Below are 144,179 nucleotides of genomic sequence, written 5' to 3' on the forward strand. Positions count from 1 at the left end.
GGTATCAAATTAAAGCTCTGTTTCTGTAGATTCCAAAACTTTTGTCGGCATATATCGATGACCGTTGACTTTTTTTCGCTATTTCGCGGTGCAAAAATATGGCCTAAAAATATACTAAATTCACCACTCACATTTCAAAATCGGAAGTTGTCTTCATCCGCCACAGAGAATTGCTTTTGAGATAAAATGTCCGGGTTTTTCTGCATGTTATCATTGAAGACACTTGTCGAATTCATATGAGCTGATATTGAGTGATTTAAAGTGAACATGTCGGTAGATATGGTCGCTACAATCTCATACTCACTATGGACTATATTAGCCGAATTTCGTTCTTACATAAAATGCGTAGTGATTTAGTGTTGCGCCCCCTAAGTGTTATATGGCAGGGAATTGCTGGCAGGGCCAGCGAAACCCCCGTGGCTACCAGCCGGTGACCGTGTGCTTGGCACGCGAGGGGTCTAAGGTTAAAATCCCGGGGGCCCAAATCACCTCTTTGCTGATCTTCTCTCCTTTTTCGTTTCTTCTTTAACTTCAGATAGCAAAAAGCAGTGTTCAGTGTTAAGGTTAATATAATTTGTCCAATACCCGGGTGCACCAGTTCTCAGTAAACACCAAAATGTTGTTTTATCAAATACCTGGGTGCCCAATTATGATATAAAATTGGATATCGATTGAGCCCATATATATTGGTCGAGCTATGAGTTTTAAAAATATTGGACGATATTTTAAAACTCAAACTAAACATTGGGCGTAAAGCATCCAATTTTATCATTATTGTTTTGGATCCAATATTTTTACACACATGGGTCCATCAAAACATAATGTATAACATTAGGTAGTAATGTTGTTTTTCCGAAACCCGGGTGCCCAATTACGTGTAACATCAGAGATTAATGTTGTTTTTTCCAAAACCTACTCCAAACACAGCCTGCTGGACCCATTCAGGTTATGTAGGGAGAGCGGGGAGTGTTCGCCCTAGGGGCAGGTTCGCCCACCATTGTTTCTCAGCACTACGGCTATCAGGGAATTTGGTGATGGCAAAATTAGGTGACATAGGTCATTATAAACATCTCATATTAGCTACGCGACATATAGGGACGTGTTCATCGAAATGCAGCCAAAACAAAAAAATTACACCAAAACGTAATTTTTTCTTGCATTCATAATGTTGTATTATCATTGATAGGCCTACATAAATACAGATGGTTTTAATGGAAATCTGTATTGGGAACATTATGGGATTTGTCAAAGATTTAATGCAGTTATAAACTCCTTATTCGATTTGTGTTTTGCATACCCCGAAGAAAATACAAACATGTGCACAAGGGGCTCGTTCGCCCTTTTGAGGATGGGGCATGTTCGCCCTATATCTTCCCCGGGCGGACTTACCCCAAGCGTATTATGCACAATATTGATAATTAAACCATTAAACAAGGTAAAACTACTGAAAACATGTTTTTATAAAGTTATGTGATATCGGTATTACTCATACCACCGTTTATGTCCTAATCCATTTCTCCCCGAAGTTGTAAACATGATACGTTTAACCTCACTTTGGACCCCTACATTTTACCCTGACCCGACCCCTGCAACAAATTTAGTGACTCCCCAGAAGAGAATGAATGTCCTGTATACTCTTGCTAAATGTTTGCATTGAATATGTTATTGTTATGCAATGTTTAAACCTTTTTTGTGATTAGGGTGAACTTACCCCAACATATGGGCGAACCTGCCACAATATGGGGCAAGTTCGCCACTTTGCAAAACTTTTTTGTTTGCTCTATCCTGTTGCTATTGTAAGGCCAATAGTTCTGGGATTGTGGCCGTATTTTGCTAAGACATAGGGCTTTCACATGGGCTAATCAGGTCATCCCTAACCTTAAAATTGACATCGCTAGGCTGGTCAGAAAAAAATAGGACGAACACTCCCCGCTCTCAGCGAGTACAAAAAGCGTCCTGGACGCGAAAACGCGAAAAACTGTGAACCCTGCTGGGTGCCCTATTATATGATCATCAGAAATTAACGGTGTCCTTCCATTCCAATTCACTTTTTCGGTAAATCCCATAAACCTTTGCGAGTACACCTGAGAACTCGTCATTTTACGTCACACCAACTTGCAATGCGCAGTAACGATGTTCGATAAATCGGCGCAGATCGGCGTGACGTCAAATGACGAGTTCGCAGGTGTACTCGCAAAGGCTTATGGGATTTGCAGAAAAGGTGAATATCCGGGTGTTTAATGTGTATCAATTCGCTGCCGTAGTGCACGTTAGTAACCATTGGTTACTGGTTCAAGCCTGGGCTCACACACCTGTTCCGAATTATGATACGCCATAGGCTTTGTGTTGTGATCATTTCGATCGAACCTTTTTTTAGGTATAGCGAACCTTTTTCTCTATTAGAGATAGCGGGATTCTGTCTCCATAGACTTTACACGTTAGTGATAGCGAACCTTAGAGATAGCGGACCTTAGAGATAGCGGGATGTCACGATGTTGTCTTTCCAATACCTGGGTGCCCAATTATTAATAACATCAGAGATTAATGTTTTACCAATACCCTGGTACCTAATCATGATGTGTGCAAATGTACAATGTGGGCAAATAATGATGCTTGTGTTGTGACCAATTACATTGCTGGGTCGGGAAAAAAAAAAATGTTGTCAACACTTGCATACCCCATGTCAGAACGTTTAGCAGCAATTTTTAAAATCGTTCTTCATGAATCGTTTCAAAGGACAAGTAATGGAGTATTAAATGCGAGTAGCTAGCTTATCCCAGGTCTGGACTCGTGTATGTTTTTTTTAACATGAGATAACACGATTACCATGTACCAGCACCGTTTATCAACCGCTCCCTTAAGGCCGTGTAAAATTAATATTTTGGTTCTCGTCCCTCCCTCCTCAATTTCTGGGATTTGTCAGATTTTTTTTTTTTTTTTTTTAGATTTTTCAATTTGTTTAGACTTTGGAATGATTTATGAAATCTTCATACATATAAATAAGTTTATTAGAGAACAAGCATCACTTCCAAGTCTTTTTGTGGTACTCTAGGGGTTTATCCTCAGAATCTCACATTTGAAAAAAAAAAAAAAAAGGGCCTCATCGTTTCCTCGAGCACTGTTGAAAAAGACCGAAAAAAACTGACAAAAAAAATTTTACATTGGAAAAAAAAAAAAAAAAAACCTCCCTCCCTCATCAATTCATGAAAATCCTCTGGACGAGAACCAAAACATTAATTTTATACGGCCTAACAACTAGCGCTACTCCCAATTCGACAAAAATACAGCACTAGAAGAGAGTCCTACTTCCCCATTCCAGAAAAATACAGCACTGGTTTTTTGGGATCGAAAACAAAATATCTAGTTTGCCAAATGAAACATAGCTCAATCCTAATTATTCATTTAGTAGTAACTGGAGATAAAAGAACTATTTTATTAATGTCTTGAATTTTTTTTCGGCATGTAGGCCTAGTCACAAAAATCAAAGACTTGGAACAAGTCTTTAGCATTCAAAATCTTGAGTATATTTGCTCAAATTTTTTGTGTAACTTTAATTAAATGATTGATAAAAAAAACCTCTTTTCCAAAAAAATTAAAATGCATAAATTGAAATAAAACTTCGTACAAGTCTTTAGAATTAGACTTGAAATTTGACCAAATAGTGAAATTTAAATGATTAGGATTTTGGCAAAGTTCCTGTATTTTTCTGTAATGGGGAAGATGGGACAATTTGTACATAGCACACAAACACGCAAAGAAGAGATTCCTAGAGACCATTTAGTACATTTTTCTCATGGTTATATTGTGTCATCATATCATTACGAATCACAAAGAAAAATAATTATGCAAATAATAATGGTAAAATAAAAATAGTTGTTGCATGCATGTACAAACGATGTTGCAATGCCATATGTTGGACACTGTTTCTATCAGACGTGGTCAAACAACCCAAAGTCCAATACTAAGTCTTGCCTTTAACTTAACCTTTGATAATGAAGATTAATGCATACTGACAAATACAAAATTATTATAAACCGCCCCATCCCAAATCGTGGGTCAAATAATCGAAAAGTCACTCAATTTTTCTCTTAACCATTGGTTTCTATAGGACAGCAAACTATCTGAAGTCACAGGAGCCAATGTTGAAAAGTCACCCAATTTTTTTCCTAACTATTGGTTTCTATGGCACAGGAATTGTTATGGGGAAATTCTTCAAAACAAATGGGCTATTAAATCGTGCGTTAGGCAACCCTGTGTACAACCTGTGAAATCCCATGCGCATATCACCAACAATGGCAAAACATAGCTTTGCACCACAAAAAGTTGACAATGTTGACCTATATAAGTCCTATAAATACAAACGGACCTGTTTATATTTATATAGGATTCATAGGTATGCAGTGAATACAACTATATGATAGTACAACTCTCCAGCAGAAGACATGCATACTACGTTTGTACACACACACCCCCACACACATTGCTAAAAAACTGTAAATGGTTATGAGTTATGGTGGCTTCTGATCCTATGAGAATGCGCTATTCCAGTTGAAATCCATACACCCTCTTTGGAAGATAATGACATTGATCTCCCACACAGAGGGTGCAATGTCACCCATTCAGATAACCCCAATTTGAAATTCACACCCCCTGTGTGGAAGATAAATGCCATGTCTTCTATGGGGGATTTCAATTGGAATAACTTAATTTTCATTACACCATTTACAGCACACCACTTAAAACTAATGAAAAAAATAATTATTTGTCTGAACCATTATGTTCCAAATAAAAAGGAGAGAAAAGAAAAGTAACTTGAGTATATGGATAAGCCTATGATCGATTAAGTTTTTTCAACTAAGCACTGGGCTAATCCAGTTTTATTTCATACACCCCCTATGGATTGGATATAACCTTAATCTCCCACACAGGGGGTGTACATTTCATATGAAACCACCCATTCAGGTAACCCCATTTATAGTTCACACTCCCTGCATGGGAGATTAAGGTCATGTCTTCCACAGGGGGTGTATGGATTTCAACTGGAATAACCCAATTTTGTATCCTTTTAAAGCCAAAAGTGAAAGACTTAAAAATAACATCTGACTAGCAGCATTCACAAAGTAATTAGTCATTTAGATCATTTTGCCCTCTTCTGAGTAATGATCATTTTATGGAGATTGAACAAACTTTGTCATTTAGGCTTCATATCTTTTTCTCACATAAATTTGCCACTAAGTAAGAATTTCTATGAAGTGTCCTAAGGTTTGTGGGTTTTTGCTTACTATAGATACATGTAACTACACTTTTGTTTGTAAGAACAAAAATTAAAGTAAATCGTTTGGGTGTAACCTGATCGTCAAGCCTCATCCCCCATTTTTCTTCATTAAAACTGAGATTTTGGAATCAGAAGCAAGCTCACATTTTTCTCATTAGAACAGTAAAATTTACCGCCCGGGATATGTTTAGTTTTATGGTGTGAAAACAAACCCATGGAGAATTGTGGTAACCAAGTGGATATACCTTGTTTATTCTTATACATGTTTTTAATTCTCATATCATCAAAACCTCTCAAACTCGAAATTAGGAAACATATTGCTTTATTAATGGTAGGCCTCAAAGTAAGATAGAAAATAGAACATGACAAGATTGGACCACGCCCCTATCCACATCCTATCCACAGGGTTTAGATATATAACTTTCTTTGATATATAAGAAAAAAAAGTGACGCCTTGCATACACTCCTCATTCCAGAAAAATACAATACTAATTTTTTTTGGATTAAAAAATATTTTTCTGTTTTGCCAAATGAAACATAGCTAAATCCTAATCCTTAAATAGTTAGCTCTAACTGGCAATAAAAGTCAAATATTAAAATTTTTGCAATTTGAGGGAAAATGGTCCAAAAATGTGCAATTTTGCATGTTTTCTTACAATTGTAGTCACAAAATTGTTAGACTTGGCACAAACATTCAAAATCTTGAGTATAGGGTAAGAGTTCTAGCTCATAATTTTAATATGAAATGTTATTTTTGCTAATTGGTTATGAAAAAGATTGGAAAATATGTTCTCCAAAAATTAGAATGCATAACTTGAATTATTAGTCTTTGTTCAAGTCTTTGGGATTGATTGACACAGAATACGAAAAAGGTCGAAAAACACCACAAAATGCATGTTTTTGGCCCTTATTTCCGAAAATTAACCAAATATTAAAATATTATTTTCATTGCCAGTTAGGACTAACTAAAGGATTAGGATTTAACTATGTTTCATTTGGCAAAACAGGATAATATTTTTTAATCCAAAAAATTAGTGCTGTATTTTTTTTTCTGGAATGGGGAGTAGGTATTAGCAATTCATACAAGTTCAAGATTTACAATTTTTAAAATAAATAATGGTAATTCTAAGTAACTAAAGTGATAACTATTTCACACTATCCTAAATTAATTACTAATAATGTCACTTATTTAAAAAAAACATTGTTTCATATAAATTATATAATTTCTATGTACATGCTTCTCTTAATATAATAAACATTTAGATTTGTCTAAACAGATGAACAAAATTAAAAACTGGACAAAAGTAACAGTTGACAAAAACACACATTCGCTGATTTGCATGATAATGAGTTATTGCAAAAATATCGGTATTGGACTATTCCAGTTGAAATCCATACACCCCCTATTGAAGACATGACCTGAATCTTCCACACAGGGAGTGTAGATTTCAAATGGAGTCACCCATTCAGGTAACCCTATTTGAAATGTACACACCCTGTGTGGAAGATTAAGGTCATGTCTTCCATAGGGGGTGTATGGATTTCAATTGGAATAGCACATTTCAACATAATTTCCTACAAAAGTTCTTGGTGAGTAAATGACCAAATATGGTTTCAAAATCATAGTAATTAAAAGTTATTTCCTATGTTTTAGTGCCGGTGCGTGTACCTATTATTTTTGCCATTTGAAGGTAATTTTTTTCTATCCCACATTCGACACGACAAGTGGATATTAACTCTGTTTAGGAGTAAATTAGGACCGGGTACAAGTGGATATTAACTCTGTTTAGGACCGGGTACAAGTGGATACTAACTCTGTTTAGGACCGGTTACAAGTGGATATTAACTCTGTTTAGGACTGGTTACATGTGGATATTAACTCTGTTTAGGACCGGTTACAAGTGGATATTAACTCTGTTTAGGACCGGTTACAAGTGGATATTAACTCTGTTTAGGACCGGTTACATGTGGATATTAACTCTGTTTAGGACCGGTTACATGTGGATATTAACTCTGTTTAGGACCGTTACAAGTGGATATTAACTCTGTTTAGGACCAAACATCCCTCATTTGTTTAGTGACGTGCATAACGATATTCCAGGTCAGCTATCAAAACAAAATTTGTTTACTTTACAAAAGCATTCTCAGAGGTGTAAACAAACAAATAAATCATGCATATTCATTATTTCAGCAATATAACATCTGTGACAACTTCTGATTTTGGACACTGCAGCTTTAACAAACTGTCATCATAAACACTGATCAATTGCCCTGAATATTGGACTATTCCAGTGGAGATCCATATACCCTGTATGGAAGAAATTACCTTAATCACCCACACAGAGGTGTAGATTTCAAATGGAGTCGCCCATTCAGGTAACCCATTTGAAATTCACACTCCCTTTGTGAAAGGTTAAGGTCATGTCTTCCATAGCGAGAGGGTGTATGGGTTTCAACAGGAATAGCACAGATGTCCAAAATCAAAGTTGTCACAATTTTGTTTTTCAGCAAAGAATATAATTCAACCCACAACCATAACATCACTGTTCTGGCAAAAACCTGTAACTCCAAATAGCTCCTATGTGTTAAACATGTACATTTTGTACAATATGATATATTGTATTGTACATGTTTAACACATAGCAGCTATTTAGAGTTATGAGGATTTGCCAGAACAGCAACGATAACTTTTATCACTGTCTTACACAACAGATGCTTGGTGATATCGCCAATAAAAAATATGCAAAGCAGTGAAAGTAACCAACGCCTCACAAATGCATGCTTCATGAGTAAGAAATGGCACGGTGTAACACCAGGCTTCCAATTTCCCAAGACTTGGCATTTTCAGTGGCAACACAAGGAATTTTTTTTGGGAGCATTTTTTTTTTTGTGGAGGGGGGGGCAAAATTTTGAATCAAATTTCATATTTTGACTGGGGAAAAACCTAAGATTAGGGTAATGTCCCCACCCCCCACCAATCGCACTCATGATGTAGCTTAGATGTTTTCATCAAGTTGTTTGAACTTTTATATTTTAAAATCCAAACGAAAGCTTGCAAGCCGCTTTGATACACTAGCTGCATGTGATGCAGTATTATCAAACACTTTTTCACATCTGCAGAGGTATTCAACAAAAAAAGTAATAGGCAAGGGTAAAGCCACTCTCCTCTCCCCCCGCCAAAAAAACCAAGAATTACTACCAAAGGGCCCAATGTTTTAATACCAAAATCCCACTTACTGATATCAAAAGACAACCTTATTGGTACTCAAATACATTTTTAAAATAAACCCCATTTTTGGTACCAACATGCATTAGACCCCATTTATTTTTGTCTCAAAACATGAAAAGCCACCACTCGAAGGCTTGAAATCAAATTTTTCTTGGAGGTTGCATTTTTTATGGCTTTGGTTGCTTCCACTCCTTTACATACACACACAATGACAAAAAAACGTTAATATATACTCAAGGCAGTTGGCATCATCTTTATCCTGGCATCATCACCATAAACTTCTGGTGTTTGTTCCTTGAAACGGCAGTAGCTTCACATTTATGTAGTGCGCTTATCTCTGATTCTTGTTGGCTACCAAGAATTCACTGACAGGACCAGGCTCTCGTCTTTCAAAATTTCATTCCTGGTACTTATTGTGATGCCCTCATCCTTGCATCATAATTTCACTTCACACCATGATGGCGTCATTTCACCAGTGTTTCCAGCCAGTTTTTAAGTAGATCAGGCAACATGTACATCTTTTCTTCGACATTATAGCACCATAAATTCAATAAAAATCTTATCAGTGTAAACTGCTTTCAGTGCCAGCAAGCTTTCTGAAATGGCACTGGTTTTCATACTTTCTTCACAATACAATCTTCTCTTTTCGGGATCACGGACTGCTTCGATCACTTCCGAATCTAACTCTTACAGATGAGTTATACTTTTTGGAGAGAAAATAACATGTCTACATAATGGTTATGTACATGGTTAAGCTGGATGCTTTCAAATAAAAAAAATACATTATTGGATAACACAGCATAAATAGGGGTAACAAATTGTGTAAATCGCTCCTTTTGGCCAGTTATAACTCCAAGAGAGCAGAGTCAAGGTTTGTTACCATGGTGACCAGATGGTATTCATTCACGATTGCAAGCATAGGTGCAAGAAGATGCAAACATGCAACACGCTATTGCAGTTGATATTCATACACCCCCTATGGAAGACATGTCCTTAATATTCCACACATGGGGTGTAAATTTCAAATGGAGTCACCTATTCAGGTAACCCCATTTCAAATTCTCACTTCCTGTATGGGAGATGAAGGTCATGTGTTCCATATGAAGTATATGGATTTCAAGTGGAATAACCTAATCTCTCTTAAACACACTCATACAACTCGTACAAATACACACACCCCATGTGCACCCCCACACCCCTACACATATTGAACACATACGTGCAAGGTCACCCCAACACACATCCCACACAAACCCCAAACATTCCAGACACAAACCAATCTCACAAATCAGAATTTGGTGCAAATATTAAAGAGAAATCTGGCAAAAAGAGCAAACTACCAAAATGTGACCCCATACAGTGGTCTTATCCAGATTCCTTCTAGCCGATGTCAACTGTGTGTCATTTTACAGCTCGCCATGTGATATGAGCATGGAATAGAGGCAACCATTATATTTTATATGATTAAACAAAAACTTAACATGTGCCCAAATTTCTTTTCTTCTAAATGAGTTGTGATGGTTATTTATGGATGTAAACTGGTTCAGGTCCTGTACCTTTATAGAACTACTAGGGCCATCGTGATCAGCGATTTTCTGTAAAGTTTGCCAAGGTCTGTGGGGCTGGTGTAGCGCTCTTTTAGTCAACTTTTATTCTTATGGTTTCACACTTTGTGCACCGGCTAAACAGGAGGATTTGGACAGACACAAATAACTACAAATACTTACGCCCTTTTATTGCATGATACGCACTTGCCTTGTACTCTCAGCAGCGAGGTTGAATCTCGTCGGAGGTCTTTCTTTCACAAAATTCCACTCATCTAGATGCGCAGTGTTTTAAGAAATTATTATGCACTTGTACACGAAAAAAAAAAATTTAAAGACGAAGATTAGCACTGTGTTACATGTATCTAGCTTTTATCATGGCAGTTTTATCACAGCAGTTCCAGAAAATGTCCGCCAATGTTTATAAACACAGTATTCGCTCATTATATTTCACGGTTTGCTATCAATTTGAAATTATTCCAAAGAATTGCAAAATTTTCTAATAATTGTATGGTTAAACAGTATATTCAATTAAATTCTTTTCCAAAGACCAAACTTATATCAATGAAAAGTTATGAACTTCCTTTGATGATAATAATGAATTATAATATCAAAACCATTGTGGATTTTGTTTTCATTTGTTTAAATACAAATTTAGATTGACAATGCAATTCAAATTAAGATCCCCAGGAATGTAACCTTTCACACAAGTAGACTTGATGATTCCAGTCCAAGCAGGTGTGGTCAGCCAGTATGTTCATCTTCACTTGTGCCGCCCTGAAAAAAAAAAAAATAATTATAGCCATATTGTAACATTTCCGTAAGAAATAGAATTGCATTTTTTCCCCAAAATTTATTTTTTAGTTTTCGCTGTCAGATATGTCCTCTTTTAATTTTGGCCCAAACAGATGAGGTATTACAAAGAAAATCGCTATTTAATGCCAGCGCATATGTCAAACGTGACTCCAGTCAATTCTTTTGATATGTTATGACCGTCCCGCACGCCATACTATGTTATTAACATCACATATGCATTTGACTAATTAATTTCCATCGAAATACTTTCTGGATTTTGTGAGTTTCTAGTGAATTAATCTTGACATTAGGTTAAAATCCAATCCATACATCCTCTATGGAAGACATGACCTTGATCTTCCACACACTGGGGGTGTAGCTTTCAAATGAAGTCACCCATTCAGGATACCCCATTTGAAATTCACATTCCTGTGTGGGATAACAAGGTTATGTCTGCATAGGGTGTATGGATTTCACATACCAGTGTAAATCTCGATGCCCATTTCATGGAATGTCACGTTTTAAAGATAGTTTCCAGATAATCGTTGATGTTGAGTCTAATGTCGTCACGGCAACGCAGTATCAGCTTCTTCAGTTCATCACAGCTTTTCCCCCGGGTGACTTCAAAAAGTAAGTACTACATTTGTGCAATATGGAAGAAACAAATTATGAACAAAAATCATTTCAGTCTTAATTTATGCTGAAACTGTATCGTAACTCATTCAAGTTGTGCGCTTGTATTTCTTCCAAATCTGTATGAAAATAATTTTAATAAACTTTTTCCCAAAAACTTTGATAAATTTTCACAATTTAATTGAACAGTTCTTGTCCCAATCATGATTTCAACACTTTTGAAATTCAGTGCAAAATAAACATACAGTAATATCCAGATTTTTCACAATTCTGGCCAATGCTTGGTCCCATCATGATCAGATACAAGCTGAGAAGATACCTTACCCTTCCCAGAATCCTTTGCAACATAAAGCATCATATCATTACATCAGATAACACTCCTATCCCTTTGTTTCCATGTTTACAATAGACAATTTAGATAAACATGGGGTCAATAGTCACAAAATAAACATTGTTTGCAAGATCTGGATGTGGTCTGTTCAAGTGTTCATTGAGGTCCTTTTTGCTACTATTGACCCATGATATGTTGCACTTGAAAACAAATAAGTACAAAAAAGTGAAATGCATTGTGGGAAGTGTAAGATGTCTTCTCTGTGATTGGACTGTAAGTGTATTAATTTTAGCATATTTTGAAACTATGCAAGTTTCGAGTAATCCAGTAAAATATTCAGTATTTTGGTTTGGTATTTTCGTACATAACTTGGGGAAAATGCCACCGATACAAATTAATTCTGGATCACCGCTATTTTACAAGATAGTTTATAGATTCCAGTTGAAATCCATACATCCACCTCCTTGGAAAACATGACCTTTAATCTCCCATATCAGGGGTGTACATCTCAAATGGAGTCTTCCATTCATAGTAAACCCATTTGAAATTCACACTCCATGTGTGGCAGATTAAGGTCATGTCATGTGTGGCAGATTAAGGTCATGTCATCCACAAGGGGTGTATTGATTCCAACTGGATTAACCCAATAAATATGCAATTTAAACGTTGTAATGTGATGAAAGTGATTTTGATTACGTCTTTCCAGAGCGATGCAGATAGAGGGCAGGCTTCCACTGCTCGTTGGTACATCTGTTCGGCCTGCAACAAAAGAAATGGAAAGATCTTAATATAAAGTATAACAACCACGTACACAATCAAAAAAGGTGTTAGAAAAATATGCTGAGTGCATCAATGGCATACACACACACACATCAAAGGATTGTACTGTAGCACAACCGACGGAGTAACATGCACTGGCGCTGGTAGTAAATTCCAATTTTCTTTGCTGTACCTCAGTTGTTCAGCTCAAAATTAAAAGGGGACAAATCTGACAGTAAAAGCTAAGATTTTATGGAAAAGAAGTACTAATCTATTTTTTATAGAAATGTTATAATATGGCTGTAAGATTTATCATATCATTATAATGCCAATGATGTTATTGTCTCTGGAAATCGATCTTTTTCATGCATTTTTAATTTTTCCCTTATCTTTATACCTTATTACCACATTATAATTTTAAAAATTGTCATTAAAATCACATTTAATATATTTAGCTGCTGAGCTTCTCTACATCATTTTGACATTAAACTTGTGAAGAAAATTGATCATGGTCCAATTTACTCCGAAATAACATTTTGTACAATAATGAGGATTCTTAACCCAGATTCTTAGTGGCTGTCACTGTGGTTTCATTGCTTTCTGCACCGTCTATCACCCAAACACGGTAGACGGGAACAACCCAGAGCATACTAGTATTCAATATGTGATAAGACCGCAGTGCATGCAACTAAAACAGTAAACACGTTTCAGACTCTGTAAGTTAATTCATGTTAAACTTGACATTTTTAGCCACTTAACAAAAACTGGAAAAAAATGATCAAAAATACATGCTTACCTCTTTGGTTTGTCCGTTTCTCACACACAAAGCTACAGCTCTGAAATAAGAGATAAAACACAAGCAAACAAAAGCACATTTCTACACTATTGAAGTGGAAACTAGTGATATAAGGTGTTTTAAACAAGAACATGTTTAAAATTTAGTCATTTTAAATTAAGGATTTAGTCATTTTAAATTAAGGATTCATGCATGATTACGTAAGGGGGTGGGAGAATAGTTGTACTTGATTACCATCAAATTCCATCTACAAGCATTCCTCTAAATGAGTGTTTTTTGACAAAAGAGACAAAAAGCAGAGATCCTCCACAAAAATAATACAATAGATTGGTCTTATAATAATACACATGTTTTACAGCTGCCTATATCAGTAACTTGCTCAAATTGTTTTGTTGGAGGGTGTCTGCCTTTCATCTCTTTCGTCAAAAAAAACACTCATTCAGAGGCATATATGCTTGTAGACGTAATTCTATGTACATAATATATATTTTTGGAAAGGGAAAGAAAGAAAAAGAGCATTTTCGAAATTTTGACAAAAAGGTTAATAACCTGGAGATGCAAAAATAGCACATATAAAAATATAGTTTGGACATACATCCTGTCAAACAAACAATTCCTGCCGATTGGCCAAAGAGAAGCTTGCATTATCAATTGGACCAATCAGCAACATTGTTAGAATAATTTCACCATGCAATGAAACTGGGGTGAATTATTTGGAAAGCTCCATTCTGATTGGTGATTAAAGTGAAAATATCATGTAATTGACAGGTAGTGCACAGGGGTTTAATTTCCACAAATTCTGCAAGTGGATGATGTATAGACACAATTGTCAAAACATGAATAATAATTTGTACAAAGAGTTATGCTGTAATGAGCTATTCCAGATGAACATCATATACCCCTATGGATTGAAGACATGGCATTAATCTCCCACACAGGGAGTATATATGACTTCAAATGGGATTACCCAAATGGGTGACTCCATCTAAAATCTACACCCCCTGTTTCATAGGGGTGTATGGATAAATAACTTCAATAGCCCATTTTACATAATCGTGTGAATTAAACAACTTGCATGATTTCCAAAAACTTTGATATAATAGAAAATTAAGTATGCAAAAATACCAGTGTGTATACACTGTACAGTTTGCCCCATAATTGCAAGCATTACTTACATTTTCCAGAATGGTACACACGTAGGGTGATGTGATAAAACTGATCTAGCTATCAGCTGAGCTTGGAACTCGCTGCCCACATCAATAGCATGCTGACAGGCCCTGCAATCACAATGACAAGACACAGTATAAATTAATGGTGTCATTAAGGGAAGGGGTATGAACGTTTGGACAGTATTTATTGTGGGACATTAGAGCACATCAGACATATCAAACTGCATTCTGAATACAAAGAATGGCCTTCTGATATCAAATAATTTTGATTTTTTGAAATGTAATACACATTTTATGGCAAATCATTAAAAATTGATATTTTTGATATTTAACAGTACTTGAAGTAAACTTTATAAATCTGATTATTTATACTTAAAGTGTATGTAGGTGGGATGAAAATTTATAAAGTTTAATATATCATTAGATTTATAAAATTTATTTCATGTACTGATATATATCAAAAATTTGAAAAATATCAAATTTTAATAATTTGTCATAAAATTTATATTATATCGTGAATTTCAAAAAATGAAAATTATTTGATATCAGAAAGACATGCTTCGTATTCAGAATGCAATTCAATATGCCTGATGTGCTTTCATGTCCCACAAAAAATACTGTCAAAATGCCATAAACGCTCCTTCTAGATCCCTAAGTGTCCTGCTTCTTTGACTGGGCAGTTTCTGACGTCATGCAATGCAGAACTCTAAACAAATGGGATCCAATCATCACCATAACACTTCTGTATCATTTGCAAGCCATGGAAACGGAAGAAATCTATAATTATAAAACTATGATCTGAACACAAAATTAAGACATCATAATTTTGAGTTGAGATCACAGGTTTAAATAATTATTAATTAACTTTCATGCTTGCAAGAAATGTAAGAATAAACACAGTGAAAAGGTGAACTTGGACACAACTGCGCAATCTCTATTCCCCAGATTCTGGGCAAAAGTCAGACACTTTTTTAACACACAAGTTTCTTGTCAACTCAGAAAGTTGATGAATGAGGGATGGAGGCAGTCTATAATCTAGAATAAGGCCAAAAAAAAATTGTTGTGTTGCCCTCAACCGTCCGGTCCTAAATCCTGAAAAATCAGGGTCGCAATTTTTTTTTTTTTTTTTTTTTTTTGAATGATGATTTTTACAGATTTGTTCAAAAAATCAATGTTTTCACTTAAAATTAATATTATATTGAAAGACTAGTCTTTAATTGATGTCTAACAGGTATCCAGAAGTCAAAATTGACAAATGTCCCTAATTGAAGAAGCATTATTTAATATTTGAGGGGATTTTTTTAAATCTGAAGGTTTAAAAAAAAAAAAAAAAAAAAAAATCCGACCGCCCGACCCAACTTTCCCATTTTTCCACTTGAGGGCAACACAACAATTTTTTTTTTTTGGCCTAATCATCAGTATATGGAAATCATGGTGAAATCTTACCAGAAAGCCAGCAAAATATTCCGTGGCTAAAATTGAGATACACCTAGCCTGGCTTTAGCATTTTGTTTGAGCCTGGTCCCATCAGGACCCAAGCGTGTCTCCACATGGAGCGACCGTTTAAACAAACAAACAAACACCATAAACACATCCCCAGCATCTTCCTTGCACAAACACATAAATTACAATTATAGATATCTAATACCAGAAAGCCAGCGAAATATTCCGCAGCATCCTATTGAAATACACATGGTACGCATCGCCACTGTATTCCCCGCGCACACAGCTCAAGTACAATTATAGATATCTTACCTGAAAGCCAGCGAAATATTCTGTGGCATCCTATTCAGATACACCTGAAATGCATCCCCAGTGTCTTCTCTGCACACAGCTCAAGTACAATTCAATCACACGGTTATGAAAGGAGAAATCCAACCAAGTGTCGGTGGAGGAGTACGGAAGTGGACACACTGTTGCCATGGAGATGAGGCAACGATTGACGAGATCTGTGAATGCTTTCCAAGACTGCATAGCACTGTCACCGTTGGAAGTCAGCTGAGATTTTTTGTGCTTCAAATAGCTGCAAGATATTTAACAAGAAAACAAAGAGTAAGTTACACATGTAATAAAACATACCATATTTTTCCTTCCAGGAAGGCTTCTTACCAATTCTGACAAGTGACAAGTGCTGCGCCAAGTGCGAGCCATACAACCTTAATGAGATCACACAGACTACATAAGTAGTGAGACATCTACAGTAAATTTCCCACTCATTTATAGAAAGCAATGTGGCTTAGTGGTCAAGTGATGTTTTATTTGCAATTTCTAAGCCAAAAAGTGTCTACTTTTTGGGCTATTCCAGTTGAAATCCATACACCCCTATGGAAGGTATGACCTTAATCTTCCACACAGGGAGTGTGAATTTAAAATTTGGTTACCTGAATGGATGACATGACTACATTTGCAGTCTACACCCCATCACCCCCTGTGTGAGATTTAAGGTTGCATCTTCCACAGGGGGTAAATGGATTTCAACTGGAATAGCCCATTCAGGATTACAAAAGTCGTGGCTTTCAGTCACGTTGCACCAAACATGTTACGTCCTTTGGCAAGACAATACAATCATGTCTAACTCTCGTTCAGGTGTACACCAGTACATGTTAAGAAGGTAGCTGGTTTGGTCTGCAGGAGGAGCAGCAAACGCTCAACATGAACATTGTAAACGGAGGAGACTGGCTTCACAAAGCCTTGATCGAGAGATGGGTACTCTGGCCCTGTGAACAGTCATGAACCTATATGCCACTTAAAACTACTTATGTTTTTAGTTTACTATTCCTGTTCTTATATATTCATAAGTTATTTGTCTGATTTACCTGTGATGCCACAAATATTCTTACACCTTATGGCAGGCGCTTTCATTCAATTTGAGTTTGACTACACACATTCAAGCCATATTCAAAATACTAAAGCACACAGACTAGTCTCGTAGCCTTCCGATACTAACTCCTGACTCTCTCCAACCTTCTCTAAGTACAGGCAATAACAAGTCTGCCACAATTGAATCCTTGATCCTATAACTTACAGTATCCACAGCTTTTGTACATCCTTCATGTTCTTCAAAGCACAGAGACCAGTCTCGTAGCCTTCCGATACAACCTCCTGACTCTCTCCCACCTTCTCCAAGTACAGGCAATAACAACACCACAGATGCAATATATTTTGCTGTACTATCTCATCGGTGATACCTTCAGCTAAAGATGGTGGTTTGTAGTTGAATGGTAAGTGATAATTCAGTATGGCCCTGTGAAGCAGAAGGCAACGTTTATCAGTGATTTACTACACCAAGGGTGGATCCACTAACATTTTAAGTCTATATCATCAAATTTGTACAAAAAAATACAAATTTGTGTAAAAGGTCCACCATTACTATACCGTGTCTCGTCTTAAGTTGGATTTCATAGTGGTAGATTTAAATCGAGCGCACTAACTTAATCCCGCAGAGCGTATACACACACATAGAAGAGCGATTTGTCTGAGTATATATGCAAATAACATGACATAAAACTGTACAGGATTAAGATTATTGAAGTCTAGATCCTAACCATGCTTCTAATCTTAATCCTAACCATAGTCTTAATCCTAACTCTAACCCTGGTCTTAGTCCTAACCCTAATCATTGTCCTAATTCAAGCCATATCCAGTCTTAACCCTAACAAAAACCATTGTCTAAATCCTAATCCTAACCATTGTCTTAATCCTAACCATAGACTTTATACTAATCCTGGACTTAATCCTACCCCTGGTCTTAATCCTAACCCTAGTCTTAACCCTAATCTTAATCTTAGCCCTAACGGTTGTCTTAATCCTAAAACTAGCCGGAATCTTAAACCTAACCATAAACAAAAAAAACCAAAGTGTTAAACATTACCTTTACCCATACTCTTAATCCTAACACTAACCATAATTGTTATCCTTATCCTAACCCAATACTTTGATCAGCTGTTAATCGGCGGGACTTATGACATCGCGTGGATTAATATCAAAATATTTCATCTTGAAAATTGTCTTGTGACATCTCGCCAGAAGCATCACAAATTATTAATTGAAGTCCTGTACTTTGTCTACTTTCTTTAATACACAAAATTTAGGCCAGACAGGTCAACTAATGGCACTATTAACGTGGGTCTACTTTTCGGCGTAGTGGTAAAAGCCTAACATTTCCCGCCTATTAAGAGCTGATCAAACTATAGTCTTAATCCTAATCCTAACTCTAGACTTAATCCTAACCCTAACCAAAGTCTTAATCCTAACACTAACCATACTCTTAATCCTAACCCTAGTCTTAAGAGTGGGGTTAGGATCAGGATTAGTTTTGTCATTATGTAATGTCTATTCCACTTTAAATCCACACACACACCCCCACACCCATGGAAGACATGACCTTAATCTTCCACACAGGGAGTGTGAATTTCAAATGGGGTAACCTGAATTTCCATTTGAAACCTGCACCCTCTGATCATGTCTTCTACAGGGGGTGTATGGATTTCAACTGGAATAGCCCAATTTACCTGTATAGATGAATAATATCTTGTGAGCTGTTCTGTGTATCATCTTGTGGGCCGTGTAGCATATCAATGGTCGGCACATCATAGTATTTAGTAATACACTGTCTTAGATGTTGTATAGCTTCATCTTTGAAGTCATTCTCTAGTTCAAAGATCGCAGCATGGTAATAAAGCTCTGCTGATGTAGGACACGCTGCGAGGGCCTCATGGAAAACCTGCGAACAGAAGTGTCAAAAATGTTTTTGTTTTTTTTGTTGTTGTTTATTTGATAAAATGCTACAGTGAACATATGAGGAGTGACACAGGTCAAGAACTTTTTAGGCACCTAGGCACTATACACTAATTAATTATTGCTGAACCATGAAATGGTATCAGCCTATAAGAGTGAATGTTACTAGCTTACTTACTAGCTTACTTACTAGCTTACTAGCTTACTAACTAACCATTTGGTCTGAAATGGACATATCTTTAAATGCCACGAAGGTATGACCCCATGAGTGGTGTCATATGAAAGAGGAAAACATAAAGAATATAATAGAAATATTTCCAAACGTCGGAGGTCATCCAGAGGTCACAGGGGTCAAAAAAGGTAATTTTAACCGAAAATGCTCCGATTGACCTTAAACTTAAATGCAATGATCCTTATGACATTCTAAACATGTTTAAAACATTTAAAAATGTATTTAAGGTCATTAAGGGGTCATAAAGGGGTCAAAGGTCAAGGTTCTCAAAATGCTCCAATTGAGCTGAAATTTAAATGCAGTGATCCTTATGACATTCTAAACATTTAAAAAATATTTTAAGATTCATTTCAGGTCATTAAGGGGTCATAAAGGGGTCAAAGGTCAAGTTTTCCAAAATGCTCCAATTGAGCTGAAATTTGAACGCAATGATCCTTATGACATACTAAACATGTTGAAAATATTTTAAAATCGTGCCCTTGCAAAGGGCACAGTTGCTCTAGTTTATTTTATATTCTTTACTTTTCCTCTTTCATTGACACCACTCGGGCGGTCATACCTTCGTAGCATTTCGAGATTATGTCCATTACAGACTCCTGGTGACAGTGGTATAGGCCTACCACAATATACTGCCGAAGCCACATGGTTCAGCTATGGTGCGGTTATCGCTCTAGTTTTTGATGTACTGAATATCATGTGACTGTATTAGGTTGAGCATGGCTCGAAAATGTGGGGAATTTGGGAAGCTCCTTCCCAGGAAATGCTGGTGTTTGGAGAGAAATTCTGGTATTTGGAGAGTCCTATAATCTTCTTGTGTCCTCACCTTAGCAATATTTTCAAAACTGCATTTGTTTTTTGTCTCTATATCCACAAGACACAACCAAAGCTGTGACGAGGAAGGACAGTCATGGACGAGATGTCGGCACACACTTTGGGCTTTGTTGAGTCTGCAAAGAAGTACACATAATATTATGAATCGAGCTAGTGGACAATGTGAACATTTTTACAGGTTATAAAAATATCTTTGTATTTTATTACAATGAAGGGATAATGATATATAATGCCCTGATTCCGTTAAAAGAAAGGATTTACAACTCCATCAGTTTATCATTGAAGCCTTCTGTTGAGAATGTGGGAGTTCACATCAAAATACTGAGGTAAGAAATCTCAATATAATCGTGTTGAATGGTTTAAATCTGTTTTACTTGTTCATTTACCAAATGTATGCGTATAATTATATGACCCATTCCATGTCAACTCCAGGGATGTGCACATAGCACCTCTTCAATTTTGTCTTTTTCTGTGTGGTGGTAGATATTGATGAGAAAGTGAAAGTTGAAAATCCGAAAATTTGAGCTTCATACTCCATTTAGTTTTCCGTGGCATCAATTTGAAATTTAGGGGGTCAGCATAAAACTGTGTACATGTTGAAGTCGTTGTACATGTCCAAATCATAAATGGAACCCTGTACAACTTTGAAAGTAGGCTAACCTGGGATGTGTTATTTGTCGAGACCCAAGCCAATATCTCAGAAAACTGTTGTCCAAGGACATATCTTCAACATACCTCAAGTTGATGGTCCATCAAATTGTCTGACATTGGTTTCAGGGGGGTCAAAATGTACAAAAAATGTACAATTGGGGTTTTGCCATGGGTAATATCTCAGCTAAAATTATTCTAATAAGCTCAATATTGGATAAGAGTAATGTCCTACCAAAGGGTTCCGACTGGCAAAAAAATGGACTATAAAATTATTTTTACTTTTTGGAGTTCTGACCCCCAAAGTTGGTCCTGATGGACCAATGTTGCATTTTGAGGGCCCTATATCTTTTAAAGTAAAGGAGTTACAAGTTTTCTGATGCCAGATTTGAATTCTACACAAATAGGTATCCCAGGATACATACTTTTCAAAGTTGTAAATGGTTCCCTTTATACATGTATGGACCTCCAAACGTCGTCTTTCGCGTTACGACACATTTTTTATGCTGACCCCCCTAAATGTCAAATTGATGCCACAGGAAAACTAAATGGAGTATGAAGCTCAAATTTTCGGATTTTACTTTCTCATCAATATCTACCACCACACAGAAAAAAGAAAAAATTGAAGAGGTGCTATGTGCACATCCCTGAGTTGACATGGAATGGGTCATATATAACATATACCCATTATAACATCTACAGACATCATACTGTAAAAACTCAATAGTTAGCATATGTGATGCATGCAATCAAGAAAAAATGAGTCTGATGTCGATCAAAATCATTATTATGTCTTCAGAATCTTGCATCCTATACCTTTGTACATAACCTGGCTGTCTGATCAATTTGTGTATCGGTCACCTGGAGCTACAGGGTTTTTTCATATCTGTAGCCTCTTCATAGAGTGCATAGTTCATATACTTTATGTGTAAAAGTCTCTTTTGGTGTGATTTTTTTTGTAAATGTGACATGCCATGACCAAAAAAATCATATTTTGGACCAAAAATCACATTTTTGACCAAAAATCACATTTTTGACCAAAAATCACATTTTTGACCAAAAATCACATTTTTGACCAAAAATCACATTTTTGTCCAAAAATCACATTTTTCACCAAATATCACATTTTTGACCAAAAATCATATTTTTGACTAAAAATCATGTCAAAAATCATTTTTGACCAAGAGTCGCATTTTGGCCAAAAATCATGTTATTGAACAAAAAAAGATTCTGAAGACATAATAATGATAAAATTGACGGATAATTTAGATGATACCTGAATTTATCAGTCTACGCTAGAGTTTTCAAATATCACGCCGACTTCGCCTCGCATGATATTTGAAAACTCTAGCTCACCGATAAATTCAGGTATCACACTCAATCCGTCCAATTTTATATCAAAATTCAGTTTTCAATCTCATTTGATGAATCATTCTCAGAGCTTCATTTTGCTGAAAACCCCATCATAGTTAGACTTTTGGTTCCAGAGATATAGCCATTTTAATGTTGCTCAGAACAATAAAATAAAAAGGAAGTTGAATACTATTATTGGTTATATCTCAAACTTAATATTCCCAACATCCGACTCATTTTGCTTGATCACATCACATATGTGCTTCATGAGCACTTTTTAAAGCATGAAATTGTACCAAAGTCCAGCGCTTTACCACCTGAGCTAATGGGGTTGAGACAAACATTTGCAGGTTTACTTGTTTGTATAAACAACTATTGGTATCGATGATTGCTCAAAACCCTTTACACTTTTGTTATTGGGGCTCTTCAGGTTTGCATGTTTTCAAAGCGCTCGATAGTAAGCATATGTGACGTGTCATGTCAAAAGGAGACACTTTTGGGCAGGATTGTAAATGGAGAAATAGCCAAAAATTTGCCCCAGGGTGATTTTTTCACAATTTGGGTTTGTTGCCAATTTGTGATGTTATTAATCTTAAAAATATTGTCTGATAGTTTCAGACTGGAATATAACTAGAATCTTGTATTTTTGAGACATTTTTCAAGGTAATTCCTACTCTCAACATTGTCAATAATATTTTTAAAGGCCGATATCTCAATTTGCAATTTAATAATACCATAACTTACAAACTCAATATCATTGCTTAGGAATGTCCAATTTCATTGGGGGAAAACAGCGTTGTGGAGCAAAATATCTCTAATATTTAAGCTATGTAAAAACCTAAAAATTGATAACCTGCCCAAAAGTGTCTCCTTTTGACATGACACGTCACATATATGCTAACTATCGAGTTTTTACAGTACATTCAGTTAAGTACAGAAAATTCAGAGTACCGTAAAGCTGAATATGGTATTTGTAATTCACACTCCCTGGATGTTGATTGTTCCTTTTTCAAACTTTCGAGGACACAATAGACAGTAGACAAATTGCAACTACCAACTAGTCATGCCTACAACTGGTCAATTCAGGCACTGTGCAATAATTGTGAACCCTGGTGGAGGGTAAAATTGGGGGGCATGCATTTTTGGCACAACAAGGTGGGCAAGTAATTTTTAGGAGATTAGAAGGGGGGCAATTTTTGGAACAAATTTATAGGGCACCTTTAAATAACATACTCTAAAAGGCTTAGGCAAACATTAAAATCTGCTAAATTTACTGGTCGCTACGCTCGCATCATATACCTCAACCATTTAAGGTTTGCAAATAAAATAAGGAACCCAAAAATTTGGCATGTGCAAAGCAGGAGGCAGATTTTTTGGCCGGCCGGGGGGACAAACAACACAACCCTATGTGTTACTATTAGACGAATCCGACAAGCCAAGTGATGGTCAGGATTAAGTCGGCCATAGCTGGGGGCCATCCACGCCAAACTAGCTTAGTTTGTTTGGATTACGATCCAAGACCCCCACTATCGCGAGCGCATCGGAGCACGGAGCACTTGCGCCGCGTCACAGGAGCGGTAAACGCTGCTCGCCTGTAATACTGGCGATGCGTAAAATGGATAGATGGCTCCCAGCTATGGCCGCCAGTGAGGTGTAGGAATGTACCAAGTTGGATTAGTGTATACATACTTGTTTAGTTTGGCTTCCAATGTGAAAAGGTTTTGGTATATGGGTAGACATATTTCTATACTATCTTCTATTGGTAGCTGTGAGCTACTGCAGCTCAGCAACGCATCCTGAAAGCCAGCTATGAGAGACTCGGAAAGACGACTTGAATCGGCTTGTTGCCATGGAAACATGAAGGGTTCCTGTACACAAAACAACATACATCTGTAAATACTAATATACACTGTGAAAAAAGGTATCAGTACACTTAAAACAAAAGCAATATCTTGAAGACACTAAACCTAAACTAAATTACCAAGTAGTTTAGGGCTCGGATAGTGACGTTTTCACATATTTTTTGAGGGACCTGAGTGCACATCAGACATATCAAATTGTATTTTGAATATGAGGAATGTCCTGATATCAAATAATTTTGATGTTTTGAAATATAATACTCACTTTATCCCTTACAGACTAGCCTACAACCCAGGAAATTAATAGTTGGCACACCTGCACTAAACAATGGAAATGCGTGCCCTATTAAAATTGGGGAGGCGAGGGAAACATGCATGCAATATATGTGAAGTACAGACTCCCCTATATTCACCTTCCCCACTCCCCATCATTCAATGTTGGAGGGTCTCACGGACCTGTTGACAACATGGCTTGGTCCAACATTGAATTGGGGGAGCGGGGCAGAGATATACCAAAAGACAGGCAAACTGTGCCAACCTTTTTTTCCTGGATTGTCCGAGTCAAATCCTAAATATTGCATCTGTTTTCCGCTTTTACTCAATAACTTTGCAACGGAATGTTGTATTATCTTCATATTTCACACAAACACATATAAGTGATAGGGCTTTACGATAAATAAAAAAATAGAAAAAATGTATTTGTTTATTTAGGGGTGGTCATTAAAAACATCGCTATGGCGCTAATGCCTGGTTTTAAGCGTCTTGGCTTGGGTCTGAATTACGCGAAAACTCTTTGACAAAAAAAGAAAGAATGATTTTTAAATGCAGTATTACATCGAATTGCTTCTAATTCAAATGATAAATAAAAAGAACTGAATGAGCAATTTCCAATCAGCGATTATTACATCAAATTAATGTAATTGCACCCGTATCATAGATAGGGCAATTTTACGTATGTTTATATAAAAACATCATCAGTGCGGAAATTACGATGATATTTGTACAGTGCCGTAAAATATAGGTAGACATACAGAAAAAAGACGGACATTGGCTTATGACGAATATAATAGATGAAGAATATTGTAAAATTAAAATGAAAAAGAACTCTAAATACATTCAGGGGCTCGAACCCGTGTTCCACTGCGCCTGAGGCAGATGCCGTATCAATTGCGCCACAGAGCTGTGTAACTTCAACAGGCTTAAACTATAATATAATGCCATTCAAGATGCATGTATATAAATATACGCTCTACAAACGGTATACAGTCCAAAAATTACTCTCTTCGGCATTTGTTTCATTAACTGAATATTTATCATATAGCAGGTGTTGGCTGACATTGTGCTTCACATTTAGTTCAGTTTTTGTCCGGGATAAATGACTACGGGACAAAATCGGACGGTATACACGTCTTTAAAGAGTAAAGAATTTTAATATAATATTACTTTCTTTTTTACTTATACAAACGTGTACATCTTTCGTTTTTTGTCCTAAAGTCATTTTACACCCGCCCAAAACTGAAATAAATGTGGAGCACAATGTCAGCCAAACACCTGCAATATGATAAATATTCAGTTAATGAAACAAATGCCGTAAAAGTGTGATTTGTTTGACTGTATACCGCTTGTAGACCGTATATTTATATACATGCATCTTGAATAGCATTATATTATAGTTTAAGCATGTTGAAGTAACACAGCTCTGTGGTTCAATGGATACGGCATCTGCCACAGGCGATTGGAACACGGGTTCGAGCCCTGAATATATTTAGATTTCTTTTTCTTTTCTTTTTTGTTATTATTTTACAATATCCTTCATCATATTATATTCATCATTATATTAATTTTTGCCAATGTCCGTCCTTCTTTTTTTTCTGTATTTCTACCTTTATTTTACGGCACTGTACAAATATCACCATAATTGCCGCACCGAGTTGTTTGTCAAAATGGAAACTTCGGATGGCTTTCAAAACAGAGCATCACGTGTCCACGGCCATGATGATTGAACTGAAAAAGTTTGAAATTGCCAATCACAATGCCTAATATGGCCATTATATACCATGAGAGATTTTTCAATTCAGAAAAAATATTTGAACCGCTTTTTACTTAAAAATGTGAATTTTAAGGTGTTACAATCCAAACCGGAAACAAGTTTCGTTCATTCAGGTTGCATGAGATATGATGTGCATATAAATGGTAAAAAATTATGCTTTTATAGCACTTAGGAGAAAGTCATATTTTCAAATTACTGCAGATATACAGTTTTGTTGGTTGCGCAGGCCTATACAATTTAAACATTGAATATTGAAAAAGGATTTATTGATTATCGATAATCGATAATAATTGATTATCGATATTATTTTTGATTAATTTTAATTTTTGCATATTGAAACGAATATGGGGATTAATCCATGAAAATTTAGTGGTCATATGCTTAATGCTTTATATTTTATAAGCCAAAATATGAAATTAGATGCATTTTTGGAAGAATTATCATAGCTTTAAACTACGAAAATAATCGGCAATCATATAATATTCTTTTGACTTATCCCTTATTTCACAATATTTTTTATCAATATGAACTTTACATATTGATATGAATGTGAGGATTACTCCCTGAAAATTTGGTGGTCATACCTTTTATGGTTTTTAGTTTATAAACCAAAATATGAAGTTAGATGCATATTTTGGACGAGTTATCATAGCTTTAAACTTGAAAATAATCGGCAATTATATAACATTCTTTTGACTTATACCTTATTTCACAATATTTTTTGTTAATATTAATTTCATATATTGATATGCATGTGAGAATTATTTCCTGAAAATTTGGTGGCTATAACTTTAAGGGTTTTTATTTTACAAGCCAAAATATGAAATTAGATGCATATTTTTGGAATTGATTCGGACAACCCAGGAAATTAATAGTTGGCACACCTGCACTAAACAATGGAAATGCGTGCCCTATTAAAATTGGGGAGGCGAGGAAACATGCATGCAATATATGTGAAGTACAGACTCCCCTATATTCACCTTCCCCACTCCCCATCATTCAATGTTGGAGGGTCTCACGGACCTGTTGACAACATGGCTTGGTCCAACATTGAATTGGGGGAGCGGGGGCAGAGATATACCAAAAGACAGGCAAACTGTGCCAACCTTTTTTTCCTGGATTGTAGGTAACAAGCACACAATTGGTGCAATTGATGACATTTATGCCCACCCTCATAATATCAAGGGTTTAGTGCAATAGCTGCCCTATAGATATTTGACAATATTCTGCATTATAGTGTTCACACCTGACACCTGGCAGCTATTGCAGATAAGGCCTTCTTGCAATAATCCCTCACATACATGTCCTACCTTAGAAACAAGACGACCTAACGCTCCTGTAGCAGGATCAAACAAGCTTGACGGTAGGCAATGAAACGCCATGCCATGTAGGTACGTCAACCATGCAAGACAGCGATCCTTTGGTAGAAGATGACGACATAGAGAACTTATACTGTATTCACGTAATGCATCCTAGAAGAAAAAAAAGTAACTCAAGTCACGCTTGATGGTATCATCTATCTATTCTACAAGTGTGGTCAGTGTTAGAAATATGCCAAAAGTTACAGGACAGCCGGGCCTTTAACTCTGCAAAGTTTGTCTAGGTGCACCCATTACTTTAAGAACTGTCTAGAGTTTATGTACAAACTAGCTTCAAGACCCAATCGCAGGTTGACCGCCGGCACCCTGTCAGAACTGGTATTTAGGCTTAGTTTCTATTATTCGAAGCAACAGAACATGGTTAAACCACCGGACACCAGGGTGCTGGCGGTTGGCCGGTGGTTGAGTTTTGAAGCCATCCCTAAACACCTGATAGTCATTTTACTGATGGTAAAATACTGAATAGCAATCAACCTATTCAACCAACAATTAATTTGAAATCCACACTCCCCCTGCGGAAGATTTATCAAAAGTCTTCCACAGAGGGTGTATGGGTTTCAAATAGAATAGACAATTGGGTAACTTCCATTTGAAATACTCACTCCAGTTGTGAAAGATATAGAGGCCGTCAGCCTTTCGCCATCTTGTGGGTACAAATGATCTGTGTGTTCACGCGTCGGACACTACGCACAGGGCGCAGCTTGCCACGCAGCTGTTATCGCGCCTCAACGCGGTGATTTTGCTGCTCACGCATGGAGATCGAACGACCATCACAGCGTGTACCCACAAGATGGCGGCATATGACGTCACGCTGACGGCCTCTATAAGTAAAACCATATACTGAGGGAGTATGAGTTACAGCCTGGCCAATTCCATTTGAAAAAAAACTCCCTCATTGGAAGACTTTTCTTGTATCTTCCACAGGGGTATGGCACTCACCTGAAATAAACTAAGTCCTTGGCTAATACGTCTAGTGGTTATATGAAGCTGGACACGATATAACAAAGTTTCCAGCAGTCGATGGGATCCTTCAGCAGTCTTATCTTCTTTCTGCTGTTCTTGAACAAACTCCAGAAGTTTCTCACATTCAGCATCTTTTTCAGCAAAGCTTTGTTTCAGATTGAGATACTGTAAGGGAAAAATGTGTTACTCTATTAGTGCAAGATCCCGGGTTTGAAATCTGGGTGTCCGCTTGAACTCGGCTGGTTCTTTGTGTCCTTGAGCAAGGCACTTCACTCTACTTGTTCAGTGCTTTGGGGGCACTTTAAGCCGTCGGTCCTGTGTACATATAATTTCTCACATTAATGCAGTGTGCACATTAAAGAACGTCACAGGCTATTCGAAAAATACACTCATCTACTCTAGCTTCCAGAGTAAATAATAAGTACAGCTTGTCTGTACGCAGTGTGATAATACTCATATAATATATGAGGCCAGCACTAATAAGGAAGAAGTCATGAGCTATATGGGCTCATTAAACACTATTCTGAAATATCAGGGTTCCAAATGATAATACTCAGTGCCTTGTATTGTTACATGTCCAACTCCCTGGTGTATGAAATTCATCATTATTACACAATATTTTAGGGTGCTATAGGACGCAGACAATTCCTTCCCAAATAGGCTAACTATTCCATACGCCTCCTATATGGCAAAAATCACTTAAATCTAGGCATCCAGAATGGGTGACTCCATTTGAAATTCACACTCCCTGTGTGGGAGATTAAGGTCATGTCTTCCACAGGGGTGTATGGATTTCAACTGGAACCGGTCAAACAATTCAATTTTTTTACATCACAATTACAAAGAATACCAAAATGATTAAAAAACACATGATGGAGGAGATGCAACAAAAGGCAAATGCCTGTGAAAGTGTTGCAAACACTGTTGCAAACACAATCCTTCATGTAATTATATTTGGTGTAAGAAAGCCTAAGCTAACCTAACCCTAAATTTTGTGTATAATAGAGGTTATCCACTTCACTCATGTGTGACTTCTAACAAAAGGCACTGGTTCCCGTAGTATTCCTCATTCAAACCAATTCAATGCACGACCTCGGAGTTACCTGCATGACTTTGGCAGGCTATTTTGAAACAGTCATGGTTACACATGCAGGTACTTCTTTAGAATGTCCTAAACAAGGTATATAGCAGTCGTTGATAGGATATGCAACTTATAGAACATGGATAACCTCTATTATATTGGTGTAAGAAAGCCTAAGCTAACCTAACCCTAAATTTTGTGTATAATTACATGAAGGAGTAACCCATGTTTCACACCTACCTTCCACCATATTTGGTAGTCCGGTGCATACTCCAATGCTTGCTGACATAACTGTAGTAGGTCTGGATGCGAGCCACGCTGCTCATACAGTGTGAGATAATGAAGCCATAATTCACTGCTGCTTTTATTGGACTCCAAACCTCGACACAGTGCATACAAGGCCTTGTCTAGGTTCTTTTCATTCCTGTGAATCAAAGTAAGGAAAAACAAATTGTTAGAACTGAAGGGATTTTTACACAAGGAGGCAGAGTTTTTCAACAACAAATTGAAAGAAGAAATTTGGAAAGCAAAGAAAAAGGAAAGTTGAAAGGAAAAGGAAAGGAAAAGAAGGGGAATGAAAACAGGAAAGAAGCACACAAAAACTACCCGGCGTATCTTCTGTGTTTCCTGTTTTACACCAATCATGCGCCAAACTTGAGTGTAATATTCCAATTTTTTTTGTGCGCAATGTGTGGAAATTTTCTCAATAAAACCATTTTTGGAAGCAGGAAGACTAATTTTTCAGTCATTGTAAAAAAGACACCCGGTATATGCATCCTCCATCAATAAATGTCAGGCCAAAATGATGCACACTGGAAATATTCCCCCACCTGCTGCTCCAAAATGAGGAAGAAATATTTCAAGCGGTGGCGGATGCGATATCGCCATTTTTGACGTCGCCATTGGATTAACACACAATCATGAAATCTTCACAAACAATTCTAAATTTGTTATATAGGTGGTGTCAAAGCAAAATTATCTTATTCTAAAACTGTTGGGGTACAATAAAGTACCCCACTGTAAATGTGTTGTTTTTCAATTTATAACTGCTAACCATCTATTTTGAATGGGGCTGTCAGCCTTGTATTTTTGCCAGCCTCGAATGTCACGTGTTGCGTGTCCTATACCGCCTGAAATATTTTATTTTACCCCACAATTTCTTAGATCCAAAAAGGGCTATTCCAGTTGAAATCCATACACCCCATATGGAAGACATGACCTTATACTCTGGTCAGCTCTTAATAGGCGGGGACTCATAACATCATGGATTGATACAGAATGGCGTACTCGCAGTTAGGCGCAGCACCTACGCGAACTGCGTTTTGCGTGAATGACGCATGCTTTTGTGAATTTACGCGTGCGTAACTTGAAACTTTATTGACTCGCGCAGCAACAAAAACCGAATAATTCCCGCCTATTAAGAGCTGATCATAGTATAATCATCTGCACAGGGAGTGGGAATTTTAAATGGGGTTATCTGAATTGGTGACTCTATTTGGAATCTTTGGGATATTAAGGGGCATATGGATTTCAACTGGAATAGCCCAAAAAGCTCTTACCTTTCATTAGCGAGCTGCTTGTATGCCAATTTCAGCCATAATTCAATATCCTTTGGTGTTTCCAACACCGCAGCCTCCAGATCCATCACACCTTTAGATGTCCGGAAGAAATACCTACAACAATTACAGGAGACATTGGTCATAAACATGCATACAGCCATACTGTAACATTTACATAAAAATAGATTTGCATCAATTCTTTTTCACAAAATGTTAGCTTTTACTGTCAGATATGTCCCCCCTTTAATTTTGAGCCGAACAACTGAGGTAAAGCCCTGGGGGTAAAGCAAAGAAAATTTAACTCCAGCGCTGATGTGGCACCAATGCATGTCATTCCATCAATCATGCTGAAGTTGGTCCTTTTATGTGTTGTGACCATCACGTACACCATGTAGATAACAGTGCATGAGTGTTATGAACAATTACGATCATGTGAATATATTAAAAATCATGGATTTTGTCACAAATACAGCACCTAAAAGCATGATATTTGCAGGGTATGTGGGAGCTAGAAGACGCGACCACATACAACCAATCCTTCGAGATTTGCATTGGTTGCCAATCAGAAAGCGGATTCTTTTTAAGATGCTTTTGTTAGTTTACAAATCCCTTTCAAACCTGGCTCCTCTCTACATAAGTGAACTCCTCACTCCATACGTACCCTCGCGGACATTAAGATCGAGCTCCAAGGGACTTCTTCAGATTCATGAGCGTCTCGATCCGCTAAATCTGGAGTACGGAAAAGAGCTTTTTCCATCGCGGCGCCGTATGAATGGAACAGTCTACCTGAGTCTGTCAGGCGTGCCAAATCTGTGCAATGCTTCAAGAACTCATTGAAGACATATCTTTTTAATCTTTGAGTACATTCACTGTTTTCTTTAAATATTTGTTGCTGAACACTGTTGTATAGATTATGGTGTATTTCAAACATGTTTTATTATGAAGTGTCATTAATTTTTGTTATTATATGTGCTGGACATGATGTTTTTATCATTTATATATTTTCTTAAAACTGTATTATAATATGTAATGACTTGTAATTTATGGGTGTGTTCTTATATGCTTTTTTTGTAGTTTAATATTTTAGCTATGTTCTTATGTTTCTTATTTTTTCATATGTAAGCGCCTTGGGGTTGTGTTTTCAATGTAAGGCGCGTTTTTATAAATCCCACTTATTATTATTATTATGTTAGTTCATTAATGTACACTACAATCATGTAAAAATCAGAATTTTGACAAAACTTGAGGGCATCCTCCTCAGCATATGTTACAATATGACTTTAAAGGCATGAATTATTCTAAACATTTTCTGTATTTGGTCCTCTCTATTGGTTGCAATCAATTTGTGGATTATTTAATCGTGATAAGGCAACAGAAACAAATTAGCTTGATCTTTTGATCAACCATCGATGCTTGGTCGATCCTTATTATTTATGAAATCAATTAATTTACTATTGTTAATTGTGATAAAATAGTCATTTGTGCCTGTAGTGATATAATATCCCTTTTTCCTGTCTGCCTATCTCTCGCTCTCTATTCTCTCCCCTTATCTTTCTCTCTTTCTAATAATGACATACCTCTCAGTGTCGCCCAAACAAAGTGCATCTGGTTTTCTTATAGGATGATTCCTGGGTACTTCAGGTAATGGATAGGTGTCCGGTGTCTCACCGCGATTACTGGATTTCAGGTACTGCTTGGGTCGTTTTCGGGGCTCAAGTAGTACTGATATACCTGTGGTTCAAATACAGTGTGAAGGTTGAAAGAACATCGTCATCATCACTATTTAGAGCTTAATGCACATCAGTTGTTTTGAGGGTATTGTGAATTTTTTTTCGCTTTGAACCTTGAGATCTTTCTCTTTATTTTGCCCCGTCTTACCTTTGCTTTGGAAGTTCTTTCTCACTCTTTCCACACACACTTTGCTCATTTCCCTCTTCCGTTTTTGCCTGTCAATTCTCCCGGAATCTTTCTCCTTCTCCACCAGCTTCATCATCTTTTCAAATTCTCTCTCAAACTTGTCGGCATTTGCATTCTTGGCATTGGATGAAGGGTTAGCGGCAATAGTCCTGAGTTGCATGTACGAGGATAGGTCTTCATATAATTCCAGTTAAGCTTTGGAGATAGTCACGTTCATGTTGCCTGTAAAAATATACCCACAAAATTTACCATACACTTACAATATATATCAGTATCTACCTGTGGCATAGCCATGACTTTTTCAGAGGGGGTACAAAGGGGGAGGGTGAGGGGGACAAGAGAACTTTCAAGAGAGGGGGGATTGACTAAAATGGGCTAAAAAGTACAAAAAGGCATAAATATCTTAAATGTCAGGGGCCAGCATCCCACAAGAGGAAAGATTTCACACAGGGGACAGCTGTCCCGCTCTGGCCACACCATTGATATCTGCCCTACTAAAACAAAACCTGAAACAAACTCCAATACATACTTTTGAGTTACAGGTTTAAAAGAAGATTCTCCCGATATTTATTTAAAAGAAGGAAACTGTGTTTGTTTTTGTTTCTTTTTGCATCAAGAGAAGCAAATTTAAGAAAATGGCAGTCAAAGTGTTTTTCATTCCAACCTACAGCCAGGCCATTTTTTACCATATCATTCCTCCCATTTCTGGGTTTTCCCCAGTCGATTTTCAACCAGAAAGCCAAGAAAGACCCTTGATTTTGACTGTACCAGCTCCCAAATGCCCCTTTTACCGATGCGCGTCATTGGCTCAATGTAAGATACAGCCATGGACTAAAGAGATACAGGCTAATCACAAACAGCCTAAGTCCCAGCATCACCCGATAATGAGGGCTGATCGTTCCATGAGGTGCAACAAACAAAATTGCTACGCACATAGGGTCTGTCACGTAAATGTGACTTTCTTATACATGCTAAGACACGTAATGCTCTATCGTGTGTACCCAGAGGCTCACAATACATGATCGAAAATTGGCCCTCATGAATATGCAAGAATTCACAGCATACAAAGCACTTGTGTGGGGACTTTTGACTGTTGGTGAATAGTCTGTATTAGAAGCAGCCACTTACCATAAGCATTCTTCATCATTGCACTTGCCATTGAGTTCATATTTACAGAAAGGCCTCATGAATATGCAAGAATTCACAGCATACAAAGCATCTGTGTGGGGAGTTTGACTGTTGGTGAATAGTCAGTCTACTTACCATAAGCATTCTTCATCATTGCACTTGCCATTGAGTTCATATTTACAGAAAGGCCTCATGGGATGGATCTTGTTACTGACTGTACTGGAATGTCTGGTCATGTGGGATCCGCTTTCAAAATGTGCACTCAATCTGTGTGAGTAATGGTAATATTATGTACAAGGGTTAATTCTCTCCACGCAGGTATCGACTTCATACAACAAGTTCAAAAAACTAAAAATTTCAGATTGCATGAAGAATGTATTAAAATGAATACAAACAAGCCTAGTATTGGTTCAGTGGTTCTTAAGATAGCTCTTGATATTTTGAGAACAATCAGAACATATCCCAAAACTTTTTACATGTATGTCGAAGCCTACAGCTAGCATGCAGAGCATTTAGGTTTAGCTAGACTCGGTCTCATCCAAATTGTGCCCCTTTGTCACTTAAAACAAATCGCCTGGCAACAAGCTTGAAATACGTCTTTCCTGATTGGCCCAAACCGAACACCAAATTTATTTGGGTTGAATCGGCTGTCAATCAACCATGCAGTAATATAAATCCACACAATGCACGCAAGTATGTGCTGTGGCTTCTCTGGCATGATGAAAGCTGATATCATATACAATTAGGCGCCTACATGGCCGTCGCCTGGTCTAGTCCTACTTTTAAAATCTGTGTGGTATATTATTGACAGTAACTTTTACACAAGTCACATCCTAATTCCATAATCACATGGTTACATAGCCAATAGAAAACTTTTTATTTGGAAGTTCATAAACCAGTCAGCAATTGTTATTTTGAGCTTGTTGCCAGACAGTTTGTCTCTAGTGACTTAACCCAAATTACCATACGGGTATGCTTCCCCAGAAAGACCCCTTTTTTGGACTGTGCAGCTTGGAAAGACCCCTGAATTTGACCAAAACAGCATGAAAGACCCTTGATATTAATAATTTCAGCTCAAAAAGTCCTATAAATTGCTCATTCCTCACATTTCTGCTTTTTTCCAGCCATTTTTTAAACCAGAAAGCCAAGAGAGACCTTTGATTTTGACCGTTCCCAGTTCCCAACTCCCAAAGACCCCTTTACCAGTACGCCATCAGCCCACCATCTCTGAATACCGGAGGAATATACCCACCAGAAAATTGATGATGTTCTGTTCATCGTACCACCACCCCCCCTTTTCCAAACTTTGTTTGCAGGGAACAATAAATACAACCTTACCTGTAAGCCTTGAAAGACATCAGTGGACTGGTATACATTGATAAAGGCACCAATTTGTCCTCCTCCTCCTCATTTCCATCTCGACATTGCCTGGTGGCATTCCTCAGAACAAAACCATCCTCCTCCTTGATCACCTCATTCTGAAAGACATCGAAAGATTGCGCCAACGCCACAAAATCAATCCCACGATGCGATTTCTCCGCCTGGATCTGCTGAAGCAACTTCAGTTGCTGCGTATTCGGCATGTACAATCCTTCCACGATCGGCTCGGTGGCGCTTTGCTACTTTTTTGCTCCTGTTTCTTACTCCCACCCGCCCCACTGCTACTGATATTTTTCGCTGGACTTCCGCTGCGCTTATCCCACATCTCCTGCTACCTCTCCTGCTGATTAGTTTCTTTGGCCGCATGCTGGACAGTTGTTTTTGCACAAGCGGCTTGGATATCGTCACTTTGTTTGATCGAATCAGATTTGGTGTTAACACTGGGTGCGATCCATCTAACCACGACTTCCGCCTCATGCTCTTTCCACCGCTTTCCTCTCCGCTGGAATTTCCGCTGCTATTCCCAAACGCAATCTTATCCTTTAGGTACACCTGCTTTGCGGGCTTCACGTTAGGTATGGATTTACGTGGTTTCATGAGACGTGACGCTGCGGGCGACAGGTACGACATTTTCACCTGTGCTTTCTTGGCTTGATCTAGCTTGAGTTTCTCTATCTTCTGGGCATACGCTTGTTCAAGTCTCTGCAGCTCCTGCAGCTTGGGGTCTGGTTTGGGTTTAGATGGAGAGGAAGTGGGTGTGGCTTGAAGTTTAGTTTTCTTGTTGGCCTGTAATTTAAACAAGTAAATATGTAAAATGACTATTACACAATTGTTTTTAAAATAATATATAAGGGAGGCACTTGTATTATGTGGTGGATATCATGCTTGTGTATGGGCTTTCAAAACGGACCTTAAACAAAGCATTTTCCTTTCATGGGGATTAAAAAAATCTGATAATGTTTGTAAAAAATCTAGTTTAAATATCGGTTAAAGTTGATCCATCGGGTTGGAATTTTCAGCATTTCACAGTTACGTTTCAAGGAGGGACCAGCTTCCCAACAAACGGACTTCAGTTTATAGGACATTATCAAACTTTTGGTTTATTCCCTAAGTACATGTACCACGCTGAAGTCCAATATCTAACATTTCTAAAACTTCAGTTTTGAGGAAAGCTTGATCTTGTGCAAACATGTGCTAAAATGATATCCTATGGGACATCCTGTACACTGCAATAAAATTCGGTAAAGCAAACTATTTTAAAGGCATGAAATGTTCACGATTTGAGCAGCACCCTCATTGTTGCTGCATGAAATTACCGTAACCACTCGGGTATAAGCCCACCTTCGCCTATAAGCCAACCTCCTATTTTTCAAACCATTCGGGGAACAAGGGTGCACTCGGGTATAAGCCCAGTAGTCATTTTGGCTTAGTTTTTAAATAATATCAATGCTTTTCTTTCACATTAAACTATCAGTTAAAAATTAACATTCCATATACTTGAAATTTTAAAAAAATTGACAAAGATGATAGAAATTACTGATACATTGGGCAATATACATATGGGGGAAGATTTTTCTTATTTTTAAATTCAACTACTAGCCCCTCCTCGGTTATAAGCCCACCCCCATTTTTGAAGTGAAATTACCCATCTAGGGGGTGGGCTTATACCCGAGTGGTTACGGTATCACAAATTGGTTCTTTGGGTCTCTGTACGAAAATAGTGTTTTTGCAAGCAAGAAAATTTTGCGAATCCCTGCCATTCGTAAAATTCACAAAATGTTCAGGCACTTTCACATTTCAGTATGTCTTTGAAACGGAAGGTTATATATGTGAATTATGTACTTATGATCAGGCAAACAAGGCGTGTTGTTATTAAAACTAAAATTCAAATTCCCTCTTTTAAAAGAGCACCATGTATTTGGTAACATGTCACAGCTATCCAATGCCTCTGTCATACACAATACTACGTAATGCCCTCAAAACAAAATTAGCTGAAAATTTCAAAGATTTTTTTCAAACTAAGTAGCTCTTTTCCTGTTAATGAACTTTACTGATTCCTTTATGATGTAACACTTACCAAGCTGGCACTTGTGCTTGGTTCAAGAGGTCGTTTAGCACCAATCATAGACTTTGTACCATTCACATTGGTCTGAGAGCTGCCAACTGATTGGTTGATGTCATTTATGAAATCTCCTTTGATTGCGGCTAGTTTCAGATGCAGTTGTTTTTCCTCCTTGACGTGTTTTTCCAGGCGATTTCTCACCTGTTGTTTCTATAACACACACACATAAAAGAAGAATTTTAAAACTAAACATAATATAGGCTATTCCTGTTGAAATCCATATGGAAGACATGACCTTAATCTCCCACACAGGGAGTGTGAATTACAATTGGATCACCTGAATGGGTGAGTCTATTTGAAATTCACACCATCATGTGAAAAAGATTAAGGACATCTTCCGTAGGGGATATATGGGTTTCAACAGGAATAGCCCAATACAGCCTTGTTCATCACATAGTGACGTATCGTGATTTTTGGTCATTTTTACAATTTTTGTTACATAGGTTTTAAATATCGTTCTCTTCATCTTACGCCAAGTCCCAAAGCTGAAAATTAAGTAATTAACCTGTAATTAACTAGTAATTAAATAATTTAATTGGCATATAGTATTCTATAGTAAAAAGAATGGTACACAATGTAGAAAAAGGCGCATCACATGTGATACACTTTTGACGAAAAAGCGCATCACATAGTGGCGTATCTAGATCATGTGATGACGATACGCCCCTATGTGATGCACCTTTTCATAAAAAGCATATCACAGAGTGGCGTATAGTAGATACGCCACTGGCTCTATTTGAAATTCACATTCCCTGCGGGGTAAATTAAGATCATGTATTCCATAGAGTGTATGGATTTCAACTGGAATAAAGGGCACCTCAGATAAGAGGTTGTCATGCATAGGCGGTAATTGGGCGTGCAAAAAAAGAAGCACAGGGTCATTTGTAGTCAATGAAACCCATAAAAATTCCAGGTTTGGATGGAGCCAATCAGAAACTATGTACTTAGAGCTAGTTGCCAGATGGTTTGTTTAGTAACAAAGGAACACAAACCAACTGGGACCGAGACTAGAGTATAGGTGAAAATAGACACCTTCCCACCCCTCTCATTAACACACATTCCATTGTTTAGTAACAAAGGAGCACAAACCAACTGGGACCGAGACTAGAGTATAGGTGAAAATAGACACCTTCCCACCCCTCTCATTAACACACATTCCATTGTTTAGTAACAAAGGAACACAAACCAACTGGGACCGAGACTAGAGTATAGGTGAAAATAGACACCTACCCACCCCTCTCATTATCACACATTCCATTGTTAAGTAACAAAGGAGCACAAACCAACTGGGACCGAGACTAGAGTATAGGTGAAAATAGACACCTACCCACCCCTCTCATTCCAGTGTGAATTTTAAATGGAATGAGCACATTAGGCGACTCCGTTTGAATTTCACACACCCTCTGAGAAAGATTTAACCTGAATCTACCACAGAGGGAGTCGTGAGTTTCAAATGGAACTGCTTATGCGTTAATTCCATTTGAAATTCATACTCCAAAATCTTCCACAGGTGGAGTGTGGATTTTAAATGAAATAGCCCAATTATTGCATTACCTGTTCCTCAAATTTCTGCGCTTGTTCCTGATGCACATTGACCATCTTCTGCGCTGCTAACAATTCCGCTTTCAGCTTCTTCACACGAGCCTGCATCAGCTCACCAATCTTACTCTTCCGATTTACCTGAATATCGAGGCTACGGAGAAGTTTATGCCCTTTCTCGATTGCTTGCCTAGTATGAGAAATGAAAATATACAGAAAGGATATTTTGTAAAATTGTACTCTATCTACTTGTATATCAAGGCTACGTGGAAGTTTACGCCCTTTCTCGATTGCTTGCTTGCTTGTATATCCAAGCTATGAAGAAGTTCATGTCCTTTCTCGATTGCTTCTGATTAAAGATGCTATTTCTGCAACTAAAAAGTTTTGTTCACTAAGAGTGACATTGCAACAAAGAATTGCGCACAAGTTGTTTTATCAATTTTTCATTCAAATAAGAGTTTTATAAAGTTGCTGAGACTACCTTATGTCCTTATTTATTTCAAGCACTAAATTATTATTCCATTCAGAATCTAAAAACATCACCCAGGTGTGAAGACTCAAAATATAAGTGTACTGTGGGCCAGTGTTCAGAAATTGCAATTTATTTCATTAGCAAATATCCTTTCATTTTGCTGTAGAATCCAATGGGCACTGAGTGGTATTACAGTTATTGATCCCAACACAAAAATCATGCTGGGATCAAAGAAAGAATTGGAGATGTCCCACAATGCAGTATGTTTACACCCCATTCTTACCTATGTTTCAACATCTTCTCTGTGCTGGTTTTAATCTCCTTCTTTCGTGCTTGCTCCTTCGCCAATGCTGCTTGATTTTGTTGGCCTTCCTTACTTGCTCCTGGATCGGTGCTTAGAGGGCGCTCTTTCTCGGCAGTCTTTGCTGGCTGCTTTGTACCAGCCGATGATAGTTGTTTATTTTCGCTTCTATTAGGAGAGGATGCAGCAGACCTGCTGCCAGATTTGACAGTCACCTGTTGTAAGCAGAAGCCCAAAATTAGGATTGCATGAGTAATTAGGATTGCATGAGTAAGATAAAAGATTTGCCAGATAAAAACATTAAACATACAGTAAAAGCACATACAATGATTGCACAATATCAAAAGCATTTAACATTTTCATGGAAAAGAAATTACCAGCAATTAAACATGACTTATTAAAAGGCAAGACTCCAGTCCATGATGAGGAATCCATAAAGACTCCTTCGGTGTGCAAAAACAGGAGAACAAGACACACATGTAGAGCCTCTGGTAGGGATAGCCTAGAGTAACAAAAGTCACTTTCTAAATGGCTAAACCTAAAAGCTCTGCAAAAACAACACAGCAAAACAGAGATCACACAGAAGGAGACAGGATTTCTCCCCATGAACTGGAGTCAGGTAAATAAATAAATAAAAACATATTACATACTATAGTCATAGTTGTGACCATTAGCGCTGCAGTTGAGTATCTAATGTCCTCTTATGAAAAAGGCGACTAAAAACCCCTATTCTACGGGTGGGCGGACCTTTGAAGTAGGGCCATTCGTTCGCGTGTCAAGTAAGGTCGGCCAATATTGTTTGCAAATGACCCTCAAAGACATGCATAAAAATTCACCAAAATCTGTATAGTCTGGCAGAGCTATCTAAACAGACATAAATTTTGCCTTGTCAATGGAGGCAAGAATCATGTTGTGTCACTCCCAGCCACAAATCCCCAAGTAACCCCCTAGAGACACTGACCAATTACAGTACCCTTTGGCATATACAAAGCAAAGTTATCACAAAAATGTGCCAGAGATCACCAACGCTGTGAATCTGATCACAAAGAGCGATTAATAATTAGTTAGCAATTAGTGGTTTTTGGTCACTTCTGTTTCGATAAAGTGGATGAACTATAAAAATATTTGCATATTTTTTTCCACTCGCTCTGCTCACATTTCTTTTTCAATCAAAATCAATCAATTTTTGCCAAAAATACACAGATTTTACATGCATACAGGAAAAAAATCCCAGCATAAAAAATCTGGATTGATTGGGCCCGTTCTTTTGTCACCTGAGGGGAATATGTGGTCCATGAGGGCAAAAGGTAGCAAATTTGAAATTGAGATAAAGGTAAACATATGTAGTAAAAAACAATAAAATACACATCACAAAACTTCAAAAAAAAAATGCCTCCTTTGGCCCCCATGGAGTAGATTGTGTCACATATTATCACAAAACAGCCGATCCTTACCTGAATACTCTTTGGTATAGGTTTTGCCTGCACAGCAGGGTCTGGTGAGGCCGTACCGCTACCAGGCTGAGACGAGGATTGCTTCTGCTGCTCTCGTCTCACAATCTCTTGTTTAAGTCTCTGATACTCGGCACGATGGGAGTCTGGTAGCTTGGTCATTGCTTCTGGGGTAGTGGGGTCTTTCTTTGACCCCTTGGATTGGCTGCTGCTGCTAGAATTGGTTGAAGATTTGGCCTGTTGGAGAGAAATAAAGTTGAAGAAGGTGTATTGTGATCACTGCATGCTGATGAATCCCAAAATGCTTTAAACTTCTGTGCAGTGCAAAGCCATTTTTGTTTTGTTTTTTTGCCATCCTCACTGCTCGCACTTCTCATGGGGTTGACATTGAACATACATTGTATGCATAATTTTTGCTGTGAAATCTTTGAAACAATTTGTCACTTTTGATGTACCTGTGAATTGTTAAACATTACATGCTCATTGTTGTTGCACAGTAGAAACTTTAAATTTAACTATGCCAGATGTTTACAAGGTCACTTCTTGCTTGGTTAAATGTGTAACTTACTTTATCTGCCGTCTTCCTAGCCTCTTTCAAGAACATATCCAGCCCACTTAGTCCAATTGAACTAGTCTGTCTCTGTGCAGTCTTCTCATCTTCACTATCATCACTGTCATCCCCTGGTCTGATTATCACTGGTTTATGAACAGGAATCTATATGGGAATATAAAGATTGTATTTGTAAGGGCATGGGTATTACAGCTAACATCTATAGACAACTGAGTACCATCATATTTGTCTGTCTTTCAGTCTGTCTATGAGCAGTCTGCTCATCTTCGCTATTATCACTGTCATCTCCAGGCCTGATTATCACTGGTTTATGAACAGGAATCTATATGGGAATATAAAGATTGTATTGTGAAGGCATCGGTTTTTATTGTTAACATCTCTGGACATTATGAAGTATGTGTCACTTTTTACAAAGGATTTGATTGTTGAGAAAATTAGACAAATTGAGGCACAAACGGAAGAACATTAGTCTCCAAGAACTCTCCACTGAGTGAGCATTGTTCATGTTCAATAAACCTGTGCAGTGCGAATTGAATTCAATAGAAAACTGCAAAATTTATCCTGCAACCATTTTTACATCCGAGATTATCAAAATCATTATATATGCAAATTATAGCTAAAAGATGTGACTTTCATTTATATATAAACACTGTATGATTGCTGAAACACATTTTAAAATATTCACCATATTCATCAGAACCCGCTTTTTTATGTGACACCCTGTATAGGAACTTGCCATTCTGTCCAAACCTGCTGATAAATGTACATTGTACATGTATGCACATGTACATTGTACATGTATGCCAATATGAGGGAAATGCCCTTCCATTATGGGCAGGAAACACTTGGTACATTACCAGTTATAATGGCATGATTAACTCACAAGTCTTGGTTCTTCAAGTTAAAGTTCAAACAACTTCCATGAATAATGCTATACTCTGTTCGACACTAAATATGTCCCAAACTTACCCTCACTTAAATCCACAAAAATGAATTAGGGGTTCATTGATATATTTTCACGATTAAACGGTTGTTTATGCCCCCTTGCGCCCGGAGGGCATAAACAACCATTTAGTCATGAAAATATATCAATGAACCCCATTCATACATACCATAACATGTTATGATTCTTATTTCATCAAAATAATAACAAAAAATAACAAGTAACATCATTAAAAACATGAATTTCCTTCATTTGCCCTACCTCGCGGTTGCACAAACGTTGTTTATGCCCGGCTCTTGACCAATCACGCAAGCTGTTATATAGCGAGTATGTATAAATGCATAATAATAATTTAGTTACCCCATGGACACCACTGCATTTCTTACAGTACCCCTGGTTGGTTAATTACATAATATAATCATCTCCGTATAACCAATCAGTATTTTAGAGAAATTTTAAGCTTAACCCCTCTTCTTCAACCCTACTGACTATTCTTACCATATCTCTTGATTGGCTCAATACATAATATAGCGGTAGCCCTCTTTATAATCAATCAAAATAGTTCTAAGAGGCTGATAATTAAAAACTATAAATTCTGGTCATAAGAGGATCCACTGTTGGAAGAAGCAAACTTTTTCAGTTTTCAATCAACAAACTGATGAATAGGACCTACCAATGATTTTGATACAGCAGGGCCTGTATTTGATGCATCCATCTGCATCTACACTATTTTGTGTCAACCAACAATGTTATGAGTCTCTGGTTTATTACCTACTGAACACAGTATAGCTAACCTATTGTATGTCAATGCGCAATTGTAACTTCCGCATCATGCGACACACACATCTCGTGACTTGTATGACTACCATTTCATCATAAAAGCAAGCAAAACCTACCAGCAGTTCACACACAAAAGCTACAATTCAGGTAATGGTACTGGTCAGCCACTTGCAATTGAGTGCTTCAAGGAATAATCTATGGTTTAAATTCATGTATTAAAGCCTAACACTTTTACATGAACAACATGGCATCCATACATATAGTTACAATAACATGCATCATGATGTTGGCACCTTGTTTGTACTCGCTTCCACTGAAACACTCGGCAAAAATTGAGAAACGTGGGACTACGGATGACTGCTACGGTACCAACTGTTATTATGACCCAGACTACGAGCAAAAAACCGAGGTAACGTTCCCTGAAAATTTAACTGACGCTATAATGTCAGCTCTTCCAAGAATTGCAAGTTCCCAAACAAAGATAGTTGACTTGCTGAATCGAACACTGGCATCATCGCAGCATCAAAATGAGCAACTTACGGATGGTATGTCTGCTCTGTTGAACATTGAAGCATCACAGATGCACACAGTTGTCCTGCTGAATCAAACACTAACATCATCTGAGCATAACCAAGAGTTGATCAATTGTAAGTTGAATAACAAAGCCTTGAAAGAGGAATCAGTGACATTGATGGAAAAAAATGAAAAATACCTTGAAAACTTGACCACTACTGTCAGTACAGCTCTGCAAAGTCATGATGAACAACTTAAAAATCTAACTTCAACAATATCTGATCTTCTTGGTAATGTAGTTGACTTATTACAAAACCAATTGAATGTTCTCAAGACTGGATTTGATCCATTGTCCATGGACAGACACAATCTTGTTACCAAACAACCTTCCAGCGATGCTCCCCAGACACCTACACTGCAGCCATCCATCTCTCAACCAGCCAAGGGACTTACAACAACAGAGATAACATCTGCAAAAGATTGTCAAGATCTTGCAGCAAGAGGACACCATGAGAGTGGTGCTTATACAATCTCTCCACCAGATGGCTTGGGATCCATGGAGGTCTTCTGTGACATGGAAACCGATGGTGGGGGATGGATTGTCTTCCAAAGACGTTTTAATGGATCCCTTGATTTCTTTAGAAGCTGGAATGAGTACAACAGTGGATTCGGCAATCCAAATAGCGAATACTGGTTGGGGCTACAGAACGTTCGCAGACTAGTGTCACAAGAGGGTACCTCATGGATTTTACGCATCGACCTGGAAGCTTTTGACTCAGATATCGCTTACGCTGTGTATGATTCATTTATGATAAGCAATGCTGAATCAAATTACACGTTGTCGGTTGGTTCATATAGCGGAAACGCAGGTGACTCACTTCAGCACAGCCAAAGAAGTTGGATTCACAATGGCATGCAGTTTAGCACACATGACAGAGACAATGACCTCCACTCAACAGTTAGTAGCAACTGTGCATCAGATTATAAAGGTGGCTGGTGGTATAATGGCTGTCATGCTGCCAATTTAAATGGATGGTATTTAGGTGCATCAGGAACTAATGATTGGAAAGGTATGATATGGCATACTTGGAAAGGGAAGCAATCTCTTAAAAGATCAGAGATGAAAATTAGGAGGCTTGAGTGAAATGCTTCCATATTCCTCGAATTGTGTACAGAGATTTTAATACAATCTGAACGTAAATATTTGGGCCAGGTACCAAAATATGGTATCACATACTGTACAATGTTCAGAGAATTTTCAGGGGTTTAATTTTCACTTTTCATTACTTAGTCAGGTAACCGCAAATTAAAAACCCAGCAAACATGTTTAATTGTAAGCTTCAATATCTAAGTTTCAAACCGTGAAACAAAGAAACCATCTGTTTAGAACAGTTAAAATGGTAAAATATTAATATATGTGACGTGGTCTGGTCCATGGGGGCCAAAGGAGGCATTTTTGAAAATTGAGTTACTATGATTATCACATTATACTTATAATAAATCATATACTGAAAACACCAAATGCCTAGCATGCTTGGTTCTAAAGTTATGAAGGTTTTTGAGGTCTATTTCCTTATGTATTTTATTGTTTTTTCCTCCATATTTTTACCTTTATCTCAGTTTCAAATTTGCCGCCTTTGGACCAGATCGTGTCACATATTGAATATAAATATTAGGGATGAAATCAGTGTTTTTGTGGCATCATTAAGAGTAAATTTCTTGTTTGACATTTTTGCATATTTTACATGCAAGCATCATTGACACTGATAGCTGTATGATAAATCCCTACCATTTTTAGATTTCTTAACAGTAATTTTTGTGGGTTAAACTTAGGATTATTTGATGTGTAATTGCTTTAGCTAGAACAAATTTGATATATTTTCAGGGTAATTTTGTCAAAGGGGGATATTTTGATTCCAAATACAATTCCATGTAAGCATTCAGGGGATACCCCGCTATATAAGACCATGCAAGGCCAAAGAAAGTCAAATTGTTGCCAGATAGACTGCTGGGTTTGTGAAGAGTTCCCACACTGGGGAACTTAAAAACAAAATATAACATTATATGGAAAACATAAATACTGGACAATGTGAGTGCCTTGAGTGCCCAACAAAGATAAGGGGCTGAGGGAACAACTCTTGACATCTCAACTGGATTTGTTAAGGGGGTACTACACCCCTGGCCAATTTTTTGCATATTTTTGCATTTTTCTCAAAAATTATAGCGCATTGGTGACAAGTAAGATATGTATATTATAGGGGCAAGGACTACAGCTACTGCACTGAAAATTCAGCAACTCAAGGCAAGTAGTTACTGATTTATTGATCAAATATAGGTTTCCCTCATTTTTGAGTGTAACACCACAACTGTTATCTGTGCTGAAATAAAATTTCCAGTGCAGTAGTTGTAGTCCTTGCCCCAATAATATACATATCTTACTTGTCACCAATGCGCTATAATTTCTGAGAAAAATGCAAAAATAGGCACAAAATTGGCCAGGGGTGTAGTACCCCTTAACAGCAGTATGTTTTTGGGAAGCAACTGTACATATGGGTTTATAAAAATAATAAACAAATCTTAAGAGATCGACAAAAAAGTATGTTTTACCTTGTAGTTAATTTGAGGCAAGTTAAGATTATTGTATTGCTGGAGAATGTTCAACATGCATTTTAGAAACCTTAACTGAAATTTTAACCAAAACTTAACACACACACAACCCCCCCCTTGTGTATTTGCCGCCAACCGCGGACATGATGTATTGCTATCTAACCGTGGATGTGTGTAATGACGTCTTTCATCACCTAATTGTGGACTAAAATGGCGAAAGTTTTTTGTGTATGATACGAAACGGAATTTTAGCCATCAACTGCCGACTGAAGTTTTTATACATATGGTCCGCGGTTTAGAGCAAGTATCGCTCAAATGCATTTAGCATGCCGGAGCGATCTTACCTTTCCGATGTTGATGAAGATACTTCTTGCCATTTTGACTGCACATGTGTCCCGTATACGAACAGAGACACAAATTGTAGCTAAGTTTTTGGATCGTTTTTGTCACTTTTTCGTCCAGAAAATGTCATCAAAACTATGCCTAGCCGTACAATATCAGTTTGGTTTTACCTCAGGTGAAAACAACACCTATATAATCTTGTCTTGGTTGTAGCGTTACTCAGTGATTTGCGGCAGCAAAAGATACACGTCTGTGTTGGTCGTAGACCAAGTTGGATAAGGGATGATTATGGGGTGTGACGTCACCAAATGGGTGAGTCCACTCAGGGGATCAGGGGTGTTTTTGTTATTTATTCATTTATATTGGACAAAATCACAATTGTTTTTTTCCACATCTCAGGATTGATGCAAGAAGTATCTGAATCAACATCGGAAATGGTAAATCGTCCAGTGTACAGAGTCTAGTCCAAAAGAGCAATCTTACCTTTCCGATGTTGATTAAGATACATCTTGCAAAGAAGTATCTTAATCAACATCGGAAACGGTAAGTCGTCTGGTGTACGGAGTCTCCGCAGTTTAGATTGAAAAATCTTGGCGTGTCCTCGTTTGCAGGCAAACACAGACGCACCCCTAAAAACATACACCCGGCAGAATTTGGACTGGTGACTGTCTACATGCACATTCGTTCAAGCGACACAAAAAAATGAAATTTTGTACAGTGCAACATCTCATTCTTACCTTGGGTTTTGGAGGTGGTTTTGATTTAGCTATCGATGCTGCCTGTCTCAGCTGTTTGAGGGCGCTTGTGATAACCGGTGATGCGGTACCTGATGAAACCTCTGGCGATTCCTGTCTTTTATTCGAGACAGGTCTTGTCATGCCATCTGACTGCAGAGATGATTCCTGAAAAGTAACAGAATGATGCAATCACAATTAACTTTAGGCTTGCTAGCAGGGTATTAGCTAGCCACCTGTCCACCAGTCATTATGGACAGACAGTTTGCTCCTTGGACAGGCAAAATTAATGTCTTTGAGTTTGACAGGTGTTAAATTATAAAGATAACGCTTGAATAAGTTCTGCGAACTCAAAACAAGACCAGTGTAATAAATCAAGGCTATAGCAATAGCTATTTGTACCGATTGAACCCAAACAAAAGCGTAGATGTCTGGTTTATGGTTTCAGGGTCAGATTTTGGACAGGCAGTTTTGATAACAAGAGCGGCTATGCTGCCGAAGTCTTACCTGAATTTATTATTCGCAATTTAATTAATATTGAGCATAATTGCAATTCAAGAAGTGTTCAGCAGTTTTTTGATGAACATTGGAATGGCTATTCGCCGTCTAAGTAATGATGTAACAGGATTAATTACCATAGCAATAGATGAATACAATTTTGAATAGATCACCCTATTTTGACTATACCACCCTGCACTACAACGTTCATGCGGTACCGATGCATTGAACCATAGATGTCAAAGAAAGGCTGATCACTCGCACCTGTAAGATAAGTATCTTCGAAAAGAGCGGTATTGTATTCAATCTATGTTTGCTGACATACACAGGTGATTAGTGCAATCTGTTTGTAGTACAGGGCGGTCTATTCAAAAATTGTATTCATCTATTGCTATGGTAGTTAATCCGATTATTACATAACTTTGACAGCGAATAAAAGTGTTGAATTTGTTTGGAAATCCTCTTCATGGAAAGTGTGGTTTCAAGTAAACTGAGCTCAAAAAGAAACTTATAATTTTGTACAACTTGTGAATCACAAGGTCATATCTTAAAATACTGTCAATCAAAATGAACCAAAATTGCACACAGGATTAAACCTTAATACTCTACTCAAAACACATGTCAGTAACCAAGATGTTGTCCAACTGACACAACAGCAAAATGCACTGTCATGGGACAGCTTCCTGGACTTCCTTCACTTTCACAGCCCAACATTTGGCACCCAGGGACAAAAAATCTGTGAGAATCCACACAAGATCTTTGCACAGATGATAAAAAGGTGCTGCTTTCTGCTTTTCATACACTTTTTTCATGAAACAGGGCTGGGCTGTAAATGTGGTCCAGGAAGCTGTCACATGTCAGTGCATTTTGCTGTTGTGTCAGTTGGATAACTGCTTGGTTACTGACATGTGTTAAGAGTAGAGTATTGAAGTAAATCTGTGTGTAATTTTGGTTCAATTTGATGGACAGGATTTCAAGATATGACCTTGTGAAAAATTATAAGTTTCTTTTTGAGCTCAGTTTAGAATAGAAAAATCTAATTGATGGGCAATGGTTGACAAATTGTGCCCAAGTATAAAATGAAAGGAATAGAAATTTAAAACAAGAGCACCAATGGTACTGTGGCTCTGTGCTTTTTGGTGACAGTGAAAGTCGAATGTGCAACAGGTGAAATCATTGTGTGACATATTACATTCAATGGTACATCTAAGCTATCTCATTTGCAGAGCATACAATGATACATCAATCAATTTTGGGAATTTAGCCACATGGATGTAACCCAAAAGAATCCTGAACTTGCTTTTTCTAAGCATAGCGAGCGGAGCTCTTGTCCAGCACGGCCGGAGGGTCCGAGGCCAGCTTAAGGGTCCCCGGTGGGGTCAGAGAGTTCCTGCACCACATGCAGGAAAGGCCATTTCAGAGGGTAAAAAGAACATTTCAAAGCTCCTGGCTTGTTCTACACTTTTAATAAAAAGTGCTTCCTTCTTCCAAAAAACATGCTATAAAGTTTCGAGTTTCCTATACTTTTATGCACAAGAGACACTCTTAAGAATTGTTTTTTGGCTTTATTACATAACCAATATGGCTGATGTTGATATATGTGAAGCAGATCAATAAGGCAATAATTTTAATTGTTAAAATCATTTTCTGTGTTTGGCATCCACTGCCTCCCCCACCCCACCCCCACCAACCGGCACCCCATCATGGGCCTTGACGGTCAGTGTGCTTTTGGTTAAAATTTCAGGACGACAAACATTTTAGCAGATTTAGCACCCCAAAAGAGACCATTTTTGACATAAAAACCTGTTTTAGACTTTAAAAAAAAAAATGCTTCCTTCATCCTAAAAAAGTGGTTTTAAATATTCAGTTTCCCATACTTTTGTACACGAGAGACATTCTTCTAAGTTTTATTTTGGCCTAATAACATGGCCTACATGACTGAAATTGATATGTATAATGCGCAATATAAAAACAATGATTCATCACATTCTTGACCCACCCCCTTCGGGTATGTGGGAGGGGGACCACATGGCGGGGGGGGGTACTAATGCTTATGAAGAACACATTGTTTGATAAGAGTAATTTGTAAAATTCGGTATGTTAAACACGCAGAGTGATGTCACTACAAATTGGGACTAAAATATTGACTGTACCTACCAAGTTTCATGCCCATATAACGGTTTTTACTAATTTGACCTCATATGACCCCTGGATGACCTCAGAAGACCCAGTAATGACCTTCAAACAATTGGCTCTGAATGTTGACTGTACTTTCCAAGTTTCATGTTCATATAAGAGGTTTTACTAATTTGAACTCAAATGACCCCTATGACCTCAGGTGATCTTGAAATGACCCTCCAAAATTGGGCTCTAAATATTGACTGTACCCATCAAATTTCATGCCCATACAACAGTTTTTACTAATTTGACCTCATATGACGACCCCTGGTGATCCCGAAATGACCTTCCAAATGTTGACTGTACCGTACCCATCAAGTTTAATGCCCATCCAACAGTTTTTATCAATTTGACCTCTGGACTTTCCCAAAATTTGGCTATAGCCTAAATGTTGACTGTACCTACCTGCAAGTTTCATGCCCATATGACAGTTTTTACTAATTTGACCTCAGATGACCCCTGGTGACCCCAAAATGACCTTCCAAAAATTTGACTCCAATGTTGACTGTATCCACCAAGTTTCACGCCCATCCAATAGTTTTTACTAATTTGACCCGAGATGACCTCTGGTGACCCCGAAATGACCTTCCCAAAATTTGGCTATAAATGTTGACTGTACCCACTAAGTTTCATGACCATATGACAGTTTTTACTAATTTGACCTCAGATGACCCCTGGTGACCCCGAAATGACCTTCCAAAAATTTTACTCCAAATGTTCACTGTACCCACCAAGTTTCATGCCCATAGGCCTCGACAGTTGTTAGTTTCCGAACTAGCACCCATCGGGTCAAATAATTGATCTTTGTAACTTTTTTCTGATTAGGCCAAGGAATACTAAAAAAAAGTGATTTTCCCACATCCCTGCTGTCATTGATCGCTTGCCATTCCTTTTGATTACTCTCAAAATTTAGCTCATGATTATTGCACAGCCTAGAGTAAAACATGAAACTTTGCAACTTGCAATGATTTTTGAAACCACTAATTTCAGTCACATTTGAATTTAATAATTATTATTATTATGTTCATCATCTAACATTAAAGTCATCATAGTTATTTTGAACTTTTCTATTTAATACTGCCCCCCTTATGACCTTGAATTATTCATTCATAACTGTGACGACCTTTGAGACCATCCAATCAGAACAGATCAGAATCGATCAATACGCCAAAAGGTCATGACCTCCTCCTGCTTGTAAACATAAAACAAACAAGCTGCACCAAAATCATGGCGAGATCGGGACCATCGACGTAACATCGATCAAATAAACCTTGGTCTTGAATTTCTTAAGAAGTCCTGGCCTAAAAACCATGTTGTTTTTCAAGAGAAAACATATCAATCTTTGATATTCTGAAGTATAAAATTGTTGTGCAAAGTGGAACATCATTAATTTAGGCTGTTTTTGCTATGGAAAAATACGGAAGTTATTCAATTTTGCGAAGTGGGGTAAAGTAAAATCTCATTGAAAATATAATTTTTCCTCAAAATAATGTCCACAATATGATTAAATAGACTGTATTTAACTATATTCTAACAAAACTACAATGAGTGTGATGAAATACTGAACATTTTGCATGACTTGATGACTTTCGGTCCGTGTTTTTGCACAAAATGGAGAGGTCATAAAAATATGTGCACTTGCGCAAGGAAAAATAGTCCACTAGGAAATTCATTTACCCGATCCATTAGTTCAGATTTATTCAAGATTTAGACATGTTCTTGAACATTTTTGGACATTCCTCAACTATTTCTTTAATTAAATTGTAAAGAAATAGTTAAGAAAAGTTATGAAATAGTAAATAACTTCTGAATCTGAACTGAATCTTACGAAATTACCCTCCGTTGGTTTCTGTCACATTCACGCAACTCAAATTATACAGACCAAAATAATCTCGAGCACACACGGGTACCACAAAACAACTCGTTCATCGTGGCTTTTTTACCAAAAATCATATTTTATCGACAGTATTTGAAATCCACCTGAGTGCAATCGATTAAAAATAAATAAGCAAAATTTAGAAACAAATTTCAAGACCAAATATCAAACAGACAAACATCCTTAGCATAAAAACCAATGCCCGAATTGGCTCTCTAATTGTTCCGATCACATAGCCTCTTTTAGCTTCGCTCAGAGCCAAAAACCGGAACTAGATGCGAGTGAGTAGTAATGCATGACTTCTGGACAAATTTACCGAAAAAAATGTAAATATTCCCATAAAATAGTCTTAACAACCCTGTTAGTAGTAAAATAGTCGTATCAACTAAGACCCTATTTTTGGAAATTCCTGAAAAAGGTTTTTTTTTTCAAATTTTTGCATTCTGAAGATGTAAAAAAATGTAGTTTAGAGCTTGTGTTCAACATTTTAGTTGTTTTGTAATGTTACTTGATTCTTTTTGACACCAAAATTGTCTCATTTTTCACATGTTGAGCCTTAATTAATACAAACAGTAGAGTTTGCTAGTAATTAAAAAAAAAAGAAATCCCGACCGACCGACCCAACTGTTAAAATTCATGAGGGCAAGCAAACAATTTTTTTTTTCTTGGCCTTAGTATAGTAACAACCCTATTAGTAGTACCTGACTTTTAGCCACCTTCGATTCCACCTGTCCTTTCTCCTGCCGTTTCTTGGCAGCTTTTTTTGCCTCCATCGATTGCAACAATAGCTGCCTCAAGGCGTTCATCTCTTCTTCATCTTCCTCCTCCTCCTCCTCATCTTTAGCATCCTCTTGGTGATGTTGACTTGGTGGTTCATTGAATTTCACTGGTGACACCCCTGGTGGTGGTGGTTGCAAAGCACTCGAGGTGATGGCGTATGGTAGCATCTGTGCACAAAAGTTGAAAGAATCATCAAAGATCAATTTGATCATAAACACAGCACAAGAAATAATTCCCCCTCTCAACATTTCATCATAACATCGCAAGGTACATATTTTTACCAACTTAAAATAATTATATGACTGTTTCCTTAGTATTGTGTGAAAATGAAAATGAAAGATGTACATGACTTGGTGGCTGAATGATGGAAGACAAAACTGCCCTTTTCAAAAGTCACAAAATCCAATCAAATCAGGCATGAAGACATGGACATTTTTCATTTTTACACAACACTTAGTAAACAGGCATATAACTATTTCTAAGTTCGTGTTATTGGTACTAAATTTTACCTTACAATGTTATGACAAAATGTCGAGAGGCAAGGGGACTTATTTCTTGTGATGTGTTTATTTAAAAACACAAGAGCCAGTTAAAAATTGGCAAAGTGTGAAAAAATAATCAATGAGAAAATGTCCACTTGTACAGTATCTCATTCAATAGCGCCGTAACAAAATAAACCACTGCTATAGACAAATCTGAGTCCACGCATTCCTACAGTTTGTCCACTTCCAAGTACAAAGTAAGGTACGCACATTTTGCGTAAGCATATCGTGCGTCACGTATTACGACGCTCATGCATTTGTGTGCGCCTAGCAGTGTGTTAATTCCTTCTGACAGAAACTGCGTAATTTACTGCGTACTTTACTTCGTACTTCAAAGTAGACAAATTGTACACCTCAATAGCAGCCATTGAAGTGGGCCATCCAACCTGAAATGTGAAATGATGCAGGCTTTGCGGAAGTTTTAAATTGTGTTCCATCACCCGTGTGACAAAAGGATGCTGAAAGTTGCAATACAATGTAAGATTGGATTTGAAGCAGCGCCTTTCCACCCAATTGAGCAGTTACAACACCAGTTTGGTGCGGATGGCCCCAGTAATGGCGGAATGAATTCTGACCATCACTTGGCTTGTTGGATTATGCCGCCAGCATACTTTCCATCAATAACAAGCCTTGATTGTGTCTGTTTGTCTGCAATGCGCCGCTCAGGGGCAAGCGGCAGGGTAGTATGAAACCAGCTTAAGTGTATACTCTACAATTATACAGTGAAAACTTGTCAACACAAAATCTGTTAACACACAAAATTCCTGACAACACCAAATGTTGTCTGAGTCCTAAGCATATACTGGTCTGATAACCCAAAATCCTGTTAAGGTTGGTCTGAACCCTGGAATTATTAAAACTTTCGGGCCTCATAACTGCTAAATTATTAGTCTGAAGAATATAAAAGTATACATTTTTAGAATGGAAATGACTTGATGAATTCATCTGTGAGGTCCAATTTGGGCCAAAATGCTCATTTTTGGAGAAAAAAAAAAGCGGGTTTTTGGCCCAAATTTTTTCGTAGAACGTAACAAAAAAATTTTTGGCCAAAACAATTTTTTTCTTAATTTTAAAAACTAGATAAAAATATTTAGGGACTGTTTTTCATTTTTTGAATTTTGACCAACTTCACCAAAAATATTTGAAATTTGGGCTAAAAATCAGGCTTTTTTATGATTGTTTTGAAAATTTTGCATTTTTTGTCCATTTTTTGTACAAATTTCTCAAAGTTGGTCAAAATTAAAAAAAATAAAAAAACGGTTTAAAAAAAAAGAACAGATCTTACAAAATATGTTTATTTCTTGACTATCGACCCACATTTAGCCCGTCTATTCTCAAAATGAAACCAAAGTGAACCTGTACAAATGTAACGGGAGTGTCATGAGGTGATGTATCATGTTGCAAAGGATTCTGGGAAGGGTGAGTCATCTTCTCTCCTATTACCTGTTCTTCTCCAGTGTCCTTCATCAGTGGTAAAGTTCCCTCAGGGACAACATCTGACATGCCAGGTACAGGCGGTGTAAAACCTGAAATCAACATTAAAAAAAATAATTTTGTTAGTAATGTATCTGGGACAAATACACCATAGATGCAGCATATGAAATAAGCTGTATGCCGCCTCAAAAACAAACAAATCCATATATAACCCCCTATAGAAAACACAACCTTAATCTTCCACACATGGAGTTTGAATTTCAAATGGGAGTATGGATTTCAACTAGAATAGCCAATATACTCACAAGATTCCTCTGTGTCCAGCTCCATCTCCACCGCCTCATAATTGTCATCTTCCGTCTCAACGATGATGGTTTCCGTGACAACAGGAGGAGTAACAGGGATCTCTTGAATGTCGCTATCCGAGTCACTGTCAGCTTTGAGCACAGCTTCTGTGGCTTGTGTAGTTGACACAACTTGCTGGCCATTCTGTTTGAACAACATATAAACAAACATAGATCATAAACAGTTAAAGGAGCCAGTGGTGTAGCCAGATGGCCCTCTCCCCAACCCACAATTGATTCTCTGATTCTCACAAAATTTGCTGCCCTGAGAAACTTTTCTTTATCTTCACTACACCTTTAGGGCTGTCCTCAATTTTCTGGACTGGCTAGTGCATCAAGTTTAACAGATTTAGGGCTCAGTCTTCTATTTCCAGTACCTCTAGTCAACCAAGTTGGACTCATGCAAATCAACAAAATCAGTGCCACAATCAATTCTCTGATTCATGCAAATCAACTTTATCAGAATCAGTGCCACAATTAATTCTCTGATTCTTGCCAATTTTGCTACAAAGCAGCGCTCGAATTAAGGATCTGAAGGGGCACGGCAATTTTTTTAGGGCAAATTCATAATTGCCTTGGATTTTCACTGAAAAGGCAAGCAAAACGGCAGTTTGTAATATTTCAAGAGGGCATCATGGCAACTGTTGAAAATTTGAGACGGGCACTAAGGCATTTCTCAATAGTGAAGAAAACACACACAAACATAGATAGAAGATTTTATAATGAAGGGGCAGGGCTGGGGCACCGACGGCAACTTCATTAGAGGGCACGGCAAGTGACTGCCTTGGGTAAAGGACATATTTTGAGGGCATTGCGGCAGTGGGGATGGGCACCCACGGCAAAATGCCATGGGTGCCGTGGGTTAATTTGAGGGCTGCTACAAAGTTGATACTATGTTTAACGCAAAACTTGGATAAGAAGTCTACATTCTAATTGTTACAATGTATAACCTTTCCTCTAACCCTAATGCCCCAAGGGCTTTTGGGCACTGGATGGGAAAGAAAGAAGGCCTAAAGACAGAAAACAAAGAAAGAAGTTGTTTGCTTTGGTCGGGATTTGAACCCGAGACCCCTCACATGCCAAGCACTAGGATAGTGACCGGTAGCCATGGGTCTTCGCAATAGCCTGGGCAAAAAAAAGCGTGCTTATATATCAATTAGGGTGATAGCATCATCACACCATGTGGGATGCATGCACGCGCAGTGCATATATCATGTAGTATTTTGTAGTGCCTGGGAGTGTTAGGGTTAATACCTGTAGTAGTTTTAGGGCATGGTCTTCTATTTTCTGGACCAGCTCCAAAATCAAGTTCGACTCTCGCAAACCAAGTTTAGTAGAATCCGTTCCTGGTAGAATCAATGCCTCAATCGCTATCAAATTTTTCGCCAGTTCTACCACTAATTTGTTGCTGCATTTGATCAAATGACAAACCACATGCAAGGTATCAGACTATATTGTGACCTTTAGAAAACAATTACCTGTTGTACAGTTTTAGGGCTTGGTTTTCTTTTTCCTGACCCTCTTGTTGTGTGTTCCATAAACAGCTTATAGCGGATATTCTCATCAGTGGCTTTACTCATCTCAACGGTCAAACTGTGCTGCATCTTCCACTTGGCCAGTTTCTGCTTGCGTTCCTCCTGCCGCGCACGGCTACTTTGTGACGCTGAGAAAATAAACACAAAAATAGAGTTCATATGAAAAAAAGAGTGAGCTTGGTGAGAAAGACTCTGTGAAAAATAAACCTGGTTTTTTTAAAAGTGTGAGTGTTTTATCACTGTCCTAATTTTGAGTACAGTACCCTATTCGTGTGCCCCTATCCCCTCCCATACCGGTATTCCTACATATGTATCCCCCCTCCCATACCTGTGTCCCTATCCTCCTCTCATACCTGTGTTCCTTTCTCCCTCTCATACCTGTGTCCCGATCCCCCTCCCATGCCTGTGTCCCGATCCCCCTCTCACACCTGTGTCCCTATCCCCCTCCCATACCTGTATCCCTCCCATACCTGTGTCCCTTTCTCCCTCCCATACCTGTGTCCCTATCTCCCTCCCATACCTGTGTCCCTATCTCCCTCCCATACCTGTGACCCTATTTCCCTCCCATACCTGTGTCCATATCTATCTCTGTTCCCATTAGCAGTTCTTCCTGGTTTTCCTTTTCCTCTCGTGCCGCCACTGCTCTAGTAGCCGATTGCAATGCTAACATACGCAGCTGTAACTCGTCCATGTCGCATCGCTGTTGTCGTTATCGATTGTTAACTCTGTTACTTCTTCAGTAGTCTATAAAGAATGTATGTAGATATTGATGTCTATTTAATATTATGATTACAAATGCACCTAAGTCAATGTACAAGCTACGATTCTGTCATCTTTGGATACAAAAGAGTAATGATTTGGTGATTTTTTACAAAATGTTATGAAGTCAACCACAATGATTTGCAGCACGTCAGGGGACTTTGTACAAAATAGCACCAAAAAAAAACCCTATTTTTTGAGGTTTTCCCCAAACGTCAAAAACCGCCTTTGGAGCCAATATGGTCTTGCGTCTTGAATCCGCCACCCAAAAAAGGTGGCGATATTACATTTTTCCAAAGTCGACTCAAATTAAATGATGATATCTCTGCCAAGAAGTCGAAAAAATATTATTTTACAAAATGTAAAAATGTAAAAAGATATGAATAGCACTATTTGTTTTACCCCTGTATATATAGTGTCACACATCATTGCATTCAGTCACTCACAATGGTTAATTATGTAAGAAAAGAGGCCGTTTTAAAAGTTGCACAGGTCCGAGCCCATAGCAGTCTGGTTTTCTTTAACAAACACATGAATAGGCCAGCCCTCGCCTGCTGTATTGTTTTACTACGGTCTCTTTTTTTACATAATGAACCATTGTGACTGAAAACAGTGAGTGACGCTATAATTTGTTCCACAGGTGTAAAACAAATAAGGCTACTATGTATAATTTTTACAAGTTTGCATTTCGTCAAATATTTTTCGATTTAATTAAAAAAGTATTTAGGGGGGAACAGTATGTTGTGCACCCTGTATAGAACATTAATGTCATGTCTCCCAAAGGGGTTGTAGGCCTATGGATTTCAACTGAAATAACTCATTGCACCTACCTCCTTGCTGGCATGGGCAGCTCCTTGCACTTTCTCTTTCACAATTGTCTGTGATCCTGATTTTGAACGTGACCTCTGACCTCTCCTTCCTGACTCGGTACTGTCAGGACCCGATTTATTTTCTACCAGGGATGACTTAACTTTCCTGATGGCCTCCTGTACTTCCCTGCGCTCCTTTAGTAGCTTTTCGTATTCTTCCATCTCTGAATCTCTTCGTTTCTTTGTTGGTTGGGATGAGGAAGAACTTGGGTGTCGTTGGTCAAGTACTGATTGGTTGATAGTTAGTTCAGGAAAAAATATTACTTTGTTTTGGTTTACTGACTCACTTTACAGCATACTTTAAATGTGTGTTTACAAATATACAATGTACACGTTTGTGAAAAGACAGCACAACTTTTGTAGTGTATGCAATATTATGTAGGCCTACATGTACATCATGTAGACCTGTCCATTCCAGTTGAAATCCATACATCCCTTTATATGGATGACCTGACCTAAATCTTCCACACAGGGATTGTGCATTTCAAATGGGGTTACCTTGAATGGGTGACCCCATTTGAAATCTACACCCCCTGTGAGGTATTAAGGGTGTGTCTTCTATAGGGGGGTGTATGGATTTCAACAGAAATAGCCCACTGTAGGGTTTGAGGCTTTGAGGGTGATACATCTAGATGAGGCTGTCCTCATGTCAGCCTCCATTTGGCGATCTTCTCTTTTAGACCACCTAAGCTATAAATGGTTATTACTAATTTATCACTTTGAACTTTCACATCAAGGGTATGTTTTTATAGATATCTACAAACATATCTTTTATTTCGTCAAACAAGCTTTTATTTATTTTGTACCAAAATTCATGTCTTTATCTATTTTTGACATAAAGAGTTGGATGCAAAACCAGTGATGACGTGAGCTCCAAAACTTTTGCATAACTTTTGATCATAATTTATGCTAGCCTATTAAGCATTTTCAAGCATGTTTGATAGTTTTTACTGAATGTGTGAGTCGCAATTTGCATTTATTCACTTGAGATTTGAGACAAATAATTTTCTCGAAAAACATGATGTTTTTCTGAGAAAATTCCCTGTCACAAATTCTTTTCCACTTTCCACTCATCTTTTCATGTTTCTTGCTTTTCCAATCATTTCTAAATTGTTTTTCAAGACAAAAACTCCCTAGCAAAGAGGCTCCGTTTTTACTTGTTTTCAAAAGGTTGTTTATAACCCGGGGTCACTCCCATTGTGGCCTGTACACCATCCGCGATAATGAAAACGCGTAAAAGGGTAGTTTTTCGTGGTAGGCACGATCGCCAGCGTATCGTGTTTAGGGTGTCAAAAACATGAAAAATTGGAAAAAGGGTAGCAAAATTGCAATTGCTAATACGCGAAATGAAATTTAGGTTATGACATTTGATGCAAGGAATGAAATCCCTATTTAGGGTGTTAAATCAGGCGCTTTAGGGTATCGTTTTAACCAAGGGTTAAATCCTTGTTTAGGGTGCTTTCTTTTCAAAAGTTGATTATCACGGATGGTGTACAGGTCACAATGGGAGTGAACCCCCCGGGTTTATAACCTTACATCAATTTTGTAATCTTTACCCATCGCTCATTTATCAAAGCCCTGTCAGCCTGCCCTCCTTCCAATTAACAACAATAAGGACCACCCTCAGCCTCACCAAATTTTGAGAAATTTCAGACCCTTTACTTGGCCTTTGATTTTTTGGCATATTTGTAATATTTAAGCTAGGTATGTTCATCAAATTTTCAAGTATATTTCACACTGAAATTGTTTTGTTTAGAAAGGTGATTATTTAACTTTAAAAATGAGGGGTCAACCATGTCTGTAGGACAAAAATTAGCGAAGTTATGGGCAAATGTATTTTTCCAAGTTCTGAGACCATCATAGACGGTATCTTACAATGAATTACTGTACAAACAAGCAAGTACCGTATTGGTCCGAGTATAGTCCCACCCGTTTTTTAGGTGAACGTTTTTCACAATTGGGGGTGGGATTACATGTATACTCAATTTCAAAAAAAAAAAAAAAAAAAAAGACCTGAATGCTTGGATCATTCATGGTTGACCTTAAAAAAAATTAAAAAAATTCAAGATATTTTGTATTTTAAATATGAAAATTGATAATTTGTATTCATGTCATACTCTATTAATGATATCAAAATGCATTGAATTGGAATGCATTTTGATATCATTAATAGAGTATGACATGAAAACAAAGTATCAATTTTCATATTAAAAATACAAAATATCTATTTTTTTTTTAGGTCAACCATGAATGATCCTAGCATTCAGGTCTAGGTCCAGGACACTCCAAAACCAAAAAAACCTTTTAAAAAATATATATTTTTTTTTTTTTTTTTACAATTTCTGGAATTTTTTGAGAAAAATGGGGGTGGGACTACTGTATACTCGAACGTGGGACTATACTCGGACGAATACGGTACATGCAACATTTTTCAGTACGGCGATCCTTTTTATAGAAAAGTGATTTTATTTGAAAAAAAATTACTATCACTGTATGATAACTTCTGCATCATTCAAGGTATACCAGTTGACACTTTTTGACTTTCTACGTAAGGTTTCTGGCGTCTAAATTTCAAATTTTTGTTTTTTCCTATGGGGATTACACAGTTAAGCCATTTCTGTGGTCACAAGTAGGAGTTGAATGAGGCCCCCTATAATAAGCAATGTGGGCATACCTATTTAAGACACGGTTTCAGATTTGAAGCAGGTTTGACTGCCAAAAATGACAAAATATAAAGTTTCAAAAAATATTGTTTTAAATATGTTTTCTAGACTGAAATTTTGTGCAGAATTCATTTCTGAAGTCAGAAATGCACAATCTGTCATTGTTTTCCTGATATGAGCATTACAGTAGAGGCATATGCTTTTGACGGAAATAAAATATGAGATCCATAAGTGACAACATCATCACAACATATTTGAACTCTATTGGCACACTTATAAAGGCTCTGCAAGGCTCACATCATGTTGTAGTGCAAGTCTGACATCTGATTGGTGCACACACATTGAATATAGGTCACATGATTGCGCAATATTACAGGTACTAATTGTTCCCGATTTTGCTCAAAAATGGGGTGGCGAGTCAATTTGATAAAAAAATTAGAGCTTAAAAAATATGCATTTTAGCACAAGTTTGATACTATATCCCTGTAGTACTGTATCATGGGAATAACTGATTAGTTTTTGTGAAGTCAGAAATGCAAAATCTGTCATTGTTTTCCTGATATGAGCATTACAGTAGACTAAGGCATATGCTTTTGACGGAAATAAAAATATGAGATCCATACACACACAAAAAAAATGTAAGTGACAACATCATCACAACATATTTGAACTCTATTGGCACACTTATAAAGGCTCTGCAAGGCTCACATCATGTTGTAGTGCAAGTCTGACATCTGATTGGTGCACACACATTGCATATAGGTCACATGATTGCGCAATATTACAGGTACTAATTGTTCCCGATTTTGCTCAAAAATGGGGTGGCGAGTCAATTTGTTAAAAAAATTAGAACTCAAAAAATATGCATTTTTAGCACAAGTTTGGTACTATATCTTATAGTACTGTATCATGGGAATAACTGATTAGTTTTTTAAACATGTCGCCCTCATATTTTTTTTTTTTATTTTTCAAATGCCAAATTTTACGTAATTTACAGATGTCACAAATTGTTTAAAAAAATTAGAAAAGAAAATTGAGAAGGAATGGGAAGATATTAATGTTATACCCAAGTAGGAACTTATACTGTGCATAACTGATTAGTTTTTCAAGCCTATAGCTCTTGTAGTTTTCTTGTAATCCCGATTTTTATAAATGGCGGGAATTTTTACACACATCAAAATTTTAAGGGGTAGGGGAAACATTTTACATTTTGCAAGTTTTTCCCTTAGTTAAAATGAACAAAGTTAGGTATCAAATGAAAGCCCATTCAATACTGCATAGACTGGTAGGTCAACCATCACTGTAGCACCTTCCTATCAAGAGTTATGATTTTTCAAATAATTTTTTTTTCCAAAAACAGCTTATTTTGGCATGTCAATTGTCACGAGGCATGTCATATTTGAATGATTCTGGCACGCAAATGATTAAGTCAATCACAAAACAAACACCTGAATTCATCAAATAGTACCCTCAGCTGATATGTTAACATTATAAAGGGCCATATCTATGTATGACAGCATTCAAGATTTGACTTACGTTTGGCGGACACACGTGTGAAAAAAGTATTTAGGGGTGAAAAGAACCAAAATTTTTGAATGTTTATATGTTTCCAAGGGTAAAATGTCATCTAGTTTCAGATTTTGGCACTTAAAACTCCCTATCTTTTATAGATTTTGAGAAAAAATCATTTTTTGGTCCGATTTTGGCCGAAAATGGCCATTTTGGGGTGACAAAAATTTTGACTTGCAGATTTCCTGTGAGCATATGAACATGAAAACTATGAAATAGTGCCTAATTTTCTATACTAATTGTGTAACAAGGGTACAATTGTGATATTAAAAGCATTGAATGAGATCCATATACTTCTTTATTTTTGTAGCAGGGGTAGAAACTTGAGGGTTCGGGTGACAATTGATTTAGAAAAATATACAATATTCACATCATTTTCAATTTGAAAACGCCATATCTCCACAATGGTATGAGCTATAGGGATGCTTTAAGTGTTTATTTGCTCAGTATTTCATTAGCTAAATGGTGATATAACAAACAAATAAGCTAGATTTACAGAAAATAAAATAACTTGCAAAATGCTACCCCCACCCCTAAGGATTTTGAGGGCGTGAAAAAAGTCACAGATTTTGCACAAAAAATAAGTCCTTCAAAATTGGGATGTTTGAGGCTAAACAAAAGACATGTTGCCCTTACCAATGCCCCCTCTAGAGCAACATGTTTTTGTTTAGCCCTAGTATCCCATTTTGAAGGACTTATTTTTTTGCTCCAATTTTGCTCCAATTTGGGGACTTGAGGCAGAAATATGCCTGTACAGTGCTATGGGGAAAATTTTCAAGTTGATAATTATGCATTTTTTATGTCAGATTCAGTTTCTACACAAAATTTCACCCTAGAAAACGTTCCTTTAAGTAGGATCTCTTTCACTTTAAGTTTCCACCATTCTGTCCACCAAACGCAAGTCAAAGCTTGAACGCTGTCGTATATTGTAGACTCTATGAGTATACAAAGTTGGCATGTGAAAATTTTTGTCACCCAAAAAGTGCATTTTTCGGGCAAAATCGGCCACAAATCAACATTTTGTAGCAAAAGCGATGTACGATGCACGCGTTTTGACAAAAAAATCATGTTCTACAAACAATTTTACCCTAGAAAAGACACCTTAGAAATTAAACATAGCTATTTTCACTCTGGAGTGAATTTTTACACACTTTGGCAGTGAAACCTGCTTCAAATCTGAGACCATGTCTTAAGCTGGTTTCATACTTTCTGCCGCTGAGTGGCGTGACCCTTCATCATGCCGCTTGTACTTTTCTGCAAGCGGAGCTGAGCAGCATGACTATGAAAGCCAATGTTGCCGCTCAGCACCGCTCCAAAACTGTATTTTGTTGTCATATGTCAGAGCGGCACCGCTCCGAGTTGACTTGAATTCAACTCCAAGTGACACTGCCGCGAATACAGGACACTTCGCCCACAATGCACTTCGCCTACACGCCATTTAAGCGCCTCGTGCCATCTAGCCCCTAATTAGCTATTAAGGCAATGCAACGCAATGGCATTGTGGATGTATACGATCGATGCGCACAGGATGTGTGTGTATTCAGATCGTACTATCAATGATGTATTCATTAAATCGCCCCCATTGAATGGATGAGAATATAGTGACAACGTCCTGTTGTAGTCTTGAGAATAGCCCGGTGTAGAATCTGTAGATAGGTGATGATTTGATGATGGTGCTGTGGTGATTTGAAGTTGAGAAGTATAATAGTTGTATTTCCCCCTCACCTAATTTAGCTATATCGGCAATTAGAATAGTAGCTCAGTATTGCGTTTTCGAAATAAGGAAAGTATAGTGCATCAAAATTTAATAGGCCTCGTTTCCCTACGGTACCGTTTTTTATTTAGTCTTTTGGACTTTTGCATGTTTTCTTTTATTGGGTAATTTGTAATATTCTTCTTTCATATTTCGTAATGTTTTTTTAGTGTTTGGCTTTGTTGTTGTTCTTGGTTCTTGCTATAATTTGTTATGTTGTTTAATGTTTATTTGTTTTTCTTCGTTTGGATTTATTAGAGCTTTGTCTGAGTGGGTTTTGAGTTATTTTCAATTTAGTTTTTTCCTTTAATTAGTGTATTGTTTATGCTTTTCTTTGTTTGGTGAATAATTTCTTTGTTTGGGATAGGTCTATGGCTTTTTGCTTGTTTTTTGTTACGTTTCTAGTTATATTTTGCCCGTTTTGGTTTGGTTATCCTTTTCTTTATTTTGTAATGTTTTGTAGCCTACTACATACTAATTTGAATACGATCGTATTGGTTGGTTTTTTGTATATTATGCGTTTTTGTTTGTTTTATTTTGTCTTTATCAATTAATATTATGTCTGTCTGTATTTTGTACTGTTTCCTTTTGATTTTGTTTATTTGGTATTGTTTTCTGACATGTTTGGGGGTTGGGCTTTTTTTTGTCCTATTTTTGTTTTTCCATTTTTATGGTTTTCTTTCTTTCTTTATTTTTTTTTTTTTTTTTTTTTTGCGTATGCTTTTCTTGCTTTCTTTTGGATTTAGGCCTTTTTGTTCTATTTTTATGTTTGTTTTTCTACTTTTTGTTATGTGTTATGTTATTGTTTTGTTATGTGGTTCTACTTTTTTTTAAATATTTTTAGTCACAATTTTGTTTTACTTTTATTTGCCTCTTTTATTTGGTCTGATTTTATGTTTTACTGCATGTGTTCTTAACTTCTTCTCTTCTTATTATATTGCCACTTTTGGATGGATTTCCGTGGTTCCTGGTGGGTTGTTGTTGGCATCTGAGTCTGACTCGCGGTAGGCCCTATCTGATCGGTATGGTTTGGGTCCATAATTTTCCTTTAGCTCCGCCCGATAATAATATGATCGTGAGCTAATACACAGATTGTAGGCGCTGGAATGAAATAGCAATTTTCTTCGTTTTAAATTTACCTCATTTGTTTGGCTCGAAATTAAAAGGGGATAATGCGATCAGTACGAGCTAATATATAAGAGCTATCAGTGAAAACTAGCATTTAAATAGGAAGCTATTTTTTATGCAAATCACAGAATGTTTTGTGTAAGAAAATAATGTAACAACCAAGAAAATTAGTAATTACATAAATATAACATATTATTGTCTTTCTCGTGTGCCCACGGACAAACAAAGTATAAAACAAATTTTAAAATGTGCATAAACTAGTCATATATTATAATGTTAGAGATGCTTTTGTATTTGTGTTGTGTATGTTGTTTTTTATTCTTTTTATCTTTTTTTTCTCAAGTTATTTGTGTTTTGTCCTGTTTAATATAAATGCAAAAAATGAATAATAATAAAAAAGGACCACTAAATACAAATGTATAACTTCAAATCTGGGAGTTTGATAAACCTAGATTTGGAAGATAATGAAACCTATGTCATGTGTACTTTATTCATGCATGTCGTATAATTTGAAACTTTGCTTTATAAAACAAACTGATAATGATGATTTATATGTTTAAGCTAGTAGGCCTACTCTATGTCGTACTCATGCAATGCTATTATTTAACCGTCTCAGCTTTTTGACAGTTGGACGAGTACGACCTTTTTTTCTTTATACAGCGTGTCCCAAAAGTAACTTAACATTGTGAATTTGCCATATCTCAAATATTTCCTACTTCATACCAAAATGGAGAACATATTCACATAGATTGATCTTTTCGAATTATTCTGATACCAAAAACAGCATTATTGATGACCCTTTGACCTTACTGTGCAACTGTACATATGTGTGTATCAAACCCACAAAAGCAAGCTCATATGTTCTTTATCCTGAACAATAGAGTTGGTTCACTCACTGCACATGCTACATTTAGGTATGTTGATGACCATTCATGGATTACATGGTCTAGATTTAAGCGTGACTGCTGTTTTAAATTATAATTAGGATATATTGACAATATTAAACTTGACTTTAAAACAGTTGAAGAAAATGAAGATGAATTTCTTATAGATCAACGGATTCAGATCGTATGGTTCTTTGCTGAGACAAAGTCGGACAAACTTATTCAAGCAAAGTTTAAGGAACATTTTAATGTAAATTATGCACCCAGCCAAAATACAATCCAGCAACTAGTGCAGAAATTCCTATCAACTGGATCTGTTCATGATCTACCTCGGGCAGGAGGTGGAAGAACAGGAAGATCGGCTACAAACATCGATGTCATATGAAGAGCGGTGACGAAAAGCCCAAGACAATCAGTACGTCGACTTTTAATGGCGAACAACGTACCGCGTACAACTGTTCATCGAATCCGCAGAAAAGAAAAGCAGTTTCCATATACAATCCAGATAAAACAGAAAATGAAGATTACGCGCAGAAATCAAACAAACAATCAAACAAACAAAGTGACAAACAAACACAGCAAAATTAAACAAAACAGATTTTAAAACGATAACATGTTATATCGCGTTATCACGTCTCAAATGACTAGACTTATTTTGCCTTTATAAAAGTGGGTTTTACGGTATGGTAAATATTCGTTAATTTCATGCCAAAGGGTCATGACCACATAAGCATGTTTGGTATCATAACATTTCTAAAAGAATTATCTACATACTGTGCAATTTTTGTAACAACACTATCAACCCAACGCAAGTTATGGCAAATTTACAATGTTAAGTTACTTTTGGGACACCCGGTAGTTACCAAACTATGCTTAGCTCAGAATATATGATCACTACTAGTATCTCACATGGCGTAAGAAAGACCATGAAGGCGAACTGGTGAAAGTTCCTTTTCGGAAGTGGACTTTCACAGTTTATCTTTCTTGACTGGCGAGAACTACTCTTTGACCGTTCCTCATCAGGGATTTCCCTTTTAACAAAGGAGCACCTGCGCAAATGATGTAGCATAAACACCGTCAGCATGATCTGACTCGTTATACTTAATTGCTTTGGCTTCAAGTTTTTAGCATGTATCCTATATAATATATTTATTTGATTCAAATGCAAGTAAGGGTTTAGGTATTTTAGTCTCAGCTCAAACCAAAGTCAGAAAGTTTGAATTATTTATGTATATGACATGACCATTGACAATACAATAACGTATCGAAAGGAAAAAAGAATTAGGCCTAGGGCCTCAAGAAAGAACAGGATTGAATAAAGAAAAATTAAGGACATAAGGAAAGAAAGACTTTGGCCTTATGCCTGAAGGAGGAAACCGGGTTTAACAATCTAATACGGTATTCGTTTATAGTTTGAACCATTTGATTACCGACGGAGTACAAAACAAGCATAATTGGACGGGAAAGAGAAAAATGATTATAATGGGTGTACTGAAATGATATGTGAAAGACTAAAGCTAAAACTAAAAGACCTACGCATTTACAGCTGCAAGTGTTACGTTTCTCTACGCAACATGTATATAGGGTCAGTCCATGTCGAAACAGATTGAGTGTACACCCACCCTCTTGGATTTTGCTCTCCTTTGGCTCAGGGGTACCTTTCATGGATCCCTAGGTGAGGTCACAAGAAAAAAAATTCAAATTCCATTTAGTTTTGCTTGAATGGCGGGCAATCAAAGTTTGGCGACCTCGACCAAAATTGTGAATTTAAGGGGTCCAAATGACAAAGTGCTCTCTTTGAGGGCACTTTCTTCTTAATTTAATCAGTTGTGATCCTCTTTTTGAATGTGGTCACTCACTGGCTGTGTCTGAAATACCTAATGCCAAAAAAGATAGATTTGAATTTCGTTGGGATTTCAGAGGGGTCAAAATCAGCACTTCGTACTGTTCAATCAAATTATCTTGATTTTGAAGGACCCATGATAATGTCACAGTGCACTTATAGGTCCTAATTATGTTCAGAATGGATTAACCATAAGCCAATGTCTATGAGCAATTAAAAAAAGAGAAATTTCTAGACCCCTACAGAATTTTAGGCCACCCCTAAAGTGGTTCAGCCACAAATGGCACTTAAAATCGGCAAATTTTGACCCCTAATAACTTTAGGTGTACACCAGATATGAATTTCTAGTCTTTTGCATCTGAAAGAATGTAGTTTAATGTTACTAGGAACATAAGATTTGTTTTGTATTTTTTGTGTTTTAGTATTAAGTTGAGGCTTTCAAAAATAGTCATTTTTGCCTAACATACCATGCATACAGGATACGGTACAAAATGCCAATTTTGTATGATATTTTTATATTTTTGATCACTTTATAGCCATTTGTATTATTTATCCTGATATTTCAAGTTGCTCTTGAGTCAAGTAATAAGAAAAACTACTTTCTAATCCTCTGTATGGATTTTTAAGGGGGTCAAAAATGCACTTCCTGGCAACGATGCACATGCAAAGTACAGGTTATGGGGTCAAATTTTCAGAATGCTCCCAATTATGTCAAGTAATATATCAAATTACTCGTATGGTCATGCAGGATTCCAAAAATGTATAGTTTGTTATGTGTCAGACCTTTCAGGAGGCGCTATGATTAAAAATGTTCATAGGTCAACGACCTTTTGAAAGTATCAAAACACAAAAAATGTTCCTAGTAACATAAGACTACATTCTTTCAGATGCAAAAGACTAGAAATTCATATCTGGTGTACACCTAAAGTTATTAGGTGTCAAAATTTGCCGATTTTAAGCGCCATTTGTGGCTGAACCACTTTAGGGGGCCTAAAATTCTGTAGGGGGTCTAGAAATTTCTCTTTTTTTGAATTGCTCATAGACATTGGCACATGGTTAATCCATTCTGAACATAATTAGGCCCTATAAGTGCACTGTGGCATTATCATGGGTCCTTCAAAATCAAAGATAATTTGATTGAACAGTATGAAGTGCTGATTTTGACCCCTCTGAAATCCCAACGAAATTCAAATCAATCTTTTTTGGCATTAGGCATTTCAGACATAGCCAGTGAGTGACCACATTCAAAAAGAGGGTCACAACTGATTTAATTAAGAAGAAAATGCCTCTCAAAGAGAGCGCTTTGTCATTTGGACACCTTAAATTCCCAATTTTGGTCAAGGTCGCCAAACTTTGATGGCCCGCCATTCGAAACGAAATTGAATTTGAATTTTTTCTTGTGACCTCACCTAGGGGTCCATGAAAGGTACCCCTGAGCCAAAGTAGAGCATAATCCAAGAGGGTGGGTGTACACTCAGTCTGTTTTGACATGGACTGACCCTATAGATGGTCGTCTCATGATGGAAGGGCCTTTTGATGACCAATGATCAAAGTCTATTCGGGCCTTCCCGGAGTCCTTCTTTCTTAAATTTCTTGGTGACAAGCTCAAAATCGAATCCTTCCCCTTATTTCTTAAGTTTCTCCTAGTATTAATTTAGTGTGCCGCAACTGAACTGTCAAGAGCAGGGGCCAAGAGATAAAACCATATAGTGTAGGCCTTCGATCGTTTTACATAATACGTTTCAACCCTGATCATGCTGATTTTTTGGCATTGTAATGTTTTAACATGTCCATACATTGGAATCAAATTCATTATGTTTGTAAGACATCGGAGCTACCCTGGGAAAAAATTTCAAACAAATGGAAACATTTTGTGCAATAAATGTGTTTATTGATATACTGAGCTGTGATTTAATTTGAAACTTCACGTAACTCGTTATTTTCCCCAGATTTGGAAGATGTAGGTTGTTTGGCTTTATATACAGGTATGATTCGTTTTAAACTTCATATAATTCGTTATTTTTCCTAGATCCTATTATCACGCGCACCGCGTCTTCTCTATCAAATACCATACATGATTTCATTTTAAACTTCATATAAATCATTATTTTGCCCAATTTTGCCTGTTCATGTGCGCACTGCTCTCTTAATGGGTCTTCCCTATCTAGGCTTATCAAACACCCAGATTTGGAAGCTCGGATTACTCGGATCCATGTCGTTTGCATGATCAGGCTGGGCATACACACAATTAACACTTGTCTAAAATAATTCCTTCCTTGTTTCTATTATTATAATTATTATCTTTCTTTTATTTATCATGTGTATACCTTCTTGTATATTCTTACTATAATTCACCAGAATCTGTACGTTTGTTTGTCTGTCTGTCCGCCTCTTTTCTCGGAGACTAGGGGTCGCACGTTCCTCAAACTTGGTGGGTGGGTGCAGCTTGGTATGAGGAAGAACGAGTTTAAATTGGTTAGTGGGTCAAGGTCACCCAAGGTCATCCAGGGGTCAAATTAGTAAAACTGTTTTTCTCAGAGACTGGGGTCGTCGTTCCTCAAACTTGACGGTGGGTGCGTCTTGACCGGGACAGAACAAGTTTGTGTTGGTTAGTGGGTCAAGGTCACCAGAGGTCATCTAGGGGTCAAATTAGTAAAAACTGTCATATGGGCATGAAACTTGGTGGGTAGGTGCATCTTGACCTAAGACAGAACAAGTTTGTATTGATTAGTGGGTCAAGGTCACCCAGGGGTCATCTGAGGTCAAATTAGTAAAAACTGTTTTCCGCCTATTTCCTCAGAGACTAGGGGTCGAACGTTCCTCAAACTTGGTGGGTGGGTGCATCTGGACCTCAGACAGAACAAGTTTGTTTCAGTTAGTGGGCCAAGATCACCCGAGGTCATCCAGGGGTCATCTGAGGTCAAATTAGTAAAAACTATCGTATGGGCATGAAACTTGGTGGGTACAGTCAACTTTTATAGTCAAATTTTTGGAAGGTCATTTTGGGGTCATCCGGGTCACCCAGGGGTCATCTGAGTAAAAAATGATGTATGCATGAAACTTGGTGGGTACAGTCAACTTTTAGAGTCAAATTTTTGGATGGTCATTTTGGGGTCATCCAGGGGTCATCTGAGGTCAATTTGTACAAACTGTCGTATGGGCAGGAAACGTGGTGGGTACAGTCAGCATTTAGAGCCAAATTTTGGAAGGGCATTTTGAGGTCACAAGGGGTCATCTGAGGTCAAATTAGTAAAAACTGTCTTATGGGCATAAAACTTGGTGAGTACAGTCACCATCAGCCAGGTAATTGCAACAGCCGAGAACCGCCAAATATGGGTAACCTCTTTTCTCGGAGACTGGGGGACGCACGTTCCTCAAACTTTGTGGGTGGGTGCAGCTTGGTATGAGGAAGAACGAGTTTATATTGGTTAGTGGGTCAAGGTCACCCAAGGTCATCCAGGGGTCAAATTAGTAAAAACTTTTTCTCAGAGACTGGGGTTGCACGTTCCTCAAACTTGACGGGTGGGTGTATCTTGACCGGGACAGAACAAGTTTGTATTGGTTAGTGGGTCAAGGTCACCAGAGGTCATCTAGGGGTCAAATTAGTAAAAACTGTTTTCCGCCTATTTTCTCGGAGACTTGGGGTCGCACGTTCCTCAAACTTGGTGGGTGGGTGCATCTGGACCCCAGACAGAACAAGTTTGTTTCAGTTAGTGGGCCAAGATCACCCAAGGTCATCCAGGGGTCATCTGAGGTCAAATTAGTAAAAACTATCGTATGGGCATGAAACTTGGTGGGTACAGTCAACTTTTAGAGTCAAAATTTTGGAAGGTCATTTTGGGGTCATCCAAGGTCAAATTACTAAAAACTGTCATATGGGCATGAAACGTGGTGGGTACAGTCAACATTTAGAGCCAAATTTTGGAAGGTCATTTTGAGGTCACAAGGGGTCATCTGAGGTCAAATTAGTAAAAACTGTCCTATGGGCATAAAACTTGGCGAGTACAGTCACCATCAGCCAGGTAATCGCGACAGCCGAGAACCGCCAAATACGGGTAACCGCCTAGTTATACATAATGCACATCATATTTCTTTACTGATTTCTAACAAACACAACCGTCAAACAAAAACAAAAAATTCAAATTGGTTTATGCGCATAAAAGTAACATTTTCAATTTCCGCGCTTGATTCTTCGAGATGTGTTCATGAAGGGATGTGTATGGAGTGTTAGCGGGAGTGTTAGGTGGGGTGTGTATGCGGGAGTGGACGTAGAGAGAACAAATAAACAAACCAAAGTCATTATAGAATTATAGGAGAAAGAAAACAAAACACAGATTCCAGATTCAGTTTTATGCGCATAAAAGTAACATTTTCCATTTTCGCTCATAAGGTATTTCGGGGAAATTGTGCAATAAATAGGTGTAGGATCCAAAAAAGAGGTCTTTCGAGGGCAGTTGCTAACAAATGAGGCCTTTCGAGGGAAGACCCCCCCCCCCCAAAAAAAAAAGAAAAGAGTTCTTTCTGGGCCATATTCTAAAACTTGATGGTCTTGGGAGGAAATATTCCTTGGGAGCTAGTCTTTTATGCGTGAGAACAATAAGAAAATGATGGGTCTTTGGATGTGTAGGCCTATAAGGGAGCACGTTAATACTAATAATATTTGACAAAGAATAACCCAAAATTAAAATTTTACCGAAATCGTATTTAGTATTAACCAGTTTTGCAAACATTTGCAACTTTTTCTTCTTCAGCGTGCCTCCGATAGGCCTACGTCATAAGCACAAAACATGGCCCGTATAATTCTCGGGTCTTAATCAAACTGAGAGCATACTTGACCCGGGACTTGTCAAGCAATCGATCGTACATCAGTGTGTATGCTGTGTGTATGCCATGCGGCCGCGCGCGGGGCCCGGCCTTGTCAAGGAAGGTACATCGGTGTATTCTGGCATTTTTGCGTGCTTGGGTCATGGTACCATTGATTGAACATAATCACACCCGGCGTTTTCGTGTATGGTAGCTAATGAATATCCGCCGTTAACACGCGGTGCAAAATGGGGCATAAGTCACTGCACAGCCTCCCACAAAATATCTCAAAGCTGCATGCTGCTGGCGTTTGTTTTGCTAGTTGTGCGCATTTGTCTTTGAAAAATTTATTTTTCCTTAATTGTTTCATTAGGCTATGTCAAAGAAGATCTTCTCTGATTTAATATCTTTTATAGGACTGCAAGTTTTAAAAGTTTTGAACATCTCTAACTTTATTTTAAGTGAGTTTGAGCTGGTAAAATGAATGATTCGGTTAATTAAATAAAAATACACAAAACTCGCAAGCGCTTTTTTGGCCATATTATATAAATTATTAGGCCATACTGGCCATAATTAATTTAACACTAAAAAGTATGAACTTATATGAAGTAAACATAATTTGTGAAATAAAATAACACATATAATAGGGCCTAATTGATTCTTTTGTTCATGAAAACATATCTGTAAAAGTAAAATACATAAGGATTTAACATAAAAATACATTTATAAGGCCTAAATTTCGGACATATTAAATTAATTATTGTTCGTGAAAATATAAGCTAATATAATGTAAAAAAGTGATGACGATGATGGGAAACTTGGAATCAACTTTCATTACCCTTATGATTTTGTATCATAATTCAATGGCTTTCCTTCGTCTTCGTGTGCATGGTGCGGACTTACAAGCACAAAACATGTTTTAACACGGCCCGCAATTACAATTTCTTTGTTACGACACTACCCGTCCTCCAACACGCTGGCAAGTAAAGACTTCCGCGAAATCGCTGGGTATGACATGGGTAAATCAATGGCACTGTCACCGCAGCACGCAAGCGTATCCAGTATATTCCATTTCCGGGCCATTCCGTGGTTTGGCTGGCAGTCACGCAGGGGACTTGTCAAGCAATCGTCGGCAGCAAATACCAGCGGTGTAAAAGGGCTAAACGCACAGCACAGGCCCTGCTCGCTGAAAATGGCCAAAATTTATTTTAAACACTTTATCACGTTATCAAGTTATTAAAAGTAGGCTGAAAGTTTTAACAATCAATGGTATTAAAAAAATTAAGACTGCCATATTTTTCTTTAGGCCAATTACAATTGATTCTTAGTTTCCTGTTTCCTTCGCGTCCAAAGTAGAGAAATTGCAAAATATTTAATTATTTTATTTATATTTTGGCTTTTCTCTTTAAAAATAACTTTTAATGACTACCATTTGCTACTTTCTGACTTTGATCATATCATCTATAATGATGAATAAACATAGAACCTAATTGTACCATTACTTATGTATAAAATCAAACATAGTAGTAAAATAATTAAATGCATGCTCCTTGTCAAAATGGCTTGATGTAGGTTGCGACCACTTATTTTAAAATAAAGAAAATAAAAGATAATTAATAATTAATAATTAAAAGTCGCCTCATCCCTGGTTTTCAACCATGAAACAGGAAACTAAGAATTAATTGTGAAGGGCCTTATAATTATCTTCATAAAAATTCACGTATAACACACTTTAACACGAAGTTATCAAATTATTAAAAATGCATGTTGAAAAAATGCATACACATATTAAAATATTTAAAAAATATTGTTATAATCACATCAGCACGGTGTGTTAAAAACCGAACATAATCTACACCGGGACGGACGGTAGGGGCCTCAATTTATAAAACACACACACACACACACACAAATGCATTGCATTGCATAGGGGGCGAGATGGCACGTAGGCGAGATGCCGTGTAGGCGAAGTTGCGTGTGGGCGAGGTGTCCTGTTTCCACTGCCGCTTGCTTGGGCAAAGCGGTGAAGTAATCGATATATACTTGCGAGACCGTGCAACTGCGCAGTGAAGCAAAATAAATCATCTTCAGAGCGGCAAGCAAGTATGAAACCAGCATTTACAGTATTTCAGTATTTTGGGTAAGGAATACATGTAAACAAAATTAAAATTTGACGGAAATCGTACATTTATATGTATAAAGCCAACTCAACTTAAGGCTTTTTAAAAAGGTAAGGATACAATATCTCATGGTTGGTTTAGGAGGGGATTTGTCTCTCTTTCGACGCCGTAATTGAGCTGCTCTTTGTCGAAGCCCTTTAACAAAACCGACAAATTCAGTCATGTCAGTACCACTACCAGCTGAGGTTGTACTAGATCGTTTTCTGTTTGATGAACGTGCAGATCTCTTCGACGAAGTTGATGAAGAAACTGGAGAAGTCTTTCTCCTGCCAGACGCACCTCCATGACTTTTTAAAACAGAAGGCGACTTGCTTCTGTCTCGTCTGTGGCTTGCTCTTGACGAATGTGAGCGGTTACGTATCCTATCTGTCTCCCGTCTGGTGCTGCTGCTGTTGTTAGTATTGCCATGATTGCTCCGTTTCAGCTTTGATTTCGAAGAAGTAAGCTTACGTGACTCAGCCGAACTATCGGAAGTCTGAAATAACCTTTCGTATTGGTTAAACTCTTCTAAATCATCCTCAATTTCTCCATCTTCTAATTCATCATCGTCGAGTACAACAATATCACTAGATTTCGACGTCATTTTGTTTCATAAGAGTCCCTAATTTCGGGAAGATACTGATGAAACTTTGATCTACTTTTTTCGCAATCGGGAAGCCATCTTTGTTTTGTGACTCTTCGAGTCTTCGTGAGTATATAGAGAGGGCGCTGTCACATGTTTTTTTTAACAGAGGGAACCGGACAGTACAGTTCCTGCTTTTTGACAGGTTCTGTTTTTTATGCGGATGCACGATCAATTGATTGCAATCAATATTGGGGACCCCCACACAAAATAATATTTCTCTTCAATATTATTGAAGAGATCTAATACTGGGGAGCTAGGACCACCTGCTTTGCACCCCCACAGCAAACCAAACCAACTTTTTTCTTCTCTGAATTTTCTTGATAGGCCTATCTCAGGAGAGTGATCAATTTATTTTTATTCATTTTGCTTTTTTATTTTTGTTTTTCCTGAATTTACTACTCCCATTTATTTCATGCTACACATATTCATGTAATCAGCCTGCATATGTTGACTGTATTCTTCACCATGTTCCATGTTTATGTGCCCATTTATGCCCAATTATACCGATAGTAGTACCTAGTAGTAGGATTCAAGAAGAGTATAGAACACCATCATGAATGCACTGAGTCATGTCTACAGTAGAATTCACGACCTTTGCAGGACTTAAACCCCATTAAAAGCTTTTAAGATAACACTCATTGAAAACAGCTCAACTATGTTACATCGGATCTTAATCCACACTCAGTACACATGTTTCCGATGTGCAATGAGCAATGAGCTGGTGTTATAGTTTCAGTTGGGTGAACGATTATAAAGCAAGGCGCAAGGTAACAATTGGTGGAGGATTTCCGTGCTGTGTCGTCACTTCTGTGGTTTTTATATATTGTTTCGACCCCCCCCCCTTCCTCAGTTACCCTGTGATTCAGGGGTGCGCCTACATAAAGGCGGGAGCTACGATCTACTACTAGGCCTACTACTAATACTTCACGGTGGGCCTTAATTTTGTTCACGAAATGAGACAATAGTGTGCATATTGTTAACCAGCATTCTTGAAAATGAGAAACATAATGGCTGTGGACCGCACGGTTTGGAAATAATTTCTTCATATTTTTTGGTGTTATCTGTCGTTTACATATATCCTTCCTAAAACGCCAAAGTGCGAATATTTCCAAACACCTAAATTAGCTAAAAAATTAGGACATGTTACAAAACTATATTTTCTATAATTTCAGAAGAGTAGGCCTACTTTAAATATTGGCCGGTTATTTTTCACACAGTGGCGTTAACTAGGCAATGTCCTATTACCAAAGTGCGATGATTTCCAAACATCTAAATTAGCTAAAAATTTAGGACATGTTGCAAAACTATACTTTCTATAGAATTTCAGAAGAGTACTTTAAATATTGGCCGGTTATTTTTCACACAGTGACGTTAACTAGGCAATTGCCTATACTTCTAACATACACTATTTGTAGAGGTCACGCGTCAATGGTGAGAGCACTGTGTATTGTGTAGGCCTATGCCCTATAGGAAAACGGACAGTAACTGCAGTATGCGTCCACTGTCTTTGTCCCTCTCTGTACCTGTTGCTTTAAAAAGTGTTGATTATAATATTAAAAATATAAATATTATCATGATTTTTGTGACATAAATATAAGTGTAATTGTTCATGATCGTTGGGAACTGGTGGTTCTTTGTGTATGTTTTTTCTCCTCCACCAGTTCCAAGCACAGGAATAAAAACAACAAAAAAAAAAAAACTTTTTTTCTTCTCAGGATCCTATGAGTCTCCTATGGAAAAGTTGGTTTGGTTTGATCCTCTGGGCCTATACTGAATTAGGCTACACCTGTAGGCCTAATTGGAATTAGCCATTTGTTGAACAGCAAACAATTTTTTATTTAGCTTCTACTATTAGAGAAGTCTAGATGTAACATTTTTAGGTTTCACTATAGTTATAGGTTTCACGCGGAAATTTTCGACTCTAAAATAATGTCAGGTGAATAGTCTAATATTAATTTAAAACCAGGGCCGTCGCCATGGGGGTGTGAAAAAAAGGTCCACTTTTTCAAAATCAGTACCCCCAAAAATATATATATATATTCCTGGCTACAGGCCTGTCCATGGGTAGTGGCAGGGGCGGCGCCAGGGTATTTTGATAGGGGGCGATGCAATTTCAAAATGTTGAAGAATATTCATGCGGCGCGATAGCGCCGCCCGTCACGCTTGCGCAGGCAGGGGGTTGTCTGAGGGGGGATGTGCCCCCCTGAGAATTTGGAAAAATTTTCAAAATGAAAGTACAAATGAAGCCATTTGCCGATGCACCATTTTCACCCTTTTATTGGTTATTTATTTATTTTCCAACCGCATATTTTTATGGATTTCATTAACGGGCCCGACTTGCGGACCGCAGGTTTTAGGCATGGACCTACTCAATTAGGCCTATACGTTCAATTTTTGAGTCTTACTTTTTCCCATGCTTTCCCAGTCCAATTTCACCTTTGTTGAAATAAAATTTCTTTCTTTTGACCATGTTTACCCCCATTCCTTTCAAATGTTTCTTCTCTCATGTCATCCTTAGGCCTATAATAATACAAATGATCGAGCATTAAGTACAATTCTTTGAGCGTATTTGCAAAGTCCCGGTTAATTAATATGCAAAGTTTAAGTCACAACGCGGTGTATGTTTTAAAGTTGCATTGTATATGCGATGCCTTATATTAATTACGCAATGAATAGGCCTAGGCACGATAAAAATGATATGAATAGGGGTGTCTGGAAGTCGGAAAATATTTTTAAATGAAAGCCGTTATCAGGGGCGTAGGCGGGGTGGTCGCTCCCCAATCATCGAAAGCCAAAACGGTTCAATTTGCGAGCGTAGCGAGCGGAAAAAAAACAGTTTTTTATGTTTTTTCGGTCAAAAAAGTCAAAAATTTTGCCCATTAGCGAGCGAAAAAATTAGGTTCTTTATGCTTTCTTGGTCAAAAGAGTCCACAATTTTAGAAAAGGTCCAAAACATGTCCACTTTTTCAAAATCAGCCACCATAATTCCTGGCTATTAAATGAAGCCAATTGCTTATTATTGCTAAATAATTTTGATACTACTAGCCTATTTCTGAGAGAGGTAGCATATATACAAACAATGTGATAAAAGTAAAAATTGTGTGTTACCGATATCAGACTGAAAGTAAACTTTATAATGATTAAATTGCTGGCATGACACAGACTACTTGCGTATGTTGCCGCGCCAGGACAGTGACGTAGCCAGGATTTTTCCAAAGAAGTTGGGAGAAAAGGCAGGAGAGGCCAGGTGACTTTCATGGGGGAAAATGTGCGGAAAATCGGCCCAAAATACAAAAACCAACAACTCTAAAACCGAGTCGGTCAGCATTCCACAGGGGGCAAGATGTCCGAAGGGGGTGGGGCTTCCCCCTTCGCCTAACCATGGCAATGGCTCCTTTTCTTCTTCTTTCCCCTCCTCTCTTTCTCTCCCCTTCCCCTCCTCCTTCTTCTCTTTTTCCTCCCTTTTACCTCTTTTTTGCAAATAATAGGCAGTGGCGTAACCAGTGGAGTGGCCGGGGGGCAAGCTGCCCCCCCGGGCACAAAAAACTGGGAAGAAGAGCAAAAAAAAATTGGGAAAGAGGAAAAGGGAGAAGGAGAGAAAAGAGGGAAGAGAAAGGGAAAGAAGAGAAAAAGAGGGAAGAAGAAAAAGGGGAAAGAAGAAAAGAAAAAAGAGGGAAGAAAAAAGGGAAGGGAGAAGAGAAAGGGGGAAGAGAAAAGGGAAAGAAAGAGGGAAGAAGATCTATAGGGCCTACTACTTCCTTTGTGAAATTTGTACTCTGAAACACTGACTTTTAGCTTCTAATATGCCCCTTGACCCCGCCGGGGCTTTGCCCTGGACCCACCAGGGGCCCTAAGCCGGGCCCCTGGACCCCACCCGTTAAACGCTTCGCGGCAAGCCGCTCGCACATAAATACTACAACCCCCCCCCCCCCTGTGGCGCCGCCGCTGGGTAGTGCATAATCTATTCGCATATATACCACCAAAAATGAAATCAGATAGGCGGGATCAGATCCGGGATCAGATCATGAATAATGTGAATTTGTGGTCCATGATAAATCTCCGGTGCGGTGATAAATTGACTCTATTCCGAAACAAAGCGGGAAAACCCCAAATCTACATGTGATGTGATAATCATAGCATGGTAGTGAGTCAACTTTCTGGTCTTCGGGTAGGCCCCTATATATATAAGAATTGGTTCTTTGAACCTTGTTTATTTTTCTAAATTCCCTGAACTTGAATTCAGAAGTTGGCATTTATACTTAAAAAGTTGACGCAACGACTTACATCAACTTTTTAAGTAATGCAAACAAAGTTGATTAGTTGACGGAACTTTTTGAGCTTTTTCAGCATTTTTCAAGTTCGGATAACTAAAATGAATTCTGTTTTGGCAACTTTTACACTATTTTTGAGTTGTCCAAACTTACTCCTTTTGAATTGCGCCAACAAGGCGAACAAGTCATTTCTATGAGAGTGTTTGTTAAACGTGACCATTAAGTCGGACCATAGCCAAAAGGAAAACAACAGCGAAGTAAGAACTGAATCAGGAACAGGAACAACGAAAATAAAATGTTTCTACAATTTGTATACGACCTTGGATATTGGTTAAGGTTTAAAATATATATAAATTAGTACATAGCCTATATATTCGACTGACTTTATGTAGAAAACTTTATTTGGTTACAAGACTTGTGCCATTCGCTCTGAGGGATCGACGTGTACTGGCATCCATGAATCAAGGTAAGATAGCTGTGTAGGCCCCATGTCACAGGGGAAATTGCCCAAAGTTGTCTAAAATTGTCAAAACTGAGTATAAAGTTACTCAAAGTTTCACAAAGTTAATTGCTTAAAACTTTGTCAAAATCACGTAAAGTTGTTCAAAGTTTCACTAAGTTGCTTGGCATTTTCTAAAAATTTCATAAAGTTTTTAAAAGTTTTAAAAAGTTTTTAGTTTTAAAGTTTTAAAAGTTTTTAAAGGTTTTTAAGTTTACAAAAAGTTTTGAGTTTTTGCTTCAAAATTGCCTGAAGTTGTGAAAGATGCTCAAAAGTTTTCAAAATTACTTAAAATTGCTCCACCCTGCGTAAACTTAGCGCGAATTGTACTAAGTTGCCAAAATTGTTCAATGTGTTCAGCTCAGGCAATGTGAGGCCGCTTTAGGCCATTTTACCTAACATTATAAAATGTAGTGAAATGTCAGACGTTTTTGGACAATTTGGTCAACTTTGGGCAATTTACCCCTGTGACATGTGGCCTGTAAGTTGTACTCTTAGATATGTAGGCCTATGTAGTAAAAGTGCCACAACTTCGCTATTATTCACGCAAGAACATTTTTAAAGGCAAGACATCAAGGAATCTTAATGTAAAATCTTAATGCACAAACAACAATTACCGACGAAGAAAATCATACAAAAAAATGTTCTTTTTTGGCAATTGTTTTTGGTACATCATATAGAGTAGTATACGGGCCTGTAGGGACATCTACTTCCGGATCGGGTCAACCGAGGTCAAAGGTCACTTCCGGTTCGGGTCAACGGTCACTTCCGTTCGGGTCAAACGTCACTTCCGGTTCGGGTCACTTCCGGTTTGCATAGTAATGAGGTGGGCGTGGCTAAATGGCATATATGAATATTAATGAGATGGGCGTGGCTAATTGATATATATGAATATTAATGAGATGGGCGTGGCTAATTAGCATATATGAATATTCATGAGGTGAGCGGGGCGTTACGAATATTAACGATACTAATGAATATTAACGAGATGGGCGTGGCTAATTAGCATACCCAGAAGTGGGCGTGGTGAGACGTGGGGAGTGGCTTAGGAGGGTCGAGCGACCTCCGCATTACGTCACGGGGGGTGTTTTTGTTCTAGAAACACCGAAATTTTAAAATAAGAATTTTTTTTTCCTAATTTAAAACGTATCGGCCGTTATACGGAAGGTATCGGGGTCAAATTCGGTATATTCGGTAAGGGTCGAGTTACGAACCATTTGCGAGGGTCGAGGGGTCGACGCGTTTAAAAAATTAATTTCGTCCAGGGAAATAACGTGAAGGATTGTGGGTAAATAAAAGGCGCCGCCATTAGAGGCCAGATGGATTCAGGCTAGTATACTACTATATAGCAAAAAAACCTCTTTCCAATAAAATTTTGTTTTGTTTTTTTCTTAATCTTGAGAATGTTTTTATAATGTTTTATCATCTTATTGTGTTGTTTTTAAAATGTGTTCATCTTATATTATTGTTAATTGTCTATTTATAGTAAACTTTGTAATTTTCTGAGTACCGAATCAAATCAAATCAAATCAAATCAAATCTCCATTCCAGATGTTTTGATGTTGGCCTCGTTTGTTTTTGTTTTTTTGATATTGACCATATAGATGAAGGCATCAAAATGAACTTTTTAAATTTCACAAACGCCAATCTGCACAAAATGATGCCTAAAATCGGAAATAGACCAAATATATCGTTTTCACCCTCACATTACGTGAATATCGGGTAAATTTTACTATTCAACATGGGAGGCAAGTAGGCCTATAGGCACCTACTCCTGAACATGGCTTTAACTCATCTACAAGATAATAAAAGCAAAAAAGTAAATAAATAAAAATAAACGGAGGGGTTTATTATAGGCCAAAATAGCAAGGGGCCTTACCAGCAACTTCAGACAGCTTATTGAGCTTAAATCTGACATTGCTCTTAGCTTAAACTCTTTTTGTAAAGCGCTTTGAACACATTGGAAAGGTGCTATAAAAATTGTCGACAGTAGTTATTTTAACACATTGAGTTATATTCTTACAGAAATCATGGACAACGTCACGGTAGTACCTGCTATCGCTGAGCAACCTGAAGATACCTTACATCCCGTGATCTTCTTCCTGATGTGGTTCAATGTGCTGCTAACAGGAGGCTTCAATCTTATCACCATTATTGCATATCTGAGTAGCAAAGAAATCCGTAATAATCCTGGGAATATTTATATTCTCAATCTTGCGTTTGCTGATGCAAAGGTGAGCTATAAATTGGGGTAAACGAGTTAACAACCGGGAGGGGGGGGGAACACTCCAATAGTAAAGTGACATAGATGTGGGTTCGCAACTTCCACTTCCAACATGGGGGTCCGTTTCGGGGAAAACTTAAAAAAGGGGGTCTTTTGCGGGTAGATGCTAAAATATTGGGGTCCCTCGAGGTATTAAAAAGATCCTATAAAAATTGGGTCTTTCAGCGGGACAGATAGATGGCCTTCCGAGGAAGGTTCTTTTGGAGAAGGTTCTAAAAACCGAGTCTTATTAGGGGCAGATGTTGTAAGAGTATGAATGTTTCCACAAAAATGGTCTTGGGATCAATAATTGGCCCGCAGGGAGGGGGGAGGGGGTCTTTTGGGAAAAAGGGGTCTTTGGGGAAAACGAGGTCTTTGATTGGGGTATTTGGGAGTGCACATAATGCACAAATTCAGTGCCCGACCCTTGGGTATGCTCACTGGAATTCGGAGATGTTGGGTCTTAAGGAGCTGACGGCGTAAAAGGGGGTCTCTTGAAGCTACGGTCAAATCAAGAACTATCTCAAAAACCACTAAACCAATACTGGGCTTGTTTGTATACTCATTTTAATGCATTTTTTCATGCTGATTCCAAATACGGTCATGAAAATAATGTACAATTCTGGAATTTTTGAATTTTTAAAAAGTTTTATTCGTGTTTACTGGGATTGAAGCCCTTTGATAATTTAATGACCCATATTTTTGTGAAAAAAATATGACTCATATTTTGGAAAAGGAACCACTCTTCCGAAGAAAATGACAGCCCCTTTGGGAAAAACTTAACTTGAACAGATTTTGGGCAAAATGTCGGGTTGTATAAAGGATACAAAAACGTTTTAATAACATTAAAAAAACACTTTGATGCAAAATATTTGCCCAAAATATTTTACAATAACGTTTTCATGACCTTTATATAACCCGACATTTTAAATGTTATTTTAAAAAACGTTTTGAATTGAATAAACGTTTTAAGACCATTTTTGTGTTTGCTAAACCCCCTTGTTGAAATTCACTCAGGGGCGCAGCAAGAGCCGCAGGCCCATGGACAAGAAGCAGTGCGGATCCCTTTAACATCTCCTTTATCATGTTTATCTTTATCTCCCCCCCTGATTTCATTTTCGCTTTTGCTCGGGGCCTCCGATTCCTAAGGGCCCCAACCGCTTGTTACGCCTCCCGCTGCTTTCACTCCTCTCACGGTCCTGAAAACTAAATTGTGCAGTTATCATATAGGCCTACCCATTCAACTTTTAAATTGAAACCATTTCTTCTACCCAGGTTGGTCTGATATCGCTGCCATTTTTCAACCTGTGGTGGCATTATGGCATCTGGACGTACGGTGAAATACTGTGCAAATTTTGGATCGTGGTTGACTACACTGCTGTGACGCAATCTATGGTTGCTATCATCATTATCAGCTGGGACAGGTTAGTGAACCTCTCCTGGGTGGGACCGTAGGAGTAGGGCCGGGAAGGGGTCGGGTGGTGGTGGTCTGGCGGCAGTAATGGGAGGAGGTGGTGTTCAGTGGCGTTGTGTGGGTCATCATAGGGGGGAGGGCACCAGCCATGATGGGGTGGGCACCGGGTTGGATAGTGGGGGCACAACCCAATTGTTGGCAATTTTCCTATGAGATTTTCTAATTTTTCAGATCGATAGAGGGGCACGTACCCCCATGCCACTGGTGGTGTTAGTGGTTGACTACATGTATGCCTACTGCTGAGATATTATACACAAAAGATATTTAAAAAAAGGCCCATCACGATGATCACCCCTTGTTGGGGGCGTTGGAGCAATTGACTACACTGCTGTGATGCAATGAAGTGTAGAGATGGATGAGTGTGACAGGGGGCCATGACCTTCCCTTTGTACCCAGTAAACACAAAAACGTTTTAAAAACGTTTTAAATAAGTTATATTTTGGCTTTTGGTTTGGGTAAAACGTTTTAATAACATTAAAATGTCGGGTTATATAAAGGTCATGATAACGTTTTAAAACGTTTTGTATGAAAACACACTACAACAATATTTTTAAATGTTTTCAAAAATGTTATTGAAAACTATTTTTGCAAACATTTTTGTCAAATATTGCGTCAATACTTAAATAACATTATGTTAAAATATTTCAATCAAGCAAACACAGAAATGTTCTTAAAATGTTTTTTCAAAACCTTTTAATAACATTTAAATGTCGGGTTATATAAAGGTCATGAAAACGTTTTTAAACGTTATTAAAAATATTTTGGGCAAACGTTTTTCGCAAAATATTTTTTCAACCACAAAATAACATTTTGTTTAGAATGTTTTGTATCAAGTTTTCAAGACTGTTTTTGGAAAGTTAGTAAAACGTTTATATACCCTTTGTATAACCCGACATTTAAACGTTTTCTGTAAAACATTTTTGTTTGCTGAGCAAAAAAAAAAAAAAAAATGTTTTTTAAGGTTATAAACACGTTTTATACTCTTAATATACCCTTTATATAACCCGACATTTAAACGTTTTCTGACAACCTTTTATAACCTTTTGCGAATGATGTCGAAAACGTTTTGTGTTTGCTGGGTATAGGCTATATATCTGACAACAATTTCACAATAATCCAATTTTCCCTTTCCTTAAACAGGTTATGGATGGTGAGCCAAATAAATACCTACATGAAAAATCAAACTACCCGTCTAGCAATCCTCCTCATCGTATCAACCTGGACACTCTGGTATGTCTACTACATCTGCATCGTTGCATTCGGTGAACAAGCTGCACCAGAATACCACATTGACTACAGCAACGACTGTGACCTGCATATCAACTATCTCCTCAACTACACCATCTATGAAATCGTTGCTTTATACCTCGTTCCGCTTCTCATCATCGCTTGTATTAATCTGCGCATCTACGTATTGGTTCGAAGACGTCTTGCTGCAGGTCGCTCTGAGATCGCTCTAAAAAATCGCAAAGCGGCGATAACACTTGCAATCCTGGTGGCTGCGTACTTCATCTGTTGGACCCCGTATCATATTGTGCTGTTAATGGAAACCATTCAAGAAGGGAGTGTTCCGTATCCAGTTGTAGCATTCGTTGAATATCTCCTTTGGTTGAATTCAACAGTAAATCCGTTTGTGTACGTTTGCACCAATCCTTTGTTTCGCAAGCAGCTCAGGAAGATGTTCTGTTGCCGTCGGATGTCTTGGCATAAATCGTCATATTGGAATGAAAGTCCTGAGCGTAGCACACAAAAGTCGCAATCAGGATCATCACAGTTAGGATCACAAACTAATAAGCAGATCATAGCATCTTCAGAAATGTAAAGGAATAATATGGTGTAGGCTTAGTCAGGGGAGCCAGGTGGCCCACAGAAATTTTTCATGGATAAGGGGGCCAGCATTTTCTTTGGAAGGGGGGGGGGTCCCAAATATACTGGGGGTAACAATTTTGGAAAGAAAAATATAGGGGGTCATAAAATTGTTTATTTAATTAATAAAGACTGATTTCAATACAATTTTAGCCTGTTTAAGGGGTAAGGTGTATGGGGGGTCATAAAATGTTTGTTGCCAAAACAGGGGGGTTGCAATTTTATTGATGCTGACTTTTTGTAAATTTCAGACCCCCTTCCGAAGAAAATGCCAACCCCCTAAAATGGGGACAGCAAAGAGTAAATAGAATTATGCGGTTTGTAATTCAGATGGCCCCCAAGTTTGTAAATACAAATAATATTCAATATGCAAATAAGCTCATTAATATTAATAAATATGCAAATGACATGACACATAACATGACACATAACTATACAATACATCAGGCCACCATATCCAATTCCCATACCAAGTTGGAAGTTGAAATGTGACAAAATATGTAAATAAGCTCATTAATATGCAAATAACATATCACCAAAACTATACAGCACATCAGGCCACCATATCCTATCAAGTGACCAAATTGATTGGTTATTGCGTGCGAGCTCCAACCCCCCCCCCCCTAAAAACCCAGAACATGCCAAAAATGCTTAAGATTTTTATATATAACTGTAAAAATTAAAGATTTGTACCCAAGCTTTGAAATAATACCTGTTATTGGTTTTAAATCCTGTATAATGTTTGCATGAAGATATAATTACGGTAAATTTGTAGTGGTCTTATGATATTAGAGTGAACGCAAATTTACGCAATTCAGAGACATACAGCTGGTAGTTCAATTCATTTTGATATGAAACCCAATAAATTGTGCGACTAATAAATTAGACCCTCCCTCGGGTCCGTGGAGAACGACTGGTAATGTAGATTACATAGCATTAAAAATCAACCCAATACACGCTCGCGCTCAATGGACTTTCGCGTTCACTTATAATACGAGTATATTTCTATATTGCTGCATGGTTGACTGTGGTGGGTGTAATTAGTGGCGTCGATTTGTGGATGAAGAGGAATGGGTTTTTGGCATTGAAGAAAATAAGGGGGGAGTTGGCATTTTTTTTTCATAAGGCATTACGTAATTATTTATTGTTACATTATCCAGAGATGGAACCGAACCGAGACTGGGGCCAGTCTACTAATAAATGGATTCATCCACGTTATAGACATTTTAATATATGACAGAAATATTGACTTTTTATAGGCGTAGATCCGGCGGAGATGGATGGGGAAAATGAATCCCCCGAAACAATTTTGCTAAGGGGGTCCATACAATCACCCCCCATGTTGGTGCCTGTAGTACTTATTCTGTCCTAAACCCTAACTTTAACCATTTTCGGACAAATGACCTTAAGGGGGTACTACACCCCTGGCCAAATTTGTGCCTATTTTTGCATTTTTCTCAAAAATTATAGCGCATTGCTGATAAGTAAGATATGTATATTATAGGGGCAAGGACTACAACTACTGCACTGCAACTCAAGGCAAGTAGTTATTGATTTATTGATCAAATATTGGTTTTCCCTCATTTTTGACTGTAAAGCAGTATACAGACTTTTTATTGTACGTACAATATTGTATGTACAATATGTACGTTATTTAATCTATTGCCATTCTATTTCCAGTAATGTTTAAGTTCTAACGAATGTTTGATGACGTAAAATCGATAATATATTTCTGCTAGATATTGTATGTAACATATTATCGATTTTTCGTCATCAAACATTCGTTAGAACTTAAACATTACTGGAAATAGAATGGCAATAGATTAAATAACGTACATATTGTACATACAATATTGTACGTACAATACGGAGGCTTCACTACACAACTTTTGTCTGTGCTGAAATAAAATTTCCAGTGCAGTAGTTGTAGTCCTTGCCCTATAATATACATATCTTACTTGTCACCAATGCTCTATAATTTTTGAGAAAAATGCAAAAATAGGCATAAAATTGGGCAGGGGTGTAGTACCCCCTTAAGACCACTGGCCTGTTCTCAAAATGTGTTGATGGAACTTTTCTCTGATCCTCTATAAAAGAGGAAGTATTAACATATAATTCATAATTCAAGTTCATATAGGAAGTGACATGGTATAAGGATTTGGTTTATTGGCCTTCAAATTTCAATTGAAAACAAAATCGTAAGAAACTGGTAATCCACAGCAGAAAACCATGCCGTCCCATGATGCATTGCTCAAACTGTGCGAGATCACACATGAATGAAATATTGTTATATTCACTGAATATCAATAAAACTGATTATGAACAGGTCCATAGCCAAGGGGGAGGGTGCTGGGGTCGGATGTACTCCCAAATAGACAAAAAGGACCACTTGTCAAGGAAAACATGTATATGTGTACCAGCAGGAATGTCCAAATCAGAACAAGAATTATAACAAAGGGACCACATTTTCACGTTAAACCATAAGCAAATTAATTTTTGAAATTAAAAAGATTAAAAATCCTGACTATATCTCATACCTCAGTCAAAGCAATTCGTAATTTTTCAATAATTACGCTGGTTTATTTATAGCTAGACATTGGACATTGGACCCCGACACAATGGGAATTCAGGATTACCTGCTGCTCTTCTATATAAACTGAGCTCAAAAAGAAACTTATAATTTTTTACAACTTGTGAATCACAAGGTCTCATATCTTAAAATAGTGTCAATCAAAATGAACCAAAATTACACACAGGATTACTTTAATACTCTACTCAAAACACATGTCAGTAACCAAGCAGTTGTCCAACTGACACAACAGCAAAATGCACTGTCATGGGACAGCTTCCTGGAAGTTCTTCCACTTTCACAGCCCAACATTTGGCACCCAGCACAAAAAATCAGTGAGAATGCACATAAGATCCTTGCACAGATGATAAAACGGTGCTGCTTTCTGCTTTTCATACACTTTTTTCATGAAACAGGGCTGGGCTGTGAATGTGGTCCAGGAAGCTGTTCCATGTCAGTGCATTTTGCTGCTGTGTCAGTTGGATAACTGCTTGGTTACTGACATGTGTTAAGAGTAGAGTATTGAAGTAAACCTGTGTGTAATTTTGGTTCAATTTGATGGACAGGGTTTCAAGATATGACCTTGTGAAAAATTATAAGTTTCTTTTTGAGCTCAGTTTATATAGGAAGAAATGACTTGGCATAGATTTGGTTTATTGACCTTCGATTGAGGTGGCACAGGAAAAACAAAATTTACTGGCAACTAACAACAGCTTTCTTATTTTCATTGGTGAAATTACACTGAAGCACATATTCTTGCCAATTTAGAAGTTCACCAGGGTTGGAGTCAACACTAAACCTACAGTGTACTCCCCAGGCTATTCCAGAAAATTTCAACCAATTAAGTTTTTTTGATTAACAAAATATTATCATGTTTCGCCAAATGAAACATAGCTAAATCCTAATTGTTTAGTTATTCTCTCTGGCAATGAAAGTCCAATTGTAATATAAAAGGGACCACAACATGCATTTTAATGTGTTTTTCAAATCCTTTCATAAGCCCAAAGACTTATACAAAGACTAATTTCAAGTTATGCATTCTAATTTTTGAAAACACATTTTCCAATCTTTTTCATAACCATTTAGCAAAAATAATATATAATATTAAAATTATGAGCCAACTCTTAGCCTATAAGATTTTGAATGCTTAGACTTGTGTCAAGTCTTAGAATTTTGTGGCTACAATTGTAAGAAAACATGCAAAATTGCTTGTTTTGGGTCTATTTTCCATCAAATTTCTATATTAAAATTTGACTTTTACTGTCAGTTATAACTAATAGTAGGGATGCCCACTGTCCATACAGTTTCCACAAGAACGATTTTTCATTTACTGTGTGCGTGCACTCACACACGTATTGTCTATGGAGAAACTGATCGATACAAGAAATCCCAGGCCTGTTAAATGGCGTACATACTTGTTTTTGATCCAAATGTAGGCCTATATCAGGGTGTTTCAAGAAATTCCTGATTCCACCGGAAAACATTAACCAAACTTTTTCCTGATTGGTCAGTAAATAGAGAGGACCTTCCTCCATGCAGAGATCAACTTTTTTAATGAAAAATTTAATGAGATGAGAACTACAACAGGTTGAAGTGACACCATTCCGTGCATCAGGTGTTCAAACGCAATTATTTCCGAATTTGGAGTGAATCAGACAAGCAAACTTACATAGTCATAAAATGTAACTATTTTTGAAGACAAAATGTACAGGATGTTAAGAAATTTAAGAATGTTTAAGCCTACCGCGGCCCATCCCAAATCATGCACTTCTCACTACCATGTCCATTTCATATGCTATCCATCATGGCTTCCATGCACACACAGTGTATTGCTCAATGTATTAAAGATAACCTCTGAGTTGGAGCAAATTTCTCAAAATTGGTAGTGATTAATATTACCAAACTTATGCCATGATGAAATATAATAATTTTTGAAGATAAAATGTGCTGACCGTAAAAGATTGAACAATGTTTAAGACTACCGCCGTTCATTTGAAATAATGCACTAATTGTTCATCTCCTCTATGGAGATATTTTCCATGGCGGCCATCTATGATCATGCTTGCGGTTTCACCAAACAAACCATGGGTTTTGAGGTCTTATATTTTTTTTTATGTCAACAAAATCGATTAAATTTTCAGGATGATCTTATTTTCATGTTGTTATAAGCAAATATAATGTTCCAGATAACGCTAGTTAATAAATACATTAAGAAAAAGTACCTTAAAATTGCACTTTCTGTTAGTAATCCTTTTGGACTTTAACTTTTTAACATGTTCTAGCAGCCCTATATAAAACCGTAACACTCAAAAGGCCATATCTCTGGAATGAAACGTCCGATTAAGATTATTTAAACGCCAAAATGTTTCTTTCATCAATTCCCAGCCAATAAGTTAGGTCTGAATCAATTTTAAAGTACTTCAATTTTTAGTGGACATGCCTACTAATAGTCCAGTCAATCTAAACAAATTAGTAGTGTCACCCACCACTAATAGCAACAGAATTTTTTTCACTTGTATACATTTTAGAGATGTCCCCTGAACATCATACCAAAAATATACTAAAATATACTTGGTGGAAAGGTAGTTTTTGGCGGGAAAAGGTCATACAGGGGTCAAATTTCAAAATTGCTTTAATCTTTTTAAAAACTATACCAAAGCATTCCTCTAGTCATAAGGATTCAGAAAAAAGTATAGTTTGTCATATCTGCGATGTACCATTCTCAAGTTATAAGCGCAAAGGTCAAATTTTGGGCTCCACGTGGGTCAACTTCGAAAAAATTCTCAGATCTCCTTAAAATGTCTCAATGTGTTCGTCCTTTAAAAACACTCCAAAATAAGAATAGTTTGCCATATCTTGGATGCTTCGTTACGTAGGTAGCAGGGTAAAAGAGGTCCTTGACCATTGAACTCTATTGACCCCGACCTAGTTTTTGATGTTACGCATGTAATTAAACAACCTAAACAGTGCAAATATTCTTTAAATGAATTGTTTGCAAGCCGAACAATTTGAGACCATTTTGGTTAATATCAGACAATTTTTAGTTTTTTGACCTCTGTTGACCCCAACGTTTGACCTTTGACCTTTTCGGTTATAACTCAAAAACCGTACATCACAGATATGGCAAACTATATTTTTTCTGAATCCTTATGACTTGAGGAATAATTTGGTATTATAGTTTTTAAAATGATTGGAGCGATTTTGAAATTTGACCCCTGTATGACCTTTTCCCGCCAAAAACTACATTTCCACCAAGTATATTTTAGTATATTTTTGGTATGATGTTCAGGGGACATCTCTAAAATGTATAAAAGTGAAAAAAATTCTGTTGCAATTAGTGGTGAGTCAAAACCCACTTTGACTGGACTATAACTAAATGATAAGGATTTAGATGTTTCATTTGGCAAAATAAGATTTTTTTTTATTCCAAAAGATTAGAGTGCTATATTTTTCTGGAATCAGGAGTAGACAAATTTCTATTTCATGGATTATAAATATAAAAGAACACACTTCTGGCATTGGGCTATTCCCCCTATGAAAGACATGACCTTAATCTCCCACACAGGGGGTGTGGATTTCATTCAGGTGATCCCATTTGAAAGTCACACTCTCTGTGTGGGAGATTAAGGTCATGTCTTCCATAGGGGGTGTATGGATTTCAGCTGGAATAGCCCACGCCAGACTGCCTGAAGGAGTGGTATAAGACTTGGTCTCATAATACATAGGTCAGTAGTCTTGGAGGTATTTTCTGATTTTCCATTTTTTAATGGTTAGGCTAGAGAAAACAACTTGAAGTATAAATTGGAAGTATTCTTAACACAAACCTTTCATGGCCTTGAATTTTAGTTTGTGTTAACAGGATTTTGTGTTATAATGTACAGTACACACATATACATTTGGTGTTATCAGTTTTATATTTAACAAGTTTCTACTGTATTTGTTAAGTTATGGTCCATGAAAATAAAAGCATTATCCTAGCTGTGACAGCAGATTTCAATATCAAATACAATAACAGCACTAAACACTACGGCTTAGACTGGTTTCGATTTTTTTTATTAGAAGATACAATGATCATCACGATCACTGTTTGGCCTCAAGTTACTGGCTGGTTCCCAACTAAACTTTTGTAGTCTTAGATGCACTGATTCAACAGGTGGAGCCTCATTCAGTGAAGTGGAGCCTCATTCAGTGAGGAGGAGCACTGTGCTTGATTGTAGGGCGCCAACCACCCCATCAATTTTTCAGTGAATTACAATCAAAACAAAATTCCATCAAAAAGAATTTTCACAGCCAGTAGGATGATTGGTGTAGGCGTAGCATCATAATTCATAAAAGAATGGGGGCATGTTCATTCCAGACTCAGAGTCAACTTTAAATGTGACCATCCACCACGAAGTGGTAGTAAAGTCTGCCCTAGGTTATTTTCTGTTTATTGCAGATTTTGAACGAGTGCACATGCAGTTTTAAAATGACACCTCAACCAGCTTCATCGGATATCTGGAAGTGAGGTTATGTTTCATCAAAGGTCAAATTCCTAATATATTTTACATAGAAATCCATACTGTTTTTGATTGTATCTCAAAATGGAAAATGCCGACTTTACGACCAGTTTGTGGTGGATGGGCACAAATTTGAAAAATTTGATAGAACAAATGACTGCAACAACAATCAGACTCGGCGCCCCTCATCAGTCCCAGTGCCCCAATTGCATTGACTCATGCTACAACACTGTTCACAGCAATTGGGAGTCCACTGCCACAATGATTCTAATGATACCACAACACTTGTAGGGGGATGTCGGTGTAACTCTTTACAAGGATTGAGTTTTTACACTCCCTCCTCCTTCAAAAGCAATCATACACTCCCATTTTTTTGTGGAAAAAAATGACACAATTATCCCCTAATGATGCCGTAATATCATGCTGTCACAGGGTACGATAAGAGACTGATAAGTGCGATCACATATTCCATAATAAGGATAGCAAAATAATTAAGGTACCAGTTACATTCACCCCTGTACACCCTTAAAGGCACATATTGGAATGTCATCTTTCCCTGGGTAAGATCTGACACCAGGCCAGCCCGTGACCAGAGGGTAACATGAGTATGTTTGTTTCACCTTGAAGGCAAGGATAGTCTTGCAAATATGGGTTAACTTTCCCCTAGGCCATCCAATATGCCATATACAGTAGGACTCCAACTGGTATCTACTGGTCAGTTTATACTCCTATTTCCACATCTGTTATTTTTATATGCTCCTTTAACAAAGACAAAAATGGCAAAATTACCTATACCTGTACCCATTACCTCTGATAAACTGTGATCGAAAACCCAACAAAGAAACAAGAATCAAAAGTTGCATTTCAATGTTCCAATCAATGGACAGCATGCCAGGCGCTAATTGTCTTGTTTGAGAACACAGTGTGTACAGAATCAATTGGGCATCCAATGGAGCAATTTGCAACTTTTGAATTTACATCTTCCTTGGGATTTTGACAGATTTCAACTATAATGTTGTCTTAAAGAGGAGCAGTTCTTCTGGGGTAAACCTAGACTACCCCGTAGTCCACTTGCCCATTGTGCATACTCTGGATATTGTATTTAAGCTTAAAACTCTGATTTAATTAATGTGTGCACAATTGATAGATTTTCACATCTGATCAGTCACCCTACTCCCTCTGTTTGTTAGCTTCCCAAGTGGACTACTGACATTGCCTTGCGGTTAAGATTTTTAACACGGGACTCTATGGAGAGTTAGGCCAATTTCTGGCCTAACTAAAATTGGCCATGATGTTTGGTGATTGGTCGCCCATACCTCGCTATGGTTTAAATCGTCTGGGCCCGCGCCATTACCATTAACTACCCCGTAAACAACTGTCTGTGGTATTTGCGGCGCTTTTGTGTTGGCGCGAAAGTTAATCTCTCATCAAACATCTAGCGTGTCCATGCTTAGTACTTGTGGTTAATGGACTGATAAACAAGTATGCTTGACAGTGTGTTTTTAGAGAGCAAAGTCCAGGGGGTAAAGTTCTGCTTACAATTCAAAGTTCATAGTCGAAATTTCGGGGTACGAGGTTCGCTATCAATAAACTAGTAGTTACCAAATTCAGAATTGTTCAGTATTAAAGTGAGCCGTATAATTATGCAAGATAATGTTGCATTCAATTACTTTTATTGTCACTAATCGTCTGATATTTTTAACTCTTTATGACCATTTTACTATTGAATACTTTAATTTTAATAAACATCAGTATAATTTTGAGTTCAACGAAATGGGTTCATCATGACTAATAATAACATATTTTTAATAAAATTCGACTATGGCATAGTCTAGGGTAAACCAAACCTTCCTGGTTATCAAATCAGTGACAATGTTATCTCTGAATTTTACAGGTGCTAATTGATGTATAAATGTTATTGTATCCATTAGCACCTGTCAAATTCAGAGATAATCTTGTCACTGATAAATTTGATAACCAGGCAGGTTTGGTTCACCCCAGGAGAACTGCTGTGGTGAGGCCTCCTCTTTAAATCTGAGCTAAAAGAAGCATCTATTGGCTGTTGGTTCTAATTATAACAGTTCTCTCTTTGTCTAGGATATACAGGGGTGATAATGGGTACCTTAATTCTTTTGAGGTCTGTACTTTACATTGCATTACATAATTGTTTACTATTTGTGTTTATGTTTCTTTTTCTTCTTCACTACTACTTCTGAATCTTCTGTATCTGGAATCTGCATGTCACAGGAACGAAGAAGAAACAAAAAGGAACAAAGAAAAGAAAAATAATTAAAAAGCCAAATCACAAAATTAATTAAATCTGTTAAGGGACCCTTCACAAACACTTGTTAGGGGGGCCTGATGCAAAAAGGGGGCCCTGAAATTGTTTGACCCTCCTGGGGGGCCCTGAAAAAAATGACCACAAATTTTCCTGGAAAAATTAAGTTTATATGCTTTTCTATGGGGTTGACCCATAATTTTCATGTCAAAAAGGGGGCCCCTGAAATCTTTGAGGTCTGTAAAGGGGGGGCCCAAAAACTTTTCGTGATAAAATTTTTTTGCATCAGGCCCCCCTTACAAGTGTTTGTGAACGGTCCCTAACATTCTTGTAATTTGGCCAAGGTTCATGGGCTATTCTATTTGAAATCCATACACACCCTATGGAAGACATGATCTCAAAATTTCACAGGGGTGTAAATTTCAAATGGAGTCACCCATTCAGGTTATCCCATTTGAAATTCACACTCGCTGTGTGGAAGATTAATGTCATGTCTTCCACAGGGGATGTATGGATTTAACTGGAATAGGCCAATGTCCGTTTCTTGATAAATTTGCGATCGACGTCTGTCACTATGTAAAACACCCCAGCTTTGACATCCGTCACTATGTTTTACTATACCTCATAAATATTTATTAGGTAATCCAGACATCTTATTGGTTAATAATGCCAGCGTCCGAGTACGGTATTTTGACTTCTTCCCCGCACCTGTGCAATTACGCGCACGCGGGGAAGTAGTAAAACTTCTGCACCCTACTACCACACGGTGTCTCGACCCCGCGCGTCACTGTTCCTTCAGACGTAGCATTATGCTACACAACGGCGATTCTGCAGACGCGTTTATCGTGAAAATGGCGTCTGATGCAGTTATTTTGCAGAGATTACGCGAATTTGACATTTTATGCAACAAAATGCTATTTATGGAATGTTAAAAAGAAAATTAGAATAATATAGGTCAAAATGTAAATTGATTGAACAGAAATCGCCCAATAAAATCAGGTAAGCAAAATATTAAGCTTATTTACCATGCTGGCACATTGACTGGTGTGTGTGTTGACTTTTGTTTACGATTTTACCATGATAGTGACAATATTTATGAGGTATAGTAAAACAAATACAACATGTTCCATTTCGAAGTATTCAAAACTACTGGTCCTCGGTGTTGGATGATTTGACCACTTCCCTCCGCTGACGCGTCGCGAAGTAGTCAAATAATCCAACACCTCGGGACCAGTAGTTTTGACTACTTCCCCTCAAAACATGTTGTATTTGTATAATATAATACACCCGACGACTTGATGAGACAAAAATATATTGAATGATTCATTTAAAGTTGTGTGTTACTGTACTTTAATGAACTTTCTGTGTCACTTTTTAATATTTGACTGAGACTATATATGAGTGTTTGCCAGTTTTTTTGCCACTTTGCTGGCAAAAACCGAACCCCGAGTCATCAAAATTTAGATGTTCTCGGTGGTGAGAATTTAACAACATGACAACTTGATGTTGATAAAACTAACCTCTGTCTTGATCTCTGTTTTGATTTTCCTCTTGTGTGCTTTCCTGTGGTCTTCTGCAGAGCTGCTACTACTTTCTTTATCTATTTTCTTCTTTTTCTTCTTCTGACTCGAGGTTCCTTTTGTTGATGGAGCTTTGGTGGGAGAACTTCTGTTGGGACTATGGGGTGGTGAGTCCGGATAAACTGTAGGCTCCTCTGTGAACAGCAATGAACAGCATTATTACATGCACAATGAGTAATCTACTCAGGTTCCTTTAATTGGTGGAGCTTTGGAGGGAGAACTTCTTCTGTTGTGACTAGTATGGGGTGACTATTAGGTATTCCACTTAGGTATTCAAAATAGTGTACCTCCGTAATTGATTGGTAAACGCCCAAAATTGAACAAGAGTTTGCATCATTACGCTGGAGTGTATAACAAAGGTGTTGTGCTTAACACACACTATCAACACAACACTTAAGGCCGTACTACACCCATATATTGGTTTGATTGGTCTAAAAAAATATTTTTTCATTTATAGCTAGGCGATATATGCACGGATCATGTGAAATAAAAATAATTATGAAACAACTTCGTAAAAGTGTCCTTTTCACCCATTTGTCTTAAAGTTGACTGGTTGGTAAGGACGCTTATATCCACTTTTTACGCCTGTGACAGGCGGCGAGGAAGCGCAACACGTGACGTCGAGGCTGGCGAAGATACTCTGACAGCCCCATTCAAAATACACGGTTAGCAATTACAAATAGAAAATTATCATACTTGCAGGGGGGTACTTTGTCGTGCCCTGACGGTTTTAGAGTAAGATAATTTTGCTTTGACACCACATAACAAATTTAGAAGTGTTTGTGACGATTTCATGATTATGTGTTAATCTAATGGTGACCTCAAAATTGGCGATATCGCTTTCATCACCGCCTGGTATTCTATATCGCTGGATGTCAATCTCCATAGGGATGGGCGATACCAGCTTTTGGTACCGATTGTCGAGAGCAGTCAGGGGGGTGGGGCGTAATTTTTAGAAAAAATTAAATTAAATCTTAAAAAAATGGCCGCGGAGCGCGCTTTCGCTACGCAGGAGGTTGTCTAAGGGATGATGTTCCCCCCTCAGAAGTAAGAAACTTGTGCAAAATGAAGATCTAATTGAAGCGATTTGGTGGACAATTTTGGCACTATTAGGGCCTACTAGTGTAAAATTTTAGGTTTGGCGGCCGAAAATTTGTGAAATGTGCGGTTCATGAAGCCTTTCTTGGACAAGTTTCCCTATTGTCGTAGGCCTATAAATTGTTTTAAACATAAATCTCATGAAAGAAGAAGCGAAAATGGCCACTTGTATATCGATTACGCAGGGGAGTGTAAAATGAAGTGTTTTGGTGGACCATTTTGGTACAAGTGTGTAAAAGTTTAGTTTGAAAAAGCCGCAAATTTGTTAAATGATAGTCCATGAAACCTTCCTTGGACAAGTTTTCCCTGTAAGCCTATACCCTTATTGTGTTAACATAGGGCTTAAATTTGCAAATGTTGGAAGAAGAGCGAAAATGATCATATGTTTATCCACTACGCAAGGGGGAGTCTGAGGGGGATGTTCCCCCCTGAGAAGTTTGACAAATTTGCAAAATGAAGGTCGAATTGAAGCCATTCGGTGCATTGTTTTTACACTACTATTTGAATCAATTGCTTTAAACAGAAAAAAGGGCCCGAACTCAATTTGCAAAACTTGAGATTGGCAATTACTAAAGCATGCATAAATCGATGAAGTCGGTATGGAGTCCGTCTTAATACTGACTTTGGTGGCAAAACGGTGAGGGGCCCTGCATATCGGCGGACCCGCAGTAATTTTCACATGCTTTTAAGACGAGGACCCGCCTTCAAGCAATGCCTAAAATAATCGCAGAATAATCGAAAAAAATTTTTGTAAAAGATTTGCAATCACTTTGATTGGGATCGAACATTGCCACTTTACAATGCTCAAGGTCACCAAAACTCAGATGTGTGAAAAATCCTACAAGTTAAAAATTGTATGAAATCATCCCTCAGCGTAAACTAGTTTCTATACGCTTTTAAATGTGAATGATACGGTAGGTCGCTGAAAAGTGTTTTGTGACGTTACATGTACATTAGGAAAACAATTGTTATTTAAAGTACCGTAACATTTTTCAAAATCGAGATTTTTACCTAATTGTAATAAATATAACATAACAAACCCCCCCGGGTAACAAACACACCCTGAAATGTTTTATCATGTACATGCCCGCCAATACCGGCCATGATGTGCCGCTAAGTGCATATCCCATAGACAATCCATTGGATTATTCAAAACACTGTACAATGTAGGCCTAGGCCTAGCTGTGAGCCCGGCTGCGAGATCTGGATCTGGATCATTTATACTCCAATAAAAGCAGTGAATTCTGCACCCGGGATTCTGCATCACACTAGAGTTGGAGATAGTCTAGACCTACCACACAATTTATTCGTTACCTGAAGTCGCTAATAGAGAATGAGAGATTAGAATATTTGTTTATATTTGTTTTCAATTTTCTAATATTTTTTTTTCAATACGCTCCATTAAATAATTCTTTAGGCCTATTCTGTAATGTCTGTAAAGTACGGTATCGTGCAGCGTGCGGTATCAGAGAATCCGCGTATCGAGTACCGCTCAACCTTAGTCAAAGGTCAAAACCAATTATAAAAATATGGCGGCGTACATGTTTTTTCACGTCGGCTTCGCTTGTCTTCGAAGCGAGCAGTGATTTTCACTGATTTTACACATCATTTTCTCAAAATGGAAGGAATACACACCGCTACAGGTAAGTGACCAAACCGTTACTACACATGAAGTTTTAGGGTGTGTCCAACAGTTTAATTTTGAGGTTTTACCATTGTGAACATGCCGATTTACATTATTATCGTGTTTTGTAAGCTTTCTATTTTCTCAGAAAACTGAGCAAAAATTCACCTAATACTGAAAATTGACTGTTTTGACTGTTCTTTAATTTCAACCTTATCAAACCTGAAACAAATGTGCTGCCTTGCGAACACAAATTTTGCATATCATTGTCAACTGGAAGGGGAAAATAAGTTTAATTTCATTGATAACATGAAATTGATGCATATTTGTGTTTTCAAAGCTGTGCATAATTAATGCATTTCCAAAATAAAAATATTTTGGTACTATTAGGGTCTGCCATTGATGATAAATAAGTGTGTGTAGGTCGATTCACGTTACCAGTTCTGAAATTGCAAATATGATCAAAATTGTGATGGGGTCATCATGTACCTCTCTTTGGCTTGTACAATTAAAAGCATGTAAGCTACATTATTATCAATACCACCAATAGAACGAGAAGATTTGCCCTTCATTATGCATACCACTATGACCAATTTTTTTTTCTCATTTCTTCACAAAATGCAAAAAACCCACAAAAAAAATGTGATGGGTGTAGTACCCCCTTAATGCACAGAATAGAAACAAGCATGAACTTTAAATCACCGTTTACTTGGGCACATGGCGAAAATATCTGGTGGTACAGTGGTTTGTTCTCCATGAACAACGCACAGATATGGCACACTGCAGCGGAGTCCGTACTCTTTGAGTTTAGTCTCTTTGGTTACTAACAACACACGCCACAAACAAAAAAATATGGCCAGTCTGTACTCGTAACCCCATGGGTACCGACAAATCATTGGCTTATGATAAGAACCATATTGATTGGTTACAAAGAGGGTTATATCATGCATACAGCCAATCAGAGATATGGTAAGAAAAGTCATGAAGCTGAAAGGGATTAAACTTAAAATTGCTTTGAGATCTAAAAGCTCTATTTTGATTGGTTACTCCCATGATTATATCATGTAATTAACCAATCAGGGGCTCTGTAAGAAAGTCTAATCTCTTTGGTTCATACGTTACTACTCACCATAACCAAAAGGCACATATCTCTGTTTCAAACCTGGTGGAAGTTCATACGTCCTTGTTGGAGGTGTAGGAGGAAGTGTAACAGGTAGAACAGCCACAGAGTTGGTGATGGTTATTTGCCCTTGGAAAGCCGGACCTGTGTTGGAAAACAAAGATATTTTGTATCAGCCATTCAGGTGATTGTTATACATTGTATGCCCCTTGACAGCCAGACGTGTTGGGAAAACTAATATATTTTGGACAGCCACCATGCAACAAGATCCTGGAGCAGATGCAGGAGGAAGTGTAGCCACCCCCTGCCCATCATTTCAGATGGGGACTTTGGTCCTGGGATGGGCAAAATTAATAGCTTTGACAGAGAAAATAAAAGCTATTGACCTTTTTAGTAGACCAGATTTGCAAAACAAGGCCATAGCAGCACATATTTGAACTCTCTGAACCCCCGTAAGCTGTAGAAGTCTGGTAAATGTTTTAATTGTCCTTTACAGATATCCAAGTGTATTTTCTCTATTAAACACCAGGCACCAGCTGAGTTCTAATAAATGCCCCCTCCCCCATAATTCATTCCATTAAAATTACTAATGTACTTTAAAACTAACATACCTTGCAAAAATCAAGGCTTTAGGTGCTGTAGTTGTGACAAAATCCGAGACTTTGAATAAAAGAACTTAATACCTTATTTAATTTAATTGTGATCGCAATATTAGTCAAATGCAATATCCATATGTTCGTACACAGCATGCGGGAAGGTCATACATGTAACACATCAAAAAGACTCAACTACGATAGACAGAGCGACGCGGATTGCCGACATTGTACGCTGGTATTCAATAGCGATTTTCTTTGTTTTGCCTAATCTGTTAGGGTCAAAATTAAAAATGGACATATCTGATGGTGACAAACTAACATTTTGTGGAAAAAAATAAAAATCTATTTTTTATGGAAATGATATAACATCAGTGGCGTAACTAGGGTAAGTAGCGCCCGGGACAAGCTGAGACAAAATTTGCCCCCCGAGAATATCTTAGACACGAGCAACCCTTGAAACAATTGTGGACAAAATTGTGGACGAAATTTTGGACAAATAAGGCCTACCACTAATGAATTTTGGTTTATACTAGAAGTTGAATATCGGTCTTAAAATATTCTTTTAATTCCATCGCTGTGAGGGGCGCAGAATCGATGCCGAATTGGTCAATTTGGCGCGCCCCTAAGGGTAGCGCCCACGGCATGTTTCCCCCCTCTTCCCCCTGCCCACCCTCTTCCCACTGCCCCCTGCCCCCCCGTGAGTTACGCCACTGTATAACATGGCTTAAAACAGATGCTACATGCTATAAGATGGTAATGCTTAGTTTCACTTCAAGTTAGTAGTGACATAGATACATATTTCGCTGAGTGGTCGCTCTCACATATAAACCCTGCAGAGCGTATAACCATGCTACATGCTAAAATGGTAATGCTTAGTTTCACTTCAAGTTGGTAGTGACATATTGGTCGTTTTATTGAAGTGCACACTCTACCCTAACCCTACAGGACATATAAACATGTGTACAAGGGGTGGTTTATCGGCAAGCTGCCAAAATAACTGAAGACACTCACAAATGTGAGGTGAAACAAAGTATACTTTGTATTATTACCTGGCATCAGCTCGGTGGAATTACGAGAGGGAAGTAGAACGTTTGCTGGCGAGTTCTGTAAAAGAAAAGGTTTATATTGAATGTAAGACATAAAGGAAGTCCACTTAGAGAATAAATGATATGAATTTTTGTTTTTACTTTCCTCTACCGTGGGATAGATGACAGGTAGGTCCAATATTATGAGTAGTGGATGCCGGCGCAGGTCTGGTTTCCACTACAATAAGATCTAGGGAATGGTGAATTGGTTGATTCGGCAACCCCACCCCCACGGCAGAGGCCAGGGCATGTGCCCTCCCTTGCCTCTTTGCTACGCCACTGTTCAGCATACTTTGTTATTCCAGTGTCAATATGAGACTAATAAGAAGAGTATCAACCTGGCTATTTGAAGTCATCTTCATCAAATCAAATCAAGATGGACTAGATTAATGCGGGGTAATGTAATCTGGTTCAGCATACTTCATTATTTCAGTGTGAATATCTGACTGCTACAAGGAGTACCAACCTGACTATTTGAAGTCATCTTCATCGCCATGACATTGTACTTTTTCCTGTTGCCATGACTACCAGTATTTCTAGACCTCAGTATCTGCTCTGCATTCAGTAACAGTTCCTGGTCATTGAAACCATCAAAGTCAAACTATAGAAAGAAGACAATAAACAAGTTTTACCATCAAAAGAAAATGGAGTAGAACTGTTAAGAATGAGGGTAATTCAAAACGTGTTGTCAAATAGGGCTGTCTTAGCTATCACCCAGCCAATTTCCATTTGTGATGAAATTCAGGGTCAGTTCATTCAACACTGCAGGAATCCAATTGAATTTTACAAGAGTCTTTGCGTTTTCTCCTATTTAACTATAGTTTATAAATCTATTTATGTATAATAATCTATTTTTGATTCCAGGGGTTGAATTTAGTTCCATATAGCAAGAATGGACGGATTCTTGCAACAGTATTTTACAAGATATTCTCCTCCCATTCACTTATAGTGTGTTGGCTCAAACAATCTATGAGAACCTCTTTAAATTCACACAAATCAGTTTTGGCAAATCTCTGCGGGCATGTAATCTCAGATTCTCTTTGAATTTCTAGACCTAGACTCATGCAATTCTGGTCAGGAGAATCTGGAGGGACTTCGGGGCATGCCCCCCCCCCCCCCATCAAAGTCCAAATTTGACAAATTCCAAAATACGAATAAATGGCAAGTGTACCCCAATCAGATAGACCCGGTGCCCCTCATAATCAGTTCCCACCCTAAACCTATTCTATCGAGCTGGCAGGGCTGTTGTTAGTTCTATAAAAGCCTTACCAAGAATCTTTGTGGTATGAGCCCCGGTATGAGCCGTAAAACATGAGTCGTATTTGCATCCATTTGGTATATTAGTGACCTCTTTTTCTAAGCTAAGATTGGTATGTATGGATGGGCCATTTTTCTTAAATGCTCTCAATTTTTTTCCAAAAAATATTGCCTTACCATAGCCAAAATTGTCTGAATTTATTAAAAATTTGTAGAAAAGTTGTAAAATAAAATATGGCCAAATATTCAAACTTTTGGTATAATGATAGTTCCAACTTGGAAAATTGGTATAGCGATGGGTACACTTTCAGATTACCCCCCTCCCCCACAACCACCCCACCCCGGGTCACCAACTTCCTGACCCTGATATTCTCATCCTGATGATGTCAAATAATGATTTTCTTACATCATGTGGTGCCTTTATCAGCCACAATTCCTTGGAAGACTTCTGGATATCTTCAACACATAAGCAGTCATCTTTCTTCCCAGGTTGGTAAACTACTTCTTCAAATGCATTGCCACAATGAAACCTGGAAAGGGAAACAAAAAGAAAACAAAATCCTTTAAAAGTGACTTTAGATTAATATTAGTGGTAAACTTGCTATACAGGGATACTCTCTTGTGATGTTTCTACACTGTAGAGAGGGTCAACAACAGAATACTGACAAATGCTGTCGTATAAGTGCGTTAGTGTCATAGACCAGACATGGAAGTCCTCTTTTGGTCTACCAATGCGCTTGCCTTTTTACCACAGGATCATGGGTTCGAGTCTTGGCAAGTGACTCAAAGATATAGCACAGGATACTTTGATGAATTTACACCTGATGGCTGGACGGAATGGTGACAAAATGGATCCTGGTGTTTCTTAACATCAAGCGGACCCATCTATTGGAAACAGTTGGGAATTAATCAAAATACCTGGCCGAGTTTGCCTTGTATCAAGGATGACCAGACCTTAAGGTGCACGGATGTGTATTAGGAGGACAATGGGGAGGTGCATCGTCACCAAGGTATAAGTGTGTTAGTGTCATAGGCCAGACGGGAAGTCCTCTATTGGTCTATGCACTAGCACCCAAACTCAATTTGCACAATTTCAATGTTACACTGGTCCACACTGACACTTTCTAAGACTTGAGACTCACAATTAAGCATGCATGGATTGATGTTGAAGTCAGCATGAGTCCATCTTAATACTGACTTTGGGAGTTCAGTGACAAGAAGTGATGGGCCCTGCATATCGGGGGGGGGGGGGGACTTGCAGTAAATTTCACAGGCTTGTGGCTAAGGGCCAAGGACCGGTCTTCAAACAATGCCCAACTAAAATAATCACAGGTCTATATATTTTTATGTGCCGTTGACCCGACTGTGCGTGAGGCATAGGCCTATTCAACTACCATTACATGCAATTATTTAACTTTTACTCTTTTTTTTTTTTTTTCTCTTCTCTTCTCTCCTTCCGTTTTCTTTGGGAGAAGGGGAAAGGGCTCGATGCCCCCGAAATCCGTACATGGCTGCAAGACTTCAAGTCCGTAGGTGTCATTTTGATAAAGACTGTAGTCTTGCTTGCATGAATACATGGGAGGCACGCCAACATGACAGCAAAATGACAGAGTCGGTTCTTTTTGCGACTAATCTCTTTGATTTTACCTCAAAGTTGCATCAGGTAAGTCGGGCGTTCTGACCCGCGAGGGTATTTCTGGTTCACCGTCGTCATTATCACTGTCGTCATCTGAATGTCTTACTGTATCAGCATCTGATGACGAGTCAGAACCTGAAACTGGAAAAAGGTATAAATAGTGTTGTTTTTTACATGTGATTCAAATCATACCAGCCCTTGAATTAACCCATGGCACCCACGGCATAATGCCATGGGTGCCCACCCCCATTGCCGTAATGCCCTCGAAATATGTCCTTTACCGACGGCAGTCACTTGCCGTGCCCTCTAATGAAGTTGCCTGGGGTGCCCCAGCCCTGCCCCTTTATTATAAAATCATCTATCAGACTGTTTGTGTGTGTTTTCTTCGCTTTTAAGAAATTGCCTTGGTGCCCTTCTCAAATTTTCAACAGTTGCCTTGATGCCCTCTTGAAATATTACAAACTACTGTGCTGCCTTGCCTTTTTAGTGAAAATCCAAGGCAATTATCAACTAATTGCCCTAAAAAGTTGCCGTGCCCCTTCAGATCCTTATTAAATTCGAGGGCTGAATCATTCTTTATTTTAGGTTTTTTATTGATGCCCCTCTTAATCTTGTCTCAGGCCCACTCTTGTCCTGTCTCTTGCCTTTTAATAGGTTGTTTGTTCTTACGTGATCGCATTTGACTGTCATCAGTGGGCTTGTATCGGATTCACTACTTTGCTTTGTATGTAATTGGTTTGAAAATTATGGCATTTGTCATTTATACTATGTATTTTTGAAGTTGTGAAATAAATGTTTCTTGAATTGAATTGAATACTCCTCATATGTGAAATTGTATGGGATATTTGTCTCACATCTCTGATTATATCTACGTCAGGGCAGGCATGCTGTCCCTCCTCAGTCCTCATGTTCATTTGAAGCATGTGATGGTGTACACCTACAACTACATATATCCATACTCCAGTTTTGAAAGCCAACATTGCTCGTTAAAGCCATATTACTTTGTATAACATTTCCATAAGAAAGAGAACTGTATTTTTTTGGTATAAAAATGTTAGTTTTCAAAGTCAGATATGTACTGTGCAGAGACACTCCAAAACCAAGGTGTTTTTTATATGTTACGGTTAGTGAGCAGCATTCTCCTTATGATGTTTCTACACTGTGTAGAGAGGGTCTACAACATCTGAGGTAAAACTGACAAATACTAGATATATTTCTTGATGCTTGAACTTTGGATTTCTTACGTACAGTGCATCCCTACATGTACATGTACCGCTGCAAGATTTCAGGTCTGTGTTATTATGTTTATGATAAAGACTGTTCAAATCTTGATTTCAATCTTTCCTTTGGGCCAATTTTGGTTTCTTGCTAACATTTAAAGCCTGAAAGCATCACCACTATAGATAGGCTAGCAGTCACTTGTGCAATATTATGTTAACACTGGATTTCATTTCTTGTGTATTGTTCACTGATACATGCATGAAAAGCCTCTTCTGTTGTATCTTGTATCTGTACTATTTCACACACATAAGCTCCAATAATCATGATAATAATACAATCGGCGTGATGATACACTCATTGTTTGTAGCCTATTTGTAGGCGCTGGAATGAAATAGCAATTTTCTTTGTTTTACCTCATTTGTTTGGCTCAAAATTAAAAGGGGACAGTGTGATCAGTAGCTACTTAGTACATTTACATAGGAATCTATTTTTATTCAATTCACACATTATTGCTTTACACTGGGTTTCAGAGAAGAACAGTCCCTTGCTCAGATTGATGCGAGCACCCTGTAAATGAGCGACATATGCGGAGCCGAGGGGGGGGGGGGGCAAGCAATTTTGGCGAGCCATTTGGAAATTTTACCCCCTCCCCCCGGGGCTCATAATTATTGCACAGCCCCTAATTGTAGTACAAGTGTACATTACTATTAGACTGCGGAACTCAGTCCTCAATGATAGTCAGTCACTTATCTTTTGGTCGTTTGACTATCATTTGAGGACTGAGTTCTTACCGAGGTGCAGTTTCAGACAATAGCTTGGGATTATTGGGGCTGAGGTTATCTTTTGAATTCTTTCATGACCGCTGAAGCATACAATGTAGTCAAGCCTGTCAAGGACACTCGGCGTGAATTGAAAGACCATGTCACTCGCCACAAAAGAATGTCAAAAGTCATAAACACCAATTTGGTGTACTTCCGCGCCTCGGTAAATGATGTTTAAGGTTTATGACTACATACCTATAGCCAAAATATTAAATTCTCGATCATGAGAGCCAACTTGGGTATGCACAGTTATTTGCGTTGAGCGTACTACGCAAAGACCGGCGCTTACGGCGCAAACACAGCTTTTGAGAATTGAACAATCACACGGTCGTTCGACGTTGCTAGGAAGGTCAAGGTTCGGTCATGCAGGTCGCGCGTTCATGTTAATATTCTATGAAAAGTATGCTGACGCAGTATTTTGGCTATATAGTAATAGTATAGCACTCCCACTGACCATGTTCATGTTAGTGCTGTACCTGTAGCCTACTATTATTAATAGTATTAGGCCAAATAAAAAAATAAACATGTTTCACTTTCACGTCCCCTCCCGCTTCCTTTTTTGAGGTTTCTTCAATTTTATTTTTATTTTTTGAAATTCAGTTATAACTTTTCAAAAAATATGTCTAGGAAATAGAGATGCTTTCTATAGCATTGCTAATATAAAAGAAACACTTTTGTAAGGTTTTGTGGTAGTTAGGAGGCCTATCTCTCAGAACAACAAATAAAAAGAGGCCTCCTCCTTTTTCCAGGCATTATTGTATACGCTAAAACAGCTCTAATTGTGGGTATTTACACTGATTTTGCGATAAAAATAAAAATAAAAAGCCCGATAAAAGCCCCTCTTCCTCCTTTTTTTTTCAAAAACCGGACGTGAAACATGTTTTTTATTTTACTTGGCCTTATGCTGACTTTCGTAATCGGCGAGGACGACTTCGACCTCCTGGTTTGTTTACAAACAGAGAGGTAGACAAAAGACCGTTCCGCTTGTCCAAACACTCAAGTATCAGCAGAAGGATGGTCCACAATAGCATGATTCACGTAACGTATAAACATGAATGAATAGGGATTAAAAAGCTGTCAAGTAGAACCATGTGCTTCTTTTGAGTTTTGTCCTATTTGCATTTGCCATCAAGATTTCATATGGAAACAGTTCAGACCCAGAAGAGGATCATGTCAGAAATTAATATTTTGTTCTGGGTCTGATTATTCGGACTATGACCATGTGACAGACAGTGTGCTAATTTTGTAAAAAAATGTAAAAAATGTAGTTAAGCTTATTTAAAATCAGGCCCTGTCAGCTGTCTAAATATAAAAGCTGCCGATGTTAATGTTAAAACCCATTGGAAAATCGTAATATCATAATTAATTTCTTACTTGTATGGCTCTGTTCGTGTCCTTCATTATCAGAATTATTCGATTCATTTTCACCTACTTCGGCCATCGTTTTGACCCACATGCAGCCGGCCACTTGTAAATAAACTCGAGGCTGACATTTGTAATGAACGCGTTCATCAGTGGGCGCAAATATAAGGATGTCAACCAAATGAATGTTTCCGTCCATTCAGCTAAGGGCGCAGACCACTGAATCTAAGGAGAGTTCCGTTTATTTTATTTTCGGCCGCTGACCGTCGCGTCGCTCCGTCTGTTTGTCAGTGGCGGCGCCAGCAATTTTTTTTGGGGCGGCACTAGGGAGGGAGGGGGGAAAAGTGAATATTAGGGAGGAGGTAAAATCTCGGGTAAAATAAACCAAATTTGCGTAAAATTGCCGCAAAAAAATTGAAATTTTCGTAATTTTGGGTTTTTAAGGCTGAGGCCCGGGGGAGGCACTCCCTATACTATCTGAAATGGCAGGGATGTGCCTCGGCCATGTTAAAAGTAGGGGGCATTCAGGTCAAATGTACAATTACAAAAATATGGGGTCATTCAGTACACAACCTGAATAAAAATGGGGTCATTCGGTATGAAACTTTGAAAAAAGGATGGTCATTGGGGTAACAAAAAGTAAAATGGGAGTCATTGAGTACAGGATTGCCAAAAGAGTATCGTTAAGTACACATAAATAAGTGCCAAAATGCGTAAAAACAACTTGGCCACCTTGGACATGTGAAAAATCTCATTATTTCTGGAGGAGAACACAATATATAAACTGCAAAGCATAATTGATAAAAAAATGATCAACTTCTGGAGTAGACTTGTAACTGGTAAAAAGAGTAAAAAATATTCTTTAACATTGTATTAATGTCTTATCAAAACTGTACATGAAAAGAATGATAATACACATCAATTTGGATGGATTAACAAAATCAAACTCATTCTGAATCAAAATGGTTTTGGATACATTTGGTTGAATCAAGGTAATCATAATTCAACTTGGCTTAAAGGTGCTCTTGATCAGCGTATCAGTGATATTCTGGCTCAATGATGTAAATAGTAACAGAATCTGCCTCAATTACAGGATATTCAAAGAAAACAAATCATTTGAATATTACCTTGTTAACTTAGATTATAGTAATAGATTAGCATTGTGTAAGTTTAGATGTAGTAATATTAGAATACCTGTAAATCTAAAAAGATTTAACAATGAAGTTAGCGACATGTATAACCTTTGGTCAAAAGACTTAGTGGGTGATGAAATGCATTATCTCTTTACCTGTAGTTTCTTTAAAAGTGATAGAGAAAAGTATATCAGTAAACATTACTACAAAAACCCAAATACTCTGAAAATGCACAAACTTTTAAATTCTACAAACAATACTGAGCTCAAAAATTTATGCAAATTCATCAAAATTATCATTAAAAATTTTTCATGATTCAACTCACTTATCTTTAATCCTTTTGTGAATATTGTTGTATGGTTTAAAAATTGGTATTATTACTTGTGTGCTTAAATATTTTATTTTTATCTTCACCCTGTACATAAAATTTTATTTATATTTGTTCAGAAATTTATTTTCTTTTATAGCAAACAACCTTAATTAGCATTAGTTTTTAACAAGTAAAATCTGTATTACATAATACATTGTACCTCTAAGAAATTACATGTACATGTATGTATCTTTTTTGACTGCACCCTGGACTGCACTATTTGGCGCCATTGCGCCCTCTGTTGTCTTTGTAATGTTTAAATTATGCATCTTTCATACCCCGGAAGGGGTCGACAAGGATTAATAAAAGTTCGTCATTTGACGGACACCATACCTTCAAAAAAATACCTTCAATACCTACAAATACCACCTAAATTTGGGAATTAAAAGGGGGTCATTGGGTACAGCAGGAAATAGAAGCGGGTCATTGAGTACATTAATTTTTTAAAGGGGGTCATTGCGGTAGGACCATAACACAAAAAAGGGGGCCATTGGGTACAAGCCGGTTTGAAAAATGGGGTATATCCCGAGGCACATGATGCATATCTGTCATGGAAGTGCCCCCCCCCCCGGGGGCTGCGGTCACCGTGTGTGGGGGGCCTAGGTGTGGGTGTGTGTGTGTTTGGGGGCGTTACTATGGGGGTGGGGAAAGAAATATATTGGGGGAATGTCCCCTTGCCCTCCCGTAAAAAAAAGCTGCTCCCTCACACTAAAATTGTAGGGGCTACCGGTATGCAATGAATGAGCCGGGGGGGGGGGGTAAAATTTCAGTCCAATAATTGATGACGTGCTAAGAAATGCCCTTGGTTCCCGCCTGACACGACTGAGGGCATGGTAAATATTACAAATAGGCCTATACCAAAAAATCAGTGGGAGAATTGGCCAAATTCATTTTAAAAGATCATAGGCTTAGATACGGTATGGCTTTAAGGGGCTGTGCAATAATTATGAGCCCTGGGGGTCTGAAAGGGGGGGCAAGCAATTTTTGGTCAGCCGAGAGTTGGGGGGGCAAGCGATTTTTGGCACACATGATTCATGGGGCGCCTTTTAAATAAAACTCTCTAAAAAGGCTTAGGAAAACAGTACAGAAACGCTTTAGTATGCAAATTTACCTGCTCGCTGCGTTCGCACTATAATCTAGACCATTTAAAGTTTGCAAATTGGGATCCCAAAAATTTGGCATGTGTAAGGGGGGGCAAAGAATTTTTGGCGGGCCGAGAGGGGGGGGGGCGTGCCGAAAGGGGGGGCAACCGATTTTTGGCGGGCCGTTCGGAAATAGGGGGAAATAGTTATTGCACAGCCCCTAACTAAAAGTGCTGTAACTTTTTTTTATTTTAAAGTTGTAGGCCTATACCTTGCATGAATAATTAAAATTATTCATCATGCAAGGTATATAAATTATATAGGCCTACGTACATTTGGAAAGAAAATTTGGTGTAAAAACAGCAATTTGGGAGCAATGTTGTGTGTGATTTTCTCCAAAATTTGTGTTTTAGTACACCAAATAATGTGTTTTAATTTAGAGTCTATGACTATTTTTACATTTTTTACCTACTTAATTACTTGCTTGCTTACTTAATAATTTAATTACTTGCTTGCTTACTTGTACTTGTTTACCCATGTTGGTCCGTGAGGGACACAATCCATGGGAAATCCATGGACCGTTCCAAGCTCATATCATACAATAAAAACGCACAAGCCTGGATAACCAGTGTAGGCTGATGGATGCATGTTGGTCCAGATACTAAAGTAGCTTTGATAAACAAAGCAAGAAATGGAAGAATATATCATATATATAGCAGTTTGGCTCGTTTTTTGCAGGTTTACATGGTCCAGTAACCATAGATGACTGACATGTGCTAACAAAGGAAACAGTCACTGCAATCAAAATATAATCTGTGTACAGACAGATAACTGTGTGGGTATCATTATAATAGAGGCGTGTCCAAAAAAAAGTTCACACCCCTTCAAATATGAAGCCAAAATGCAGACCTTATGCAGTTTGGCTCGTTTTTTGCAGGTTTACATGGTCCAGTAACCATAGATGATTGACATGTGCTAACAAAGGAAACAGTCACTGCAATCAAAATATAATCTGTGTACAGACAGATAACTGTGTGGGTATCATTATAATAGAGGCGTGTCCAAAAAAAAGTTCACACCTTCAAATATGAAGCCAAAATGCAGACCTTTTGCAGTTTGGCTCGTTTTTTGCAGATTTACATGGTCCAGTAACCATAGATGACTGACATGTGCTAACAAAGGAAACAGTCACTGCAATCAAAATATAATCTGTACAGACAGATAACTGTGTGGGTATCATTATAATAGAGGCGTGTCCAAAAAAAAGTTCACACCCCTTCAAATATGAAGCCAAAATGCAGACCTTATGTAGAAAAATGCATGCACATTCAATTTAGACTCTCCCCTTCCCCCCCCCCATCTTTCAATGTTGGGAGACTGAAATGTAAAAATGCAGACCTTATATGTAGACAAATGCATGCACATTCAATTTAGACTCTCCCCTTCCCCACCCCCATCTCTCAATGTTGGGAGACTGAAATGTAGAAATGATGACGATTTTGTCCAAATCAACATTGCAATAGGGGGGCGGGGAAGGATGTTTGCCAATTAATGCTTTGGAAGATAGTACACGAAAAAATTAAAATATATTTTAATGATGACGAAATAGCGTGAAGTTTAAGTATTAGCCCTAAAATAATAGGTAGGATCAGAAGAGATAAAAAATATAATCATAACAAAATTCATCAGACGGATTCGAACTCCGTGATTCCACTAAGCTATAGATTACAAGTCGGCGACTTAACCACTGAGCCACGAAGAATTCGATGATTACGTATCCATTTCTAATGTATTAATGTTAATTTAAAATTGTTAAATGCATATGTCCCGTGACGTGGTGTGTGTGTGTGGGGGGGGGGGGGGGGGGGTACTGGTCATTATTTTCCTAAAATATTCCCCCCAAAGATTTGTGCACTAAAACAGGTGATTTACTTGTCAGTCAGAAATACTGGAATATATCTACACGTGTGCCATTTCAATAATTATACCGTTCTGGTTGATGTATTTGATAGGGTCTATAATAGAGGTTGTGCATATGACGTATCATCCCGTAAATATGGCGGGCTATTATAATGCATTCAACAAAAGCATGATTGCAATCTACCGCGAAAGTTCGCCTCACACATAGCAAATGTACTACGATCAAATAGGTTGATGACAACATTTGATTGAATGGACTGCACTGCGCTTGTCCTTCACCGGTTCAAATCCTTTGTTTGGAGACAATCAATAAAAGCATGCAGGGCTCTATAGTGGAAATAATAGTGTACTGACATATGTCCTAACCTCATAGTAGAATAAACATGTCAAACAAATGCATTTAAAATCAGTGACCCATTGCACAGAAGGAGTCGAGGTTGATGACCTAACGATCGACACAAATAATATTAAAAGAAATTGATATAATTTGTTTTATTTTAACTGAGTCGACCGTGGTGGGATTGCATGAATCCAAATTCAAAGTTTATTTTCATAACATAGTTCTCGTGTTGCAGCGGTAGAGAATTTGACTTGTAAACCATAGGTCATGAGTTCGAGTCCTCTGTTGTTCTGTTTTGTTTAATCATTATTACTTTTCCTCTCCTCTCGTACGAAATGTTCCATCTTGACACAAAATTTGAAACAAAAATAGCAATATGGTGTTTTTTTCTTCATTTTTTCAGGTACCATAATTTTATTGTACTGCCCTAAGCCACTCCCAAAATCCTTGTGTAGATACTTTAACAATACAAACTTGAAATTGACTTCGTGCATTTTACATAGGGCCAGCAGTTTGGCTCGTTTTTTGCAGGTTTACATGGTCCAGTAACCATAGATGACTGACATGTGCTAACAAAGGAAACAGTCACTGCAATCAAAATATAATCTGTGTACAGACAGATAACTGTGTGGGTATCATTATAATAGAGGCGTGTCCAAAAAAAAGTTCACACCCCTTCAAATATGAAGCCAAAATGCAGACCTTATGCCACTCCCAAACATAATAATGTAAAATTTTACTCTTAGCCCTAACTTCGTGAGAAGCCCCGATGCAAAAAAGGCTGATGGCTTATTGAAATACTACAGCTAACATAATTACTCAATAACTTGCTTGTTTGCTTATTTAATTATTTACTTGCTTACTATTTATAATTACTTGCTTACCTATATTTACTTACTAACTAACTAACTAACTAACTAACTAACTAACTAACTAACTAACTAACTAACTAACTTACTTACTTACTTGCTTACTTACTTACTTACTTACTTACTTACTTGCTTACTTACTTACTTACTTACTTACTTACTTACTTACTTACTTACTTACTTACTTACTTACTTACTTACTTACTTGCTTGCTTACTTGCTTACTTACTTACTTACCTACCTACCTACCTACTTACTTACTTACTTACTTACTTACTTACTTACTTACTTACTTACTTACTTACTTACATACTTAGTTTAATATAGTTAGTCCACAGTGAAACCTCCGTAGCGAGCAAAAAAATCAATTTTTTTACGCTTTTTTGGTCAAAAAAGGTCCAACTTTTGGGAAGAAAGTCCACTTTTCACAAAATCGCCCCCTTGGGAAAAAGTTTTCGAAATCAGCACCCCCCTCCCCCAAAAAAACCAAATCCTGCGTACGGGCCTGATTCAGGTATATAGTCTCACCAGAGAAGATGAGAAAAGTCCATTTTCGCATTTTGATGAATATTCATGAAAAAGTTTTTACATACACTCCTGCTCATAAATACCAAGCATAAACGTTAGCAAACCACGCTGCTGCATATAGCGTTTCGATGAAGTACGTGTCAGAGATTGATATATTGCGTCAGTTTTCGGTACCAGCTCGTCCAGCTGATGCATAAACAGACCACAGAAACTCTCTGCTTCGCCAGCTGTGACCTGGAGCCTGAGCATCACGTCGCGATTTCATCATCACAATTACAATCAATGTTTTCCTATGCCCAAGGTCATTTGTCCTGCATTTTGTTAGTTGGCAATTAGTTAATGTGTAGCTTTTAGTGTACATGTGGAACTCATGAAATAATATTGCAATAATTGTTCCGATCCATGTATTGATCTTTATGCAGTGTTATATGCATGCTAGTCATGCTGACTGGTTGAAATTGATCTCGGAATTTATCTACAGATCCTAGATCCAATGTCAGCGAATACAAGAAGATTAAAGTTGTAGTTGAAATCGTAAGCTTACTCGGCTTACTTACCGAACATCGAATTGAACCAACATTGCGATGGTTTCACGCGTGTTATGTTTCAACGCATTTGTACGGGGTGCTATTGGAGGAGTTTACACCAGACATACATCTCGTGCACTGGTTGGCAGCTATGGTAGCAAACATGTTTCTACTGTTAACTTTGGGGTAAGAGCAGTGGCGCCAGGAATTCTTTTTTCGGGGGGCAAAGTGAATTTCAGGGGGGGCAAAATTGGCACAAAAATTAGCCCATGGTACTCACACCTCTGTACTACGATTTCCACTGGCCTTCTCCGCCTTACTGTGAGGAAGGAGCAACGTAGGGCCATGATGTGTCTGGCTACACAAAAATGGAAATTTACGTGATTTGGGGGGTTTTGCCTCGAAAGTGGGGGGGCAAGAAAAATATTTGCGGAAAAGTGGCAAAAACTGGCAAAAACTTGTTTTTGCCAGTTTTTGCCTGGTTTAAACCGGCAAAAATGGCAAAAACCCATATATACTCACTCAAGTATTAAAAAGTAATCACAGAAAGCTCATAAACAGTAACACACAACTTTTAATGAATCATTCAACATATTTTTTCTCATCAAGTCCTTAATTATTAAAAATTACAAAGTTTTGAATTTGATATGCCACATTTCAGTTAAGGGCGTACTACACCCATATATTGGTTTGATTGGTCTAAATAAATATTTTTTCATTTATAGCTAGGCGATATATGCACGGATCATGTGAAATAAAAAAAATATGAAAAAAAGAAGAAAAAAAAGTGCTTTTAAACAATTGTAGTAAGTCATTTTAGCCCTATATATATTTTGTTTATTGTATCCTAGTTACTCAGATGCGTGTTTCATAACAAGCCATGATTTATTCTATTCAACATGTTCAAGTAGGGTACATGAATAGAATACATTAAATCCTTTGTTATACTCTCTATAGAAAATCTAGTGGTGCATGCAAAATATATAAACACTTACACAATGGATGCATAGTCATTAGTCAATAATACTATAGTGTGTTGTTAGGGGAGTGTTCAGAAATACTTTGGTGGGGGGGGGCTGGTAAAAAGGGAGGGGGGGGCCAAAAAGTTTTGGACCTTAAAAGAGGGGGGACCAAAAAGTTTCAGGTGGTAGGAAAGGGGGGTCAAAAAAGTTTTCCCCTTTAAAAACCCAAAACCGCATTGAGACCCTCTATATCACTTTTAACATGGGCAAGTTTTGGTTTTCAGTGCTTTTCTTTGAAAAAATGATGGCACTTAGTGTACACATATCTATTAATTAATATAACATTAAAGATGATCAGCAACATGCAACATCTGGGTTGTCTAAGAAATACTGGCACTTTTTATCATATAATTTTATATCTCTTCAAAGTAGGCTACAAACATGATTATGTACCAATCTGATCAAAATACAACTAAATCAAGAAAATAATTGCAAATAAATAGTTTACTATTTCTCATTGCAAAATTATTTTGTACACATAGGCCCATGGTATTTACCATAAGACAAAGTGGGCACAGGCCTAGGTGCCACGGTCTTTGGGGGCCAAAACTGATACCTGTGTACATTTGCGTGACCAAATTAATCTCATATTTGACCATTTTAACTTTTTGCATAAATTAGTTCCAATATTTGAACATTCAAGCTTCAATATGGCCAAATTTTTTGTGCGGTTCGTGCGCATTTGTACTATCATAATAGCCACGGATCCAAATTATATGCTGATGTGCCTATGAACCTCCAAATAAATCCTCTATTTCATTTATCCCTGTCAAATCAGATAAACACCCTGATTTGGGACAAATCTAAACTAAGTATAAAATGAAAATTTCATTGTGCTTGTATTTCATGCGCAATTGTCCCACCGGGAATGTTTCAAACATTTGCCTTCCTCAATGACATGTGACCCAGATACCACACCACTGGAAACAACATTATTAAGTATAATGTTTGTTATACGATAATAAGGGGGGGGGGGGCAAAAAGTTTTGTCTGTCAAAAGAGGGGGGTCAAAAAAGTTTAGCGGTCCATCGAGGGGGGGTCAAAAAAGTTTTCGAGCGAAAAATTTGAGTTAGACCAGCCTTACCAAACATGAATGCCTATTTGGCATTCTGTAGGTATTCGCCAAGCCCTCGAGTGCCAAGGATAGCGGTAATAGGTGGTCACTAGCACTCAGCAGCTAATGAATGCCTATAGAGCTGGTTCACAGGCATTCCGAATGCCTCACAAGAATCCTACCGAATGCCTATTTACTCATTAAGCCCTCGTTAAAGCTCAATACTATTAACTTAGGCATTCCTAAGCATTCGTAACTTAGGCATTCCTTTAATTAGGCGGTTTGCTATAGGCACTCAGTGGCATTCGGATAAGTCATAGGCATTCGGTTAAAAAAATTCTTAAGTAATAGGCATTGCACTGAAAAATTTCTAAGTATTAGGCATTCGGTTAAAAAAATTCTTAAGTAATAGGCATTCCACTGAAAAATGTCTAAGTATTAGGCATTCGGTTAAAAAATTTCTAAGTAATAGGCATTCCATTCAATTAGGCATTCTGCTAATAGCCTTGACTAGCATTCCTTAGTGGTTGACCCAAGGGTCAAGCAGGTGCATGATGGGAATATATTTCTAACTGCCATTTTGAACTGGTGTGAATGCAGAGATGATGGTTTCTTAATCCTTTCATGTTTCCAGCTTTATTATAGGCCTTATTTTTCACTCTTTACATTTGGGATGTTACATATGACAATGCATATTATGTGGACAACATCATACATGTATGGGATCCATGTAGTTATCTTTGTGTACAATAATTATGCCACAATATGGATGGTGTAAGTATAGGTAAGCTTAAATATGACTAGATGTAACTTTGAATATAGGTTTTTATACAGGCAGTTTCTTGAAATATGGAATGGTCTAGTGTTAGGAAAGAGGAGCTAGTTACCATATTGGGGCATTATTGTTAACATTAATAATAATAGTGTACAGTTATACCATGCACTAATCCACTAAAAAATGCACTCATATGGCGCAAGAAGAGCTCAAGCAAAGAGCAATGAAACCTCAAACAATGAAACCAAACAACAACGACAAATTACATAATTATGACGCGTAGCTATAATTATTTTGTGTATTTATAAAACACACTGATCCCAGTGGGCACACCTAACGTTGAAATCAGGTTGAAATTTCGACGTCGACTAGTTGAAATCGGGTTGAAATCAGGTTGTATTTGCAAATGGACTTCAACCTGATTTCAACCTCCTTAGATTTTGCATTGCAAGTTGTTTGAAACCAGGTTGAAATTTCAATGTGATTTCAACTAACCGTAAGGTTAAAATCAGGTTGAAATCAGGTTAGGTTGAAACTTCGATGTTGTTTCAACGTTGATACAACATCAAAATCCTAACCTGTGCCCACTGGGATGTACTATGTACTCAATTTATCAGTTATCAATTTGATCATGCAATTTATGCTCTTGCTGATGCACATGGCTATATTTGAGTTAAAGGGCACTTCGTGATCCACAGCCTCATCCCCCACTTTTCTCAAAAAAAGTTGAGATTTTTATATCACTGGAAACCTCTGGCTACATAATGTTTATGTACAAAATATTTCTTGCAGATTAATTAGTTTTGCAAAGATATCGTGAAATTTTAATTTCGTTCTGGTGCACCAGATCGAAATTACAATGCATTGTCCATGGAGCAGTGTAATACACATAATCCTGCATAACTCGCAAAGCATAAAATCGGAATCAACTGAAATTTTGGGAATATGCTTTTTTCGTGGATATGTACTGAAAAATGTCATAAAAGAGGATGCTAGGATCATGAAACACTCCTTTAAATTTGTGCATATTTTAATCCTTACTCTCCTAGAATTCCTATAGCAACCCCTATAGGGGTTCAAGTGCTATCTCGGGAAAATATGGGAAATCATATGGAAAAATATTTATCATGAGCCTCATTTGATCAGGAAAATGGGAAAATTAGCGGAAATTGTCTTTTTTCAATCTTGACCTAAAAATATCATAGACTCGACAAAGACATACGCTGTACTGAACTAAAATGCCTCTGCATCTGTCACAATGGATAAAAAATGGTTCTGGGCTCTTACCATGTGCGATTTTCTGCAGTGCATTATATTCCTATTTGTCACTCTTGTAGAATTGCTTAGCCAGCATATAGCTATATAATTATATAGTGGTTCGAGTGCCTCACCTGTAAGTGGTTGGAATACCTATAGGCGGTTGGAATGCCTATAGGCGGTTGGAATGCTTCTGAGGCGATTGGAAATTTCTTTGGTGGTTGGAGTGCTTCATAGGCGGTTGGAATGCCACTAAGTGGTTCGAGGGCCTAGCTCATTTACATATTTCGCCTCTGAGGAGGGCTTATGAACCACTTACGAACCGCTTATAGCGGTTGAGGGCTAAATAAGTGGTTCGAGTGCTAACCGGTAGGCGGTTGGAATGCTTCTGAGGCAGTTGGTATGCTTCCTAGCGGTTGGAATGCTTCCTAGCGGTTGGAATGCTTCCTAGGCGGTTGGAATGCTTCCCAAGCGGTTCGAATGCTTCCTAGGTGGTTTAAATGCTAGGCGGTTTGAATGCCTCCTTAGTGGTTCGAATGCCTCCTTAGTGGTTCGAGTGCTTAGCTCATTTACATATTTCGCCTCTGAGGAGGGCTTATGAACCACTTATGAACCGCTATAAGCGGTTGAGGGCTAGCAAACAGGCGGTTGAGTGCTAATAACCGCCTATTAACTCAATGTTATAGTATTGGAGGCATTCACCATTTAGGCATTCATTAACGGTTCTTTACCATTCAATGGAATGCCTAGTGAGTGCTTAGGGAATGCTAGTTTTTTAGGTAAGCCCCTACCAAAGTATTAATGAACACTCCCTTAGGAGAAGAAAAGGCTATTAGGTCACCGTATGTCAGGTTATAGGTCAATTGATTCAGGTCAAATTTAAGCATCAATTTTGAATACACATGTGAGAGTTTGTGATATCATAATGAGGAATAATTTTGATATTCTGTCTTTAACTGGATATATATCGAGAAGTGCAAGGTGGATATACTAATATACCTTGGGATGTAAATGGTGAGTACAATTTAGAATGCCTAGTTGAGATGGATTTCACAAATAAATATAAAACAGTTACCAAAATCACAAAAGTTAAGCTTACGGAAAACTACCTAATATGGTGGTATAGGTGACAAAAAATACAATCTTTTACAACATTGCTGTAGTGTGGTTGTGGTAACCTGTTACCTATGGCTTAAGGTTAGCCGAGAGTTTTTCATGCGCTTGATTTCAGAGGGGCGTAAGTTCATAACAGAAACAGCCATGCAGAAAATGAACAAGCAGGGTACCGGGACGTAGGCCTACTTACAATAGAATATCGATCCACGGTCAAGACATGAAAAGGCTATGAAACTGGGCTTAGCTCGTGCCCGGAGCTCGGATGCCGGGGTGGCACAAGCCGTTTTCGCAATTTTCACAAGGATTTTATAAATTTTAAAATTGATTGGGGGCACTTCGTCAAGCTACGCCCTGGAAAATGTGTTGATTTTGAATTTATAGCCTTGATATCTTTGATGAAATCAATGCTGCTATTCCCCTGATTACAATGTAGGCCTAAGGGTAGGCAACAACAACAATATCAAAAAGCACCTATTTGTAAATCGAATTTGGGATGAAAATCAACAAGACAGACTTAGCAGGCCTACAAATTTCTGAATTATATAAAGTGAAAAACAATCAATCACGATTCACTGCACTCAGCGAATCAATCAAATAAAACTAAAAAGAAAGGAGCAAGAAAGAATAAAGACATAGTGAAAAAGAGGAAGAAAGAGAGAGAAAGAAAATAAACGAAAATGAAAGAAAGAAAGAAAGAAAATGAAAAAAAAAGAAATGAAAAAAGAAAGGGAGAAAGAAAAGAGGAAAGAAAGGAAGTAAAAATGAGAAAAGAGAAACACAGCCACACGGAGACTCGAACCCACAAAAATAGTTCACATTAGATTATCAGTCCAATGCTCTATCCACTCGCCATCGATCAGCTTACGCAATAGACTGTTCTCAAAGCGGGTGATATAACTATAATTGGATGCAATTCAAGATGATTACAATCGCGTCCGCATTATGGCTCTTAGAATAAACACGCATGTCGGCGCTGAAATTTTGAACGAACTGATGGAGGAAAACCTCGTTTTTGCAAAACTAGCTTCAATTTGGAGTGAAAATCAAATGGAATAGCAATTGGCAGAATGTTGAGAAATAATGTAGGTATTCAGATGTCTAAATTAACGTCTCGTAATCAAGATATCGATAATTTCACAAACCAGCTTTTCTCAAGCAAATTCTCCAAAATTTTCCCCCCAAACGGGCTTTTAAAATTTAATCGGTACTGTATTTGGTTCTTCCCCATGGCAACATTATTTCTTTGATCGATTTATAATACAATACGAAAAAGAAGAAAACAATCGCTCGGTGTGGATTTATACGGAGCGCACATTTGAAAAAAAAAACCTCATGGAACGTGTTTTTGATGTTGTGAACATGGTGGGTAAAAATGCTTTAAACGAAGGATTTTCAAATTTATTCTAATCATTTGTATATAACACACACAAAAATGTTAAGCTACATCCAATGCACCAACATTTCACTCGCTGCGATATTTGATTACTGAGAAAACTCTGTTTTAGAGAACAACTTTATACGTCTTTTATACGTTTTTTATACGTCTCTTTGTGTAACCTTAATTAAGTTTCAGTGACATAGTGTCGCAAGTTCAAAATACAAAATATAGCTCAACATTGAAAATAGAAGCATTTTAACCGGTTCGTTTTTTGATTTGTGGAGCACCAAGTTCATGAAGTCATAAAAGAAATCAGGGACCACTTATTCCCATTTTACATATCAACATTATTTCCCTAATGTGTTAGCAACACATATCCAAAATTTTAACGAAATCCGTTGATAGTAAGCTTTCCAAAATGAAGTGAATTTAAATCATCAGTGATGTACCACCTTTTGGCTTCTACTTTTAAAAGCATGTAAGCTACGTTGATACTGATGCCACCAATAAAACGAGAAGATTTGCCCCTTCATTTTGCATACCACTTTGTCCAATTTTTTTTTTTTTTTTCTTCACAAAATGCAAAAAAATGCAAAAAAATATCAATGGGTGTAGTACCCCCTTAAATGCACTAGAGAGGAATGAAAACCCATGCCTTTTAAAATTTCTTAATATGTTACTTACAATTCCAAAATCTGGCTTTGTTACATCCTTGAATAAATTCCATCAGGTCTGTAGATTATCCATAACATAAAGAATTTCATCTGATTAAGACCAATCCAAACTTACATTTTCTGTACGTTTCATCAACCATCGGTTGACTTCATCAGCAGTGTTGCTTTTTTGAAGTGCTGTATGATATTGACCTGGCTACTCTAGAAGTTAAAGCAGCATCAACCCCTGTGTCAAAGTTCTTGTTTTGAGATGAAAAAAGTGAACTATTTATCACTTTTTTAGTTTTTGCCATTTTTGCCGGCAAAAACTGTTTTTGCCAAGCGGAAAAAACCACGGTTAAAACCGCATTTTTTTTCCACCTGTGGCAAAAACCTGCGAACCCTATTTGTGATCCTAGCATCCATTTTTTATGATATTTTTCAGTAGATATCCACGAAAAAAGCTTATTCCCAAAATTCCAGTTGATTCTGATTTTGCGGTTGCAAGTTTAATATGCATGATTATCCCGTGATTATGTGTACACTGCTCTAATAGGGCTGTGTAATTTTGTTCTGGTATAGGCCTGAGTTCCAGAACGAAATTCAAATTTGACAATATTTTTTGCAAGAAATTTTTGGTACATAAACCAGGGATGTGCGAGTTCCTCTTTTCAGCGGATTTCCTCTTTTTTGTTGCCAAAATTTATGTGTTTTTCTTTTATTTTCAGCCCATATTTGGCATTTTTACCCTGATTTTACGCTGTTTTTAGTGATTTTCCTCGTTTTTGGTCTGTGGCCTCTCACACCCCTGATAAACATTATGTAGCCAGTGGTATAAAAATCTTGAGAAAAGTGGGTGGATGAGGCTGTGGATCACGAAATGCCCTTTTATTAAAACTTGATGTATATTTTGTTGATTTAAGCTGAGAATAGAAGAATCATTTTGCTACCCTTCCAAAGTTGTCCCATTTCCAAAAACATTTTTTTTTGGTCAAAAATAATCACATTTTCCAAAAATGATGCTCTTAGAAAAAGTTGCACTTTCAACATCCTATCGATTAAAGGTCCGTGACCCGATCGACAGCATCATCCCCCCGATTTTTCTCATTGTTGATGACTTTTTGGTATCATTTAATAGATTATATTTTTCTCATTACCATCCTGAAATTTGATGATCCAATTTGATGTATTTTCGGAGAAATCAAGAAACAAACAGGCTATACTGGTAACCACCTTCGACATTCTGGGTAGGAAAAAATGATTCCGTGAATAAGAGCCAGATTACTCCCTGCCAATTCGCATTTAACGGAAATAGGTCCGAAAAAATGAGGGTGCTATAATAATAAACGCTTAAAACTAAAATAAAGAAATACATAAGGGATGAAATAAATACAAAACAAGACCTTATCTTGTTAAGTATGATCGAGGAATATGAAAAAAAATATGAGAAAAAATGTCCCCCCCCCCTATAAAATTAATTAATTAATTAGAAATATTATTAAAAAACCCACTTTTTTCATTAAAACAAACCCTAAGTGTAAAATGTACGTGATGATAATATACAAAATTAAAAGGAAATGTATCAGGGTCTAATTAAAATAAAAAGAATGAGATATTTTGTCACAAGAATGATGGGCGTAGTGGTATGGCGAAGCACTCGGCCAGGGAGTGTTGTTTCTGGATGCGGACCACAATGCAATGCATGCGTACTAACGTATTGGCTTGCTAATTGTGCTAATTATTCACTTTTACGCTGAAAATGTTCTCGTTTTCTCCCATAGATGCATAAAGGGACAATATTTGAAATTGTATGTAAGTTTGAAGACAATCCATATATCCTAAACTGATAGGGTTACCCCCCTTTAATGTTTTGATTGTTTTAATGTTGTTGTTTTTTGTCTTCACTATTTTTTGTGCATACCATAACTCAGTCACCCCAGTTGTAGTAACTAAATTTGCATAACTTGACATTCATTTTGTTGATTTTGAAAAATTCAAAAAGCTTTGAATAGAAGAATCATTTTACTACCCTCCCAAAGTAATTTCTCCTTCCTAGTGATTTTATCATTTTGAAGCAAGTGCTGATTAAAAAAATTTAACGAAATCCTCATTTATGTCAAAATTAGTATCAAGGAATCATTATTTTGCACTAAGGGATCAGAGACAGAAAGGTGAAAAGGAAAACAAAACAATTAAGGTTATTAATTATTTTAAACTGTTGTGATTTGGTAGTTCACAGCATTTTACGAATGGTAGTGAGCTTTGACAGAAATTGCATTGCTCAATTCATAGCGAGCATGTAGAAGAATTAAAATATCACAGATATACTTTTATAGGTGCTGCGGTTCTTGAGTTACGTTGTGAAGAGGGCTGAAACAACAACACTTTTGTAAAATGTACATAACTAATTAACAACAATAAATCAAGCAAGTTTGCAGAGTATACGATTTGTAGAATGAACTTTTGCAAAACATAAAGGTGTTATTTTTCAATCATATATTGATCTAGAAAATCGATGTTCAGGTTGCTTCGACCAACAATACCTCGTCTACCCTTAAATCTATCATAACATTGATATTGAGAATGTTTTATACATTACATGTATGGGATGTTGAAGGTGCAACTTCTTTTAAAGCATTATTTTTGAAAAATGTGATTATTTTTGACCAAGAATTTTGAGAAGGGACAACTTTGGTGGGAAGCAAAAAGATTCCTCTATTCACAGACCTTTGAATTTTTCAAATCAACAAAACCAATGTCAAGTTCTGCAAAGAAATATTTTGTAACTCCTAAATTGATTTTACCATTTTGGAAACACCGGCTCAATAAAATCTTCTGAAAAATGCTGTACATGTCAATGAATCATTGTTTTATACCACAGACCCCGTATGTCTGGTCAAGCACCATCACATACCCGAGGTTATTCAGACCGATATTTTCCAAATTGGGATGTCGATATACATGAATTGAATCCATGCAGGTTTTTTTTTTTTAATTAAAAAAAATATCGGATTGATTCAAATCGATTATTTTATTTCAAGAACTGCTATAAGAGTACCAGTGGAATGCTAGGTATTTACAAAAATATCAAAACATGTTTTTACATGTGAAAATTTCAAAGAAAAAATTTGGTAAAATCATGGGGAAAAACCTGCACCTTGAAAATGAATTTTTAACAATAAATAAAGTGACATCTGATAGAGGTATTTTAATTCTATTCAAAAGTTGTAGAAACATTAGGAATGAATTAAAACAGTCAATTTATGACAAATTAATTTGTATTTATCCAAAATGGTAAAAAATGAAAAAAGTTCATTTAAATCAGTGATTATTTTTAAAATCAATGATTTAAATCAGTGTGATTTAAATCAAACAACCCTTATCCATGTGTTCCTACACACATTCGGTGGGTGTATTAAACATCGACATATCAAGTCTAAGAAGTTACTTTTTGCAATGAAAAAATACTTCTCAAAATCATAGGAAGGGGACCGCTCACTCAGAAGTTGTTATCTTTCATTGATTGATTGATTGGTTGATTGATTGATTGATTGATTGATTGATTGATTGATTGATAAATGGATTGATATGTGCATTGGTTTCACAGGATAATAACCTAATACTGATGGGTAGTCCAGGGTCAGGGAAGACGTCCCTTGGCCGTGCACTCTCTCAAGACTGGGCATGCCGGTACTTGACATTGATGATGATTATTTGGAGGTATATTGGAACACAAGTGTTGCTGACAAAGTAAGTTGACATAGTATACTCTTACCAATGATTTTTTGGAAGTGCATGTTGAAACACAAGTGTTGCAAACATGGTATTAAGTTGACATGGTACACTTTTTGACATCAGGCAATCCAGCACCTTTTGGCGACAGAATAAGTTATAATACAAATGCTTGCGAAGTCCTTGAGACATTTTGCCATATTGAAGCTGAATTGGCAATGAAATAATTGGTGCAAAAATGGAACTAAGTATAAACCCTTGCGAAGTATGCTAAAAATTGCACTTTTGGGGCTAAAATAGCCAAATATGAGGTTTAATAATTTGGTCAGAAACCCACATCCATACAGGCATCAACATTGGGGGATTATTATATGGACTATTCCCTGGCAAATTATTGGGGGTATTTATATACGCCTATCATGCTATGGTTATGTTATTGTTTGATTTCAGTTGAGTCAAGTTGGCAGTGATGGATTTATCCAAGAAGAAGGAGAAGCACTACTCAAATTTAATGCTAAGAGCTGCATTGTATCTCTGACTGGCTCCAATCCACTGCATGAAGAAAGTAAGTTCATATACCAAAGTCCCCACACTGTTGTAGCTAATAGTTCAGTGTTATCCCCACTGGTTCCAATCCACTGCATGAAACAGTAAGTTTGGACTTCATGTACCAGGACCCCTCACACAGTGTGGTAGCCAATAGTTAAGTGAAGAATTGTGTTGTATCCAGTGGCGTAGCTGGGATTTTTTCCAGGGGGGAAAGCCTGTATGGGGCGGGGCAAACAAAATTTTGCCGCCTTTCCTCAACAGCCCGAAAAAGGTTGACCCAATTTTTTTCTGGTGGTTTGAAAAAGTGAAGAGCAAAAAAAAAAGAAAAAAGGATTATAGGCGCTAGCACCCTAAAAGCAACACATTTTGATATAAAAGTACCATTTTTCCCTCCTCTCCCTCTCTCCTCCTTTTTCCTCTCTCTATCTCCTTTTCCTCTTTTTTCCTTGCGCTGAGGGGGCCCAAATAGCGCTTAGGGGGCAGGGGCCCAAACAGGCAATTTTTGCCAGGGAGGCAATTGCCCCCATGCCCCCGGCAGCTACGCCACTGGTTGTATCCCTCACTGATTCCAACCCTCTGCATGAAGACAGTAAGTTTACTTTGAACATCATATCCCAAGGCCCCTCAGTGTTGTATCCAACAGTTCAGTGCTATGAACTCTGTTGTATAGTCTTTGTATCCCTCACTGGTTCCAATCCACTGCATGAAGACAGTAACTTTGAACTTCATATACAAGGCCCCTCAGTCATGTAGCCAATGATTCAGTGCTAAGAACTGTGTCATAATCCTCACTGGAGGGGAGGGCAGTGCCCATGATTGAGGCACAGTGTCGACTTCCTATACGATAAATATAAATTTAATACTCCGTTGGTGAGCGACGGGCGACTGGTATTTCACCGAACGCAAGAAAAGGAGTTCTATCTGATTGGCTAGCAATCGATCGCTTAGGTCGCTTAGTAGTCAACTACAAACTCAAAACTGAGCATCGTATTCAATTCGATTGAAATCGATATTCTATTATTGCCGTAGATAAAGAGAGTGATAGTGTGTCAATAATGTACATTGTATTGCAGCTGGATTTTACATGAATTCTTTTATATAAATTTTTTCTCAAAGAGTTGAATATGATCAAAATGTTTACTCAGGATTTCAAATTTTTTACCCGCAAATTGCAGTTAAACATATCCACAGCAAGATAAAACCTGACAACAAATAAAATTTTCTTGCAATAGAAATATCATATGGATTGGGATACTGATATGATAGGCCGCAACCGCCACAACGTGGAGCTGCTACGCGTAGCTGACTGTTTGCTCCGTGGAGCCAAATTGACCAATCATGATCATGTTAGAGTTTTTCATTACTCGGAGGTAAAACTGACTAATTAAGTACGACTTACTCATTACGTGAAGCGAATTTATTCATTAAGAATTTGCCAGACGAAGCGTCACGTAGTTGCAAGATATCCTCGGTCACGAAAGTTATGATTCAAAAAGTAGTTTATGAAAAGTACGAACTGACTTATTATTAAGATGGACATGCACTCATAAGAAACTCATACAGTATTGTACATAACTATATAGCTAGGCAGAGTGGTGGTAAACTATGCACACAGTTCTGCGATCTGCAGTGTATCACCGGGAGCTAATTTGTATAACTTGCGCGGTGTCCCTGCGGAATTCGACCTTCAGCAAACTGCAAACCAGTTCGGATTTACTTTATATACTAGTAGTAGGCCATACATACTGTAGTTCCGTTTTCCTATACACAATACTCAGTGCGCTCACCATTGACGCGTGACCTCTACAAATAGTGTATGTTAGAAGTATAGGCCATTGCCTAGTTGACGTCACTGTGTAAAAAATAACCGCCAATATTTAAAGTATTCTCTGAAATTCTAGAAAATATAGTTTTGTAACATGTCCTAAATTTTAGCTAATTTAGGTGTTTGGAAATATTGGTACTTTAGTGTTTTAGGAAGGATATGTAAACGACAGATAACACCAAAAAATATGAAGAAATTATTTCTAAACCGTGTTAAGTCATTAAGCTTCTCATTTTCAAGAACGCTGGTTAACAATAAGCAGACTATTGTCTCATTTAAGTAAAACAAAAGCCCACAGTATTGTTACCTTGCGTTTGCTTTATAATCGTTCACCCAACTGAAACTATAATACCAGCTCATTGCTCATTGCACAGGTAAAACAGACACAAGTGCAGTGTGTATTTAACCAGAGAAGATCTGATGTAACATAGTTGAGCTGTTTTCATTGAGTGTTATCTTGGTTTAATAGCTTTATAGGGTTTAAGTCCTTCAAAGGTCGTGGTGAGTTCTACTGTAGACATGACTGCATCATGATTATTTTAAAGTCAACAACATTCAACAATATGATCACCGTGATAGTATGAGAGTATCAGTACCGTGGGTGTCAGTGATCCTGGCCTGACACAGTAGACAAACAAACAAACAAACACGCCACACACATGACACATGCATGCAAGGTAACATTGACTATACACTAATAAAACAATGGTATTGATCCTGTACAACTGGTCGTGGTTTATTTACAATCGATTCATTTAAAATCCCCATAGTAAACATTAATTTTGGCAAGAGTTTTCTCTCTCTGGAACGAGGATGCATGCATCCACTGGCTCCGCGTAATGAAAAGATCTAACATGATTGGTCAATTTAGCTCCGCGAAGCGAAAAGTAAGCTACGCGTAGCAGCTCCACGTTGTGGCAGTTACGGCCAGCCATATATTGATCATGCGAAAATCGTAAAACATAGAATAGAAACAGTGTGGCGGCTCTCAAAATCTCAAATTGTATGCTTAGCCTGAGTCGCACGGGCTATCTCGAACAAATTCACCATGCGTAGTTGTTGAAAAATGTGAGGATTCATCGTACTATTACGGCAATTTTTAACACGAAGATATAGGGATGATGACGGTGTGTGAGGGGACCCGAGGCATTGAAGGCATATGAGCCATTTTTCAGCAACTTTCCTATGGGATTTTCTAAATTTTCAAATCGATTGGGGGGCACATTCATCCCACTGTGCCCCTATGACCCTATGCCACTGGCCCCAGTTACAGTATGTTACCCTGCTACGATAATTGACCTAGTCATTTTTTTGTAATTTTTGAGAACAAAGTACAAAATATGGTTCAAGCATGCATCAGTTACATAATCACCCTAATTATTTCCGATTTTTTTGTCTCATCATTTGTTCTTGTGGAAAGATTGGTGAATTAATATGTTTAAATGCATGCTTAATACTTGCTTGCTTACTTACTTGCTTATTTCGGGTGGTTTTCCCGAACCACGACAGCTCTCCATATCCTCCTATCCTGCATTGCTGTTCCCAAGTCAGATGCTTCCAGTCCGGTGTCTTGCTTGAGTACATCAAGCAATTAAGACACCTTGCTTACTTGAACCATATTTTGTACTTTGTTCTCAAAATTACAAAAAATGACTTCGGCAATTATCGTAGCAGGTTGGCGAGTAGCTGCCAGGTGTCATATTTTTAGATTGTGTACAACATTGAATGCAGGAATTGTCAAATGTCTATGTGGCAGCTATTGCACTAACCCCTGAATTTGCATGCTGATATACGTTCTCTTATTTCCTGTAGGCATGAATCATGTATCCAATTCAGGACCAGTATTCTTCATTGATGTCAATAACCAAGATATCCTGAACAGACTTGAGATGATGAAAGTCAATAGAATTGTTGGCCAAGGTCCTGACAACTCCATGGCGGACATCTTGCAGTATCGACAACAATTCTACGAAAATTCCTACGATGTCAGGATAATATGTGAAAAGAATGAAAGTATCGATAGCATTGCTGATAAAATTTCCGAAGAATGGAAGTTATACCATAACCGAAAACAGTACATATCGACTCGAGCTGAGAACACGCAAATTTCAAACACGCCAGTGCATTTTTTAGATGCGGTGTTAGAAGGGCTTGCCCCTGACGGAGGACTCAATGTTCCTAATGGAAGCTTCCCCAAGCTGAATTTAGGTGAATGGGAACGACTTATCCACTCTAACTATCAACAGAGGGCGCTTTGTATTCTCGAAAAATGGGTTCATCCTACAGACATCCACCCAAGAAAATTGAAGGCAATGATTGGTGAGGCATATGGAGGAGGTGCCTTTGATGAACCAGAAGTGGTTCCAGTGGTTCATCTCCATGGCAACCAATATTTGATGGAAGTCTTTCATGGTCCAACAGCTTCTTTTAAGGATGCTGCTCTGCAGCTTATGCCACAGTTCTTTACAGAAGCTGTTGTCAGGTCTGATCAGGAGATGAGGTAGGAATGTCTAATAATTATCACACTTTTAAGGCAAACAAGAAGATTTGCTCTATGTCCTATGTGTAATTGCGTAGCACCGCTGATTGGCTGTATATTGCAGAGTGCAGACAGTCTAGTCGGCAACAGTATTACAGCACCACACAGTTTGCACATGCTGACGATGACCGCATACTTCTTAAAATGAATATTGCTTTAGATTTTACTATAAATAGTCCTTCAAAATAAACTGATATCATAGGGGTTAAGATCCTGGGGATGAATCCACTCCAATATTTTGATAAGGAGGATGGTCCATACAATTATCCCCCCCCCCCATGTTGACCCCTGTATGTGGGTTTCTGACCAAGATAATCTCATATATGGCCATTTTAGCCTAAAAAGTGCCAATATTTGTGCTCTTTGCCCGCCGAAATTTTGGACAAATAAGACCTGCCACTAATTAATTTTGGTTTCTTGAAGTTGAATATCGGTCTTAAATGTTCTTTCAATTGATTTTGTGCTGAAATGCGCACAAAGCGCTCGAAAAGTTTGACTTTCATTGCTTGGAGGGGCGCAGAATCGATTAGACAATAATAACTGCGCACCATCTATTTTGAGGTCATTGTGTGAAATCGGAGGGTTTTGTTTTGGGCTGAGGTAAATACCAAGGCTCAAAACAAAACCCGACAATTTCACATAATGACCTCAAAATAGATGGTGCAAAGTTATTATTGTCATTCATTACCGTCGTATCTAATATTTTGAACAAATCAAAATGGCATTTTATGTTATTTTATGCCATAAAACGCTGTTAAATATAACCAGTTTTAATCATTGTTGTAACCTACCCTACAAAAAAATCAACCAGGCGAATATAACATTCGCGCCGACAACAAGAGCTACCAAGCGCAGAAGTCATTGTTGCGCGTCCGGAGGCATTGTGAGTTATTAATGACCTCGCAAATAGTGCGCGGTCAGGCAATCAATTTCTTTTGATTGGATTACAGGCTTCGCGTATATTAATGAGGTTATGAATGGTTGACAAAATCTATCCAGCAACATGAGTTATTTGTCAAAATACCCATATTTTTCATCACAGCTCTAGCTCTATGCTGAAAACCCCATTGTTATATATATTGTAATTGGAGTTATAGACCTAATAGTTTTTGTATTTGACAAAATTCTGACAAATTAACTCCAGTTTGGCCCATTTTTAGCAATGAAATAGCAAATATTCGAAGAATGCATAATTTGTCCCAGTAAAAGATCTACTGTAAAACCTCCTCTACAAGCATTTAGTGTGTTTTTGATGAAAGCTAAATTAATATGAAACGGCTGTGAATGTGCCAATACAATAGATTGGTCTTACAATAGTACTTGTTTGTATATATGCTTTATCGGTATTGTAATTTATTTGCTCAAACTCCATAATGTTATAATGCTGTCAATGGATTAATTTAGCTTTCATCAAAAGTTCTCTATATACTTGTAGACAAGGTTTTACGGTATTCATTAGAGGGTCAGTGGGACATTTTCACAAATTTACCCCATTCGCCAATGTTTTTGTCATAGTTCATGTGACCCAACTGAATATTAATTTTGTTGAATATTCAGGTATTTAATCCTAGTTGCCACTTCTGGAGACACAGGGAGTGCAGTGCTGGATGGTTTTGCCAAGTACTCAGGTACGTTAACTAAATATCTTACTGGAGACCAGAGGATGTTTTAAGGCATTCCCATAACCCAATGGGGGTTCTGACCTTGGTATGTCTGGCTTTTGTACACATGTGGCCTGTTTGACCATACCTTGCTTTGGGATTGTGTGCAAATATCTGGTGTTTTCATCCTTTTATTTAACATTCAAAACATTGAGACTTATGAATAAAATTAATGCAGTGGGACAATATGAATGTTTCCTGTAAGAAAGTCAAAAATAAGTTATAAGTCTCAACTATTAGCTTGTTGGCTGCAGTTTTAAAATTACCATTTTGTGTGTGTGGCAATGGGGACTTTGCCTTTGAAATTAGGTTATATTGATCAAATTTCCCAATCATAGTACATTGTAGGAATGCCTTTAAGCCTCCTCTGGCTCGAGACTAATAGTGTAGCAGAGTAATTATTATTTATTTTCTTCATATTTGTCAACAAGATTTATTACAAGTTCTTACTCTTCAAAATCTTAACCTACTACAGGAACAACATCATTTATGTCACAAATGGCTTGCCATACATGGCCAAAAGAAGTGATTTAATTTCAAAATACACAGCAGCTGTTTAATTAAGCAATTACTAACAAGTGTGGTCTTAATTCCTATTATGACATAAACAGTATTTTTCTTGCCCCCCCCCCCCCCACTTTTGAGGCGAAACCCCCAAAATTAAACGGTGGTAAAGGGGCCACTCAGACATTTGCCACTTGAAATGCTCTATGGTGGCCCTTATTATGGGATGGTTGCTAATTAGGCCAAATACAATATTGTGTACCCCAAAATGGACCAATATGACGAACAATTTCGTTTTTTTGTCTTTTAATATTTTATTGATTTTACATAAAAACAAATCAACATCACATTACCATGTTACAATGATTACAAAAAAGTAGCCAACAAATTTTGATTCCATTTAGTAACAAAAGTATGCAGCAGCCATATAATATAATATAATCAGTGGTGTGCACTATGAAAGCTCACAATATACAAGGTGATTAAAAAAGAAGTAAACTCATGTTAGAGGGCTGTAACTACAGATTTATAAGGAATCCGCTGTAAATGAAAATATCATTGGAAAGAGCAGATTTTCAATGCGTAGATAAAAAAACAATTGTTGTAGTTGCTCATAGCAAACTTAAGTTACACCCATTTGAATAAAAACATTCATCTTTACATGTATATTTGTTATTGTATGATAAACACATCAAAAGAAATAAGTCCCCCTTTGAAAATTTCGTCATAACATCGTAAAGTAAAACTTTGTACCAATAAAACTTACTTAGAAATAATTATATGATTGTTTTTAGTTAAGTGTTTTGTGAAAATGAAAGATGTCAATGACTTCATGGCTGAATGAACCCAAATTGAAGACAAAAACTGCCCTTTCCAAAAGTCACAAAGTAGGCCTATGCTTTTAACTGCAAGGCATATACTATTGGGACAAGGAATGGAACTGGCCATCTTACAACTCACTGTGCTGAACTCTGCACCAAGGGGATTTGCATGGCTGAATGATCAAGAATTGATACACATTACAGTAAATGTTCACTTGGTGAGGATTTTAAACTGCACTCAAACACATGGGGTTTTCGATTAGTAACAAGCCATGAATCAACTTTTGTGACAAGCATAGGCCTACTTTGTGACTTTTGAAAAGGGCAGTTTTTATCTTCAATTTAGGCTCATTCAGCCCTGAAGTAATGGAAATCTCTCATTTTCACACAACACTTAGTAAACAGTCATATAATTATTTCAAAGTTAGTTTTATTGGTACAAAACAAAACCTTACAATGTTATGACGACATGTTCAAAGGGGGACTTATTTCTTTTGATGTGTTTATATCAACAGGTGATTCTGGCAGTATGGTGATGGTGTTGTACCCAGAGAATGGTGTCAGCCCTGTGCAGAAAGCTCTCATGACTAGTGTGCAAGGTTCCAATGTCCATGTTGTTGGTAAGTGTCAGCCCTGTGCAAAAATCTCTCATGCCTCAGCTGCAAAGTTCCAATGTCCATGTTGTTGGTAAGTGATAACCATGAGCCATAAAAAGTGTGAATATATTCCACTTTTGCACCATATTTCACCAGTTTAGCTTCAATATAGCAAACTTTTATGCGAGCTTCGCGAGCATTTATACCAAAAGCTTATTCTATTGCCAAAAGATGCTGGATTCACTATACTTCAAGAAAATTCTTTCCACCCCACCCCCATGTCAAAAAGAAATCTACGCCACTGCCAGTGTCCATCTGTTCCCGCCTGAAATTCACCCCTCCCCCAAGCTCCCAAGGATTAGTCTGCCACTTGAATGAGACAGGGGGTTGACCTGTTCATTTGACGAACACTGTCAAAATTTCACATTTTGAGATTAAAAATAAGCTTTCAAATGACACCACATTTATTTGTGTACCATGTTATAGCCTTAATGTACGATTTCCGTCAAATTTTTATTTTGTTATTCTTTATTCAAAATCTTTTCAAAATGTTGAAATAATATTAGTAATAACTTTTAAGCTGAAATAACAAGGTAAAGTGAAAGAATTCCACTGGTTATTTTGGCCATTTAACATGCAGTTCTATGAACTTTGCTCTGTTGACCTACAAAGACAACAAATATGGCCGATTCCATTTAGGTGCAAGTTGGGACATGTGTAAACATTACAAATATGCAAAAAAAGTCAGGTTTGAAAAAAAAATTAACCAATTTCATTTTATAAGATCGTATATAAGATGTAGTACAATTTGTCGATATTCTAAATGTGCAAATGCAATTCTGGCTATCCCTTTGGCAAGGAATAGCAAAATTAAAATGTGACCAAAATCATATATTATGGCTGTAAAAGTAGTTACTAATTTTGTGATTTTTGCAATGTTTCCAACATCTAAAAAGGAATTAACTATTGAAAGTGACTCTGTATATTTTATTCCATTCAATATAATTTTAAATCTCATCCTTCCATTTGTAATAGTTGCTAGTGTATTGATAAAATAATGATTAGCAGCTGTCGCCATGGCTTCCGCTATTTTTTCATACTTAGGCCATGTACACAGCTTGCCATGTAAAATGTCAATCTAGGGATTTTATGTACAAATTATTTTGTCTAACTGCTCTACAAAAACAATCAGGAATTGCAAAATAGACAAATATTGATTATATAAAATCTCATATTTATTTTATAAAATTTTGCAAATAACTTTATTAAGGTACAAAATGATATTTTTGGGAACTGTTATTATTTTAAAAATATTCATATAAAATAGGACAACATGTTACAATTTTTGTGTGGGACCTCCTATAGATTTGATCAGGACTCAAAATACCAGGCAGCTATTAATGGCGATTTGCCCCCAAATTTATGCAAAATAGCTCTTCTGAAAATATTTTTCAACTAATGATGGCAAAAATGTACACTTGCGGTCTACTTTTAATAGATTTAGTTTAAAATGACCATTGTAATCAAAAACACATTTTAAGTCCGATTCAGATACAGAACGCATATGATCACATAAACACACTGCAAAAACAGTGTTTAGCATTTAAATTCTTTCAAAACACATTCTTGCCCTCACTTTGTAAACGTGTTTAAGGGCTCTGGAATGAGCGTTTCGACAGTATTTTTATGGGACATGAGAGCACATCAGATATTGAATTGCATTCTGAATATGAAGAATGTCCTTCTGATATCAAATAATTTTCAGTTTTTGAAATTCACAATATAATACAAATTTTATGACAAATTATTCAAATTTAATATTTAAAAATGTTTTGATATATTATAACAGTCCTCGAAGTTAACTTTATAAATCTAAAATATATAAAATACTGTCCAAACGCTCATACCCCCATCCCTTAAATACTTAATATATTTAGAGCATTGATTGATAATATATAGCCATTGAACATTGATGTTTACTTATTTTATTTTTAAACACAGTTTTTGGAGTGTACTAATTTTATTTTCCCCTCAAAACAGGTGTAGACAGCGATTTTGACTACTGCCAATCAGTCATCAAACAAATCTTCAACAATAAGAATGTCAAAGATACGTTACGCTCCCATGATATACGATTAAGCGCTGCAAACTCTATCAATTGGGGGCGTCTTCTACCACAAGTAGTGTATCATGCCTCTGCATATTTGGATCTGGTGAAGAAAGGCATCTTATCTTTGGGTGAGGAGTGTGATTTGTGTGTGCCTACTGGGAATTTTGGAAATATTTTAGGAGCTGTATACGCTAAGGTAAAATAATATACTTCCCTCCATTTAAGTCAAAATACACTCAGCAGCAAACATTAAAATGTTAACATTTTGGTTTTGGTCAAAAGGTTCTAATAATGGTTAAATGTCAGGATATGAAAACATTCTTAAAACTTTTTATATGAAAAAAAATATATCTTTGGCTAGCAATTTTGCAAAATATTGTTGTCAGCACTTAATAACATTGTGATAGAATGTTTTGCATGAAGTTTTCAAAAACGTTTTATGAATGTTATTAAAACGTCTTATACCCTTCAAGTATATAACCCAGCATTTAAATGTTTCTGTAAAATGTTTGATGTTTGCTGGGTCTTAGAAAGAAAGGTTCCAAAAGGGTTTAAGTGTCCTCCTGGGAGAACCTTCACACACTTGAACCCTTAAAAAGTTCTTGAAAATTCAAGAACCCTTATAACAAAAAAGGTTCGAGTGACCAAAAGGGAGAACCCGTGTTTGAATGAAAATGAATGAATGAACTTTTAATGAGCTATTACAGTTAAAATCCACCCCCCTATGGAAAACATGACCTTAATCAACTGTCACACATAGTAATAGTCCAATCTGCTGGCAACAAGGGTGTACACTGCTATTAGCTAGTCAGCTAACTTAGCTGCTTCTGTTGTAAGCATTTTGCAAGCCCTACTATGTAGCATCTTCCAATGTGTAAGTGTGTACCACATCACAGCGCTCTTAAGATTTGAAGCTTCACTCATAATCTCATGTCATCTTTTCTTCCACAGAGTATGGGAATTCCAATAAGACGCTTCATCTGTGCATCAAATGAGAACAACGTCTTGACAGATTTCCTGAGAACTGGGGTGTACGACTTACGAGATCGTAATCTACAAGTCACTATGTCACCAGCCATTGATATACTCAAGTCTTCTAACTTAGAAAGGTAAAGTATTATACTGTGTATATAGTAATCTTATGTGCCCAATCACTATATATTATTTAAACCAATTGAGGAATCTGCGACTCACTCCTCGTTTTCCTTGAGCTCTGTTGGAATAGTTCTCATCTTCGCTGGTTTGGAAGACCGAAAACTACTAATAATGAAAAAATTTACATTGAAAGAAAAAATAACCACCTCAATCCCTAAGCAATTCATGAAAATCCTGCAGATGAGAAAAAAAAAAATATTTGGTGAAAAGCAATTTTCTCATCAATAAAATATTGTGTTTCAAATTGTACTATTTTGTTTGTTTTTAAAATAATAGTCAATTTATGCCTAACCCTCATCTCATTTTCAGTTCTGGAACCTCTGCAACATTTTCTAATTTCATTTGCTAACGTTAAAAAGTGAGCTGTTGCAAACTGCTTATCCACACAGTGAAATTCATATTAAATTAGTGGCACGAGTTTTCGATCCTCTCAAGAGGGATGCAGAATGTTTCATCCAAGAATAGTGAATTGTAGACATAAGGCATGCAGTTTGTCTCGACATTTGAAAGGGGCGTGAATTCATTTTTGGATACGCCCCTATTATAATTAGGTAATAGTCACACACATTCCCTATATGTATATACCACATGTAGTAAATCTGTCTGCTTTATCTGTATTGCGCCTTTCTTAAGCAAATAGTTAAACACGATTTCATCAAACATTATAACAATAGCTCTTTTACAGTGTGCAATCATCAGGGGCAATAATTGGGCAATAATAGAGGATGTGCGTGAAATTATTGATTGGCTCCATGCAAAGGATTTGAACCGGTGTCCTTCACAGTAATCATGGCGCAATGCAGTGTATTCAATCAAACGTTGTCTTCAACCTATTTGATCGTATAGTGCATTTGTTATGTGTGTGAGACGAGCTGTCGCGTAGATTGCAATAGCTTGTAATCATGCTTTTGTTGAATGAATTTGAGTACTCCGCCATATTTACGGTATGATACGTCATAATCTAGGTGATTATTTGCATTGGATGTCTTGAATACGCTGGCGAAGTTGTGTAATAATCGGATTAATGCTATAACAGTAGGTGAATACAAGTTTTGAATATATCGCGTTGCAAAGCCCCATTCAGTGATCCCAGCGAAATTGAAACAAAAAATCAAATTGTTACTTTTATAAATTTTTTATGAAAAAAAATGGCAAAAACCCAAGAAAACGGCAGTATCAACGAAGTTGAAGCCCTATTCAAATACATGTAGCTAATTTATATATACTGTCAGTATATAAATTACAGATTCACGTAAATGCATTATTTTTGTCTTAAATATGCACGGCTGAACCACTAGCAGAGGACACCAAATTGATGTTTTATGACCTTTGACATTCTTTTGTGGCGAGTGACATGGTCAGTTCAATTCACGCCGAATGTCCTTGACAGGTTTGACTCTGCTTCAGTGGTCATGAAAGAATTCAAGATAACCTCTGCCCCAACAATCCCAAGCAATTGTCTGAAACTGCTCTTCGGATGATGTACATCATAAGAACTCAGTCGTCAAATGATGATAGTCATAATTATAATGACCAAAAGATTATTACTGACTATATCATTGAAGACTGAGTTCCGCAGTCTAATACAAAATCTGAATTTTGATGATTTTTACGATCGTCCAGATGAAAAAATCACTGAATAGGCCGTTAGTTCCCTCCTCTCCTTACCCTTGCAATATGAATCAAAGAAAAATAAAGAAAAAATAAAGAAAACAAGAAAAAAGATAAAGAAAAGAAACAATAAAAGAAAAACAAATATGAAAAGTTTGAACAATATTTGGTTTATAAAATTAATGTGACCGTGATGAGGCTCGAACTCACCACCTTCCGATTTAAAGTTCGAAGCGCTCGTGTACCAAATTCTGATGCCTTACCAAGTGAGCTGTGCTCCTGAGATCTGAAATGAAAATAAAATAATACACTGTATACCTGCTTGTGTCGGTAATTGATTTGCTCATATTCCATAATGGTGCAGTGCAACAGAGCAAAAATGCCCAAAATTTAAAAGCTATATAATTTATGAACATGAATATACACTACACATAAAAATACTAATACAAGGGCATTTCAACATAAGAATCCAAACAATTCAGTACCAACATGCACAGCTTTGTCCTTATATCACATTTGGGTTTTTAACAAAATGTTATCAAACCTCTACTGTGATTGGCAGCTGCACAAGGCATCTCTTTGATAGCTGATAATGGCCATCCATTCAGCAAGTGGCTACTAACTGACCTCGACAGCTTTGAATGAGCACTGTCATCTGCTACAAAACCATCACACTCTAGGACCTGGTCACTCCATAATGCTACAAGGAGCACAGTACTGTACTTTGACAATGGAGTGAAAGACTATTATTATTGATTAGGCACAGATTTTAAAAGTACAGCTCCTATGCGTGTATAGCAAAAAATTGGAATAGAATGTTTGGAGTCATGTAACTAAAATACTAAATGCATTCTGCAAAATGTGCTCTGACCAATTTATAAAGCATTTCATTAGCTTTAATTTGACACATTGTTTGACATGTTTGGAATTATGGTAAATCATTAAATAAAATATTTATTAATTAATCAATTATGTCAATTAATTCAAAATTTAATGCAAATATGCATATTTTCTCTGACAGAATTGTAGGATTCGACAAGAGCCATCTTTCGTGTAAGTTTGATTCTTATAACATACCGGTATCGTATTGCGTCCCGTTATAGTTGCAGAAAAAAATACGCGTGCAGGACACACATACGCACCCACCCCACACACACACACCCAGAGGATCGTGCCGTTTACAATCGTATAACATTCATTGGCGCTAGTAGTAGTAGTAAATTCCAATTTTCTTTGCTTTACCTCACTTGTTCTGCTCAAAATTAAAAGGGGACATATCTGACAGTAAAAGCTTACATTTTATGGAAATTATGTTTAACTGTTTGCTTAAACAGCACAAAACAGATAAAGCAAAATTACTATACATAGGACTATAATACATGTATGGTATGCCAGGGACTGTTTAAGAATATATCATTAGATTTATGATATTTACTTCGAGGACTGTTATGTGAAAAATATCAAATTTTAATAATTTGTTATAAAATTTGTATTATATCGTGAATTTCAAACAATGAAATTTATTTGATATCAGAAAGACATTCTTCGTATTCAGAATGCAATTCGATATGTCTGATGTGCTCTCATGTCCCACAAAAAATACTATCGAAACGCTCATTCCAGATCCCTTAATTTGGTTAATTTTCTTTGTCTTTTTTTTTTTTTTTCTTGTTTTATATATTTATTTCTTTATTTTTCTTTGATTTATATTGCCAGGGTAAGGAGAGGAGGGAACTAAAGGCCCATTCAGTGATTTTTGATTTTTTTCATCCCGACGATCGTAAAAATCATCAAAATTTGATTTTGGATACTAGATTGCGGAACTCAGTCTTCAATGATAGTCAGTAATTTTATATTTTGGACATTGACTATCATTTGGAGGACTGAGTTCTTATGATCCGAGGAGCAGTTTCAGACAATTGCTTGGGATTATTGGGGCAGAGGTTTATCTTTTGAATTCTTTCATGACCACTGAAGCATAGTCAAACCTGTCAAGGACACTCGGCGTGAATTGAAAGACCAAGTCACTCGCCACAAAATAATGTCACAGGTCATAAAACACCAATTTGGTCATTTGGTATCTTCTGCTATCTAAAGGCATATGGCTGATTTTGTACCTTTCGTCATTGTCATAGATGTGCTAATAAAGCTTGCTAGTGCAGTGGTTCAGTCGAAAGCCGTGTGTCTAAGGCAAAAAATAATGCATTTACGTGAGTCTGTAATTTATATACCGGTACTGACAGTATATAAATTAGCTACATGTATTTGATTGGGGCTTCAACTTCGTCAATACTGTCGTTTTCCTGTTTTGTTTTTTTGCCATTTGTTTTTCATTAACAAAATTTATAAACGTAACAATTTGATTTTTTTTTTCACTTTCGCTGGGATCACTGAATGGGAACGCGGATTATTCAAAACTTGTTTTTACCTACTACTATATATATATAGTATTAATCCGATTATTACATAACTTTGCCAGCGTATTCAAGACATAGGTTATGTAAGGGATAAACTGTACATGGGTATAGAGGCCCTGCATGCTTTTATCGATTGGCTCCAAACAAAGGATTTGAAAAGTGTCCTTCACCGTAATCACGGCGCAGTAGCCTACAGTCCATTCAATCAAATGTTGTCAGTGTGCGAGACGAACGATGTATAAATCTGGAGGTCACATCATCACTTATCGTAAAAAGTTTGTCCAATGCATATACTGTGTGTAGGCCTATTGTTCCCGGGTATTGTCAATGCAGTCAAGCAAACAGGTATTATATTTTGAAAAGGCTGCTATAGTATATTCACAGGGGTGTCTTGAATGGCCAATCATATGGGACATAATCAAATTGCAGTGACTGCTTCCTTTGTTACCACATGTCAGTCATCTTGTGATTATTGGACCATGTAAACCTGCAAAAAAACAAGACAAAGTGCAGGCCCTATGAATATTGATTGACCCTTTATTCATGATTTCTTGAATTGATCAATTCTTTTCATACTGTTTTCAATTTTAGATTTTTACACCTGGTAACCGATGGCAACGGTGATGAAGTCAGACATTATTATGAGCAGATGAATTCGGACAAATACTTCAAAGTGTCCTCGAAGGTGAGTTCAAAAATTTGAGCCAACATTTTTAAGTGGTTTCATCAAAATGTATTAAACCCGGCAATTTTGTACCGGTCAAGGGTGTTTCTTGGCAAGAGAATTTTGGTGAGTCGAAAGGGGGGCAAGAGAATTTTGGCACACAACTTTTAAATAAAACACTCCAAAACAGCTTACGACAACAGTATGGAAACTTTCTAATATGCCACAATTTCCTGCTTGCTACACTCGCATTATTTATCTAAACCATTGGGTTCACAAAAGTTTGGCATGTGCAAGGGGGGGGGGGCAAAGAATTTTTGGCAGCTCAAAAGGGCAAGTAATTTTTGGCCGGCCAAGAGGGGGGTCATGTTTTTTGGCATCGGATCGAGGGGGTGGGGCCAAGCATTTTGGCAGGCCATTTTGAAAATTCCCCATCATGGGAGTACAGATAATTATTGCACACCCCCTGAGAGGACATTAATCACATTTCCTAGTATATCCTACTTTTTTTTGCTCTATTTACACATAAAAATGAGTTTTTGTTTAAATGTCTTGTAACGAGGGAG

At 37.4% G+C, this 144,179-nt stretch overlaps 5 protein-coding genes across 5 annotated transcripts in view; 3 read left to right on the forward strand and 2 right to left on the reverse strand.

Annotated features, from left to right (window-relative positions):
• Positions 1–10,082: 10,082 nt before the first annotated feature.
• On the reverse strand, positions 10,083–58,917 carry LOC140138996 (zinc finger C3H1 domain-containing protein-like). The gene is given in 34 exon segments (XM_072160777.1): positions 10,083–10,825; positions 11,325–11,480; positions 12,504–12,566; positions 13,363–13,402; positions 14,538–14,639; positions 16,287–16,355; positions 16,357–16,554; positions 17,557–17,775; positions 19,043–19,254; positions 20,324–20,447; positions 24,022–24,200; positions 27,552–27,713; positions 28,560–28,748; positions 29,905–30,088; positions 31,224–31,337; positions 32,801–32,954; positions 33,102–33,320; positions 33,352–33,362; positions 34,404–34,535; positions 35,607–35,886; positions 35,889–35,945; positions 35,981–36,434; positions 37,726–37,920; positions 39,325–39,499; positions 40,065–40,297; positions 41,537–41,770; positions 42,102–42,248; positions 48,027–48,191; positions 53,277–53,522; positions 55,341–55,423; positions 55,637–55,820; positions 57,154–57,338; positions 57,781–57,954; positions 58,800–58,917. Coding segments are annotated over 32 exon segments (5,253 nt in total). The 5' UTR covers positions 57,902–57,954; positions 58,800–58,917; the 3' UTR covers positions 10,083–10,825; positions 11,325–11,357.
• On the forward strand, positions 43,942–46,882 carry LOC140139938 (uncharacterized). The gene has a single exon (XM_072161720.1). The coding sequence runs from the start codon at positions 44,063–44,065 to the stop codon at positions 45,482–45,484; it is 1,422 nt and encodes a 473-aa protein (XP_072017821.1). The 5' UTR covers positions 43,942–44,062; the 3' UTR covers positions 45,485–46,882.
• Positions 58,918–80,825: 21,908 nt separating the features above from the next.
• On the forward strand, positions 80,826–87,536 carry LOC140139939 (beta-2 adrenergic receptor-like). Its single transcript, XM_072161721.1, has 4 exons — positions 80,826–81,023; positions 83,082–83,290; positions 84,595–84,743; positions 85,934–87,536. Exons 1-4 carry the CDS (start codon positions 81,014–81,016, stop codon positions 86,613–86,615), a joined length of 1,050 nt encoding a protein of 349 aa, XP_072017822.1. The 5' UTR covers positions 80,826–81,013; the 3' UTR covers positions 86,616–87,536.
• A 5,729-nt stretch (positions 87,537–93,265) lies between these two features.
• LOC140139940 (uncharacterized) lies at positions 93,266–109,558 on the reverse strand. The gene is made up of 9 exons (XM_072161723.1): positions 109,418–109,558; positions 106,013–106,142; positions 104,772–104,895; positions 103,575–103,709; positions 103,073–103,127; positions 101,437–101,571; positions 97,526–97,719; positions 95,570–95,961; positions 93,266–94,777 (listed from the first exon to the last, which is right to left on the reverse strand). Exons 1-8 carry the CDS (start codon positions 109,497–109,499, stop codon positions 95,899–95,901), a joined length of 918 nt encoding a protein of 305 aa, XP_072017824.1. The 5' UTR covers positions 109,500–109,558; the 3' UTR covers positions 93,266–94,777; positions 95,570–95,898.
• A 6,673-nt stretch (positions 109,559–116,231) lies between these two features.
• Positions 116,232–144,179, forward strand: part of LOC140138997 (threonine synthase-like 1) — a 31,143-nt gene continuing 3,195 nt past the window's right edge. Inside the window, 10 exon segments of the mRNA XM_072160778.1 lie at positions 116,232–116,360; positions 127,037–127,097; positions 127,100–127,179; positions 127,612–127,726; positions 131,348–132,035; positions 133,632–133,702; positions 135,576–135,680; positions 137,697–137,962; positions 138,718–138,875; positions 143,541–143,634. Coding sequence (XP_072016879.1) covers positions 116,232–116,360; positions 127,037–127,097; positions 127,100–127,179; positions 127,612–127,726; positions 131,348–132,035; positions 133,632–133,702; positions 135,576–135,680; positions 137,697–137,962; positions 138,718–138,875; positions 143,541–143,634 — 1,767 coding nt within the window.

Source organism: Amphiura filiformis, chromosome 18 (assembly GCF_039555335.1).
Source record: "Amphiura filiformis chromosome 18, Afil_fr2py, whole genome shotgun sequence".
Lineage (NCBI taxonomy): Eukaryota > Metazoa > Echinodermata > Ophiuroidea > Amphilepidida > Amphiuridae > Amphiura > Amphiura filiformis.

Coding starts and splice junctions, on each gene's coding strand:
- LOC140139938 (XM_072161720.1), top strand. CDS start 44,063: ATGAACAACATGGCATCCATACATATAGTTACAATAACATGCATCATG.
- LOC140139939 (XM_072161721.1), top strand. Junction 83,291..84,594: donor TTGCGTTTGCTGATGCAAAG/GTGAGCTATAAA, acceptor TCTTCTACCCAG/GTTGGTCTGATATCGCTGCC. Junction 84,744..85,933: donor ATCATTATCAGCTGGGACAG/GTTAGTGAACCT, acceptor TTCCTTAAACAG/GTTATGGATGGTGAGCCAAA.
- LOC140139940 (XM_072161723.1), bottom strand. CDS start 109,499: ATGTGGGTCAAAACGATGGCCGAAGTAGGTGAAAATGAATCGAATAAT. Junction 104,896..106,012: donor TTACCTGATGCAACTTTGAG/GTAAAATCAAAG, acceptor TTCCCTTTCCAG/GTTTCATTGTGGCAATGCAT. Junction 103,128..103,574: donor AGATGACTTCAAATAGTCAG/GTTGGTACTCCT, acceptor TTTCTTTTACAG/AACTCGCCAGCAAACGTTCT.